The 144,179-nt window shown below is 39.2% G+C and overlaps 1 protein-coding gene and 1 long non-coding RNA gene across 2 annotated transcripts; both read left to right on the top strand.

Moving 5' to 3' along the window:
- The first annotated feature begins 37,210 nt into the window (after nt 1–37,210).
- Nucleotides 37,211–48,782, top strand: LOC123937979. Its single transcript, XR_006817645.1, has 3 exons — nt 37,211–37,304; nt 42,791–42,879; nt 48,629–48,782. It is a non-coding gene; the product is annotated as an uncharacterized LOC123937979 (long non-coding RNA).
- Nucleotides 48,783–74,761: 25,979 nt separating this feature from the next.
- Nucleotides 74,762–127,043, top strand: PALMD (palmdelphin). Its single transcript, XM_045980464.1, has 8 exons — nt 74,762–75,074; nt 92,915–92,995; nt 98,927–99,051; nt 117,558–117,672; nt 117,808–117,841; nt 117,959–118,072; nt 121,131–122,222; nt 126,655–127,043. The coding sequence occupies exons 1-8, from the start codon at nt 75,030–75,032 to the stop codon at nt 126,696–126,698; spliced, it is 1,650 nt and encodes a 549-aa protein (XP_045836420.1). The 5' UTR covers nt 74,762–75,029; the 3' UTR covers nt 126,699–127,043.
- The last annotated feature ends 17,136 nt before the right edge of the window (nt 127,044–144,179 follow it).

Raw genomic sequence — 144,179 nt, 5'->3', positions numbered from 1 at the left:
ACAGATTAGCAAAAATATCCTCTGAGTTTTTTTCTTCTTCTCCATCTTCCCTAATGCTCACATCTACAACAATATCATCTTTTTCTTCTTCAATTCTGCCACGTTTACCTCTAAGGGAGCCATGTAATCAATATCAAACTCTCAGTTCCTTAACCTATATAGGCTTTAGAATAAACTTTGGAGACAGATCTAAGTTTGAGTAAACTTTCACCATTCATGAGCTATGTGAATCCGGATTTTGTCCTTGCCTCTCTGAAAGTAAGAAATTGTGGGTGGGTGGGGTGAGTGTCAGGCAGCACAATGAAATAAACTCTACAGATTTTTTGAACCAAAAATTTATGAATCAGAACTGTAAGTGGGTACCCAGCATTCTTTTATTTTGCCCCTTTTTAATGTATTCCATGGTGATTAACCCAAACCATTATCATTTTCTTTTTTCTCCCTTACCTCATATCTATAACTCTCGTTATCAGCATATGAATTTCAGATAACACCATATAGGTAAGGGTGACATTACAGGAAATACATATTTAGTCTCTGCCCCTGGTTTCTGACACAGAGCTCCTAAAAACCTTGTAATTTCCTAAGAGATATGGATGTTAGGAGCATCATTTTCTCCTAATACTTCAGTTTTTACTTCAGTTCCTGACACAGAGCTCCTAAATCCTTTGGAATTTCCTGGATGATTAAAAAAAAATTGGTGAAGGCAGAGAGAGTCAAGTATCATATGGTTTCACTTATTTGTGGAGCATAACAAATGACATGGAGGACATTGAGAGATGGAGAGGAGAAGGAAGTTGGGGGAAATTGGAAGGGGAGGCGAACCATGAAAGACTATGGACTCTGAGAAACAACCTGGGGTTTTGAAGGGGCGGGGGTGGGAGGTTGGGGGAACCAGGTGGTGGGTAATAGGGAGGGCACGTGTTGCATGGAGCACTGGGTGTTGTGCAAAAAACAATGAATACTGTTACGCTGAAAAAATAAATAAATAAACCATTAAAAAAATTGGTAATGCCATTCTTTTAGAGTAAGTCTATTAATGACAAATAATTCTCTTTTCCTTCATCTGAGAATGTCTTGATTTCCCCTTCACTTCTGTTGTTCAAATGAGGCAACTCTTAGTGGGCTCCTGGATAGTTTTAGGATGGGGGCTGATAATCAGAAGACCAAGCCATGATTAAGAGCTTGGAAATTAGCATTACAGGGGAGCTATAAGGAGAGGTTATGGGAGCTGGAGAGGGTCTCCCAGGGCTGCAAAGCAGCTCTTATGCAAGACTGGGAATTTGAGAATTATCTGTTTAAGCCTGAATCTGATGGCCATATCCTAATCATTCTCCATTTACTAGCACTGCTTAATCAAGAAGTAATCTTCATTAATAAAATATGTGTCAAATTTGTAAAAAAAAAATAAATAAAAAGAGAGAGAGAGAGGTTGAGAGAGAGAGCTTGGAAATTTCTGGGGCCCTAAGTCGCTCAGTCATTTGGGCAGCCAAATCTTGATTTCTGCCTAGGTCATAATCTCAGGTGTGTGGGGTGAGCCCACATTGGATCCTGCATCAGGCTCTTTGCTCAGCGGGGAGTCTTCTTGAGATTCTGTCACTCTCCTTTTCCCTCTGCCCCTCCCCCCCGTTCACTCACATGCTTGCTCGCTCGCTCGCTCTCTCTCTCCCTCCCTCTCTCTCTCAAAAAAAAAAAAAAAAATTAAGTCCTTTAGGAGAAAAAAAAGAATTTGAAACTTTCAGCCCCACCCACATTCTTTAGAGAGGGAAGAAGGTCTAGAGATTGAGTTAGTACTTAATCATGCCTACATAATGCAAAAATTCCTAAATGCAGGATACAGGGAGTTTCCAGGTTGCTGAAAACATCTACATGCCAAAAAGCTGGTACACCTCAACGTCCTGGAGACAGAAGATTCTCTGCTCAGGATCCTTCTGGACATTGCTGTTTATGCCTCTTCATCTAGCTATTAATTTGTATATAATAAACTAAGAAGCATAAGTAAACGTTTCCCTGAGTTTTCAAGCTGTTTCATCAAATCATCAAATCTGAGGGAGGTTTGTGACAAACCTCGACTTTGTAGCCGGGTTGAACCAAACCATGGAGACTCATTACTTGCAACTGGTGTCTGAAACAAGGACAATCTTATGGAACTGAGTCCTTAAGCTTATGACTAGTTAGTGGCAGAACTAAATTAAATTATAAGATACCAAGTTGATGTCTAGAAAGCTGGAAATTGGTTGGTGTTGGTTGGGGTTGGTGGGTACAAGGAACACACCTATTTGGTATGAGAAACATCAAAAAAAATCTCAACAAATTTTTAAAAATTGAAGTTATCCAGAGTGCATTCTACAATCACATCAAATTAGAAATCTGCAAGAGAAACATAACAGGAAAATATACAAACTTGGAAACTAACTAACATAATAATTCATAGATGAAAGAGGAAATCTTCAACTAAAAGAAAATTTTATTGAACTAAATGAAAACAGAAATATGTCAAAATTTGTGGGCTGTAGCTGAAAGAGGGCTGAGTAAGACCTTTATAGTATGAAAGGCATATGTTAGAAAAGAAGAAAAGTTTCATATCAATAATCTAATCTCCCATTTCAAGAATCTAGAAAAAGAAGAAGAGAAGAGCAAACTGAGCCCAAAGTAAGCAAAAGGAAAGAAATAATAAAGAGCAGAAATCACTGAATTTAAAAACAGGAAAACAGAGGGAAAAAATCAATTAAGTAAAGAACTATTTTTCCAAAGATCCATAAAATTGACAAGCTGCTAGCAAGTCTCACTGACAAAGTGCAAAGAGAAAAGACATGAATCACCAATACCAGTAGTGATATGGAGGATCTGACTGCAGAACTTGCAGACACCAAAAGGAAAATGGGGGAAACTGAATAATCCTACATACATAAGTTTGACAAAGTAGGAGAAATGAGCCAATTTCTCAAGCTACCAAAATTAAACTAATATGAAATAGATAATTTGAATATACCTGTAACTATTAAGGAAATTGAATTCACCAATTAAAACCTACCAAATAAGAAATCTTGAGGTAAAAGTGGTTTCACTGGAGAATTCTACCAAACTTCAAAAAACAAACACCAATTCTGCACAATGTCTCCCAAATAACAGAATAGGGGAAAGCTAGCACTTCGGTGAAGTTAATATTATCTAACAAAGACATTAGAAAAATGAAAACTGCAGATCAACATTCTTCTTGAGCATAGATACACAAATCCTTAATAAAATATTACCCAATAGAATTCAATAAAATACAAAAAGAATTATACACTATGACCAAGTGAGGTTTATTCTGGCTGGTTTGATATTTAAAAATCAATCAATATAACCCATCATGTTAACAGGCTACAGAAGAGAAAACATTTTATTATATCAATTAGTGTAGAAAAAGCATTAGAAAATAATCATTATTCATTCATGGTTTTTAAAAACTCTCAGAAAACTAGACATGGAGTGGAACTCCCTCAGTTTGATTATTAAACTTTACAAAAAACTACAGATAATGACAAAAGACTGACTGTACACACATGTACCCCCACCACCAAGATCAAAAACAAGGCAGTGATATCCCTCTCACCACTATTGTTCTGGAAGTTCTAGCTAGGAAATAAGGATAAGGAAAGAAAGGGAGGGAAAAGGCAAAGAGATCGGAGAGAAAAAAATGAATCAGCTTCTATTTTCAGATGACATGATTGTCTATGTAGAAAGTTGTGAGGAATCTACAAAAGAACCCGTAGTACTTCCTAAACCAATAAATGAATTCAGCAAGGTCACAGGACATTAATACAAAAATCAATTATATTTCTATTTACTATCAATGAACAAATAAATGCTGGAATTGAAAATGCAATACCATTTACAATTGCTCAAAAAAAAAAAAAAAAACCCAAACCAGGTATAAATCTACCAAAACAAGGACAGGACTTATATGTTGAGAAGTAAAAAACACTTGTGAAAGAAAGCAAAGAAGATCTACTAAACTAAGAGATATAACATACTCACAGATTGGAACATTAGGCACAAAAGGCTGTTACTTCTCCCCAAATCTATATACAAGATTTAATACAATTCTCATCAAAATTCAGTAAGATGTCTTATATAGACAAGACTGTTCTAAAATTTATATGCAAAGACAAAGGAACTGGAATAGTTAAAACAACTTATAAAAAATAAATAGGGAGGAGGAGGAGAAAGATGGAAGAGGAGTAGGAAACCGAAATTTTATCCGGTACTGGGAATTCAGCTACATAGTTATTAAACCATTCTGAACACCTACAAACTCAACAGGAGATCGAAGAGAATAGCAACAATTCTATGAACAGAAAAGCTACCACTTTCTGGAAGGTAGGACTTGTGGAGAAATGAATCCGAGCTGATATCTGGAAACACAGGCTGTGGGGAGGAGGGAGCCTCCATCAGCCACTTACCAGCAACTGAGAGAGCAGTGGAGCACAAAATTGGAACTTTTAGAAGTCTAGTCCATGGAGGGACATCCCTCCAGTGGCTAAGTGAGGGATGGAGCCCTCACTGGGTCAGTGTGCTCTCAGGACCCTTGGGGTCACAGAAAGACTGGGGGTGCCTGAGTGTGGCAGAGCTCCTAAGTATCAGAGCGGGGAAGCCGACTACAGAGATGGAGCCGAGGAGTGACCTCTCACCTCGGGGTTGCCATAAACAGTGATCCAAGCCACTTCTCTTCAAGCAGGGACCCCACAAGTGGCAGATCTAGGTTGATTCTCTCCTTCCTCCACCAGGAGGAGTGGCGTGGGAGTGTACAACAGAAATCTGATGGGTTTGGAAACTCCAAACAGACCATGCGCCAGAGATAGAAATGCTCAGTCACAGGCTGGGTGTGATGGGAGTGCGGTTGGAGACCAGGGAGACAGGAGGGATTGGCTGCTTTTCTCTGAGGGTGCGTTAAGGAGTGAGGCCCCACATTCTCAGCTCCTCTGGGCCAGAGGCTAGGAGGCCACCAATTTCATTCCTGTCCTTCAAAGCTCCATGGAAAGCGTTCAGGGAACAAAAGCTACCAAGAGCAAAACTGAGCAGATTACTCAGCCTGGCTCCTGACAAGGGTGGTGCAATTGCACCTCAGGCAAAGACACTTGAGAATCACTGCAACAGGCCCTTCCCCCAGAAGATCAGCAAGAATATCCAGCCAAGACCAAGTTTACTGATCAATGAGAACTGCAAAATAGCAATGCTAGGGGAATACAGCACATAGAATTCATGGCTTTGTCCCCATGATTCTTTAGTCTTTCAAAGTTAAATTTTTTAAATTTTCTTTTTCTACTTTTTTAATTTGTCCTCTTTCCCATTTTAACATATTCTAACTACTTTATCTTATGAATTTTTTAAAATCTTTTTTAATTCTCATTTTTATAGTCATATTCTATCCCTTCATTGTATATAACTTAATTTTTCTGTATTCATAGAAGTTTTTATTTCTTTAAAATTTTGAAATACAGTTCCTTCTAACAGACTGAAATATATCCTAAATCTAGTGTATGGCTTTGTTTTAGGCTCCAGTCTGATCACATTTCCTCCTTCTTTTTTTTTTTTTTTCACTTTTTTCCACCAACTTCTTATCAATTCTTTTTAAAAATCTTTTTAATTTTCATCTTTACACTCATATTCCATCCCTTCATCATATTTACCCTTATTTTTGTGTATATGTATATATATATATATATACACATATGTGTGTGTGTGTGTGTGTGTATAAAATCACCAAAGGCAAGGGAAGCAAGGCAAAAATGAACTATTGGGACTTCATCAAGATCAAAAGCTTTTGCACAGCAAAGGAAACAGTCAACAAAACCAAAAGACAACCAACAGAATGGGAGAAGATATTTGCAAATCACAAAGAGCTAGTACCCAAAATCTATAAAGAACTTATTAAACTCAACATCCAAAGAACAAACAATCCAATCAAGAAATGGGCAGAAGACATGAACAGACATTTCTGCAAAGAAGACATCCAGATGGCCAACAGATACATGAAAAATTCTCAATATCGCTTGGCATCAGGGAAATACAAATCAAAACCACAGTGAGATATCACCTCACACCAGTCAGAACAGCTCAAATAAACCAGTCAAGAAAGGACAGATGCTGGCGAGGATGCAGAGAAAGGGGTCCCTCCTACACTGTTGGTGGGAATGCAAGCTGGGTCTGCCACTCTGGAAAACAGCATGGAGGTTCCTCAAAATGTTGAAAATAGAGCTTCCCTATGACCCAGCAATTGCACTATTGGGTATTTACCCCAAAGATACAAATGCAGTGATCCAAAGGGTCACGTGCACCCAAATATTTATAGCAGCAATGTCCACAATAGCCAAACTATGGAAAGAATCTAGATGCCCATCAACAGATGAATGGATAAAGAAGATGTGAGATATATATACACACACACACACACACACACACACACAGGAATACTATGAAGCCATCAAAAAATAATGAAAACTTGCCATTTGCAACAGCATTTATGAAACTAGAGGGTATTATGCTAGCGAAAAAGTCAATCAGAGAATGACAATTATCGTATGATCTCACTAATACGACGAATTTGTAAACATGACAGAGGGTCATAGGGGAAGGGAAGGAAAAATGAAAGAAGATGACACCAGAGAAGGAGACAAACCATAAGAGAGTCTTAATCTCAGGAAACAAACTGAGGGTGGGTAGGAGGGATGGGGTGGCTGGATGATGCACATTGGTGAGAGTATGTGCTATAGTGAGTGCTTTGAATTCTGTAAGACTGGTGAATCACAGACCTATACCCCTGAAACAAATAATATATTATATGTTAATTTTAAAATAAATAAATAAAAATTAAAACCTTAAAAAGAATCGCCAGGTTTACACACTTCACAGCACTTACGATAGCACTTACCCTCCCCAATGTCCATAGCCCCCTCCCCCTCTCCCAATCCCACCTCCCCCCAGCAACCCCCAGTTTGTTTTGTGAGATTAAGAGTCATTTATGGTTTGTCTTCCTCCCAATCCCATCTTGTTTCATTTATTCTTCTCCTATCCCCCTACCCCCCCATGTTGCTTCTCCATGTCCTCATATCAGGGAGATCATATGATAGTTGTCTTTCTCCGATTGACTTATTTCACTAAGCATGATACGCTCTAGTTCCATCCATGTCGTCGCAAATGGCATGATTTCATTTCTTTTGATGGCTGCATAGTATTCCATTGTGTATATATACCACATCTTCTTTATCCATTCATCTGTTGATGGACATCTAGGTTCTTTCCATAGCTTGGCTATTGTAGACATTGCTGCTATAAACATTCGGGTACACGTGCCCCTTCGGATCACTATGTTTGTATCTTTAGGGTAAATACCCAGTAGTGCAATTGCTGGGTCATAGGGTAGTTCTACCCCTGGGGAAAAAAATACATTATATGTTTATTAAAAAAAAAAAATTTGGAAGGGGAGGCGAACCATAAGAGACTATGGACTCCGAAAAACAACCTGAGGGTTTTGAGGGTCAGGGGTGGGTGGTTGGGGGAACAGGTGGTGGGTAATGGGGAGGGCACGTTTTGCATGGAGCACTGGGTGTTGTGCAAAAACAATGAATACTGTTATGCTGAAAAAATAAATAAAATGGAAAAAAAAACAAAACAAAAAACAAAAAAAAAACCTTAAAAAGATAAATAAAGAAAGAAGGAGAGGGGTGGCTGTTTGGCTCAGTCAGTTGAGCATCTGACTCTGTTTCGGCTCAGGCATGAACTTTGGGTCATGGGACAGAGTCCCACGTCCATCTGGCTCCATACTCAGGGGGAGTCTGCTTCTCTTCCCCTCCCTTTGCCCTTCCCCCCACTCAGATGTGCTCTCTCTCTCTTTCCATCTCAAATAAATAAATAAATATTCAAATAAATAAATCATAAAGTGGGATCAATCAGTCTATCTGCATTCAAGACTATATACTGTAACTGAAGTAATTAAGACTGTGGTAATGTTGGAGGGATCAGAACACAGATCAATGAAACATAATAGAGAGCTAATTACTGAAACAATTAGATATCCATAGGTGAAAGAAAATAAAAATAAAGGGAAAAAAAAAGAACAAAAAAAAAAGAAACTTGACCTAAACTTTACCTTATATGAAAATTAACACAAAATAGATCATGGACTTAAATGAGAAACATAAAACTATAAAACTTTTAGATGAGCATGTATGAGAAAATCCTCATAACCAAGGACTAGACATAGTTCTTAGACTTGGTACCAAACAAAAAACTGATAGTTTAGACTTTATCAAAATTAACCCTTTTGCTGTATGAAAGATCTTGTTACTGCAAGGTATGGACTAGAAGAAAATATTTGCAAACCACTTATCCAACAGAGGACTGGTATCTAGTAATTAGAATATATAAAGAATTCTCAAAACACAACAGGAAAAAAATCCAGTCAGTAAGTAAGCAAAAGATGAAGAGACATTTCAACAAAGAAGATCTACAGATGACAAATAAGCACATCCAAAGACGCTGAACACCATTCACCATTAGACAAATGCAAATGAAAACTGTAAGGATGTATCACCGCACACCGATCACAATGACTAAAACAAAAAAATTGTGACAATCCCCAAAGGCAGCAAGGATACAGAGAAGCTGGATCATTCACAACTTTGCCTCTAGGAATGTATAACGATACAACTGCCCTAGAAAACACTTTACCAGTTTCTTCAAAAACTAAACACAGCTACTATGCCATCCGAGAACAGTTGCACTCAGGCATTTAACCCAGAAAAGCAGACTTCTGTGCCCATAGAACCCTGAACATGAATGTTTATAGCAGTTTTATTCAAAATAGCCTAAAACTGGAAATAACACCTGGCACTTTACATACTAGAATTATACTCTTGGAGCATTTTAGTTATTTGCTTCCATGTCCTTCTACCCAACTAAAAACATGACATGTTCGAGGTCAGAAGTCTTATTTACCTGTGGGACATCGTGTGGAGGGTTAAAGGATGAAACTCCAGGGCCAGACAATGTGGATCAAGCCCTGAGTGGTAGCTCTCTGGCCTTGAACAAGTTTTTGATTTCCCCATGTTTTTATTTTCTCATCTGTAGTAATGATAATAATAAGACACAGCACTAGGAATAGTTCCTGGCACATAGTAAGTTCACACCACGTACAGCTGGCTTCTGGCACGTAGCCCAGAGCCTGGCAAAGAGTACTTTAACAAATGTTTGTTGAATGAATAAGTGAGTGAATGAATGCATGAACTATTAAGGTTCCAAAATACTTTCCTCACACTATATAAATTGTTGGCCCTTTCTATCCCCATCACTAAAAATCTAATGAGGTCCCTTATCACATCTCATCATACGAGTATAATAAATTCTGACCTAATAAATGAGATAATGTTTAACATAGTCAGCCCAATGCCTGACCCCAAGTATTCAATGATTATAGACATGATTACATGGCTAAAACCTTGTAAACTCCTTCGCAGTTTTTTAACAGGGTATCACTCCTCTCTTACTCCAATCAAAAAGAGTAAATCTCTTAGCATAACACTGAAGATAATCTGACATTAACCCAGTTTTACATACAAGAAATTGTTCATTAAATAAAAACCAAAATTATATTTACTTTTCCACTAGATTCCTTTCCAAGTCCTGTATTTAAATCCTACCGTATTACCCACGATTTCCTGAAGAAACGATGACCCTATCTGAAATATTCTTCCCCTCTTCCTTATCTGTCATATATTTTCTCTTCAACAAAGCCCCATGCCAACATCTGTCTCTACCCAAGCCCTACCCACACACCTACCCATCTGAGTCATTCTTCAAGCGCTCATTTATTATTTATCTTCTTATGCCCAGGGGCCAGCACAGTGCCTGACACATAATAATATTCACTAATGTTTGTTGCATTGAATTGAGGAAGAGAGAGAGAATCCCTAAAGTCACCAATTTTCTAAACTCTTGAAACCTACGTTGGTTTCTTGGACACGTAATCGTTATAATTGAGTGCTATGTGCAGTGTTTGGTAAATTGTTTGGGTTTCTAAGAAGCAGGACACTACCTGTCAAGATATTATTTTAAAAGTTGCCTCATGAATCTCCTAGGAAACCCTGAGTGTGTCTCTAAGGGGTGTGTCTCTAAGGGGTGTGTCCAAGCTGGGTATTAAAGGAGGGACCATCACTGTCACCCCCCTCTCCCTGGGTCCCCACCCTCAGGGGCACTCCTCACAGCCACCTCATCGTCAGCTGCCCAAAGTTCCCAAACACACATATCTAGTCCACATTCCCACCATGTCCTTTCTACATCTTCTAGCAGCCTTCTTTCTCTTTCCCATCAAATCCAACTCCTAGGGTCCTATTCTCAACTATTTAAAATAACACTGATACGTTGGTGACTAACACAGCTTACAATATTTCTTCTACCCCGTCACATCCTTTGAGCACTTGAGCATTTTGAAGTAATTCCTGTTTTGACTTCATAAATCCCAGCCAGGAATTTTACCTCATCCTTCAAATTACTGCCACTGGATAGACAGTGCCAATGATGAGAATATAAGCTTTACAGAACACTGAGACCAACTTTGTATAAACCTGACTTCATTTTCAAAAATTAAAAATGTCTAATTAAAAAGGCATAAATTTACATTCATTATATAATTGAGTCAAATAAGACGCCCCACAACTTCCTTCGAGGATGAGTTGTGATACCTTCATTTTACAGATGGAAACACAGAGGTACCAAGAGACAAAGTAAGATGCTCCGGGCATACAGTCCTTAGAGCAAAGGACTCACTCTCAAGATACTAAATGCTTTTATTTATTTAATTTTCTTTTTGGTAAAATTTTCTGACAAGATTTTGACAAGTGTTTCTAAATAGATTTTTCTATCAGAATTTTTTCTACATCTTTAATGAGCTAGTTTTTTTTTCAATTCATAAATCAGCCCCTGACCAAAATTGATCCACAGAGAATGAGGGTGCTCTTTCCCCAGCTGTTTTAATTCTTTTTTTTTCTTTTAAGATTTTATTTATTTATTTGACACAGAGAGAGAGATCACAAGTAGGCAGAGAGGCAGGTAGAGAGAGAGGGGGAAACAGGCTTCCTGCTGAGCAGAGAGCCCAATGCGGAACTTGATCCCAGGACCCTGAGATCATGACCTGAGCCGAAGGCAGAGGCTTTAACCCACTGAGCCACCCAGGCGCCCACTGTTTTAATTCTTAATCACGGTCTCACTGAGTCTTTCTTTCCCTGCCACTCAGGGATTAGAAATATAATTGAATTTTAAAATCTAGACCTTCATTTTCTCTTCCCTTATACATATGATATCAACTCTGATCATATACATACATTTTCCATCTGCAACCTGAGCAGATCTCACAAGGTTCTCCCATCTCTTAACATAGAACTTCCAGCCCCCAGACAACGTCCGTGAATGTCTCACCCAGCCAAGGCCCCTGATCCACAGGCAACCAGGGCTTTCAAGGTGATCTATGGAGCAATGAGGGTAATGCCTCTCTCCTACTTGGGTTAATTTCTAGAGGTGGGGATCCCCACAGGTGTTTAAAGACCCCACAGGTCTTTACCATTTATATTCTTGGTGAAAGGAATTTTTCTATTTTTACTTACTCTCTTTCCCTGTCAAAAGACCAACTCTACAATTTCGTGTTCAGAATCATTTTTCCTCTTTAACGTCTAAGACTTTATGACTCAGCCAAGCATGGGGTCTGGCTCTTTTTGCTTTTAGGATGGAGTTTCCACCCAGACATGCTCAGCTTGTATAAACAGTCCTGTGAACTGCCCGGGCATCTCACCAGACATATCCAGCATGCCTCAGTCCTGGAAGGAGTAAAGCTCAGGTTCAAGCTGATTCCCCACCACCTACCAGGACTAAGTAAAGGAAAAGGACAAAAATTCATTGCATTAAAACCTCTTGCAGATTCTTCCATTTCAAAAGAGAACATCTGAAAATGATAATACCCTCACCCGAAGAAACAAATTCCTGACAGCAAAACTTGCAAGAACAGGACAGCAGGTGAGGAAGTATTTTCAGAGATTTTTTATCAAATCAAACTCTAACCAGGATTATATTGGCAGTCTTCTCAAAACATCCAGGGCTTTCTTAAGTCACGGGCAGGATCACTCTTGCTGGGCATCATGGGTCCATCAGGCCACCTCAAGCCCTGGGTCCTAAGTAGCTCAGGTGGTGTCACATCCTGTCTCTAGGACACATAAATATCTGCACGCGGAACTGGCCAGTTGCCACCCACAGGGAGAAACTTCACACAGGTTTATTGTGGTAATGTGGGGATCCAAAAACAACCTGACATTGAAGTTTTGCCACTAATTACTCTAACAATCAACCCACTGTTCTTTCCGTACCTCCTTGAGTTTCCTTCATTTCCATCCAAACTCTTTTTGAAATAAAAGTCATTCCCCACCTGACTTCTTTTGCTTTCTCTCTGTACAGATTTGTGAAAATCTTTCCTCTGGCTTTTTTTTATTCTTAAATCTATCCAGGGATTTTCAAAGTGTGTAGACCGTTGATCACGCAGTTGTTAGATGGAGCATTTGCCCCATGTGGGGAAGGGAAAGTAGGGCACTGACATTTATAGATCATTTCTCTGCACCCGTTACACAGATGTGGACGCCCCACAACTTCCTTCGAGGATGAGTTGTGATACCTTCATTTTACAGATGGAAACACAGAGGTACCGAGAGACAAAGTAAGATGCTCCGGGCATACAGCTCCTAAAGCACAGAGATCAGGTTTGAGCCCTGGTCTGTCAGATTCCAGATCCTATTCTTTTCCATGTGCACAAAGCCTTCCATCAGTCAGAAAGCGAATTCCATAAATAATTCTCTCCACACTAGGCAGGCCTTGAATTTAAGTCTAGCAGTTCACTTCCCAACCTACATTTTAATGGATGTTTCTATAGTCACCATGTCAGAAGAGTATTTCCACCTTGTATTTGTCTCCAAGTAGATCTCTCTATTATTTTGTCTCATTTGTGTATTTTTTGTATCTCGGAAGGGCAATTTAAGAATTATTCTATAGTTTCTTACAAAGTCCTAGCCGCTAAATGTACTTTCTCTCTCCTGGAGACCACTCATTTGGATGAAATTACCGAGGGCTATTTAGCTAAATTACAGCTATTATTGAAGTATGAAATAAAACTGAAAGATTTAAACCTGCAATCTGAAAAGACCTTTCTTCTGGATGGTAGGGTTAGTTGTTACCTGGAAAAGGTTCTGATAATAAGATGGTTTGGGCAAAACTGACTGGGTAAACGGTAAACCTTAAAGTCTGTAACAGTTTGGCAAACTGCAGTGAAATAGAAAATAAATGTTAATATAATTTTGTAAATACCAATCAGACATATTAGGTGAAGATTACATAGAGTAAATATTTGTATAGAACATGCCTAAAATTCCAGGTATTTAACTTCCCTCTGTAAGCTCTTCTGAATTTTGATTTGTGTGGGTAGTGCTGTTCAAGAATTCTACAAAGAAATACTCAATCAGTGATGTCAGCCTTAGTTAAGTATCTGAAAAAAAAATGTATATATAAGATTATAAATTACTGAGTCAACACCACCTAGGGAAAACACAGCAGCTATGTAGAAATGCAACCAATTTTGAAATCCCAGAGTAATTTACAGCATATTATCTAGTTACAGTAGCCTAAAACAGCATCTTGTATTACAAAGGGCTAAGTGGCCAAGGTCTTGATTGGGACAAAATTCATGTCACCTGCTTTGGGAGATCCTCATTTAAACAATTTAAGTTCTGTAAGCAAATAAAATTTTTACTTAATTTTTAAAATGTCTTCTCTCTTTTCCTTAAGTTGGCAGATCTGTGGTACATCAGCATACCCATTCTCAGTAAAAACACTGCCCGCTGGGGCGCCTGGGTGACTCAGTGGGTTAGGGCTCTGCCTTCAGCTCAGGTCATGGTCTCAGGGTCCTGGGATCGAGCCCCATGTCGGGCTCTCTGCTCAGCGGGAAGCCTGATTCCATCTCTCTCTCTCTGCCTGTCTCTCTGCCTGCTTGTGATCTCTCTTTCTCTCTGTCAAATAAATAAATAAAATCTTTAAAAAAAAAAACTCTCCCCAATTTTTCCACAAACTTTCCTTCCTCTAGAAAATGTTCTATCATCTTCACAACACAGAAAACCATCTTCTGCTCCTAGTACAATGCTTGTTAGCAGCATCTTCCACTTACCACTCCTTATATACTATCTTGTATTATTATTTATCTTTCACAACTGATTATTTGTATCTTACACGTATGCAATTTGTACACCAATCATAGACTGTGTGGTCCTAGAAAAAGGAACTGTTATGCAACTTTATAGTCTCCCCAGTGTGTACTGTGCTGTTGTATATGTACCGAGAGCTCAACACAAAGCTGATTTACCTAGCTCTGATTTTTTTAATAATTACTAGGACTATCTTCTTCAATAAATATGAAATATTTTTGCTAAAATATTCTGCTAATCAGAACAGATTATTTTTTTAATTCACATATAGATATCTTCATTGTAACTGATGTGGATATAATGTCTGGTGCTGAAACAGTCACTAATAAAATTTACCAAAAATATAAATATAACATGTAAGAGTTCTAGAAATAAAATACCAGAATAGGACTTGAGAGGTTTTCAAATGATCATTCTGTCTCAGCATTAAATAATCTTTTAACCATTCATTTAAAAACATAGTATAAATGCTGTATCTAAAATGACTTTTTATCATAGCTTTGATGTATTTTATATGTAATTCATTAGTAACTCTAGTATATTGCTGCAATTGAAATGTTTTGATACGTATTTACTCTTTAGCTGCCAGATAACATTGCAGTATATATCTTTTCAAAGTTTTGAATCTTCCAGGAATTGATTCATTTGCTACTTTGGCAGATGTAACAAACATTCAATAATTTTATTATTTCATTTTGTTTTCAGTGATCCAATACCTTTTATATCTTTTCATTTGATGTTTTGGTAGCGAAATTGAACTGAAATTCATCATGTACTTTTTTTTCCCATTTTATTTATTTTTTTCAGCATAACAGTATTCATTGTTTTTGCACAACACCCAGTGCTCCATGCAAAACGTGCCCTCCCTATTACCCACCACCTGGTTCCCCCAACCTCCCACCCCCGCCCCTTCAAAACCCTCAGGTTGTTTTTCAGAGTCCATAGTCTCTTATGGTTCGCCTCCCCTCCCCAATGTCCATAGCCCCCTCCCCCTCTCCCAATCCCACCTCCCCCCAGCAACCCCCAGTTTGTTTTGTGAGATTAAGAGTCATTTATGGTTTGTCATCATGTACTTAATTCTAACCTCGAATAACCCATAAAGTAAATACATGATGACGCTGACAAGAATCTCTGGACCTTCCACAAATTCTGACATTCTTTGGAAGACCGGAGAGAGTATATATAGCATAACAGTGTGAGAGAATCATGACAAATGAACTGATAAAGATTGAAATGATAATTTTCCAGTTTCTTACATTTATCAACCCTTAACAACCTAAGACTACAATGAACTTTGAATAAAAGCTGAATGTCTTCCCCTTTAAACTCAAACTATATCCAGTCTGTGGGACTTGGCCCTTATGTTAACTCAAAACCTCATCTCTGGAAGCCAGTCCTGAAACTAACATGGAAGACTCATAACCTGGTACCTGAACCTCTGTTAAAACTTTAGTATTCATTAACCATGAGTTCAAATACCATGGCTGAGAGAGATTTATGAAACTTCTGTCCCACTGGAACATTTTGAAGTAAACCAGACCTAAAGAGAACATTATTGTTTGTCAGAGAACCTAACAGACAACTCTGTTATTAGAGTTATTAGACAAATCTGAGATTCTGAAGAAGGGAATCTCACTTCACAATTGAATTATCAGTCCCCAGAGGAACTGAGACAAGTGACATCTTCGTCAGAGGAGAAATCTCAAGAGAAAGTCCCCGTGAGAAGAGGAGCATGGCATGGACACAGAAACAGGAAGAAAGTGGAAATGGGGATTAAGAAACTAGGGAAAGAGAGAAGGGAGGAGACAAGTTATCCAGCCTCCCCAATTTCTGAAAGCACCCTCCCTCCTCAACTCTCTCTCACACACATACACACTCTATGAAGAGAAAAGAACATTCGTTGTAATAATCCACACTGAGATGATTTACCAAGCAAGAGAGAGAGGTAAAAGAACAATCCCTGCCATGCCCAGTTGGGAGGGGATGGTTAGCGGAGATGAAGAGATCAAGACAAAGGAGTTGAACACTGACGGGGAGCTTGGAAGGACACCAGAAGGCCTGTCAGCATCTTCTTATCTAGCATCTGCCTCCCTGACAGACTGGAACAGTCCCAGAGCACAGTGTTTTTGCTTGGTGGTGGCTGGCCATGACCGTATGAGGGAAAGCTGTTCCAGAGGTGAAGACATCTGTTTGAGGGGGTACTCTTTCCCTCCCCGCCTCAGAACAGGAAAGACAGATTAATAGGGATTTCTCTTTCTAAAATCTGACTCAGACTTTTTTTTTTAAGGCAAATCTGCCAAAGACATTATTATTGCTACTTTTCGTAACATAAAAGCAAGAATTGAGATATTCCAGATTTAACTTAAATGATTAAATTTTTGTATTTCAGCACCCTCCTACCTGAGAAAAAGTAATAGCTGAACTATAGTGGTAATATCCCCCTCCGAAATGCAGGTTTTAATGCAAATGAGGGAAAACTTCCTTAGGGAACACTATCGAAAATAGAATGGTTGCCTTTAGAGGGATGGAAGTCCCTCTAATCAGATCAGGCAGGATCTGGGTCCTAATAAACGATTAGAGAACATTCATGGATCAAGGTTGTGGGTGTGTGTGTGTGTGTGTTCAGAGAAAGAGTGACATGAGTATGGCAAAATGTTAGCCATTATTGAATCTAGGTGGAAAGTATACGTGTGCTTCTTGTTCTTTCACTTCTCTGTATCTTTGAAATTTTCTTAATAAAATGCTGGGGAAAATCCTATTTAAATTTGTGTGCATAACCTGAGTATTCCCAAATTATTATAAGTGTTTCTTTGTGTTCTTTTTTCACCAAATACATCATAGATATATCTTAATATGAGTAAATTTATGTTTACATTATAGTTTAAAGTTGTTCATTGTTTTGCCTTAGCTTTTTAAAACTCATCATTAGTCTGTGAAATATTAGGTAGTTTCCATTAGTTGTTATGTTAAATAAAGTACTAATGAGCATCTTATACACATACTTTTGCTTCTTTGTGATTCCATCCTCAAATAGTTTCTAAAATTAGAAATACAGGGCCACAAAGTACATGTATTTTACATTTTGAAACAATGGTTGCAAGATTGTTCTTCATATAATTTGTACCATTGCTTAATTCTCTCCTACAGTGTATTGAGACGGCCCCTAGCCTGTTTTGCTAAACATTGGTTATTATCAATTCTTAAATATTTTCCATGATAAAACGGTAAGCATTCTTTTAATTTACATTTATTTCAACATTGATGAGTTTAAACTTTATTTCATATGTTTAATGGCCCTGTATATTGTTTCTTGTTTTTCTCCGGAAGTGTCCACTACTTTCTTAGTGATTTTATACCTCTTTTGTCATACCTCTTATATAAGAAAGCTTAGTACTTTTTATCTGTTGTTCAAATTTGTTTATAGTACTTATTTTAAAGATTTATTCATTTGTTTATTTGAGAGAGAGAGAGAGAGAGAGAGAATGGGGAGGAGGGCAGATGGAGAAGAAAAGGCAGAGCTTCTCAAGCAGACTCTATACTTAGCACAGAGCCCGACCTGGGGCTCAATCTCAGGACCCTGAAATCATGACTGAGCCGAAACTGAGAGTCAAATGCTTAACCGACTATGCCACTCAGGTCCCCTGTTTACCGTGCTGTCACAGGAATATTTTCATGCAACCAACCTGCAAATTTTTTCTTTAGATGTTGGCTCCAGATGTCATTTTTAGAGAGCCTTCCCTATTCCTAGATTATGAAACTCTTGCTTAAAACTTCAACTATCATTATGGTTTGTTTTTTTTACATTTAAATTGCAATTGCTCTGAAATTTAATTTGACATAAGTAACTGATTGTTTTGTTTTGTTCTGGTTTTCTCCAGCCACGGAGAATAAGTCTCTTTCCTTCAGGGTTCCATGTCTTGCCCAAATGTCATTCACCGATACTTCAGGATTATTAATTCTGTGTCCAAATTCTATCTGCTCTCTGCTCCTGCACTGACTCTACTCTCTATTCCTGAATTACTTGCCAATTTGGCTGTTTGAATTCAAGAAGTACTCCTGACACAAATATTCACACCATGATATTCCAGAACATTCATACAAATGTCTCAAGTTCTGAAAAACCAGTTCAAAACCATCCAAGTCGTCTTGAAATGTCAGCTTTCCTGCCATCCCACTGTCAGGAAATGGTCTAAGTGTCTCAGCTCATTTAAGAAGTGACTTAAGTCGAAGGTAACACTTCGAGCCGGCTCAGAGTTTATCAAAGTCTCCTGTTCACAGAAAAGGGCTGAATTTTCTCCCAGGCCACTGCCACTTCCCTTGATCTACACCTGGGACAAGTCGGAGTGCAGAATTTCCTTACACAGACTCTTCAGGTGTCCTCTGATCACAGACCTGACATTAGAAAGCGGGGAAACTTAAAGCCAATGGTGAAGAAAAGGAATCTGTCCCACTGTATTATCAAAAATTGGTCTCCTTTTCTCATTCAGGTGTATCCATTAAGGTTTCCTAATCACTCAGTGGAAGCTCTGTGTCTGGAGCCTCTCTGTATGTTTGACAGAACTGAAGTGAGAGAAGGCATATTTCTGTCTCTACAGAATAAAATCGAAGGTCCTTCTTCTGCCCGCCCCCCCAACAAAATGGTCAGTGAGGTACTATGAGAGATTGACTTTCATGAATCAAACAGAAGAAACTTACTGTGTTGGCTATTTTCAAATCACAATGGCTCATTTTCTCTCTCATCTGATAGCCAATAATCTCTGTTTCGCATCCCTGAATTTGTTTTCCTTTGAACCAACTATGTTAGGCCTCAGATTAAAAAATTACTCTGAGTTTTAAGTCACAATTTTATTTTATGTCTTCCAAGCAGGTCATAACCTATCCCTCCAACAATGCTATCCCCCATCTCTTCCCCAGAAATTCCTTCAGGGAAAACTGGCATCAGTCTTGCATTTGTTAGTCTTTTGTTGTATTTTCTCCCAGGAAATAAGGATGAAGTCATCTGGTTAAACAGGTTTCTTTCTTCCCCATCAAGAAGAAACAGGCCAGCCCTTTCCATAAGATAACCACTGTGAGCTGTGGTCATTTACAGATCTGCCACTGAGCATGTCACCTACGAAACTAAAGCAGAAGCCCCTAGAAATGTTGCCACAATCCACTTACCTGTTCAGTGACAGAAGCAAGTAGAAGGACTGTGAAACTTTAAGTGCTTAACTTCAACAATCCATTTGCATTCCTGGAGTTCACCATTGGCACTCGGGTCCACTGAGGATAGGAAAGTTAGCATAAAGGATACCCATGATATATTTTTTGAAGGGTAAGCTGTAAGCCAGTCCATTACAACTTGTGCACCTGAATTGTTTTACTCTCCTTGGTCTCTGCCTACATGGTATCAATCTAGACCATACTGAAAGATTGGCAGTGATACAGAAGATAGTTAGGAGGGACCATACCTTTCGAAAAGCTATGATTTAGCCATGCGGAATCCACCCTGTCTCTGATAGGGAGCTTGCAAGCTTTGGCATGTCTTCCTGTGCTGGTCTGCCAGGCTCCACGCATTCTATTTTGAAAGCATTTCCTCCAACAGCCGCTGAATTGGCAGGGTGGACCTCCTGTGGATCAGTTTTTCCATTCTCTCAGTCCTGCTTAGGCATGGTGTTCTGTTGTCTGTCAACTTTCTATTCTAGACCAGGCCCTGCCCTTGGCCTGCTAGAAGTCTGGGAGCTGTTGGAAAAGAGAGAGCCCTTTTGATGGTGCATACCGTACGGTCAGACAACCGAGCCTTCCCCACCTCTCCAGCCACACTCTGCTGGCTTTACACCAGCAGTACGCAGGGGTAGAGCAGAGGGTATGTGATCATTTGGTTTGTTTAAACCAGATTCTTTTACCGAATGTTCACTGGTCTCCTTACATATTCTGTGCACATGTGATGTGTGGCCAGAATCCCTTTTGGTTCCTCATTAAGCCCACGGATCATCTCTCTAGACCCAGTCCAGAGCTATCAGTGACATCTCGTGAGCTGTCCTTTGATACATTTGAGCAGAAGAACATTATTCTAATCACTTTCCAAATAAAAAGTAAAATCAGCAGTTGTTTACTGAGCACAGGCTCTTTGCCCAGCACCACGTGGAATACTCGAGATGGCACAAATGTGGTATATAGCATGATCCTTCCTCTTAAGGTACTTAAAATTCTAGTAAGAAGAAAAGACCACAACCAGAGCCATGAGAGAAAAACAAGTAGTAATGAATTAAATACTGTGGTATAGTTCTTAGTAATATGGATGATAGGAATGCCAAGATGGTTGAGATGAAGATGGAAGTGAGATGGAAGATTGGGGACACGCTTCATGAAGGAGGATTCATCTAAAGATGAATTGATAGTACTTTGCTTTGTAGACAGTCAGGAAGTAGGAAAACTGAATACATCATCATGAAAGGCTTTGATGTTTTCAAAGGACAGTGGGATAGGAAGTGTCTTTTGCCAAAGAACACATTTATAATAATAAAAGTAAGAGTTACCATTTGATGAGAATTTACTACATGGCAGGTACATCGTATCATGTCCTATATGACATAACATATAATAGCATTCAATCTACACAATAAACCCTCATACCATTATTAGCCTCATTTGAAGGATAAGGAAACTGAAGTTTAAAGTAGCTAAGTGGTTTGTCCAACATCACAGTAAGCACTAGGGCCAAGAACACAGGTCTGACTCCAGAACCAAGACCCTGACCAGCTTCACCCAGACCTCACGCTGTATTATTATCACCCACAAAGGATAATGCCTGAATGTTGGTCATGAAAGTCCAGTCAGAGCCCATACTGTTCAAGGTTCCTAAAACTTCCATCCTTAAATAATATAAGTTTAGACAACCTCTAATATTAAAGAACTAAATAATATTAGAACTAAATAATGTTAGTTTAGAGAATATTAGTTTTGATAACAAAATCTACCTGAGGAGAACAGCAAGTTCATTTGCTCATGTGATTTTCATAGTAAATGGGCTATAGGGCCCTACTGGTGAAGAACATGGATGCTGGGGCCTGTAGGATTATAGTCTTCTCACTATAGTCCAGAGCAGTCCCACAATTTACAACCTGGCTTTATGTAATTGGCAATCAAGAAAATGATTTGGATAGTTGGATAGGAACAACACCTACTTAAGACCTTACAAATTCCTTAGTCTGCCTTAGAACAGATGCAAATATTTCAGGCCCACCTAAGAAAGGTCCCCCAATAATGGGTCCATGATTAAAGGACCAAGACGGATACAAAGCGAAGGTCAAGCAAAGCTTTATTTCGCACCAAGCATCAAGAATCAAACTGAACTTTCGGGCCCGCACCTCTTAGAGAGAGGTCGCGCTCTCTCTGCTTCACAGACTAGCTTTTAAGGGCAAAGGCCATGTGGTTGGGCCTGGCCATGCACAGGTGTCCAATGAGATTGTAACACACAGAGAAGGCTGCACAGTCATGCTAGGTCACACATAAGTGACCAAGTGAATTACAATTTACCCTTTAGTAGACATTTGAACTAGCCTATCACCTTGGTCAGAATTGGCGCCCAAAAGGCGGGGCCCACACTCCTTGGTAGCTAGGGAGACAGTAAGCACCCCCACTGATTGGATACCTCCACCTGGCCTGACCCATCCTTGTATTTGGGCTTTGTTACCTGGGACTGGTTTCCAGAACTTGTTTTTAAGTAAGTTCCCCTGGGGGGATGGGGGCAGGGACAGTTTAAGTTTTACTGCATAAACAACAAAATGACTGTTTAATCCAAGATGGAATCGCTCTGGCTAAATAGGCCCTTACACTTACTTTTGCTTAGGCCCTATCTGGACATCTCAAACTATTCTACTTGGAGAGGGGCTCCTGGATCACCCAATACTGAGTCTATCTTTGACATAGACTTCAACAAAGCCTACCAGGATCCATGTGAGTCTTCCCTTAATGGCCAAGTCTTAACAATTTATTTATTTATTCCACAACTGTTTATTGAGTACCTACTATGTGATAATCTCTGCTCTGCAAAGTGGTATCAGAAAAGGGTTCTTTCTTCTTTTTTCCCCTTTGTCCTTCCTCATACTTATCCCTAGTGAGGAGCAGGATATGTTGCCTAGCCTAATAACATTAAAGTTATGTTGTGAAAAGCACTCAGTATTACTGACAAAAGATTGTTGGTTTACAGTAGTTGCAACCTATCAATGACAGAGCTATTTCTTAGTTTTCCTAGAAAACAAACAAACAAACAAAAAAAACCAAAAATGGGTCCCACTGGCCTTTTTAAAGTTCACTCCCTCATCTCCTCCCATTTTTAAAAAAATCTTATTCGCGTAATGATTAGACAGTATTCATGGTGGTTCTGTTTCTCTGGCTGAACCCCAATTAATAGAGATCCATATGGAAAATGCATATTTTGAGCATCTGGATCAATGATATTGGCAGATCCATTTCCTGCCTGTTTAGACAATGTGAAAACTGGGGCACAGAAAAGGCTTTTTCAAGCAATTTTGTGCGTCTATATTATTTAAAAGGCCAAGCCAAGTAGTGAAGGATCTGCTGTCTATCCCAGCCTTGAAGATAAGCCATAGGAGGAAAGTATTCAACATAGGCTGCAAATAAGGATGTGTTACTGTGTTCTCATGTATTCTTGCCCTCCCCCAAAGCTAAGTACTTAACGTTAACATCACAGAATGTGGAAATAATGGAGAAATTGGAGAGACTTGTGTGTATGATTCCTCTTTTTCCTTTTAAAAACGAATTCTAATATTTAAATTAGAACCAATTAATTTAAATTAGAATTTAAATTAAAACCAATATTTATTAAGAACCTCTTTGGCCCACCTCTGGCTACACCTTGTCAAAGTTGAGCAAGGGAGATGAAAAAAATATGAATCTTGCTCTCTAAGAACTTACAATCTAGTAAATAAATGTCTCAAATGTATGTTACTTTAATGAAAAAGAGAAGATCAAAAAATTGCTATGAGAAAATACAAATATAGGTAAATAGGAGTTTAGAACAAAAGAGATTGCCTCTGGTACATTTCTGGGATCAAGGGGAACTTTCATGTTTGAACAGAGCCATGGAAATCTAATATATGTTATCCACTCAACAAATGCTTTATTAATTTAGATGTTTTATTTAAGGCCCTTTTACACCACCATATAATCATACCTTACATAAATGCATAAATACATCATAGTGCCACACCTGAAGTTATGACTTGGAAATCAGAACCCTTATTTAGAGAAAGAGGTGTTAGAAAACTAATTAAGTAAAGGCAAGGTGATGTTCATCCTAGTAAACCATCCTTTGGAGAAGGCCATCGAAGTGTTATAACCTCTAAGCTGTAAGACAGTCACAGGTAGAGAGAGGTAGTGTTCTCTCTCTCTCTCTCTCTCTTTAAAGGACTGCATTCTGGGACTTAAGGCCCTATGAAGCTAGGAAAATAAAAACTCATGAGGAGAGGAAGTATTTCTTGGCAACGGACTAATCCACAACAACATTGCACTCATCACCAGTGAGTCTCGAAGGTCACAAAACCACACCTTAGTTCACACAGCCATCTAATACCCAAGTGGAACAAGACACTCCAGACCTTAAGGAAACAACTTGCCTAACAAAACAAGGACAACAGTGAGTGTCTGTTAGAAAGAACGTCCTCTGTCAGACTGAGACAACAGAAACAGAGCATTTTCTGTTCACAGGCCAGAGTCCCTTCGTGAGAGGACATGTTCACTTTGGGTTTGTTGGGGTTTTTTTGTTTTGTTTTGTTTTGTTTTCCTGTCTCTCTGATCTGGCTCCGCTTCTTCAGTCTGAAACTGTTTGATCTCTGCCAGCAGCATCAGCAAGACCTGGCCCTTTCCAGCCATGCCCTGAGCACTCTGCATCATGGCCCCTCCTTACAGTAATGTAGCAAGTATCTACCACCTGCTCAGACTTCATCCCAGACCAGACTGGCTCACATGTTAGTCTTTCTTCTGTAGAAGTAGAAATGTTCCTCTTCATGCAAAATGAAACTCTCAACATGTCAAACCGTAGCCAGTCTTAGATATCTTAAGAGAATGAGTAGAGCGCTCAGAAAGGGGTAAGATCAGTGACAATCAAGTTGTTTTTCTAGGGCTGCCAGAGCTGGCAGAAGTGAAGAGCATTTCATACAACAACCTCAGCCTTGGGTCGTCTCTCCAAAACCATCACTTGACAGAATTGTCCTATCAACAGTGGGGTGAGTGCAGGTGACATTTATTAAGTGAAACTATTTGTGAAAGTAATGGTGTATCTCAGATGCAGTCCTGTCCAAGGAATTAGAACAAAATAAGGTCAAGGACACATCACAAGTGCTCAAGCTCACTACCATTTATGCACTTTTGATGCCCGCTAAAACATTCTTCCAAGTTATTATATCATCTGAAGCAACTAACATCCAAACCAGGATATCATCTTGACCCTTGTCAGTTGAATGCATTAGAAATCCAATGCGGTAGCAATACGTAGTCTAAAAAGATAAATTAAATGAAAAAATCAGTTTAAATTTCCTTACATATGTAAAGAATCCAAATACTGACTCTTTATGACCAGGAATTATAAGAAAAAGAGATATTCACAAACAAGAGCAATAATTCTCTACTGGGGGTACCTTTGCCACACACAAACCTTCCCCAGGTATATTTGGCAAGATCTAAACATCTAAACAGATTTTTGCTCATCAGGACTGGGTGGGAGGGGGTTGCTATTGACATCTAGTGAATAGAGACCCGGAATGCTTCTGGACCTTCTATAATGCACTAGACAACCCCCTTCCCCTTAGAACTCTAGCCTAAAATGCCAAGAGTTCTGAGATGGAGAAATACTGGAGTAGAGCCACCAAAAAACATATTATTTTCAGCAACCATGAATTTTAAAATATATTTTAACAGTTCTAATCTAAGTTCATACTCTGAGACTCTCCTCATTGTCCCAAAGCCCTTGTTCCAACCATTGTATTGATAGATAATATATGAAAGAGAACATCCATACACAAAACCATGCTTACAAATAAGATAAGCATCTTTGTGCAGCAGAAGCAGACAGCAGTATGAGATGGAGAGTCTACCAGACTCTGGATAGAGGTGCAGAGACAGCAACAGCCAGGAGTTTGGTCCCTGTGCACAATAAAGAAGGTGGATTGCAGCAAGTTTTACTCCAGAAAGGCAGGTTGTAAAAATAAGTTGAAGAAAGCTGTTACATATAGCTCTGTGAGGCTATGGCTATAGGGAGCTAAATCCCCAGGAGGTAAAAGGAACGTATACAGGCTCTTTTTTTTTTTTTTTAATGAAGTCATCTTTTTTTTTTTTAAGATTTTATTTATTTATTTGATGGATCACAAGTAGGCAGAGAGGCAGGCAGAGAGGGAGAGGAAGAAGCAGGCTCCCTGCTGAGCAAAGAGCCCAATGCTCGATCCAAGGACCCCAAGATCACGACCTGAGCCGAAGGCAGAGGCTTAACCCACTCAGCCACCCAGGCGCCCCCATATACATACTCTTAACTAGGCTTCAAGCCTAGCCACTCAATGTTTGAGAATCTATGAGATCCTTAATATCACCATGGGACAGGAACCTGAGTCATCAATGTAAGACCTGGTTCTGTGTTTGGGGCTCAGGAACCAAAGACAGTGACTGCAATAGCACTGGACAGCCCAGGAGTGGGAGACAGTAAATCTGTACATTAACTCCAAACACAAGAAGAAATTAACACTGAGAAAATTAGTTTAAAAAAAAAAAGCAGAGCATAAATTTATAAAATCACTGAATTAGTGATTCTCAACTGGGGATGGTTTTGTCAACCAGGGGACATTGGGCAATGGCTGGAGACACTTTTGGCTGTCTCAGCGGTAAGGCTGGGGGTGTTACTGGTGCCTTGTACGTAGAAGCCAGGGGCACTGCTATATCTTATAGTGCATGGGACAGGCCAGAACAAAGAGTGGTCTGATTCAAAGTGCCAATAGAAGCTCTGCTCTAGAAGAAACAAACATGAATGAAAATGTAAAAGTCCTCAGGTCATTGAGATAATAACATTCATTTTTTAAAATGGGAAGTTGTGAAATGAGATCAAAGAAATGAAACAAATGTATTAAAATCTTAGAAATGAAAAATACCAATATTTTAAAATTCAAAAGTCTACATAACATAGAAAATTAAATTAGTAGAGAGTACTGGAAAACTCACCAAAATTCAAAATAGCATGACGAAAAGAACTTTTTTTAATATGCAGAAGTGGATAAGGGCCTGGAGGACAAATTAAGAGGTTCCAACTTCTAACAGTAGTTCCAGGAAGGATGTTAGAGGCAATTGTGCCAACGCAATATTCAAAGATAGAGTGAATAAAATAGTTTAAGACACGAAGAAGGCTATCAGCACTTATTAAAAGAACTCTCTGAGTACGGGGAAGATGAACAAAGATAAGTCTGTATCATGACATATCAGAGTAAGTCAGCAGAATATTAATATGCAAGGAGAAAACTTTTAAGAACTACCAAAGAAAAAGAGAGATTACCTAAAAAGTATTGACTATCAACATCTTTTAAAGTATTTTCATTGTCAATAGATTTCGCTTTGTTAGCAATAGATACCAGAAAATAATGGAATGATAGCTTCTAAAACCTTAGGCAGAATAACTTATTCAACCTAAATTCTATACTCAGCCAAGCTATCTTTCAAGAGTATGAGAAAAATAAAAATACTTTCAGACATAATAAGAATACCTATAGACTCAATGTAGATAAGAATCTGAATGTACATAGAGAAGCAAAGGTGTATGTATATATCCTACATGTAAAATTGTATATAATCATATATGCATATATATGGATGTGTATCTATACATATATAGTTCTAGCTTCTAAACCAGGGTAGGCACAAAAAAAGGGAGAATATGTAAGACTCCATCATTTTAGAATGGATAAAGATAATGTGTGTGTGTATACACACACACACACACACACACACACACACACACACACATATAATTCAACCATAAAAAAGAATGAAATCTTGTCATTTGCAACAGCATGGATGGATCTAGAGGGCATAATGCTAAGTGAAATAAGTCAGTCAGAGAAAGACAAGTACCATTTGATTTTACTCATATGTGGAATTTAAGAAACAAAACAAATGAAGAAGAAAAGAGACAAACCAAAAAACTGACTCTTAACTATAGAGAACAAACAGATGGTTACCAGGGGGAGAGGGGTGGGGGGATGGGTGAAAAGGTGAAGGGAATTAAGAGTACAGTTATCATGATGAGCACTGACCAATACGTAGAATTGTTGAATCACTATATTGTACACCTGAAACTAATATAACACTGTATGTTAAGTATACTGGAATTTTAAAAATAAATTAATCTTAAATTTTTCATTTTGAAAGAAAGAAGAGAGACAAAGAAGAAAAGTGCAAATGGGAAGCCTAATAACTCCAAAATACGAGATAGGAAAAAGTCCAGATATACCAATAAGCATTATAAATGTAAATAGATTAAATGGGAAACATGTTACAATGAAATTAATCAGAAAGTTTGGAAATAAAGAGCTAGAAAAGATGTATCATGAGGCTGTTTATCAAAAGAAAACTCATGTTTCAAATGAGTAAATGTAAATGTTTTGAAAAAAATAATGAGAAAGTTGGGCACTAAATAAGAACATCCCACTGTTACAGCAATAAATATATATGCATCTAATAATCTGGCCTCAAGTTTGTAAGTTAAAACTAACAGAATAACAAAGAACTAGGCAAAGCAATGACAGTGAGAGATTTTTAAAACACCTTCATCAGAAACAGATCAAGTAGGGAAAAAAACTGAGATTTAGAAAATTCAAACAACATAATTTTACAAGCTTAATCTAAGAGACGTAAAGAGAATCCTGCACTTCACAAATAGGTAAAATTTTTAGTCATACGTGGGACATTTGCTGAACAAATATTACCGAATATTTCATTAATCTAAACAGGCATGTGCTAACGCTTGTATATGCTAGTCATTACCCAGACAGAAGAGCTCTTGAGAAGAGGTACCTGGGGGAAGACAGAGTGAAAGAAATATATTTTAGTTATTTAGTAGACAAATAACTGAGCATCTAATATGTTACATATTCCAAAATGGTAAAAAAAGAAAAACTTTCTAAGTGCTCGCCCCCAGCCCACTGCCACGCATACACTCTAATTCTGCCAGATGCTTCTCAAGTTCCTGCCCAGAACAAAAAACAGAGATCACTTTTGAAGGATTCTCTCCTGAGAGAGCATGGCATTCTTTTATGTGGGGTATTATTATTTTGAACTATAGAAAGCTTGTAAGGGACAAAGGGGTAGGAATTTCATTAACAGGCTAACTGGTTTGTGGAGCCTAATCAGCGAATCACCATAAGTGGTTTTAGATTTGGCTTGATTGCAAGAACTGAGATTGGGGCTAGACACACAATTTTAAATCTTCTTCCTGTCTTAAAACCCACAAAACCAAGAACCTGCTCCAAAAAAATGTCCATGGGGCTGATGGATAGGGGACAAGGAGAAAAGAGGCTTTCGTCGTGTCTCGATGCAGCAGCAGGGTAAAGGAGCAACTTGACATGAATCTGACTCCACTGCTTGTTAGTGCACAACCTCTAGCAAGTTCTTTGCCTCCCTGAGCATCGATTTCCTTCTTAGTGAAGGAGAGATAATGGTGCATCATGAAGCTGGTCTTCCGAGATTGTGGTAATGAGTAAATGACATAATGTTCAAACGTGTAGCACAGGCCTAATGTGTAATAAGTACCCAATGCCTGTTATACCCGAATCTGCCATCCTGAAAGAGTGTGCCGAGAGCTCCCAAACCAACTAAAGGCTGCTCCTTTCCTTAAAGTCCCACGCCTGATGCTGTGAGCTGGCCCCACCCTTTCCTGAGTGGGTGACGTCAATTTCATGACCTCTTCACTGTTTCCATGCTGGGAAACTGGCAGCTTCAATTCAGGAATAAAGAGTCTGTACTAGATAGTAATGCCGATCAGGGTAGGGTACTCAGAGAATTTCATGGGTGCATTAGGAGGGTATGGAGACTAAAATCAGAGCTCTACAAACCCTGGGATTTTGGAAAGAAGGATGCTTGTTTTCTTTTTGTTCCATTCCCCTCAGCATTTATTTTATATTACCAGGATATGGATATGCTAGAAAAAACAACTTTATGACTGAAAGAAGATCTAAGGAGAGGTCTCATCATTCTGTTATTTACAAAATGGGGTAAAATCCTAAAAATCCTGCTAGATAAAAAAAAACAGAATGTAAAATATTATTACAGCTTTTAGAATTTTCAAATGACAATGTCTTAATTTCAAAATAGTAGCTTATAATTTGGTCTGAGTTATTTCAATTTATAATCTTCAGTAAAATATTCCTAGAATAAGAACATTCATCTGCATTTGGAAAGGTGAAAATTGACCACAAATAGAAGGTAGAATTTGGTTTTGACTTGTATGATATGAGAGCTACATCTAGTGAGCTGTAGGACGTGCCAGGCTTTCTAATAGTTTTTTCTATTTGTTTGTTGGTTGGTTTTTTCTTATCTTTTGACAGGTTCCAAGCCAGATATCTGCCTTCACTATCATGTTTAGCAAGAAAATATTTCCCAGTTCTTTCTCCCAACCCAGTGTGTAAGCAGCTGCCACTTGGAATCAACGCTCCCCCAAATCCTGGAGCTAGCGAGCAATGAGACATTGGCTCTCACATCAAACTTACATGTGAGTTTTAGCAAGATGCCCTCTGCCCCAGCTTTCTTTTGATGTAACAAAGGAAAAAGACTGCTTCCCTCTTAGGAAGTGAAAAAAGGGTCACCAAAAATGAAAGGAAGTTTTTTCAATGGAAGGAAAGGAAACATATCACCCTTGTAATACCATCTCTTTTGCTAAACCATAAGCACCATGAAGACAGAAACCACAGCTAATGTGGAAATAATAATACCTTCCACAGCACAGTTCTATAACAGACAACAGAAAGCACCCTGGCTAGTAAAAGGACAAAGGGATTTATCAGGAGGTATCCAGAGCTTGTGAAATTATCAGAATTCAGCAGATTCTAGGTTTTTAGGAAACACCTGAACCTTCAGAATCATTCTTCCTCTGCAGAAGGCTGCTGACCAGAGGACCACAATGCCCCTGTGTCTCAGCCAGAAAAGCAGAACTGCTAGGAATAATATAGAATATGGGCTCTATTGTAGGGACTTGATCTTACTCAACTGTAGGGGTAGATCAATGGCTTATATATGACCACTGCTCCTGCACCTGGTCTTGGAGACCGAAGGCTTCAGGTCAGCAAGACGGGTGGTTGGGAAGGAAAGACGAAGGTGAAGTTCAAGAGAACCAGGAAAACCAACCCTCCCTTTCCTCTTTTTGGAATTTTCTACATCTACGGCTCTCTTGCATCCCTCTCCCTCTGCTCCCTGGTCCCTCATTCTCCCTATTATATGCCAGGGCGCCACTTTACAAATCGAAGTTGAGTTTAGCTCCTGCTGTACTCTTTTCCCTATTGCAATAGTATATTACAGATCAAAAGCTGTCTTTACCACTTTAGTATTCAGCTGTGTTTATCTTTGGCAATACTTAAATATTAAAATAAAATGGCTTTCGGGGCACCTGGGTGGCTCAGTGGTTAAAGCCTCTGTCTTCGACTCAGGTCATAATCCCAGAGTCCTGGGATCGAGACCCGCATCGGGCTCTCTGCTCAGCAGGGAGACTGCTTCCCTTCCTTTCTCTCTGGCTGCCTCTCTGCCTACTTGTGATCTCTGTCTGTCAAATAAATAAATAAAATCTTTAAAAAAATAAAAAATACCTGGGTGACTTAGTCAGTGAAAAAAAAATAATAAAAAAATAAAAATAAAATGGCTTTCAAAACTGCCAACTTAAAAAGTGGAATTGTTCCATGTTTTAGGAACTGTACAAGAAAAGCTATGAAAAAGAAAACAAAAGAAAAAGGAGATGAAAAAGAAAAGCCATACTGGTTATTTCAATGCTAAATTGATGGACTAACACCATTAAATTTATAAGAGAAATTTTGATGCTAGTAAATGTGAATCTTTTTGAGTTCCTCTGGAAAGGAGAATATTAAAACTTCCTCAGAAGTAAATACAGAGGACCACTGAAATCCTTCTTCCTTCATTTGTCCATTCAACAGATTTTATTGAGTACCTAGTATGTCGAGAACCAAGTAAGAAAACAGAATAAGCTGGCAGCCCAAAACAAGAAAGAAATCAGAACTCAAGCCTGATGAAAGAAAAGGAAAAACAAAAACAAAAGAGGGTCATGCATAATTTTTTATTTATTATCATTATATCTTACATTTATTGAGGACCTGCTAAGTATTGGCACTGTGCTAAATGCATACATATATTATGGAAGACACTCCCATGCCCATATCATTTTTAGCAAATGAAATTATTTCAGCCTCTGACCTCTTACCTCTTATATTCCCTCACATAGTTTCATATTCTGTTGTTCCTCTCTTAACAAGAAAAAGAACCTGGTATCATTCTGATAACACCTTGGATTAATTCAAATTCCCCTAACCTGGGAAAGCCCACTAGCACCACCATCAGATTGAAAGGACTGGACCCCATCTGGATCATTATTTGCTCAGCCACACCTGAATTGTGTGTCCCTCCCAAGCCCCCACCCCAACACTCCCCCCACCAGCATTCTCAGTCCTACGTGTGTGCACCTTTTACATAGACTGTAGAACATAGTTTAGACGGAGGCCCATCCACCCTCCAGGCTGCCAGAAGGATGTTGTAGAATTCCTGAACCAACTTGAGGCTCTTCATTACTGACAGTCTAGATACTCATTTTACTCCCAGCAAAGATCAAATGAGATGGTCTATGTGAGTAGGCTTTTTAAATGCCATACAATACGATATAAATGCTCCACCTTATATCTCCCCACCAAGCTACCTGAGCCAGACTCCGCATGGTTCAGGACTGCGAAGGTCCCCAATTAGACTCCAAGTCACAGGAAGTTAAGAGACTGGTAAATTTATTATCGTGGCCTACAACTGTAAGAAGTAATTTTTTTTTTCTTTTTTGCATAAGGACCAACTCAATGCAAATGAAACTTACACAGGCTGCAAAAAATTGTTGAAGAAATGAAGAGATTTTCTACAGACCCCACAACCAATAAGTCCAGAGCAGTAGCTAGAATAATCCATTTCATTTAAGGCAATATTTACTGATGCGTGCTGAAGAAAGGAAAATAAATAACCTCAGCCCTGCATCCCCCACAGTTAGCTTCCTCATGGCCATAAAATCTTCATTCTTGGTTGGATTGTGCTCCTAGGAATGACACCGTCGCCACCAGTTTCCTAGAAGGACCAGCTGGCTGGGGTCCTGCTGGAGAGAGTGTGCAACTCCCCTGTGATTCTGATGCCGGCGGGTCACACAGGGTCATGGCCCAGCTCTGTCATCCAGGATCTTCCACTCCCAAGACTGCACCTCTACCTGCCACCCTGAAGACCAGCATTTTTTTTTTAAAAAGATATTATTTATATATTTGAGAGAAAGAGAGAGGGAGCGAGAGAGAGCATACAAGCGAGGGGAGCAGGAGAGGAAGAAGGAGAGGGAGAAGCAGGCTCCCCACGGAGCAGAGAACTGGACACAGAGACTCAATCCCAGAACCCTGAGATCATGCCCTGAGCCGAAGGCAGACGCCCAACTGACTGAGTGACCCAGGCACCCCAAAGACCAGCTATTCTTTAAGATTACTCTGCTGGTTGCCCTGAAGAGTGTCTCCCTAATTCCTTTTCTTTGTATTAGTTGGAGAGCATTGGTTTGAGTTAAAACTAGAGGGCCACTTGCTCGGGCTGCTGGATGCTTCTGCATTAGCTAAAGGTTTAACACATGACATTCAACACAGAGGTCAGCAGTTCTGACCCGGTTAGCCCCTGCGCTCATGGTAGTAGGGTAATATGATGTAGGCCACAGGAGAAAGTCTAATGAGGAAGAATCCCCTTGGCAACCTCTATCATCACAATATTTGAATTTGTCCTCCCAAAATAAGAACCCTTACCAATCTTTAGTGACTTGGGGGAATTTGATCCATCTGAAGAATAAAACTAGGTTAAAAAAAATTTTTTTTCAAAGGAAAAGAGAGTATCAGACAGCCAAGTCACTGGAGACCAACAAAAACACAGAGGTCTGAGACGAGAACATTCACAGAAAGAACCCTTGGGTATGAAGAAAACAGAGACCATGAAGAAAAGTTCAACCCAACCCTGTAGCTTCAAAAAGGAGGGCAAACCAGGGGACATGTGAGGATGAAATGTGTAACAGATTGAGAAACTTCATCAATAAAGTGACTGAATTTGAAGATATCAAGGGGAGGGGAGGCAGAGAAACTAAATCAAAAGAAATTACGCTTTTCTGCACAAAGCACACAGTTTTTTTGGAGAGACCCAAACTTCACAAGGAAAGGGTTCTTATTATTGTTTGTTCTTTCCCATCACAGCAGCCTAGCTGGGAAGCAATAGAGTCAGCTAGAAAAACACAATGCAGCCTTCTGTTCTGGGGGAAGTGGAAACAAAAAAAGAGGTCCAAGGTTGCCTCCTTCTTACCCACTCTGGAGGCACATTTTTATGTCATTGTTGTGCTGTGTGGTTTTCTTCTGGTTGCCATGGCATCAGAGAGACAAATGCCTTGCTTCCATTTTAAAGCTGAATTCTCTTACAAACAAAATTGTTTCCATTTGAGATAGTCTCACCCTCACTCTCCACCAGAACTGCTTTCAAAAGAACGTGTCTTTTTAAAATATAGATGAAATTCATTGCATCCTTCTAATGACAGAAAAAAGAACACATTTTTCTTTTAAAAAATTAGAGAGTACACAAAAATATCTTTTTTTAAGATTTTTTATTTATTTGACAGAGAACACAAGTAGGCAGAGAGAGAGAGAGCGAGGAAGGGAAGGAGGCTCCCTGCTGAGCAGAGAGCCCGATGGGGCTCCATCCCAGCACCCCGGGATCATGACCAGAGCTGAAGACAGAGGCTTTAACCCACTGAGCCACCCAGGGGCCCCACAAAAATATATTCTAAGTGAAATGAAATTGCCCTATAAGCTCTTCACCTACAGATGACCAGTAATTCACATTTTGGCATATTTATTTCAGGTCTTTCCTCTGTGTGTGTGTGTATATATATTATATTATCTGGTACATAATTGTAGCTCTGTTATGTATCCAGTTGTGCAGTTCTTTTTTCTTTATATCCTATACATTCACTCTCTGAAAGCAGGGCTATAAACCCAGCTAGGTCCTTATAGACCTTTAACATTTTCTTTATTTGAATCCTACATATTCTTACCAAAAGACGAATTTAATAAGACAGAAGTTTGGCCTCTATGTCCCCATGAATCTAAAAGTTTATGAAAAGTTAGCAACAGGGAAGCATGAGTTAACTGTATTCAGAAATGCTTACAATGGCCATTTGCTTTCCATTAATTCATGCCATTAAAGAGGGAGTACAGATCACATCATACATTATCCTGGGTTTGTCTGAACAGCAAAAAAATCTGAAAAGGTAAATATAAAATGTCATGATTTTTCTTTCAATAATTACGTTTTCTCTACAAGTACCACAATACTTTACGATTAGTAATTCATTAGCTGATTCATTTTTTTAAAAGATTATTTATTTATTTATTTATTTATTTATTTATTTGAGAGAGAGAAAGAGCACCAGCTGGGGGGAGGGGCAGAGGGATAAGCAGACTCCCTGCTGAGTAGGGAGCATGATGACACAAATAGGCTCATCCCAGGACCCGAGATCATGACCTGAGCTGAAGTCAGTAAGGACCCTGAGATCCTGACCTGATCTGAAGTCAGATGCTTAACCAGCTGAGCCACCCAGGTGCCTCTAGCCCATTCATTCTTGAAAAACAAATTGCGATTACTTGGCTAGCCCCATAAGGCAGGAAACCAGACTCTGATGTATGTAAAAACACCAGACGAAGACAGTTTGTATCCCACTTTTGCACCACAAAAACGTGGTTTCAAATCTAAGCCCAGAAATTCAGTAGCTGTGTGATCTTGAACATGTTATTAAAATTCCCTGAATCCCAACTTCGTTATCTCTAATAATCTGTATCGGAAAACTACCCAGTCACAGGACTGCACTAAGAATTAGATGAGATGAAATATGGGGGACGGGGGGAATGTCTCACATCATGCCTGACACATAGTAAGTACTTGGCAACTATTGATATCCTTTCTGTGGCAACCTGGATTAAACTTTAAACTCTTCCTTGGACCTTTGCCACTTCTGTAAGCAATGGTGTTTACATTGTTCGGCAGGAGATTAGTGATTTTATTTTGTTCTTCAGTTCTTCATTAACAAGAATGCTTGGTAACTCCTGCCTCCATTCTCCTCTTAGTAAAAGTTACATAATGCAAAAATTTTCTAATGAAACTAAGAGTCAGGAAGAACAGAAATGTCCATATTTCTAACAGGTTCCTTTTTCAGAATTCCCAGCTCAGTAGAGGAAACGAGTTAATTTGTGTACAATCAGAATCAAAAGAGAAAAAAAGACTTCCCTATTCACTGTTAAGAAATCTCCTTAACTATTCTACCAGGGCTTCCAGAATCAAGATTTAAAAGAAAAGGGGAAAAAATGACGTTTCCACACGTTTCGCATCAATAGAAGGATGTTGAAACTGTGCTGGTAAACAGGCTAAGGAAGCAAAAGCCTCATTAGAACCTAATTGTTTTGTAATTAACCATACTGGAAGCAGATGCTATCAGGGGGGTTGCTCGAAAGATTTTTGAAGATCACAAGATTAAGTTAAACCAATTATTTACTAAATCTCCTGATTTAGGAAAATCAGGAGTTTTTATATATATATAGCAGACACCAAAAAGCATTCTCATTTTTTAATATTGTCAAGATTGGTCTAAGTCCAAAGAAATAGAAAAAGTGTGATTATTTTTCTTTTGGATACCAAATTTGTTTATTTTGCATGTTTCAATAAAGGTAACTAAAATAAAAACCACTTGTATAGATAAATCAACGTAACATTGGAAACTGGAAAAATTCACACCCTGTATTTGTATCTACCCTAAATACAAACTACTACTACTACTTCTACTGAGAAAGAAAGAGAAAGAGAGAGATGATAGATAGAAAATAGATATAGCAAAACACTAAGTGATTTTGTATATAGATAGATAGATATAGATATAGCAAAACACTAGGTGATTATTATATTTTATATAAATATATATATAGCTGCCCTAGGCTACTCAGATTATCTATGAGCTTCTTTATGCCAATGTCATTTTACTGATGAAAAAGCAATACCCAAGAAAATTTTGAGATTTTTTTTAATGATCTAAAGACTTGAAAACCAAAGTTGAAGTGTTTGGATTTCCTCTCTGGGACAATGACAAGTCATGGAAAGTTTTTGATCATGGTTATATTGTCACTAAGATGTCTTAAGAAGGTCAGTTAGGAAGTACTTTGCAGAACAAACTGAAAGAGAGAGAAATTGGTGGCAGGGAGGGAAAAGACAAGGCTAAATGAAATAATCCACCAAAGAGGGAATTTTTTTTAAAAGAGTGATCTGTACTATGTTTGCTTCCACTAAAAATAGTTGGGTTTGGTTTGCTTTGCTTTCTGGTTTGTTTTGTTTTTGTTCTCCTATCCCATTAGAAATACGTTCTCTATTGTCTCTTCTACTTTAGAGGAAATCTGGCCACTGTCCCTCCCCCTTCCTTCCCATTCTTGGGAATTCCCGCCTTGTGGCATCTCATTCTGGCTTCAGATTCCAGCCTCTGGTTCTGAAACCTCTCTGTCTATAATTATAGGTGCAGACGTCAGGACTGTCCATAACGTGTCCTATTCCCTCCTCCAGTCTCTCCACTTGCAGTACATACAAGTTTGGGCCCCTCGGAGAAGCCGCCTCCTTGTGCAGCTGTAGACTATAAATCGTTTGTGAGATTACCTCTCAACAAAAGAGAGACACAAGATGTCTATCATCCAGCCCTCCCAAGTAAGTCTTGACTTTTAACCACACAAGCTCTTTCAAACTGAGATAATCTCTTTGCCAAGAGAAATTGCAAATCCACAAAAAAAGTATTTCCTTTTAAAATACCGATTCCTGAGGTTGGGGGGAGCCAGGGTAGGCTGACTAGAGGTGCAAGTGTAGTGCATGTGATTTGGGACCTGCATTTCAGGGCCTAGTCTTCTGAGGAAGGTAACAAGTTTTCTCATATCTTTTGAGATATGCTGTCTGCCTTAGGGAATATATGAGGGCTTTTCCCTCCTTTTCCACTGTGAGAATATTTTCCCTCTATGGGATAAATTTTTCTATTTCCCACAAACTGAAGAAATAGGAGTCTTGATGATGAAAAGAAAATATAATCATGTTTATTTTTATATGATCAACAAATAAACCTTTTCACTGATCTAATAAATAGGCAAGAAGATGTCACATATTTGACAAAGCCCACTAACTTTTAAGATTGAAAAATATTTTAAAGAATGTACGCTCTGGGGGTGCCTGGGTGGCTCAGTGGGTTAAAGTCTCTGCCTTCGGCTCAGGTCATGATCTCAGGGTCCTGGGATCGAGCCCCACATCGGGCTGCCTGCTCCGCGGGGAGCCTGCTTCCTCCTCTCTCTCTGCCTGCCTCTCTGCCTAGTTGTGATTTCTCTCTGTCAAATAAACAAAAAAAAGAAAAAAGAAAAGAATGTATGCTCTGATTTTCCATTTTGTATTTGAAAAGAGGAAACAGCTCCCCACCTGGTAAGGGAATAATTCCTTGATGGACAAAGTATAATAAATTAAAGAATATCCCCAAATTTCCCTGATAAAAACCTTTGAAATACTTGGCAGATTATTCAGAGTTTAAGGATTACCCAATATAAAAAATAGCCAGTGTTGTTTTTAGACTAATATGTTTTCTGTGTTCCAGGATCTAGTTAACATGCCATGTCTATTAATTTCAATATAGAGGAAAAATATTTTTTTAAGCCTCTGGCACTTTCTCAAAGTGCTTATCAGATTGTTTTGAACTTCCCTATTGTCTTTTTATTTTTTTTAAGATTTTGTTTATTTATTTGACAGAGAGAGACACAGCGAGAGAGGGAACACAGGCAAGAGGTGTGGGAAAGGGAGAAGCAGGCTTCCCGCAAAGCAGGGAGCCTGATGCAGGGCTCGATCCCAGGACCCTGGGAGATGCTCAATGACTGAGCCACCCAGCCCCCCCATCCTCCCATTGACTTTATCCACTACTAAACCATATGCTCAGGACAGGACAGCATCTGACAAGTGCATTGCTTCATCAGTGACTAGAGATTGTAAGCTTCAGCAGCTATCTCTTGAATAAATTCAACAACTAACTAATCAATTCAGATTTTAACAGCATTTGTTTTTTAAATAAATCTTAAATAAATCTTATGTGTTATAATATCTTTTAGACTACAGACAAGTAGTGAAGATAGTACGGAGAGTTCTGGTATATCTCCCTTACCCAGTTCCAGTCTCCTTTAAATGTTATCATCTTACCATGGGACATTTCACAAGTCTAAGAAGTCAACATTAGTAAGTTATTATGAAGTAAATTCCAGGCTTTTTTTCTGATTTCAATTTCATTCTCCCATGCGGGTTCTTTCTCTGTTCCAGAACCCAATCCAGGGTGCCACACTGCATGTAGTTATCACGTCACCTTAGTGTCTTCCGGTCTGTGACGGTTTCTCAGTCTTTCTTCGTTTTTCATGACCTTTAGAGTTTTAAGGAGTATGGTTATGTATTTTACACAATATCTTCAAAATTGGCTTTGTGAATTCAGACTGATGTCTTCAACTCTCATCCAGTACCCCAGGATTCATTCCAGCCTTCCCCTCTTGTAACCTCCCACTCCAACAGGGAGAAATAGGGCACCCACCAACCACTATCCACTTACTTACTGGTTCAATCTCTGTAAATGTGAAGCAGTTTCATAATTGTTAACGCATACCTCCATGAAAAGCAAACTCACCAGCTAGAATACAGTATGCATATAGTTCTTTTGTCTTCACACTTTTGAGGCGAACTCCATTTTCCAACTTTTATCAGCTTCTTTTCCCATACACTGTTGTTATTATGTCATACATTTGTACTATCATTAGAATCATTGGCAAAGTCTGCATTCGAAGGAATGCAGGAATCTCTAATATCCTGGTGTTAATATAAATAAAATGAATTTTCATGTTGCTGTTACTTCCTCTGTCCATGAAATCATATATAGTTTCTGAAGAGCTGAGCTCATTATGGGACTTACTCTCCATTTAGTAAAATTCATTTCTCCCACTCTTGTCTTTTCTCCCCACCATAAAAGGACAAAATGATGGCCTTCACCATTCTAGAGCTTGTATGTGTCTGTAAATATCATGCAAACTAAAATTCTTAAAAATTTAATGTCATCTTTACTCTTCATACCACAACCTTATTAACAGTAATGACCTATAACCTTTATATCAAGCTCTCTTCAATGTAGACCAACAAAAAGAACCAGGAGAGGTAATCCCTTCTCTGAGTTCAGGATCCAGGACCAACTTCACAGGTATGAAACCCGGGCAGACACCCAGGGCTCTGCACTGACAAAGACCCCACATTTGGTTTAAGGCTCTGCTGTCTCTGCCTTGAAGGTCTTAATATTTTTTGAACAAGGGTCTCCTCATTTCCATTTTTTACTGAACCCTGAAAATTATGTAGCCAGTCCTGTCAAGATCATATCTTAGCCACTAATCAAGGCATGGCAAGGCCGCTCTGTAGAAATGTGCACAGTTTTCCTTCCAACAGGATCTGTTCTTAGGATCATAGCCTCCTGAATCAGCCAACTTGGTTTTGCAAAGACTACAATTCTATAAATTCCTCTCCCCTTGTTTGTCAGGGATGAGGAGACAGTAGGGAAAAACAAGGAGGAGCATGATAGTCAAAAACATCTTTGTAGTTTTTATATTAAAAGTACCTTCCTGGGGCAACTGGGTGGCTCAGTGGGTTAAGCCTCTGCCTTTGGCCAGGTCATGATCTCAGGGTATTGGGATCAAGCTCTGCATTAGGCTCTCTGCTCAGAGGGGAGCCTGCTTCTCCCTCTCTCTCCGCCTGCTGCTCTGCCTACTTGTGATCTTTCTCTGTCAAACAAATAAATAAAATCTTTTTTAAAAAGGCGGGGGGGCTGGGTGACTCAGTCATTAAGTGTCTGCCTTAGGCTCAGGTTATGATCTCAGGGTCCTGGGATCAAGCCCTGCATCGGGCTCTCTGCTTGGCAGGAAGCCTGCTTCTCCCTCCCCTACTCCCCTACTTGTATTCCCTCTCTCGCTCTTTCTCTCTGTCAAATAAATAAATAAAATCTTAAAAAAAAAAAAGGGAGGGGTATCTTCTTAATGGTCCAGGTTAATGAAGAGGCTCCTGATTTAAGGGTCTACATTTAGTAATCTACCCTTTTCCCAGGCCTAGAATCAGAGAAGAAAAGTTGTGATGGCTGAGATTTTCTAGTAGTCCTGAGTGTGAATCCCACTTTCACCACTCACCAGGTTTTTGATCTTGGACAAATTATTTAAACCCTGAGGCTTGGGCATTTTTTTTTAATTTAAATATTAGAGATAATGATACTTCTCTACAAACTTTTGTAAAGTTTGAGAAAAAAACTAGAACATGCTATGTGCTCAGTATTATTGTGGAACCATTCCATTTCTAAAATTTGAAAATACAAACAAAAAATCACACACACATGGATGATTACAATTTTTTAAAAGACTATTTATTGGGGGGAGGGGCAGAAAGATGGGGGATAAACAGACTCCACGCTGAGTGGGGAGCTCCATGCGGGGCTCCATCTCACGAGCCTGAGATCATTACCTGAGCCAAAACCAAGAGATACTCAACCAACTGAGCGACCCAGGTGCCCCTGGAAGATTATGGGTTTTTTTAAGATTTTATTTATTTATCTCCCAGAGAGGGAGAGTACAAGCAAGTGGAGCAGCAGGCTTTCTCACTGAGCAAGAAGCCCAATACAGGATTCGAGCCCAGGACCCTGGGATCATGACCTGAGCTGAAGGCAGAGGCTTAATCAACTCAACTACCCAAGCATCTCTGGATGCTGGTGATTTTAAATTCTCCTTAAATCTCTTCCTCTTCGACCACACTCACTTCAGGCCTCTTTAAAAATTATAAATTCATCACAAATATTTATATCCTAGCTGAAAAACACAAAGGGATTGAAGTAGGCTCCAGAACATAGGTTCCTTATACCTGGTAGACCCTTTTTAAACTAGTTAGAAATGAATAAAGGAGATAGGAGGAGTGCGTCAAAAACAACGTTTATTCATAGTTTTTTAAGAACTGGACTACCTGTTTCATTAAAGCCCTATAAATCCACATCCCTCTCTTGGATCAGATTGTTCTGGGTTTCTCCTTCTCACTAGTTAAGATAGTAGAAGTAAGAAGAGAGTTCTTTCATCTACATTTTGATTATAAATATTTCTCCTTGAGGAAAAAATTATCTATTTTTGAATTCCTCATCCATTCCCAAAAAAACTAAATAATATCGTCTACTTTGCTTTAAAAAAATCTACATTTTCAATGTCTTTAAATTGAAAAAATTAGGTTAAAAATTTTTCAGCTGTTATCATCACCAAGTGATGTAACTAAATTCCAACAGGATGCCTTCACAGAGAATGTTCAATGTCAAATTTGTTCAGAACTATTTATAATTAAGTTTCAATATGATGAAGGTCATAAGTAAACAATCTAAATGCTTTATCAAATTCCACCACCAAAACCTACCCTGCCACTTATGCATTGAAACCTTAACTCAATGGCTTTCTTTGTATGTGCCTTGTTGTTGACATTGACCCATGAGAGGAAATTACATAAAACAAGAGATGGCCATGCCTAGGAGTACAACCAACCCTCTCAAACTTCTTCAAAAAGTTCAACTCACCTAAAACCAATTAGCCAATTAGTCTGTCCTATAAGACTCTGATTAAAGTTCTAAAGCTACAATAGGTCATTTCAATCTATTTTTCAAAATTTTTCATTTCTAATATGGCTCTGTATTATTTCTCAGATTAAAGACATCAATACTGTTACTTGATGAACCCATTTTCCCATTAAAATTGTCATTGAAGTTTAGATTTAGTACCTTTGGAATTATCTTATGCACCCCCTTTATTTTACAGTCCAGAAAACTGAGACCAGATAATTTACGTAACTTGTTCACATCTTGCAGCATGTTACTAGCAGACCTGAAGCTAGAACTTGTCTCCTGACTCCTAGGTCTGCTGTCCTTTGTATTAGCAAGTGAAGCCATTCTGAAGTATATCATACTTACCTCTGTCTTTTGCTAAAAACTGCCTGTTGCTCACTTCTAACAGAATCTACCCAATGTCAGGGAAGCCAGAAGCTCAAGTATGGATATGGATCTCAGGTATAGTTAGAACAAATATTCTTGCCCACATATGAGTTAAAAACTAAGAAAATCATTTCTTTTAAAGTATGAAGGTTTTCCCATGGATTTGCAGCATTTACAAGCCTGACATCAGCTGCCACAAACAAGTAATCTCCAGATGGCTACAGCAAGCTGGTAAGATTTGAACTTCTTCTCTTTATATCTTCACCATCTCAACAAGGGTCCGGATACACATTCATTCCAGTATGCCTTGCTGTTTTCTTTTGTTTTGTTTCATGTTTTGGTTTTGGGTTTTTAGTTTTGGTTTGGCTTTGGGGTTTTTTTGGTTTTTGTTTTTGGTTTTGTTATTGTTTTGCTAAAACCAAAATACAGATGGAATAGGCTTGAGAACTTCCTAGAAACCCATAAGGTAACCCTAGATGTAGCAGGCAAGTTATGTGACATCAGGGCCAAGGGAGCCATCCAAATGTTTAAAACACGGGGTCTCTCCCTAAAACCCCATTATTACCCATAGTACTGTGCTTAGCCTCCCCTGGTTCAATCTCCATCCCCATCCCTAGTTCACCACTAAGACTTTTGCAGTCTAGCATCACACTGGAATTTACCAGAAGGACATTCTTCTCATCTCTGTATACCTGTGGAATTAGAAACCTTAGGGGTGGGACCCAGCAACCTCTGTCTTAATAAGGCCTCTAGCTGAGTCTCAGACACCCTAAGCTTTGAAAACCATTGATCTAACCATCCCTTTTCTTTAATTAACATTGGTAACAGGAAAGGGGTACCTATGTGGCTCTTGGTTAAGTGTCTGCCTTCGGCTCAGATCATGATCTCGCGATCCTGGGATTGAACACTTCATCTGGCTCCCTGCTTATACTCTCTTCCTCTCTCTCAAATGAATAAGTAAGCTCTTTAAAAAAAAAAAAAAAAAGACATTTCAGTAGCAGGGGAGAGAAGCATAAGGCAAAAGTTAGGGTTTAATGAGACTGGAAAAAGACTGTAAGGAATTCAATGAGGGCTGAACAGAAATTGAACAAACAGTTCAAAAATTTTTCAAGACTTCAAAAAGTTTTTTAAAACTGCCATCAAGTAACAAAGATTCCATTGTATTTAGTTAATGCAACATGAAAAAATTTGCATCTTATCTTGCAGTTTAAAAGAAATAATGAGTATATGGGGTGGAGGGGAAGTAGCACAGTCCAGTCTGGTGAATTTGTATTATTGTATTAGTCAACATGGCTAAGTCTCTCAGAGTTCCCTTCTCTACATGGGACTAGGTGACTCTGGAGCACAAGAGATGACAAAAGGCAAAAGAGAAGGAGCAGTCGTCTTCCTTTTGTGCCAGGAAAGTCAGTGTCAGGCTCAAGGCATGGCTGTAGCTCCTGCACATCGTGCTTCCACGCTGTTCCCTTGGGTGGCACAGAGCAGCAGCCTAGTGCACAACTTCTCCACATCTCCCAGTAGATTTCCCACTTCAGCTTCTGCGAACCCTGGGCCAGGCGCACGTTTAGCTCTGTGACAGAGTGCCAGCTTCTCTTGTAGGATATACCCATCACCCGAGTTGAAGGGAGTCAGGAAGGGACTGACTCAGGGTCAGTTTGTCTTCAGGACCATTTCATGTATTTTTCCCTCTCCAACTGCCTATTCTGAGAACTTCAGGCCCATTACCAGACAAAGAAACAAAAGCTTCATAAAAATTGTGCAATTAGTTCTCACAATTGCATGACGTCAAATCCTTAAAATAAGTTTCTTTACTGTGTGTGTGTGTTGATTTTTATATTAAGGGATAATGAGATAGATACAGATGATGTAGATGATAGGCAGACATGGATATCGATGCAGCTATAGAAATAGTATGGATTTGGATATGGATGAGGATGTGGTGTGGATATGAATATGAACACAGGACACAGACATGACACAGACATAGAGCTAGAAAATGGTTCTTTGATCAGAATCTAACTGACATACATTTAGGTGCCTGGAAATGGATAGTACTGTAAAAAAAATTTAAAATGTGAGTGAGTGGCTTGAGAGAGAGCGATAGACAGAACTGGAAGGACCTTGAGAAAAATGTTTGTAAGAATCTAAAGGACTTGGGGGCGCCTGGGTGGCTCGATGGGTTAAGCCTCTGCCTTCAGCTCAGGTCATGATCTCGGGGTCCTGGGATCGAGCCCCGCATCAGGCTCTAGTCTGCTAAGCAGAGAGCCTGCTTCCCTCTCTCTCTCTGCCTACTTGTGATCTCTCTGTGTGTCAAATAAATTAAAAAAAAAAAAAACCCTATAAAGACTTGGAAGAGACTGCTGTGAAAGCCTGATGTGCTTTGGTAAGAGTTTAAAAGATAGTGAGTGGAAAGAAAAGGATAGGATAGGATAGGATAGGATCGGAAGGGAAGGGAAGGAAAGGAAAGGAAAATCAAATAAAAAATAAAAAATATCAAGTGAATGGGTAAATAAACGGTGGTACAGCCAGACAACTGAATATTATTCCATACCAAAAAGAAATCAGTTGTCAAGCCATGAAAAGACATGGAAGAACTTTAAATGCATATCACAAAGTGAAAGAAGCCAGTTTGAAAAGGCTGCCTCCTGGATGATTGCAACTGCATGACATTCTAGAAAAAACAAAACTATGGTGACAGTAAAAGATCAGTGGTTGCCAGAGGTTAGGGGGAAGGGAGGGATGAATAGACAGAACACAGGATTTTCAGGGCAGTGAAATTACACCACATGATACTACAGTGATGGATACACGTCATCATACATTTACAAAGTATACAGAATATACAACACCAAGAGTGAACCCTAATGTAAACTATGAACTTTGGATGATAATGTGTCAGTGTAGGTTCATTGATTGTAAAAAAAATATATACCACTGTGTCTGGGGAAGAGGGACTGTGTCTGTTTGGGTGATGAGGGAGCAGAAGGCTGTTTGAGGACAAATCACAAGCTGACACCCTGCAAATTTCCCCCTACCCCAAACTCCTAGGTAGAATGTGTGTGACATTTCCTCCAGCAAACTCCCAACCATCTTAATCTTAATGCCTTGCTAGAGGGAAAAACAACCTTAACTTGACAATGGCAAGGCCTCCAGGATCTTGTAGATTCTCTTTAGCATTAGGAAGTTTTTTTAAAATCTTCCTTTTCCTTACCTTCCCCAACCCCATAGTATCAGTTGCTCCTCAAAACCCCAGTGCAGGTCTTTCTGCCCAGGAGTCCTGTCCCTGTGGTTTAATAAACCACCTTTTTGCACCAAAGAGGTCTCAAGAATTCTTTCTCGACCATCAGCTCCGGACCCCACCACAACAAACCTCACCTATATTCCAAAACTACATCCTGGGGATGAAGGCACCTGGGAACTCTACTTTCTGCATACCTTTGTTATGAACCTCAAACTTCTAAATATAAAGTCTATTTTTAAAAGAAAAAATGAAAAGGGAAGTGTGAGAGATGTAATTGAAAGCTGGAGGGAAGAGTGTCCTTGTTACGCAGTGGCAGAAATGTGAGCAGTTGTCTGCAGTAATAGGCAAAGGAGAAAATGTATCTAACGAGCTAGAGGATCTAGCTAAGGAGATTTCCAGCAGGTTGTTGGGAATGCCACCTGGCTTCTTTTTGCTCCTTACAGGAAAATGTGAGAGGAGAGATGAGCTGAAGAAAAACCTTTAAATATAAAGAAACCAAGGCTTGCTGAGTTCGAAAATGAAACTCTCCCATTCTCACGCCTCCCAAGATTCTCAAAAAATCACTTCAGGACAAAGGCCAAATCCAGTGGAGAACCATAATATCCTTTCTTACGGCTTTAGAAAGAGCTCGGGCAGTACCTGGAAAAACTACTCAGTCAGACAAAAGGTCCTCTAAGGTCTAAGACTAAGAGGCACAGATTTGCTCCTTTAAACAAAAATCCCTGAAGACTCTACAAGGGGATATCTTTGTGAAAAGTTGACATGACTGGTGCCATTTTAAAATAAAGATGGAGAAGCTGCTATAGAGAAACTACTTTATCCACCTTTGTTTGAACTGGGCTGAAACCTTTGGACCAGGCAAAATGGCACTTGTTTTAAGCCATTGTTTGAGAAGTCAGCAGAATGGACATCCTGATCACAAGACTGACGGCTGTGGACTTTCTGGAGATAGAATCAGTGGTCAGAGTAGCTTAGTCTCTGAACACACAGAGAAAACATTTTTATCTCTTCTTAACTTATGCAATCTCCCCAACCTTGCTTCCTTTTCCTCATAAAAACCCCTTGCTTTCTCCCTGTAAGTAGGAGCACTATTTAGGTATCTCCCTGAATTGCAATTCTTTAATCCTAAATAAACATTCATTTGTCTGTCATTGTGGCTCATTATTTTCTGGATGACATCTCTCAGTAACCTTGAAGGAAGATCAAGGTGAAGGGGAACCTATCTTGAAAAATGTGTTTTGTAGCTTCAGTTTAATAGACTGGATTATAAATCAATTCATTAAAAACTCACAAAACTGGGCGCCTGGGTGGCTCAGTGGGTTAAAGCCTCTGCCTTCGGCTCAGGTCATGATCCCAGGGTTCTGGGATCGAGCCCCGCATCGGGCTCTCTGCTCTGCGGACAGCCTGCTTCCTTCTCTCTCTCTCTGCCTGCCTCTCTGCCTACTTGTGATCTCTGTCTGTCAAATAAATAAATAAAATCTTAAAAAAAAAAAACTCACAAAACTTTAAAAAGAATTATATCTTCTTGGGTTTGAAGGGACAGAGACAACACAAAATGAGAGACCTTTGTATTCCCAAACAGCTTGGGTAAGAAGCAGGTTGGAAAAAAAAAACCACTCAGCTGTAAATATTAGTCACTCCATATGAAAAAGGAAGACTCAGAAGGTAGACTCAGGAGCCCAGAGAGTAGAGGCAAGAGCCTTGGAGAATCGTTCCCAGGCAGTAAAGTTGAGCCCTAATGAAGGAACTGACAGTGTGAGCCTAGCTGGATTGTAGAATTGCCACAGACCACTGACCACTGTGTGATGCCTATTTTCTCTCTTTTCTGAAGAGTTAGATTGCTATTAGCCCATATCTTTCCCTTAATTATTGGATGCTGAGCACTAAGGGGACAGAAAAGTTGTCTCCTTAGTTCACAGGTCTTCAGATCTTGAGGAACATTATTAAGGAGCTTTACCCAGATCTGACCTAAATGATGCAGTTTTGGACTTCGAGCTGATACCATAATAGCATGAGATTCAGGGATCTTGTGGAAGGGGATTAATACATCTTTTAAATGGGGGAAACAGAAACCCTTGGTGACTGGTCTCAAAGATGGCCTCTAAAGACAGCCCCTCCCTCCCAAACAGAATCGTGTCTGCCCCTGTGTGACTAGTACGATATGGCAGAAGTGACTGTGTGACTTCTAAGACTTGGTCATCAAAAGCATTTCAGCTTCTCTCAGTTCATTCACTTTGGGGGAAACCAAGTATCATACAGTAGGAGACCAGAATTCACTGCCTGTCAAAATTATTAATTAATAATCACTGTCACTGATAATTAATAATCACTGTCAAGATTATTTTGAGAAAGAGTGTACACAGGAGAAGCTTTGAAAACAGAATAGAAGTTACCCTTTTGTAAGGCAAATTTATATTTCTAAGAAAATATTCATCTGTAAAGATGTCTCCCTATTTGTACCGGGAAGAAGATCATTCTAATCACAGAAGACTCTTATCAATGGAGAAGACATTTAAATCTGCACAATAAACCTACTCTTACTTACTGTGCTTCTCCTTTTCATCTTCCCATAACTGGCCTCCACCGAACCAGTCTTCTGTTTTAGCTAAAGATGGTACTTTAACCCCAATTCTAGCCACCGCTTCAGATTACTCAACCCTAAATTTTTCCCATGTATATACGAGATAAACATGTTAATCAAGTTCTGTTTGTTAATCTCTTGTTAATCTTCTTTTGTTACAGGGGTTCCAGAACAGAATCTAGAAAGGCAGAAGGAAAAAAGTGACTTTTTCCTTCTCTACACTTCCACGAGAAAACTCAACATGAAGAGGCCCATGGGTAGAGGAACTGAAGTGCCCAGCTGAGAGCTGTGTGATGAAACCACCTTGGGAGTGGATCTTTCAGTCCCTGTAAGCCCTTCGGGTGACAGGAGCCACAGCTGACATCTGATTGCAATAGCAGGAGATACTCCTAAATTCTTGACCCACAAAGCAATGAGAAATAATAAATGATTATTACTTTTTTAACGGCCACAAAATTTTGGAGTGATTTGTTACACAGCCATAGATAACAGATACAGCAAGATGGGAAATGTAGGACTGGCAGGGGATAGGACCCAAACATGACAGATAGCATGTCTTTGATGTGACTAACGACAGGGCCCAGGCTGCATAGGAAAGAGAATGATGTTTCAAAGGAGGCCATAGTTTTAATGCAGAAGCTTCAAATGAAGTCTCTGTGTTCTAAGATATTCTGGCGTCCCTAATAAACGAACTGAAATGGCATAAATTCCTGTGGTTAGAAAAGTGTGGTTAGGGACTGTTGGGTCACCAATGTTGGGTCCCCCAATAATGGGTCCGTGATTAAAGGAGCTAGACTGATACAAAGCGAAGGTCAAGCAAAGCTTTATTTCACGCCAAGCATGGAGAATCAAACCTACCGGACTGGGCCACACCTCTTACAGAGAGCAGGATCCCTCCCTGCCTCACAGACTAACTTTTATAGAGCAAAGGCCATGTGGTTGAGCCTGGCCACACACAGGTGGTCAATGAGATTGCAATACACAGAGAAAGCTGCACAGTCATGCTAGGTCACACACGGTGGCCAATTGTACTACAATTCACCCCATAGTAGCTATTTGAATTAGCCTATCACCTTAGTCAGAATGGGTGCCCAAAAGGCACCCCAAGGATGAGGCCCACACTCCTTGGTAGCTAGGGAGACAGGAGGCACGCTTTACTGAATGGAAGTCTCCGCCTGACCTGACTCATCCCTGCATTCAGCCTGTTATCTCTACCTGACTTGACCCACCCTTGTATTTGGGTTTTTTTATTTGGGACTGGTTTCCCAGACTTGCTTTTAAATAAGTTCCCCTGGGGGGCAGGGTCAATTTAAGTTTTACTGCATAAACAACAAAATGGCTGTTCAACCAAGGTGGGGCCGCTCTGGCTAAATAGGCCCTTATAGGGACAGCTGGGTGACTCAGCCAGTTAGCGTCTGCCTTCAGCTCAGGTCATGATCCCAGGGTCCTGGGATCGAGCCCCACATCAGGTGCTCTGCTCAGCAAGGATCCTGCTTCTCCCTCTCACTGTCCTTCTGCTTGTGCTCTCTCTCTATCTCTCTGTCAAATAAAGTGATAAAATCTTAAAAAAAAAATGTGGTTATGGTAATAATCATTCATTTGAAAAAGACTTTATGAGCAAATATTCTTAGTAATTTACATGTATCTGGTCTTTGCACACTTAATTTCACTTATCTTCTGATGTTTCATATTTATAATAACTGTGTGAGATAGTTCCATTTTATGGATGGAGAAGCTAAGGCTTGAAAAAGTCACCTAAGGTCACAATTAGGAAATGGCAGAGCCAGGATGAAAATTCAGGTCTTCTGGTTCAGTGCATAGTTTTTGTTACTTTGATCAAAGTTGCCATGTGGAGAGTATAAAAGAAATGGTAAGTCTTGTAAGCTCTATCCTGTCAGAATACAAAGCTTTGTAAAGGTGAAGAGATATAAATATACAGAGTAGGTAATTAATGATAATTAGCACTTTATTCTCAGGGAAACAAAGGAACAATGTAGATAGCAAATGTACCAGGAATTCAAAGAAAGAAGAGATACATATGCACTAAAGAGAAGCTTCATGAAGGGCACTGGGGTTTTTTAGTGGAGGAAAGGTAAAATTTGGATAGTGGGAGGGGAAGAGATATTTTTTTCAAAGGCCACAGAATAAATCAGGAGCAAAGCTTCAAATCAGAAGCACAGCATATTCAGGAAATAGAAATGAGACTTCTTAGATCCAACAAAAGATCTCTACAGGATCCCAAAAGAGCAACTAGAAAAAATTAGAAGCTGGTGTGAAGAATTGAAGGTTAAAACCATATGCAGTGGGAATTCACTGGAGATTTCTAGATGAGGTAATGACCCATAGAAATGTCTATTCATAGATGTAAGACCTTCTTCCAGCTTCTAGCATAAATACAGTCAGATCTCCTTTACCTTTCCAACTTATTGCTAGAACTGCATTGGCCCCAACAGGAACTCCAGTATCCATCTCCTAAAAATGGCATCCCATCCCAATCCTGAATTGTCTGAGAATAACAAGGGCTTTCACAATTCAATTCAATGGTCATCCCCCCACCCCCAAATGTTAGGGAAAGGAGAGAATGAAAAGGCACATCGGTCCACTCGCACCATAGCTGGGCTCACTGTCAAAGTTCTTGTAATCAGCTAACCGGCTGTCCACTGCTGAAGTGACATCCATACTGGACCAGATGACAGTCATAGCCACAGTGTGTCCCTACACTTGTATTTCACGGATTTTTCTCCTTCGATTCTCACGTGCTTCGCCATTGTCCCCAGAACACAACCTCATGTCAGGGCAGCTGGATCCAACAGAGCCCCTCTCACATGCTGTTCAGAACCAATCACCCCTCCTCCTCCTTTTGTATTTTTTTTAAAGATTTTAATTTATTTATTTAAGAGAGGGAATGGGGGAGGTCCAAAGGTGAGGGAGAGGTCATCTCAAGCAGACTCCATGCTGAACTCAGAGTCTGACGTGGAGCTCGGTCTCATAACCCTGATGTCATGACCCGAGCAGAAACCAAGAGTCAGACACTTAACCAGCTGAGCCACCCAGGTCTCCCTTCCCTCCTTTAATTCTCGCTTCAGGTACTGAACCCAGATGACTAACCATTTAGCTCTTCCCTTGAGGTGATGCTAATAGGACTTACCCTAAAGTAAAAACTGAAAGTGTCAATATATGCAAGGAAAGTACACTGTGTGGTGTTAGCAAGTTCTCACTGAGTGTTACGCTCACTATCATTTTACATTTGAGCACAGATATAGGCTAAGCCTATGATTGTTACCAAAATAATTTCTAGTTCCTTAGAAATAAAATTGAGTCACTCTCTCTTCCCCAGAGCAAAAGCTGAGCACCGTCAAAAGTACTTTGTCCAGGGTGCCTGGGTGGCTCAGTAGGTTAAGCCTCTGCCTTTGGCTCCAGTCATGATCTCAGGGTCCTGGGATTGAGCCCTACATCAGGCTCTCTGCTCAACAGGGATCCTGCTTTCCCCTCTCTCTCTGCCTGCCTCTCTGCCTACTTGTGATCTCTCTGTTAAATAAATAAAATCTTAAAAAAAAAAAAAAAAAAGAGTACTTTGTCCAGAGGCACGGATTCAGCCTAGGTCGTTATTAAAAATGAGAACGATGAGTCAGGGTTTCCAAGCCTAACAAAGCTATATGTGTTATAAATAGGTCTTTTCTAATAGAGGGAGCAAGTCAGGGAAAAGCAAATTTAGTGAAGAAAAACTAAAAAGAGAAACAGTTGTAAAGAAAAAAAAAAGGTCCTAGCCGTGGAGCACAAGGGACAAGATCCCTTCACGAAGAATAATGTATGACTGGTAAGCTCTATGTAGTTTCTGTGCCGATACTTTCACATCCAAATCCTTCCTGGTCCTGCCTTCCAGACTTCACTCAAGTTCCGTTCCGCACATCAGTGTTCATCAAGGAAACTCCTAAAGACAGTATCACACGGTGTGCCCAGGGCCCCGGCCATGCGGAAGCGTGAAAGGGCCTAGGAGAGGGCAAGTCTCCTCAAAGAAATCTGGGCGGGGGAGCAGTCAAGGTTACAGCGCTATACTCCCCATGCTGCCTTTGAAGCAAGCCCATTTTTTTAAAACTCACCATCTCAGGTAGCAGGCATGACTTCAACAAAGAGTACTTCCTGAGGATTAACTCTTAGGAAGCAGGGAGAATTTTTCAAACTCTCTGCTCCTTCTCCTCCTCAGGAAATGCCAGGCCCTTTGACAGCTACGACTTAAGTGGATCCTGCCAAATCATTTCATTCCTAAGGAATGCCAATTCCCCATTTTTATCCATGTGCTGAAATTATTTTTAATTCAAACTGGCATTCTTTTTTTTTTTTTTAAGATTTTATTTATTTATTTGAGACACACAGAGAGCCAGGGGGAGGGGCAGAAGGAGAGGGAGAAGCAGGCTCCTTGCTGAGCAGGGAGGCAATAAAATGGGCCCCCCATTCCCAGTCGATCCCAGGACCCTGAGATCATGACCTGACCTGACCGGAAGGCAGACACTTAACCCTTAACCAGCTGAGGTGCCTTAAAAATAGTATTCCAAATTATTCCAAATCCCCCCCCCCACCCGCTGCCAAAAATCCATTCCACATCACAAAGACAGCCATATTAGTACTGAGAAAACTTGATCCAAATCATCTCTTCTCTTTTGAAGAATCTGTTTTCCTTCATGGGGCCTCTTTAAGTGGCACATCATGACAGTTTTCTTTCTAATATTTCACCAGGTTTCGAGAATAAAACTGCCTTGGTAAGGAAGAAAGTAATACTCTAATCAAGTGTGACTGTGGGTGTCTGCCAGTCATACGGAAACAAAGAAGAAAGCTCTGGAAAATAACAGGAAACTTAATGAGCTGGCTCTGCAGGTAGTCTGCCTGTTCCCCGAGCCCCCTGCTGGGAGAACACAGTCCTGCCTGTGCCCTGGCTGTTGGCACCTGTTGTCCTGTCCTCTCCCTCTGGGGCTCCTGCCCTGCGCCTCCCTGCAGACTCCTGTGTCTGGTGAGCTCTGGCCTCCCCCTCTGGCTCCTGCAACTGCCCAGCGACAAAGAGGGATGATTGACAAAGAATGGAAGGCCCGGAGTTTCAGAAGGCGCGTTTCAAATTCCAGGGAAATATCTGTGAGCTCTAAAGGAAATCCTGGGGGTAGGGGGCGGGGGGACGGTCAGCAGCTAATCACACTCTCGATGTTGTCGTGAGAGGGTGTCATCGTAGTGACAGGATTGGAATAACTAGACTCCCTGGAACCGGAGGGTCAGATCCAGGCAAAATTAGCTCAGCTTTTCATCAGGGTAATGACTATAATCTTTTGCATTCCCTAGAGCGCTTTATAGTCAGGGATCTCAAGGAGAGTTTGCCAACAATTCATCTCAGCAGAGGCCTGTGGGTTTCAGGATGGACAACAACTCTCATTTACTTCCTTCGAGTCCATGGGGTGATCTCACAAAGGGCCGCCTGCAAGGACCATGGCTGTCAAAACATAAGACGACCAGTAATATTACACCTTTCAAAAAAAGGTCCTATGGAGGACTCAGGGATCCCTGCTGAGTCCAAGAGTGGAGAAGCACTGAGTCCAAGAGTGGCCGTAAAGCAATGCATTCACCAAGAGTGGGACGTGTCCCTAGCCACCAAACTGTCCCTCAGTCCCAGTTGGGCTTGAATCGAAACAGAAACTGGGTCTGAAACAGACCTGTCTTCTGTGAAATGTACCATAAGCAGAATACTATTTTAAGTCCAGTTAATATTTCCGAGAATACAAAAGAGAGAGAGAGAGAGAGAGAGAGAGATCAACAAAACAAAAAAAATAACTCCACAACATGAGGAAGATGACCATGTTCTCGAGAAAGTTTATAATCAGTAGTTTTCATTTTTCCCAGAAAAGAGATAGAATCATAGAATCACCAGACTTTAGAACAGGAGGGGATCTTGAATATCATCTGGACCAATTTCCTTATTTCACAAGAAAACATGCAGACTACTTTTTTTTTCTCCTGCCAGCAATCAACCAATTAAGAATAGGTTTCCTCCAAAAGGGAAGGAGCCAGATTGAGCCCAAGCATAAGGCACTTCCTGAAGAGGGGAGGGCTCTGTGGGATTCCCCTCCAAACTGGACACAAGTTGCAAGATGCTGAAAGGGAAATAAATGCTGGAAGGACAAATAGAAGGAAACCAAAACCAATACCGCTGTACTTCCCCGAATCTCCTAGACTTTCCTTGAACCCAACCCTGAAAGCCTGCAAGCAAACGATGAGGATCCTGACTCTAAAACGAATTCAACAAATTATAATACAGTGTCAGATAAAATTGTCACATGCATTTCTGGGAAGCCTTGATGGTACTCCTATGAAATGTGGCAATAAGCACGTGTCTTTTGCCAAATATAGACCTTCAATCTATGTTCCCTCATAGTAATGTTAAGTAAGACATGAATGAAGAGAGGTAATTAATGACACCAGAATGCAGGGGCCTACAACCTTTTCCATTTGAATATAGAACAGTGACATACATAATTTAAAATATTTTTTTTGACAATTAGAGTGCCATTTCTCAAACTCTCTGACAGTGCTATAGTTTCACACTGCTTCTAAAAATTCCTCTCACAGTTGCTACTATAGAAGTTTACGTTCTGCACTATTCTTAGCTCTCAGCTAGGTCTCCAGCAGTTGGAGAATTCCAGGGAGTCCTCAACGCCAAATTCCAAGGCATGAAGCTCATATCACCCCTTCAAACTTCTCTTTTTAGAGTAAATGCATGATTTTAGGTTTTAGTTACCAAAAGAATGCTGCTTTTAAATATAATATAGATTAAAACAAAGATTTTTCTATAGCAAACTCTTAAGATAACAGCCATTTCAACAAAAGCTAATGGTAGGGTAACAATAGGGGTGAAAAAAGCATACACACACACACACAGATATATGTGTGTATATATATATATCTTTTTAATAAAGGATATTTTAAAAATAGGCATCAGATTTAACATATGTTTCTAGTACCAAACTTTCAATGTAAATTGATATTTCACACGGTAAAGCAATTTGACTGACAAATTTAACGATATTGAATGCATTTCTCAGTTTCTCAGGTCAAGTCGCTGATCAAATATTTATTGAACATCCACTATTAGCCAGCACTGAATGGTTGTGGATAAAACAAAAATCCCAGACTCCATGGAGCTTACATTCTAGTGGGAAAAAACAGACAACAAAAAAGAATTGTTTAAAAAAAGAGAGAAATTATATAGTGTATTAGAAGGTGGCAAACACCATGCAAAAACAGAAAAGGTAAGAAGATCAGGACAGACATGCTATACAATTTTATACATAGGGTGGCCTAGTGTACCTCATCGGGAAAGCGATGTTCAAAAAGCTTTATGGCAAGTGAGGGAACTAGTCTTGTGTGTATCCAGGGAAGAGAATTCCAGGAAGTGGCCTATGCAAAGACCCTGAGGTGGTAAACATCAGCTTGTGTGAGTAGGAGGGAAGGTATAATAGAAGATGAGGTCAGAAATGAACTGGGGCCCAATTCATATAGGAGTTTGTAAGTTAGTATTTTGGCTTTTATACTGAGTTTTATGCAGAGGACTGACATGATCTGACTTATGCCTTACAAGAATCAATCCTTATTGAAACAAATGGTAAGGAGCAAGGATGGAAGCAGGGAGACTAATTAAGGGTGAGAGAGATAATCGTGGGCTTTCACCAGGGTGCTAATAGTGGAGATGACAATTGATCAGATAAAGCATGCAGTTTAGAGGTAGAACAAATAAGATTTTCTGACTAATTGGATGTGGGGCAAGAGAGGAGGAGAAGATAAAGCATTGCTTTAAGAATTGGCTCTGAGCAGTTAAAAGGGTGGTTTTGCCATCAACCAAGATGGAGACAAATGGAGAAATACTGCAGGGGTGAAGATCAGACGCTCCATTTCGGATATATTGTGGAAGACATGGATTAGCTCTTCTAGCGGAGATTTCAACAAGGCGGTGGATAAAGGCAACTGCGTCAAAGAATTTTGCTGTAAAAGAAAACCCAAAAATGGGGTGGTGACTGGCGGGGATGGTAGAGTCAGTAGAAAGCTCTGGTTTTCATTATTGGTTTTTAAGATAGGAAATAGAACATTTGTGTTTTTTAAGATTTTTTATTTATTTATTTGACAGACAGAGATCACAAGTAGGCAGAGAGGCTGGCAGAGAGAGAGGAGGAAGCAGACTCCCTGCGGAGCAGAGAGCCAGACGCGGGGCTCAATCCCAGGACCCTGGGATCATGACCTGAGCCGAAGGCAGAGGCTTTAACCCACTGAGCCATCCAGGTGCCCCGAATATTTGTATATTGATAATAAAGTTCCTAGAAAGTGAAAAATTGATGAAGCAGGAGAGAAAGTGGAGAATTGCTGGGTCAACGATTTTAATAGATAGGAAATCATGGATGCAGATGGAGAATTATCTTTCAGTTGTGATGAAGGGTGATGGAGGAGGTATTTGAAGTTTGAGGAGAGATGTGAAAAAATAAACTAGAAATGTGGGAAAGCCAAGAGAATACATATAATTTTCAGGCAGCATTAAGGATAAAGCATAAAGCTTTGGCAGATCACTTGAAGGTAGTAAACTAATTTACAGTGGGATAAATTTGTACAAATTATACAATCAGGCACGATTGTCTGTTTTCTTCTATTCCTACACAGATTCATTGTGTAGGGGTGTAGGAGATGAGAGAGAGAATTAGTGGCTTGAGCAAGGAATAATACCGATGGCAAGAATAGGCTAGGAAATTGGGGATAAATGCAAGGGAATAACTATACTGACTACAAATGGAATTTAAGCTTGGTCAAGATGGAAAAGAGGACATCGGAAAGGTAACGGTGACAAGGTAATAGGATCAATGAGCTGGAAATCTGGATGGGATCAAATTGTTGGAATCATGATTCTAGAAGGAGGGAGCTACAGGACAGAAAGTGGTTGTCAGAGTAGGAAGAGATTATGAAAACATTGCAGTTATGAGTAATGACAAAATTCAGAGTAACAATCTTTTTATTTACCCATGGAAAATTACTATAGAGAAAGAAAATATAATGTGACCAGAAGAAAATGAAAAGGGGGCTAAACACACAACTGTTGAAAGGATGAACAGCTTTTCAGAAGTGATTGCTACATCGGTTCTTTGGGAATTTGTGTTTGGGGGTGGTATAGAGAAAACAGTGACAAGGTGGCAGCCAGTGTCAGAAAAAGGGTACTGGGAAGACTTCCTTTCTCACAAAGAACTATCTGCAGTTTTTTCACCAGTTTGAAGTTCATTTGAGTTCTAACATTTCTCTCCTAAAATGCACGTAGTCCATCAGCCATCTACACGTCGGTATGAATTCTGATAATTAGACCGTTCGGATATTCTCCTGTCTCTGAACTTAGATTTGAGCAAGTGCAAGTTATGAGTAAAGAAATGAAACAATGGAATAAGAAAATTGGAGTGACATTCATATAAGCATTATTCATAAGAGCCAAGAAGTAGAAATTACCAATTGTCCATCAACTGATGAATAGATAAATACAATATGGTATATTCAAACAGTGGACTATGACTTGGCCATAAAAAGATCTGAAGTTCTGATATATGCTATAACTTGGATGAACCTTAAAAACATTACGATGAAGGGGCACCTGGGTGGCTCAGTTGCTTAAGCGTCTGACTTCAGCTCAGGTTATGATCTCAGGGTCCTAGGATCGAGCCCCTTAGAGCTCCATCAGGCTCTCCACTAAGCAGGGAATCTACTTCTCCCTCTATCTCTTGGCCCCTCTCCCCACTTATGTCTCTCTCTCTCTCTCATAAATGAAATCTTTAAAAATAAACAACATTACATGGAAAAAAAGAAGTCAGAAACAAAAAGCTGTATATTGTATGATTCTATTTATATGAAATGTTCAGAATAGACAAATCTAGAGACCGAAAATAGATTAGCAGTTGCCAGGTGCTGTGGGTACAGGGAGTGGGTATTGGGAGCGAGGACTAAGGGGTGTGGATTTCTTTTTTGGAATAATAAATATGTTCTAAAATTGATTGTCATTATGAATGCACAACTCTAAGTCTACTAAAAGGCCACTTTCGTGGGTGCATTGTATGGTATGCAAATCATGTCTCAATATAACCAATTTAAAAAAAAAGGAGCTTCTCATGAGTTTGGGTGAGCTTTGGACAGCTGCAGGACAGCATTAAAATAGACTCAGGAAAAAAGAATTTGGAAAACATTGAAAGAAGCTTTATCTTCCCTGAAATTTGACCTGAGCCCTGCTGTTAAGCCATCCAACACTGGTGCCTCTTAAATCCATTCCATCCCTGTGTTGGGGCTCATTGCCCAAAGTTGCCCAGGCCTTCCCAGCAGAAATACGCACAGAACAAGCTAACCTAGGAGGGTCTTCAGAGCGCAGTGTTTAAAGTTCAGTTTCTAAATTCAAGCAGAAAAGGATTCAGTCCTCACTCTGCAGCAGGCTCTGTATGTGACTTGGCGCAAAGTCTCCTTACAGCTCTTGGTCTCCATTTCCAGTGGAAATAACAACAGTATCTACCTTATCATGCTGTTGTAAGACTTAAGCCAGGTGAGAAAGCCGGAGCACTTACTAAAGTGGCTGGCACATAATAACTGCTTAATAATCATAAAACTTCAGGAATGTGAAGAGAGGTGGTGAGAGATTCCAACAAGTATTAAGGGGCAGGCTCCAGCACCCCACAGTTATGCCCTTGCAGGCCAGGCAAATTTGAAAGAAGAAACATGTGTTCAAGTATGTGTTCCCTCCTTCCTTCTCTCCTACCTCACACTTCCTCATTGACAAATATTCCCATCTTTGGGTAAAATCTGCTCTTCCATAAAGAAGAAATAGTAATATTACAGGGGTAGCTACATTTCCACCCAAATACTCAGGCCCAATGCAACAGAACTGCTGTATCGTCACCTTTTGTGAAAGAATCAGGCCCAGTGTAATCAAATGGCTTTCATAAGCCTATAAGTAAAATTCTCCAAAAATATATTTTATACATTTGACATTAAGAATTAAATGAGAGCTGGGGAAGCTGGGTGGCTCAGCTAACTAAGCATCTGACTCTTGATTTTGGCTCAGGTCAAGGTCTCAGGGTGATGGGATCAAACTCCACCATCACCCTGGCTCTAGCCTGGAACCTACTTAAGATTCTCTCTCTCCCTCTGTCCCCTCCCCCATCGCCACTCTCTCGCTCTCTCTTAAAAAAAAATAAAAATAAAGAAAAAAAGAATTAAATAAGAATTTACTGCCAGATGATTAAAACATTTTCTGAACTTGTAGATCTCATGTTCTAGTGGGCATACAGATCTCCAAATACATTTGAAATTATAATTTATTAAGTGGTGTAATAAAAGTAGTATGGGTTATGGTGCCACATGAGAGGAAAATTAGCTCTATCAATACAGGAAGGCTCTCTTCAGAGAGGAGATGTCCATGGCTCCTCTCCCTAATGTTTCCTAAAGTATCACAGGAGGGACCATGAAGACAACTCTTGACTGGTACCCTCCAACAAGACAAGGTATCTCTGGTACATCAATACCTCACCATCTATCAAGTAGAAGCTATCACTCTTGAAACATTTGCCCCAGAATCCAATTACCCATGCAGCTGGTCCAAATGCATAAAGAAGGAAAGTCAAGCATGTTGGCTTAATAATGCCGGTATTGGTTGGGGTACATTTCCTGAGGGGGCTGGTGTCTCTACAATAGTTAGGAATTAACCAAATTACTTCTCTTTTCACATATCTAAGTTCTGAAAAGACCAAGATATCTTGTTTGCTAACTTCTTTGGAAAGGCATCAAAAAGATATAATTCCCATGCCGACAATGTTGGGATAGGTTTAAATATACAGAATTCCTAAAAGCAAAGTCACTTTTCATTGGTGAGAAAAAAAAAATCTATTATGTCTATATGCTTGCTGATAGCTGAAGTCTGGCTATTAAAATCAGGAGGCTTTTTTTTTTTTTAACAAGTATTACCCATTACCCAGAGCCAGTTTTCCCTAGTCATGAAATATTTACTGTAATTCTTAAAAAGAAACAAACTCTCAGAGAGGCCTTCCTCGGCCGCTCAATCTAAATTAGCTTACCACCTACCACCACCACCAACCTAACCAGTAACTCTACTGAAAACCCTGCTTTGTCTTCTCTATAGCACCTAACATTAGCTAAAACTGTGCTTATGTGTCTGCTTTTCTCGTGCCTGTTTTCACTACTGAAATCTAAGGCCCAAAAGAGCAAAACTGCGTGCATGCTGCTCAGAACCCTAACACCAGCCCCATGCACAGTGTGCCTGGTTCGCGGTAAATAGACACCAAATACTGGTGGAATCCATGAATTCAACTATGCCACAGCAATCATTTCTTTAAGGTGGATGGCATTCAAAAAGGTTCACCCTGTGAGCAGAGTTTCAGATCTCAAAGAGACTTTAAGCTATCATTTGATTCCAGCAACATGTGTGAAACCAAGACTTTCCTTGTCACTCCAAGTGATTCATCCTTTCCAACTAACCACACAGGCACCACCACAACACCAACTGGCACACAGGTGATAATGTGCAATGTGATTCCCACAATGGGCCTACTGATTTCAATCCATCTCTTTAGGGAAAGGATCATTTGTCACATGAGTTGACCCTTCAGGAAAGCGTGAATGCTTAAGCTAACATTCCGTTTAGACTACAGGAAGTGTCTTCACCACTAAATATACCATTCAGATTGACCTAAACTCTTTGAGGGGTGGTAGATTATTAAACATACTTAAACTCATTTAGTTATATTTTTTTTTTTACAATTCCAAGGTTAAAAGGAAGAGAGAGGTAAAGTGGTCTTCATTCAGGGAGTAAGGAAACAGGTAATAAAAAAGATGGCCAGGATATGGAATTAACTATGCATGCTGCTAGAATGTTGGCTACAAGCCCCAAATGTGTTATCGCTCCTTGGCTTGGCAGAAAGAACCAAGAACAATGCACAAAGAAATGTCCAAAAACAGCATAATATTGTTGTGGGAAACAAAGACTCTCAGCTATTATTTTAATACCTTATCAAAGTGACTTTAGAAAAATCCAGGTTTTTTCAAAAAAAAATTTTTTTTCTGTAGTGTGTTGAATATACATATAGATATTGGAAAAGCCATTATGTGCTGAGAGCTCTTCCCCAGACCACATCAGTCCTAGAGAGCACGGATATAGTAGCAGTTGCAACAATTTTTGACTCTCTTTGACTCTCAACCTGCAAGCCTGTGAGGGTACTCCATTCCTAAAAGTCCAATCTTTGCCCATTCTCACCGACCTGAGGGGGCTTCTGATTTTCTCTGGTGACTTCTTCTATAGAGCTTTCCTCCCCCTGTTCTTTGGAGTTTCTTATTAGGCCCTAATGGCAGTATACTCTTGGTTTTTATGGCTCTTACTCAAGACCTAAGATCAGGTTTCTTCTCCTTCAAGTCCAAGACAGTTGGGTCATACATCCAAAATTTCTCCTCCCCAGTAATAATCAGTCTCCTAAACTAAGGTACAAGTTTTTTAACAGTCTCCTACGGCAAGGTGAGTTTCCTGATTACTCAGGGTGTTTCTAGTACTTTCTGGAGCCCCAGACCAAAAAATTGATTCCTTATTTACCTCCCTATTTCCTCTAGGAGCCCTCATGCAAATGCTCTAATACCACAGCATTCTCAAAGATTAGTAGACCCCAGACTTCCTTCTACCTTGCACTCTACCATTATTCTCTTGTCAAAGTAAAAGTCTGCTGTGGTGTGAATTTGGTGCCTTTGAAGTGAATGAAAGTGAGAAATTTAAAAGCTCTACTTAGCAGCCAAAGCTCTTCTTTGTTTATTGCAGAATTTTACCAGAAGTAGAGGAACACCATACTGAAGAAAGAGAGAGAGATAAGGGGGGAGAGAGAGGGAGGGAGGGAGGCAGGGAGAGAAGGAAGGAAAAAAAGAAAAGAAAGAAAAGATAGAGAGAGGGGGGAGAAAGAAAGAGAAAGAAGGAAGGGAGGAAGAGAGGGAAGGAGGGAGGGAGGGAAGGAGGGGGGAGGGAGGGAAGGAGGAAGAAAGGAAGGAGGAAATAAAGAGGGAAGGAAGGAAAAGGGGGGGGAGGAGAAGGGAAAGGAGAGGAGAGGAGAAAAGAAAAGAAAGAAGAGAGAGAAAGAAACTGAAATCAGTGGTTTAGACTACAGTAAATAAAGGGGAAAAAAAAACTGTGAATCAGCTAACATTCAGGACTTCTCTGTAGGAGTTGAATATTTCTCCTAAATAGAGAGGTCAGCAGGCTGCCATGTAATATCTATTCAATCGGCTAGAACATTTTGCTCTTTAGTATAATGAAGCTTGTAAATAAAGCTAAGCTCTGAGTTGGTTCCCAAGGGGAAAATCATACAGTTTGCTTTGGTGGAATGTCAAGACGTAAGGGGAAAAAGTGATCATCAATAAACAAATGCACAGAACTGAATCATTACATTCTTTTCTGTAGACAAACCCTTCTTTATTTTGAGCCCGATGTTAAGAAGTTACTGCTTCTCCTCTTTACAAATAACTTGGCATTTGGGGGTTATCATTTGTAATGGCCTAGAAGAGCCTCTCTGTACATTTCCCCAGCAGTGTACCCATTACATACCATTTGTTTGCATTCCATTTGTCAGCATGTGTATCTGTACTTGGTAGATTTGGGGGAAGGGAGAGAAGATCCACCAGTCATAGAAAACTCAACAAAAAAATTAAAGTGTTTACACTGCTGTGTTAGAAATGAGTGGACTGCCTTCAATAACTCCAAGAAACCTAATACTTACTCCATTAAGCCTTCATAAAATCCATTTTCTTGCTTCCTCACACAGATCTACCAAATTCAAAGAAAGGAAAATAGATCTGCCCCACACCCTATAAAGATTTGGGTTGTTTTTTTTCACTTATATCAATTTCTAATAGAAATATAAATAAAGGAGGGGGATAAGAATAGAGCTTGATAAAAATCAAATGTCAAATGGACCAACTATAGTAAATTAATAAAGCCTTGAACAAAATTAACCAGAGATAGTCATCTAGCTTGACCTTTCTTTTCCAACTGAATTATGGTTCTTCCCCTATTCAGGACTGATTTTACAGGGATGATTACTATTGTGGTACCACAATGGCTTAGGATTTCATTTTTAAGAATTCCAAGGTCCATGAAGAACACCAGAGACTGCCCTTTGGAATTTCATTTAACAAACAAAACAAAACAAACAAAAACCAGGAACAAACTCAAATACAGAGAACAAACTTGTGGTTGCCAGAGGTGTGGGTGAAATACGTGAAGGGGATTAAGAAGTATGAACTTCCACTTATAAAATAAATAAGTCACAAAGATGGAAAGTACAGCATAGGGAATATAGTCAGTAACATTTTAATAACCTATGGTAGCAGATGGTGACTACTCTTACCCCGGTGAGCGCTGAGTAATGTATAAAACTGTTGAATCACTATGTTGTACATCTGAAATAATGTAACATTATAGGTCAGCCATACTTCAATAATAAAAATTTAAAAATTAAAAATCAAAAAGAAGGAAACACTCGTTTAAATTGTTTTAAAATTTCTCTCCTGAAAGTATTTTTATATTAAGAGATTTTAAATTAGATAACATACAAAAAATATTTTTGTTGCTGAGATTTTTTTCTAAAGAGGTACAATGGGGAACTGATGTGAGTATAAAGCGGCAGCTATCTATCTCTGTCACTATTTGCACAAGACTCAACCTTCAGATTTCGCAGGAAATAAGGATTCAAGAACTTCCAGCTCTAAGGGAATTCCTACAGATCTGTTTGTGGCAACTGTAATTCTTGGAACTTAGTATTCTCTCGAATTCCCACTCCACCCACACCACTGCATGACTGTATAATGCAATCTTTCAGTCCTCGCCCTGGGCACGCATGAAGCAATCCAACTCCTACAGTTAGAATCTCAGCAAAAGGAGAGGCGAGGGGAGACGGGAGGATCCAATGATGAAATAAGAAAGATTTTTTTCATACTATGCTAAAACGGAGTCAAACTTCCCAATGAAAACTGTTTGGGTTTTTTGGTTTGGTTTTGTTTAGGTTCCTTCTTAGAGATCTCTCTCAGCCATGCAGTAATCACCGGCCCTTACGAAAGCAGCCATTTCTCCAAAGAGAGACCCATTAAATATTTTAGAAGTAAACTTTGAACTGGCATCTTTCAAAATACTTATTTCCAAAAATCTTCGGGCTAGAATTACAATTGTCTGGAATCCAATCTGTCACCGAACAAAACCTCAGAGCCTTCCTTCGTAATACTGAAGTGGTCTGTGGGCAGACACCCTGACAGCTGGCTCATTTCTTGCTTTTCCATGTAAATCCATTTCCACGTAACTGGCTGGCTCCCTAATTTTCACAGTGATAGCTCTGCCTAGAAGCCAACCTATTTGGATAAGCTTATAGCATATTTCCATAATGACAAAGAATCAGATCAAGTCTTCTAAGATTTCTAGAGTCAGTAATGGAAAGACTGCTGGACAGAGAATGTTACCATTTAATGAACTGGATTCCTGCCCAAATCAGTTGGGCCATCCTTGCCTCAGTTTCCCACGCTGGAAATGAACACATCTGATAGCTTCTTGGTTCACAGAGAAGAATGAGATCTTGGTCTTTCTCCTAAATAAGTCAATTATGGAATTACTAATGTGCCTACAAGATTTAATAGACTTTCTAAGAACTTGGCTTGCACAATAAGATAATTAAATAATAATAATAATAATAATAATAATAGTTGCTATTTATTACCTAGTTATTATGCTCCATAACCAACTTTACCTAAAGATTCACTTAACCTTAATCAAAAAAATCTTATGGAAACTATTACTATCAGATTACACCCAAAGAAACAGACTCTCTGAGATATTAAGTGATTTTTCCAAGTTCCCTCACCTAGCAAGAGGAAAGGCTAGACTATAAGACCATGTCTCTCTTATTCCTAAAGCAACTACATTTATTCACTTTCTAATGGCAGAGAATTAAGATTTTGATGTACATGAATTAGTTAAGGGTCATTAATAAATATATACTGACAAATTTATTTACAATACATATATATATGAATATGATGTATAATCTTTGAACACCACCTACCTTGTATAATAAAGGTACAAGCCTGTATATAGATGATTTGTCAAGTATGTCTCTCCATCATCCATTAAGGAATCTGCATCTGAGGGGTTTATTCAGTTTGTCTTTGACTGTCTAGAAAATCAGGAGCTGTGATTGCACAATTTGTCTTTTGCTTCCCCACCTTCTACCCTGGGTCAATCTTTGGGTTCACTAACTCCTAACTGTCCAAATATAAAACACACAGCTCAGCTGGCCCCTCTGCTAGAACGACTTGGCTGAATTCTGGCCTCCCCTTTGCCCTGAATGACTTTGGCGACCTAGCACTTTTCACAGAGTGTTTACTTGTCTTCTGTTTACGTCCTGTCTTTTCCACCAAAAAGAGTTCATTGTCTTATTCATCTGTCTCTAGCACATAGCACGATGTTGGTTACATAGTTGGTTGATGTTTAACCAGTGTTTGATATATGGATAGATGAACAAACATTCAGAACCCAGAATACCCGAGCCTCCAATTAGTAGGGACACTGCTCTACAATTCCATTTCCAATTTCCAAATTGCATTCCTGTGATGACCAAACGGTTCTTTGGAACCTCTTAGGGAATACAGGTATTTGAAATCTAAATATTACAACCAGAAATAGCCATGTCTAAATGTGGGAGTCTAGTTGAACGATGAGTCAATGACTTTTTCTGGGGCAGAGAGCCCCTCGATGATCAGTTTCAACTTCTCTCTTTGCATTTTTGACACCAATACAGATATAAGGGTATTTATTTTGTTATGCCAACAAAAACTGACATTGAAACTTATGGAGGAAGTAAAAAGAAAATGCACATTTTCAGTGAACTGAAGGAACTCTACTTAATATTTCTTTGTGCAAATCTAGGGCAAAAATTTCCAAGTACTCAAATACTAAAACTTACAATCGGTTACTCTTTAAACTAAAATCCCAAACTGAAAAAGGAAAAGAAAAAACAATCTTTCAAAACAAAAAGCAAAGAAAGCGCAAACTTTTCAAGTTCAAAAAGCAGCTGAGTACACACAGAAGCACCCTGAACCACTTAGACATCCATTCTCGTATGTGCTAGCATGTATTACGGACACTTTTCAAGGTAGTTTTGACTTCAGGAACATTTCTAAGTCCAAATATTTTAAACGTTCTATTGAATCCACTGGCTAAAAGTGAAAGCATCAAGGGAAGGTATCACAGTGGAACAGCATTTTTTAAAACACCCCAACCTGAAAACAATGCTGAGGGAAGGGCTGCTTCCTTACGCTGCAAACAAAGGACGGAAAGTGAATAAGGCCAGCAGTCCTCACCAAAGGCTCTGACTCAAAACAACATTTAAAGTTCAACCCAAATGATCCTTTTCATCCCCTCTATGGTACACACTGCACAAAGGCATGTGTACCACAAGGTTTAGACATGGGAGTGGTAAATTGGCAGAGAACTCGTTGTGCTGGGGCATCTACATGCCTTGATCTTGCTGGGATGATAATTACAGACTCTCTAGTCCCTTGTTTTTCTCCAATTTACAGCGATGCTAATACTTTGCGTGATACCCATTATTTTCATGTTCATTTGTACACTGAGGCAGAGAAAAAGAAAAGATCCCAAATATTTAGCCAAATAAACTTCTCGGGTTATGTGCCCATGAGAGGGGAAATAAATTCCAAAACATTTCCTTGTGTTTGATGGGAGCCTGGAGGGATTATTTTGCTACCTATGTTTGGTTTGTTAATAGGTTATTTTTTATCTATGGCTATTTTTGATAGGCTATTGGGTAACTTGAGGCCATGTTCAGAAAACAGCTGCTTCCTTCATCCACAAAAGTCTAACGATTGGACAAGTTAAATATTCTTTCCACTAAATCAGTTGTTCGAATTCTAGGAGTCTCAACCTGAAAGAGCTTTGTGCTATTCAAAGAGAAGCCAACATGCTTAACCACACACTCTTCTACCGCGTGTTAGTAGAATTTTGTTTGCACTGATATACGTTTACAAGACTTCACTTACAGAAAAGTCATAGTGCATCTTTAGACAAATTCCCAAGGAAAAATGGTTATAGACTATGTCCAGTCTTAAAAAATCAATTCCACAAATCGTCAAAACTATCAAATTTGCTTGTCACACAGAATGCGTTATTCTAGACATGTAATGATACACATGGCTAAACCTTATGCCCTGAGGTCTATGACAACTAAGGAGAAATAGAGGTAGGATGATATCATGGACTGAGATGAAGCTTTGGGACTAGACACTCTTAGACTCTTGGAATTAAATCCTGGTTTCACTTCTTTCTGGATACAGAACCCCTTGATAGGTTACTTAATCTTCTTGAGTGCTGATTTCTAAACCCATTAAACCCATTATTCTAAAGCCAATAAAGCACCTGACACAAAAGAACAATCAAATAGACCATCATAATCATCATTCGACAATAATTTGTTGAGTGTTCACTAGGTACCAGGACTGTTGTAAGCACTTTGAATACAGACAGAACTTTAACTATCTGTAAGTTACACTCTAGTGAAAGAAGACAAGCAATATACAAACAAACAAAAATAGTGCAATATATAGAATTGCAGAAGATGATAAGAGCTATGGCAACAAATAGAACAAAGTGAGGGGAATTGGTAAAATCAGAGAGAGGTATAATGTGAGGGAGGCCTCACTGAGAGGGTAATATCTTGGCAAAGACCTATAAAAGGGGAGGCAATGAGCCATACAGATACCTCGAGTTCCAGGCAGAGGTAACAACCTAAGACCCTAGAACAGAAAAGAAGTCTACACTGGAGGTTAAATAAATTCAGAGTTCAGCAGGTGGTGGGTAATGGGGAGGGCACGTTTTGCATGGAGCACTGGGTGTTGTGCAAAAAGAATGAATACTGTTACGCTGAAAAAAATAAATAAAATGGAAAAAAAAACTAATAAATAAAACTTAAAAAAAAATTCAGAGTTCAGCATTAGGATGAGACTAAATAAGATCCCTGGGGAGTGAGTAGAGATGAATGTAGGACAAAAGGGCACCAACAACTGAGTCCTGGTACATGCCAATATCAAGTGGAAAAGAGAAGGAAGGAGCAAAGTAGGCTGAGAAAGATATGCTGATGAGGTAAGAGTAAAATCAAGAGACTGAGGTGTCCCAGAGGCCCAGGGAAGATAGAAGGGGAGGAACAAGTCTGTTCAATGATGTCGATGGTTCAAGTACAATGAGCATCTGTGCTACAGACTCTCTTGAAGCCTAATGCATTTTCTCCACTTGTCCTCTGAACTGGAGAGCTCACATTGCCTAACAGACACCAGTATATTGCCAACCCAACTATACAGAGTACTCTACGATGACAGTAACTCATGATCAGGAATCTCTTGTAATGTATGCAGTCACCCTCTTCACACACCTGTGTGTCGCTTGAGGATAGCAACTAAATCCCATCCAGGGGTCTACCAGAGAAGGAAAGGATGCAAAAAAGACCATGTTGCCCAGTCATGTGGAAGAGTAAGTGTCAAAGGTAAGAAGAATTGGGATGGCTTGGGGACACCTAGTTTTGACTCAGGTCGTGATCTCAGGGTCATGAGCTCCCCACTCAGCTGGGAGTCTGCTTGGGATTCTCTCTCTCCCTCTGTGCCTCCTCACCTCTCTCTCAAATAAATAAATAAAATTTAAAAAGAAAAGAGAAAAAAAAGGAAAAGAGAAAAGGAAAAAAAAAAAGAAAAAAGGAGATGGCCTGGTTAGTACTAATTAATATGAGGGTCAGGATTTTTTTTTTCCTTTATGATTCTTTCAGAGACGTAGTAGGAAAAAGGAAATTCCCTGTCTTTAGGTTGGTACCACTTCTGGCCTTCAGAAGTCTGAAAATTCATAAAGAAAGAAAAGAGAAAGAAGGAGAGAGAGAGAGAAAAAAAAGAGTCAGGCGTGAACACTTACTTTGTTCAAAAAGTTCTACATTATATTTTAATTCTAAAAAAAAATTTTTAAAGTTCTAGAAAAGTCTTTTCACATATACATCCAAGAAATATTTACTTATTTAGATTTACTTATTTACTTATTTAGATTTTGATTCTCTGTGGTTTTCAATCCAAAATCTCTAATCTAAGTTTCCCTTTTGTACTTAATTTGGAACCTACAAATTCTCATTCTTCTCTCCAATTTTATGTTCACTGAAATGTTTTTTGGCTTCCTCCCTTATAAATCATTCCTATTGCTGTCACTTTGGGATTTTTAAATATTTAAATTAGCACGTTAAGTATTATTCCACTTACTCTGTCCTATGCCTTGGCTTCTGGATTCAGACCTTCTAAAAGACAAGCAAAAGCCTAGGGACTTTCCTTCTTCAGAACATTGGCAAATTTTTAGTCTCTATCCACAGGCAATCACATTTCATATCTCCTACCTTCCTACCTAATCTTTCCCTCTTCCTATATGTTCTGAAGGGTCAACAGCTTAATTTTCCTAAAATACGAATTGGTCTTTCATCTGCCACTGCCCTAGTCCATTTTTCCTGAATATCAAATTCTAGGTATGGGATATATATTTCCATCAATCTTTCTGTCTAATTTCTCCTCTCTCCAGGTAAGACCATCTCCTTTCTGATCCTCTATCACATTATGTTACTCTCCCTCTCACCCTTAGAAATGGCTTTTAGGGGGCAGCTGGGTGGCTCAGGGTTAAGCCTCTGCCTTCAGCTCAGGTCATGATCCCAGGGTCCTGGAAACAAGGCCCACATTGGACTCTCTGCTCAGCGGGAAGCCTATTTCCCCCTCTCCCTCTGCCTGCCTTTCTGCCTACTTGTGGTCTCTCCCTCTCTGTCAAATAAATAAATAAAACCTTTTTTAAAAATGGCTTTTAGGTTCTGCTTTCCCCTATAGTGGCTTTTCTGCAACATACATTAATCTTTATCTTCTTCAACTAATTTCACACTTACTGTTTGTGCTCCACATTACCGTTACTCTATGCCATACTCTCGTGGTTCCAAATAGTCCAATAGTTAGAACTTTGTTTTATCACAATACAATGACAGCTGGTTTACTATTCTCTGTCCCCTAATTGTTTCTAACATATGTCTTCCCTCTCCAATGAGATAATGAATTCATTTTAAGAAAGGGCACTGTCTCAGAATCTGTTATATCCCTTACCTCCTAACATAAGATCGGGTCATTGATGTTAACTTCTAACTCTTGCCATCTTCATTTACATTGCTTGGCAAACACCAAAGTCTTTGGTAAAATTAGTTTAATGAGATATCTGGGAGCAGATAAGTTCTATTGTATATGTGTTTTACAGAGACTGAATTTGGTCATGAATATTTAGTTAATGTTTAATGAATGCTAGTTCACTAGATTCTGCTCCATTGTGAATTACAGTTCTAGATATTTTGTGATCCTGCTTACTTTCAGAGATGTATTTTGTAAATGTAGATGAGGCTTCTTTCCTGAACTCCAAACTCATATGTCCAATTTCTCCTCAACATCTCCATGTGGTAACTAATTAACTTGTCTAAAACTGAGCACTTGGTATCTGCCCTCTCTGTCAGAAGAAAACTATGTCACCACTTCCCTATCTCAGTTGATGGCAAATTCCATTTGCTCAGTCCAAGAGTCATAGAGTTATCATGAATCTTCTCTTTCTCTCAAACTCTATATCCAATGTCAGGAAATTCTCTTGTTCTACTTTAAAATATATCCATGGTTCAAGCAATTCACAATAAATACCCTTATTGCTATCACCTTGGCTCAACCTGCCATCATTTCCCAACTGAATTACAGCGATAGTGTCCTACCTACTCTCCCTGCTTCCATCCTTGCAAAACAGCTAGGTCATGCCATTTCTCTGTATAAAATACCTCAATGGCTCCTCAGTCCACACTGAATAAAAACAAAGTCCTTACAGTGTCGCATAAGACCTATGCAGATTGAGACCTTTTACATTTCCAGCCACCTCTGTTACCATTCCCTGCAGCGCCTCCTGTTACACCACAGTGGCCTTGTTCCTAAAACAAGCCAGAGAAAGTCTACCTTGGGGCCTTTGCACAGACTTAGCCTGATATGTTCTTCCCACTTGAATACTTGTGGCTAACTGCTACCCCTTCTTCAAGCATTTATCCAAATACTCCCTTTTCATTCTAAATTGCAAATTGCAACCTTCCGCCAGTTAGCAATCTTTATTCTCTTCCCTTGCTCTGTTTTCTTTCCAATGCATTTATCACTGTGGCTGTCATAGAAATGTGCTGCCCACACATCCAACTACAGGAACATAACTGATAAAGGGTCCCAGCTGTTGCACCCTGAAATCTATCCCTGCCTTTACATCAGGACCCTATCTCTCAGGGGCTACCCCCAGCCAGTGGGTGAGTAGGGCAGAAATGCTATAATAAGCTCATTCCTGACAGACATGGGCCCTCTCTGGTAGCTGACTTTGGCTCCAGGATTTTTTTTTTAAGATTTTTTTTTTTTTTTAGGGGCACCTGGGTGGCTTAGTCAGCTAAGCATCTGCCTTCAGCTCAGATCATGATCCCAGAGTCCTGGGATCAAGTCCCAGGACTTGGACCCAGGCTCCTTGCTCAGCTGGAAGCCCACTTGTCCCTCTACTTGACACTCTGCCTGCTTATGCACTCTCTCTCTCTGACAAATAAATAATTAAAATCTTTTTAAAATGTTATTTATTTACTTATTTGAGAGAGAGAGAGAGGAGAGCACACCTGCCATCAGGGGAAGGGACAGAGAGAGAGGGAGAGAGAAACTCAAGCAGACTGGGTGCTGAGCACAGAGCCTGACACGGGTCTCAATCTCACAACCCTGAGACCATGACCTGAGCTGAAATCAAGAATTGGCCATTTAACGGACTGAGCCACCCAGACGCCTGGGCCACAGGACTTTCTGATGGCCTTGCCAGTCTGACGGAGCCCGCACTGCAGCTCAGGCAGTTCCCACGCACTTTCTCTTCCTCTCTCCCTCACCTGAGCCAGACTTGTGACACGGTCTGACCACTCTCCCAGAGTCCCGGCTTCCGCCCTCTTTGCCTACCTCCCCCATATTCTCTCACAGAGTCATTCTCTTAATAAAATCTAGTACTTTCCACCCATCTTGCTGATTGTTTACTCAGAAGGCTCCAACAGAATCATCTTCTTACCTACTCTGTTTTGCTTGCTTATTATGTTTATTTTTCATTACCTACCAGAAGAGAAGTTCCAGAGAGCAGGAATTTTGCTCATCCCTGTATCCCAGACACCGATCACAGTGTGTAACACATCATGGGTTGTCAATAAGTATGTGCAGAATAAATGCATAACAGGTGCCTTTAAAATATTAGCAATTAGGGGTATTATCAACTAAATAAATGAATGAACACATAATGGTATCAACAATTGTCACAACTCTGCTCCCTCCTAAATTCCCTGGTCTTATTTTATCCAATCCTCCCCTACACTAGAAGACCTTTGGGTTTTCCCGCAGCAGCAATGAGATTTGAGTGGTAAATTGCTTTTAGGAAATATCCAGACTAATAATTGGATAACTGTCCATCTGTTCCGGGCTGCAAATATGCAATTCCGGCTGAGATATTTATCACTACTTCTCTCTTGTATTTAATTTCATGTAGGACCTGCACAAACAAAATAAAAAATTCTGAAGGTTTGATTTTTTTTTAAGCACGAGTATCCATCCAATAGTCACCAAACTTGGCCCATGCCTAATCAATTCTCCACTTCTCTAGTTTCCCGAACCATCTCTTTTGAGTATGTGTGAACAAGGACAGACTACTCTCAAGGATGATTTCAGAATCTCGACACTGATGGGTTTCACTCTGCGGTTGAGCAGCTCCACATGACAATATGGAAAAATCTTTTCTCTCTAGGGCCACTAAATTACTGTAGAGATTCCCAAGGAGTTCTCCCTAAGGGGTTTGCTTCCAGATGCTAGTGTTCTGGAAGCTAGATGGAAGAACAGGCTGGGAGTCCAACTCTTTCTCGTAAAGACTGATTCAGCCTTCAGCCTGTGTCTTCCCTTGCCCCATTTCTTGCGTAGGCCTTGATGAATGGTTATCATAAAGTCTGTCAGCCAGTCTTGGGTTTGCCATTATTAGCTAGGCAGCAAATTACAGCTCTGAGCCTCGGTTTCCTCATTTGTAAAGTAAGGATAATAGCATCTATCTCCCAGCACCTTGTATGATATTTGGTATGTGGAGTATTTCTCTATAGAGAGTATTCAACAAATATTAGCTATTATTATTACGGTCAACAGTGTGTAGGAAATTAAACCACATGGTCACTGTCTGGCTTGTCCCTCTAAAGCGTTCAGCTGAATGCTGATCCGAAGGTGCCTGATAACATCCAAACACAGAACAACGAGGTAGATGGTAATTATGGTTTACTGCGTAAAATTTAATCAAAGAAATCAAAGAGGAAAGAAAACAAGATCAATGGTAAAGCTTCCAGCCTCTGCTAAGAGTTTCACTGGGCTTGGCTTTCTTTTTCTAAAGGGCAAGGGAACACCCATATAATGTCAGACCACATGAGTTACAGAATGTCTGGCCACACTTTCAAAGGCTTGCTCCTTTCTCTTGCACCACTGGTGAGGTCCAAATGGGCACCTTCCTGAAAGCCCAGAGTGTCATTTCTGAATAAGGTCCGAGAAAGAATGGCATCCCGTGGCAATCCAAGACAAGAAATAACCAAGGGTGGTACTGGACGTTTAAATCACACCCAATGCTGTTCAGTGGGCCCAGCGTCACCTTAACCCCTTTGATTTCTCCCTGACCGCAAGACTCCAAAATTTGAAAGCAACTGCTCAAGCGGGAGCAGGAGGGAGAGGGAAGGGCGACCTGAGGTAAATTTGCCCCCATACTCAGTTCTGAGATAAACACAGAATTTATTATTATTGCCTGAAGCCAGTAAGAGGAAGAAAGGCAAGCAAGTGGCTTGCCCCCGTCAGTCCAGGCGAGGCTCTGTCTCTGCAAACTCGGGAGGAGGGTGCAGGTAAACTTTGGACACACACACACAGACCCACACACACCCACAGATGGCCGTGTGTCGCTAGAGCACAGGCCGATGACACCCTCCGCCTCCGGGCTCCCTGTGCCACTCCTGGAAAATAATGAGTTGGGTAAGGAACAGTTAATGAGAAAATGTGCCTTGCTAACTGTGCACATTACAACAAAGAGCTGGCAGCTCCTGAAGGAAAAGGGCTGGTGCGGCTGCCGTTCAGACTTGTCAGTCAGCTCTCGCCAGCAGCCTCAGGGTCTGCCTCCCTAGCACACTCTCATTACATGTGTCTGTCTGGCCGGCTCTGGACATCTGCTCAGAGACGCTCCAGCCGCCTCGGGGGTTTCTGCCTTCCTCCACGGGGGCCAAGGGCTTTCTCGCTGTCACCCCTCGCCTCTCCCCCAGAAGGCTCCTGCTTTATGGTAGCTTGGGACTTCCTGCCCCCGTCTGCCTGCCCTTGACTTCCAGCATGGAAGAAGCCGAGCTGGTGAAGGAAAGACTTCAGGCCATCACAGTAAGTCTGCGTCCAGTTATCACTCGGGGAGGTGGTTGCTGAGGGGAAGGGCAGACGCGCTGCTGGTGCCCCGGCCGCCGAGCCCCTGTGAGTGGAAAAACAGAACTGTCATCCTTCGTGGACGCGGCTCTGGCTTTCTCTTAACCCCTGTGACCCTCTGTCATTCTCTCAGAACCTGCGGGCAGGGCAATGGTCTGTATTTTGGGCGGTCTGTGCCCACCGTCTTAAAGAGCAATCTGAAGCTTGGGAGGCAGTTCGGCTCACTGTCATGTACCTTCTCGGTACCTTAAAAAGGCAGTTTCTCCTCCAGTGGGCATTTGCCAGACAGGAGATTAAAAAGCAGATTCTCAACTTGGAGACTTTTTAAAGCAAGGAATACACCCAAAAGTTAAATTCTTTGAAATGGGGGAGGGGGAAGAATAAAACAAACAACTTGAAACTTTTTATCTGTCATGAGGTAGTATGTTCCAGAGAGCCTAACAGAATCAGAATGAATGTCATTGTACTTAACTAAACTAAGCATTAAACAAGAGAAAAGTAGGTAAAAGCACATATCAGATTCATTCTTAGAGATCAGTTTTCAGCAGAGTCACAAACTAAGATCCTGATAAAGGAATGCAATGCGTGCAATGTTGCGGATTTGGAAACTATCTCGCTAATACAGGGAAGGAAAATAGTGTATTTTTTATGTCTGTTCTGGGAAAGAATCAAAGCAAGAAATAAACTACTTTCCTTAAGTGACCCAGCTTTTTTTTTTTTTAATTTTCTGAAATCCTGTATATTTGGCTAAGTAACCTGGAAATCTGTGGCACAGCCAGTTACAATTAGCTACAATTTGTGATATAATTTTCTAAAAACTTGGAAATCCAGATCTCAATTTCTCAGCATTTTCTGCCCCTGAAATTAGCTGTCAGAAAGAATGAGTACTTTTTAAAAACTGGTGTTAAATCAGGATGGGTAGGAGGATATTGTTCCCTGCTCTTCCAGTTGCCAGAGCATAAATAATAATGCTAATCCAAATTTAGCATTTTTATTAAATGGATACAATGTCTTAGTGTCACCCAAAAAGGATTCAAGAAGTTGAAGCATTTTCTCAGCCAATAGTAAGGAACCAGAAGTCCAGACGTCCACCAATAAGGTTGGCCCTCTTCCATACAACAATGCTTTTGAAATGTCTAGCTTCTAATTAGTACATTTCCCTTTCTTCAGAAAACTTTGCTTTGGAACTATCGTTTGTTTTGTTTTGTTCTTATGTGTGTGTGTCTTTAAAGTCAGTCACCGTTTCAGCTGTCAGGCTTTAAGGGACAGGAACTGGGCCCTGCTCTGTTGTTTTTGGCATGGGCTTTTTGCATTACAGCTGTTGTCTAAAGGTTACTTTATTACACTGTGTGAGTTGTGTGGGCACACGCTCAGCCTTTGCTTCTACCTCCCAAATTACTAAACTATATCATGTAGCTGGGGAAATATACAGCCCGTTGTTCCCCATTTTCCTTCTTGAACTATAGCACAGCCTTATTGAAGCCCGCGTTCCCTCCAGAGCACCTTTTAACTCCCACTGAAGCAGCAAGTGGTCTGAGGCTATGACTGCCTACAGTTATTCAGGAAAACCAGGAATTTGCACTGAGGGTTCCAAATGAAAATAGAGGTAGAACAAGAGGCATCACGCCTTCCAAGCAGGCAAGAGAGTAAGTAGGTTCCTGAGTATACTGGTGTGTGCTTTTTCTGATGATTAACACACACCATACACACACACACACACACACACACACACACCTACTTTTTGAATTGTTCCATTAGCCTGAACATATCCCATTAGAAGGAATTAAGCAAATCTCCAAAGTAAGATCACAAAGTAATTCTACCTTGGAAATAAATTGTTTATACGAAGGTTACGGAGGTTGCGGGGGGCGATTGGAAAAAAAAGTTTACGGGAATAAATTCATACTAGCCTCCACCTCACCAGGCAAAACCCAGTCCCATTTGTCACAACCTAGAGGGGAAAATGGAGCAGTGGTGTGTCCATGGAAACAACACATCCACCTCCTGCTAGACACCCCGGGACACGCCAGCTTTCCCCACCCTTGTTTTACCAGGAAGCCACCTCAGCACTGCCCCATCCCCGCTGGGAAAATGAAAACATACAGTATCCAGAAAATTTGCTGGGACTGTTTCACTTTGGGAAGTACTTAAAATTTTCAAAATCTCCCACCTAAACTAAAACTCAGACACAGTCTTCTCATTTTAACGGTTTTCTTCCTATTTCCTTTCACTGAAACAATGTATGCTTAAGGAACAAAATCATAAGATTTTCCAATGTACCCAAACATAGCAATTCACAGACTTTGTTAGGGAAAGGGGGAAAAAAAAAAAAAAAGAAAACCTTTTTACATTCTCAGATCTATTTGATTTTTTACATTAAAATTTGTTCCTCCATTTCCTCACTGTGAAACGAGATGTTCTGTACATTTATTCCACTTGGTTTTGAGTGTCCAAACAGTCATTATTTCTACTGCAAGGGGTTGAAAAACACAAATGTCTATGCCTATAACTTGACAGAACCAAGTGCCCACCCATCCTCTTATACCTCTAAAAAAAGAAAAAAATAGATTAAGCACAGTAAGTAGGTGGAATGTGGCAGGTAGGCTCTCAGATTGAAAACTAATACTGTAATTGTGTCCTTCACTTCTCCTATCAGTAAACTGAATTTTAGATTGTCAGAAGTCTTCTCAAAAACTCAAAGAGAATAAAGAAAAAATTATGGGAAGTACACAGAAACAATTGTTTAAAAACCAGAATATCAGTCTGGGTTTATCAAATATGGATTGTATTTTATACACGTACTCTCACGTTCTTCCTTCGTTACTTTGTCCATGTCCCAACCCTTCCTTCACTGAATTAATCATCAAAGTATCTCTTAGCCAAAGAGTTCAGTTTTCAGCTGTAACTCAAAAACAGGACTGCTTCAAACCGATTAGATGAAAAGTTTCTTGAGGCTTTTTTCAAGTTAGTACATATTTTAACAAATAGCCAGTTTTTATACGAAAGAAGAACTATTGAAGTAGACTTGTCATTTGAATTTCATTTTTAATATTGCTGGGATAGATGACACTAATATTTCCAGCATTCTCAGGAAGAGTGAGATGAAGGACTGACAGTTATCTCGACAGAACTCCTCTCTGGCAGGAAACTTGGCCCACAGTAAAACCAGTGAAAGACCCAGACGAACTCCTTCCAGAAAGAGAGAGATCCCCTCCCCTAGGAGTAGTAACATTCCATATGTTCTTGACATCCTACTCTGCAAGGAACGCATTATCTTATCTCCATTCCCACCATGACCTTAGAAAATACAGTTCCTAAATAACATGGGGACCCTCAGACTGGAAAACTCTAGACCTTAAACTGGCTAGAGATCATAAAAATAGCACTGTTTGGGGACTGACCCTGGAAGAATTCCGAGAACGAGAATCACTTTTTGAGAGAACAGACCCAGCTGGGGAGTGAAGAGATAAGAATAAAGTGAACATTTTAATTCTCATCAAGGTTTATCTGTAATTGTTAGGAACGTGTGCTATCAACCCGTATCCTCATTCCTTTATTCAATTAACGGTGATCGAGCACCTAACATGAGCCAGGCCTTATGTATTTAAAGGACAGGAAGGGAAATCAGGAGTAGGGAGTGGGCTGTGGATCACAGTGACGTTGGCAGGACCGGCCTCACAGAAGGGGTGACATTTAAGCACAGATGTGAAGGAGGTGAGCTCTGTCACAATTTAGACAACAGAAATAATCACAACAACAAGCACCTGCCTAGAACTGACTCCATTTGGAAGGGAGCCATATAAAGTTCTAACACTGGAATTTGAGCAACAGAGCCAGATTTGCCGGCCAAAGCTGCTCGTGACGCAAAATAATAAGGAGCTCTCACATTTCCCCAGATCCACTCCCTATTTCTTTCCACTTCTAAGGAATTTTTTCTAGACTTGTAAACATGGGAACTTGGGTGGTAGAAATTTCCTTGCATAAAACAGAAATCCACCCAATACGAAGACCAACATTAAACCAAGAACACACACACACAGGTTCTAGTTAATTCGTTAGCATGCATAGCCTGTCACCAGACACCACACTTCATCCCATTCCTTTTTTGTCGGTATCTGGGATCTTCTAGCAGTTCATAAGACAGTTGACGGCCTCAAAGCAGGACCTGCTACATGATTTATGGGGCCAGAACACAAGGAAAATGTGGGACACCCTTGTTCAAAAAGTATTCAAAATATCAACGTGGCAAGAGCACAGCATTAATTGAAGTGCTGGGCCCTTCTCAGCATGGTGCCAAGTCACCCCAGAAACCAGCCCTACTTCTACTTCCTGGGCCCGCCATATACATTTCTCCCCCATTCAGTCTGCCTGTCAGATAGGAGAGTAAAAACAAGAGCAATCCACCTGGCTCTTTCCTGAAGGTATACCCTTACCTGTGTTTGGATCATTGCCTCATTTAGAGTTCTAAGGGCTTCTTAAAGTCATAATGGCTAAAAGAATCCAAGAGGCGCCATTGTTCTGAAGTACCTCGTAGTTAAGACAAAGTTACAGGAAGGACTTCTAATTTGTCTTGGGCATCTAAAGACAGTCCCATGACAATGGTACATGGAGACGCAGGAATCTCCTCAGTAAAGAAGTCCTGTGCAAGGATATTCAAACAATCAAGCCTCGGCCCAATTTTCCACAGAGCCATACTGAGATTCTTCCAGAGAGGGAAAGGTTGCTTCAAACAAAATGTGCTGTACCACATTTCTTTGCCAAACATAATAGCCCACCCACAAAGGAGGGCATGTGACTAGGTATAATAATTTCGATAGTTATTGAGGAAACTGCTTTTTGATAACAGGGCGAGGTTTTTCCAGCGTGCTACAGAATGATAATGCTGCTTTGCAAAGACTTCTCGAGACAAGGATCCCCAGGAACCTTCTGCATAGTACCGGATGGTTAAAAAACAAAAGCTGCTTCTTCTTTTTTTTTTTTTTTAAGATTTTATTTATTTGACAGAGATCACAAGTAGGCAGAGAAGCAGGCAAAGAGAGAGGAAGGGAAGCAGGCTCCCTGCTGAGCAGAGAGCCCGATGTGGGGCTCGATCCCAGGACCCTGGGATCATGACCCGAGCCAAAGGCAGAGGCTTTAACCCACTGAGCCACCCAGGCACCCCCAAAAGCTGCTTCTTTACAAAACTCTGACTGAAATAAATCAGAGTCTGAGCTCTGAAGTCTAACTAGAGTATAAAAACAAGGGCCACAGAGCTCTGGCTAAAACTCAAACAGGGCTTCCATTCCTTCATTCCCTGTCTCAAACGGCCTAGCTTCTCTTAAATAAAATACATATCTTTTAACTTCTGTCAGTGACAGTGATGTCATTGGGGGAAGAGACTCCCTTAAAATTCACTGCCTCCACAAGTCCCCTCACCAAGAAGCCTGTGGGATGTCTGCTTTCCTAAGAGAGCATAGGAGCAGTTTGAGTGAGATCCAACTTTTTTTTTTATATATTTTTTTGGGGTTTTTTTTTTTTACGTTTTTAAATTTTTTTCCAATAAAACCCCCAGTGACTGAGAGAACTCAGTCAAGCCCTTAGAGACATGAAACCAGGTAATTCTCTGAAGCTCTGAAAAGAACTCAAAACTGGTTCCTGTCCAAAACACCAAGTTTTCCATGTGTAATTGTGTTTGTGATTGACAAAGGAGTACAAATGAGCTACCACTGTTACTCAAAATCGACCTATGCTCGCAGATCTAGAAAATAAAGGACGTCTCTTAAGTGAAAGAATTACAAAATTAATAATGATAATAGCACCTATTGTCACATAGCACTTAGACCTTAAAATATATATATATATATATATATATATAACTTTCAGATCCATATCTCATTTGTCCAAATATCCTATGAGTATTTGCGAAAGCAGATGTCACCGTTCCCATTTTGTAGGTGGAAAACCTAACACCATGAAAAGCTAAGGGATTAGTTAAATAACACCAGTTGGGTCAATTCTTCTGCTTGTCACACTCTCTGGCCGCAACATCACAATAAATTCTAAGAAACATCAAAACCACAAACCTCACCCCATTTAGAACTTCCTCTGTGGTTCACTCTTAATAGAGCTCGAAGTGGAACAAAGAGAAGAATCTATAGAGGTTCTGCTTCACTTAACCGCATTTTCTAACCCAAACCAGTCCTTTAGCCCTTATGGTCTCCTCTGCTTTCCACAGTACACAGGGGAGTAGAGGTGGGAAAAGAGAAAGTGATGCCATTTCAGAAGCATTTGTAATTGCTTTGACAGGGCTGGGATGGCACCATTTCCCAGAGCATCCCATACCCTGAGATTGTGACCTTCCCATCCCACTTCCATTACACAAGGTCTCTTCCCTCCAGCCGGGATTTGCTAAGGCAGGCTCCCCAGCACTGAGCTCAGCACTAGCTGGAACACACGCGCACACACATACCCCTTTGTGAATGAGCAAATGCATGAAGGCCATCAAGCTGAAAATATTTTTTTCACTAAAGCCAACAACAAAGTTCACCATCACCCCTTGAGTTTTGGGGGGTTTACCTTGTGTTTGTTCTTTATCCTTGTTTGCTTTGTCACCATTCATTAGAACAAACAGGAAAGGACAAAGGAATAAACGAGTAGCCCAGCTGAGTTTCATTTTGAGATGTGTCAGAATTTGTTCTCTGGCTAGGAAAGCAGACTAAATTTCCTGAATAAAATAGGTTTAGAAAATGTGTGCTTTTTCATTCACCTCATAAGATGTAGTGATAACCACATCCAATGCCCGTGGATACTTAAGAATGAGGGTGTTTCAGAACTAGGATGCAGAAATAATCATTGAGCCAGGAGAAAACCTAGAGATTTCCCGCTCTAGCTGAAGAAAACTTAGAGAATGTCCGTATTCCCATCCTCACTATGCTATGCTCCAAAGATGCTCACCCAGCTTCTCCTTGAATGCTTCCAAAAGGTGTGTCCATACCTCACCCAATACCCTTTTCCATTTGAGAACAGCCCTCTGTGTTGAGTTCAGAATCTCATTTCCTTAAAATCCCACTCACCCATTCATCATGGCTCCAGCCACTGAAGCCATACGACTTCATTTTCTTGATTTCGATCATTGCTCATATCACAGGCTCATTCTAGACACTCTGAAATGTCAGTGTCAGTCTTAAAATTGGGTGCTCAAAGTACTGACCCATACAGAGTGCTTAGTGCTATACCATCTTGTTTGGGGAGCTGTATTTCTAACGACAGGTTTGAGAAAAGATAAGATGTGGTATAAAGAGCATCATCTAGGGCTCCTGGGTGGCTCAGTGGATTAAGCCTCTGCCTTCGGCTCAGGTCATGATCTCAGGGTCCTGGGATCAAGTCCCATATCGGGCTCTCTGCTCAGCAGGGAGCCTGCTTCCCCTCTTCTCTCTCTCTCTGCCTGCCTCTCTGCCTACTTGTGATCTCTCTACCTCTCTGTCAAATAAATAAATAAAACCTTTAAAAAAAAAAAAAGCATCATCTTTGGAGTTATAGAAATTTAGGTTCAATACCAGTTTCAACACTGGACCAACCATACCATTTGGGGAAATTAATACACTCTAGTCCTTAGCTTCAGTGTCTGTAAAGTTAAGAATAACCATTAACTTGAAAGTCAGTAGCCAGATACACAATGAATACACAAAAATCAGTAGCTTTCTGAAAAACAATAATTAGTCAGAAAAGGTAATACAAAAATATCTCATTCCTAATAGCTATAAAATTAAAAATTTAACTGTTAAAACCTGAAAAGAATCCTACTTAAGGAATGTGTAAGATTTATACAAAAAAACTTTTATACTCTTATACCCACTACGACAAGGAAATGTGCAGAATTTATATAATGAAACTACTAAACAATATATGTGTTTGGGGAAGGCACACCATTCCTTAAGGTGAAGCTAAAATACCAAAAATCCATCATATTTTTCCAAATTTATTTTATGTTTAATGCAATTCCAATCAAAATTCTCAAAGGAAGCATTCTATTTTTCTTATAAGACTTTATTTATTTGACAGAGAGAGAGATCACAAGTAGACAGAGAGGCAGGCAGAGAGAGAGGGAGAAGCAGACACCCCGCTGAGCAGAGCGCCCAATGCAGGGCTCGATCGCAGGACCCTAAGACCCCGACCTGAGCTGAAGGCAGAAGCTTAACCCACTGAGCCACCCAGGCACCCCAAAGGAGGCATTCTTGTTCACTGCTGGTGGCAGCATGAAATTACTAAACAGGACAGTTTGGAAACTGATAGAAGAAAAGTCAAAAATAATTTTATCCTCTGACCTAGAATTTTATTAACAAGGATCTTATACTAAAGAAAAATAAGAGATGCACTCACAGATGAAGTCCTAAGGTGCTCACGACATAGCAAAGTCATTTCTTATAGTACAAAAGTAGAAGCAAACTCAATGTCTAAAAATAGGAATTTAGCTGAGTAAATAGAGTGCATATATGTGTGTATATATATATATATATATAGTATAATATATATGTGTATATTACATATAATGGAATAATATGAAATCATTAAAAAATAATTTAGAATACTATTTAATGACATGACATATCATTGTGTTCATGATATATTAAAAAAGGTCAGATTACTAAATATGTAAAATACACCTCCAATTTTATGTGAGCTATAACATATCATGCAGATATAAATCATATATAAGAGTATTGATCTCTGATTATCTCTGGATAATGATAGTTACTATTAGGAATAACTTTTAAAATTCTACCAGGATACATGTTTTTTTGCTTGGTTACTTGGCTTTTTTTTTTTTTTTTTGGATGGGGAGTAAAATGGATGGGTAATTGTTTGGGTTTTCAATTTCATTTCTGTAGGACTTTGACAAAATCACTCCAAAGTCCAAGTGGAAAAAAACAAAAAACTATTGCTGCTAATTAAGACATTTTAGACAAAAGCAATAAAGTTCAAAAACTTGACCAATAAATGTTAATTTGTCTCATCAACACATTATCTAAACTATGTAGTATTAATACCAAACCCAACTGTGCAGGTAACCTGGAACCAGACCCTAATATACATACAAAATTAGTAAATGATAAAAATTAACACTTTTTAAAAGTAAATCAATAGGAAAGAATCTTTTGATAGAGCTATAGATCATCCAAAAATTTGGAAAAAAAACATTAGATCCTTGGCAGTTACCATAAATAAAATAATTCAGCTAGATGGAAGAGGCTTTTTAAAAAGATCTTTAGGAAACTGGAAGAAAATATAGATGGATAATTACTGTGTCTCAGATGACAAAGATATTAAAGACATCAAGGTAATAGAGTAACATTTTCAGCACTTTTTTTTTAAAGATTTTATTTACTTATTTGCCAGAGAGAGAGCACACACGAAAGCAGGGGGAGTGCAGGCAGATGGAGAAGCATACTTCCTGCCCACCAGAGAGCCTGGTATGGCACTAGATCCCAGGGCTCTGGGTTCATGACCTTGGCCCAAAGCAGACACTTAACTGACTGAGCTACCCAGGCATCCCAAATTTAATGCTTCTAATAACACCAGAAGTAAAATTTAAATGCAATTAAAAAAATTACTTGCAACTAACATGACAAACAAAAGGTTATTATCCTTAATTCAAAGAGTTCTTACACATTGATAAGTAAATAATTAATAGCTTTTACAGAAAAATGGGTAGACATCACAAACAGGCAATTTAAAAAATAATTGATACAGATAGCCAAGAAAATGATGAATATTTCCCCACACTAATCTCAGAAATCTCATTAAGACATCAAAATGAGATACTATTTGACCTATGCAAATTGCTAAAAGATCTTTTACTTGCAATATCCGTAATTAGTCAGAGTGAGGTGAAATATAGAAATATAAGTCAAAACGACTTTTCATTGAATTCTTTTTAACAATCTGTATTAAGAACTTTTTTTAATTTATTTATTTTTTCAGCGTAACAGTATTCATTGTTTTTGCACAACACCCAGTGCTCCATGCAAAACGTGCCCTCCCTATTACCCACCACCTGTTCCCCCAAACTCCCACCCCTGACCCTTCAAAACCCTCAAGTTGTTTTTCAGAGTCCATAGTCTCTTATGGTTTGCCTCCTCTTCCAATTTTTTTTTTTATAAACATATAATGTATTTTTATCCCCAGGGGTACAGGTCTGTGAATCGCCAGGTTTACACACTTCACAGCACTCACGATAGCACGTACCCTCCCCAATGTCCATAACCCCCTCCCCCTCTCCCAACCCCACCTCCCCCCAGCAACCCCCAGTTTCTTTTGTAAGATTAAGAGTCATTTATGGTTTGTCTCCCTCCCAATCCCATCTTGTTTCATTTATTCTTCTATTAAGAATTTTTAAAACATCCCTATACCTAGGTAACTAACTTCTAGGGACCTATCTTGAGGAAATAATCAGAGAAAAGTGGTTCAAAATTTACATACAAGGAACTTCATCACACAACTACTCATTATAACAAAAGATACAAAGCAGCCTAAGGGGCAGAAAAAAAAAGAGAGACTGATTGAGCAAATAATGGTATTCTAAATAAAATTTAGTATTTTTATAAATAAAATTTAATAACATGAGAAAAACGCTCATGACACAATAAGTACAAAAGATGGAACACAAATTGTGTATGGGCCCCCTCATGTGGTTTGCATGTATGTTTTGTGTAAGGGTGCACATCTGTGGTTTGGGTATCCTGAAGAAAGAATGGAATAAAATGCATCAAAATGTGGACAGCAGTTAGTTCTAAAGCAGTGGGAGTACGAGGGACTCTTCTATTTTTCATTGAAGTTGTCTGAATTTTTTTAATCTTCTACAATTAACATATTGTACAAAGTTCCATAGTTTACATTTGTTAAGAATAAAATTAATCATTGATTTAGGTCCAACATTCCTAATAGACAAGATATTTCGAAATCTTGATTTGGTCCTCTTTTAATTCATTGATTTCTAAAACTAGCCGACCTGGAGCAGTTTCTAACAATAAGTCTTCCAGCACCCCCTGTTTCACCCTCAAAATTCTGAGTCAGAAAGTTACCTCAATACATTTATTAATGTTAATATAATCACTTTCAACTACATTTTTTTTCTGTTTGAATTTACACAAATTTCTGAAAGAATAAAATAAGAAACTTTGTTCAAAGCCCTGTTAAAACCAAGGTAATTGAATTTCCATAATCTAGATATCTTCATTTCTCAATTTCTTCACCTACCTACTGGGGATAAATGTGGTTCCTACTTCAAAAACGTTTGGGGAAGATGAAATAAATGGATTCGTTTAAGAGCTTTAAGTAGCTCCTGACTCGTAAAAAGTTATCTGTAAATGTTAGCTATTGTTGTAACCACCATAATCATCATCTGTCCATCTAGAAAAATTAAGCTAAAGAAAGTTTTAAATGCTTCATTTTTAATAATCGAATGTTATCTCTTAGACATTGCTTGTCTAAATACAACATTGTTTAATAATTCATTCTACAACTTTGCCAAGGATTAACCAGTAAGTTCACCAATCTTTAAATATTCATAATTCCCCCATTGTCCCTCTTCCAAAAATTAGGACATTTGCTACTTTTAGTCTTCAAGACCTCTTCTTCCAAGATTCCAAGGTTACTTGACAGTAATTTTCTGTTATGTTGGGGCACATGGGTGGCTCAGTCAGTTGAGCATCCGACTCTTGATTTCAGATCAGGTCATGTTCACAGGGTCGTGAGATCAAGCCCCACACTGGGATCTGTGCTGGGCATGAAACATGTTTAAAATTCTCACTGTCCCTTCCTCTGACCCCCCGACTCCTGCTTGCTCCCTCTCTAAAAATAACAATAATAAATGAACCCCATCAGAGTCTGAACAGCTCTGTCTTCAGTGCTCTATTTCTTCTTGTGCTTCAGTTTTCCTTTAAGATTATTTGCTATACCCTCTTCAGGGTTAGAATTATTCTCCTTAATCAAAAATGTAGAAGCAATATAGAAATAGAATAATTCTATTTTCGTCATGTTGCTATTATACTATGTATCTCAGCAGTTGTCCAATGATTGCCTTTACCTTTTTGCTCTCAATATGACTTAAGTATACATAATTATTTATACACTCGTGCTTTGTGTGCCCTCAATGTTTTTCACATGCTTCTCATCTTCACATCACCTCAGATTTTTTTTTAACATTTATTTATACTATTATAAGTAGGTACCTCTGGCTAGTCTTCATTATTGGTTTCATGAGCTCATTGGAGAGCTCCCAGTGATACCAAACTATTTTGTTTGGTTTTGCTTATAGTAGCTCTCTTTTCTTCTTACCTGAGATCATTCGTAATTGTGTAGCCATGTTTCCACTTGTAAACTGCCTAGGCTTCATGGTCTACCTTCCCTTTTGAAATGCTTGTCCCTTTTTCAAGAGTTTTTTAGGAAATTTTCAAGACTTTTAGAAATCAAAGTTTCAATGCACTCTAGTGAACCTCTAACTATGCTCAGGATTCTTTTCTGGGAATGTTGTGTTAGCACATCCCTTTCTTTCCAGGTTACTATTACCTGCACATCAAATTATAAGATACTCAGCTTCTAGCAGAATGAATCTGAAATGACTTGACTAATTGAATTAGCCTAATTTTTCAAGTTCTATTATAATTTCTGATTGACTTCGAAATAAAATTCCATATGGATTCCCTTCCTCTTCTACCCCTTCAATGTAGGTGCTTCATGAAGGATCTGTCTTTAGCTTGTCCTCTCTTTTCATAAATATGTCTCTGGTCGTGCTTTGACCATCTTCTGACTTCAGCTATCCCTTCTGAAACTCCCACATCTCTATCTTTGACCCCCTCATCTCTCTCCAACCAATGTTTCAACTGCCCCCCCCCCCCAGATAACTCTATCTGGTTGTCCCAAAGACACCTTGAACTTGGTGTGAATCCATCATCTCCCCTACCAACCCCTGTTCCTTCTCCTGAATATCTTGAATCTGTTGGCAATTCTGCCCTACCTAGGCATAAAAGACTTTTACTCACATTTGACCCCTTCCTTTCCTGCATCCATATGTCGCCAGTTGCCAAGTCCAACCAATTTTAACTCCTTGGCCTCTGACATACATACACTCTCCTACCTCTTGCTCAAGATCTCCTGGTCTAACTGATGATCCCCATTTGCACGGTCCTCCTTCAACATCTACTACCCAATTACACGAGATTAAACTTCTTTTTTTTTTTTTTAAGATTTTACCTATTTATTTGACAGACAGAGATCACAAGTAGGCAAAGAGACAGCAGAGAGAGAGGAGGAAGCAGGCTCCCCGCTGAGCAGAGAGCCCCATGCCGGGCTTGATCCCAGGACCCAGAGATCATGACCTGGGCTGAAGGCAGAGGCTTAACCCACTGAGCCACCCAGGCGCCCCGAGATTAAACTTCTTAAAACATGGTTTTAACTCTATGAATCCTCTCCCTCTGAACACTTTTCATTGCTCTCTATCAGTACATAAGTAAATTCCAAACCTCTTGTCCTACCATTGAATATTTTCTGTTAAGGACTTATCTTCATCCTCTTATCCCTATTTTATTTCTCACTACCCATATGGCAACTTAGATTCCAGAATTGCTGTTCTAGAGAATGTACCAATTTTCTTTGAGCCTTTGCTCACATTGAGCCCTTGACTTGAGTGCCCTTTCTCCCCACTCCCCTGCTCCCCAGCAGCTATCCAACATACTCTTCACAAATGCTACATCAGAGCCTCTCCCAACACATCATCTAGAAACAACTGCTCTCTATCTCCCCTCAACTCTCATAGAGCCTTCTTTTGTGTCTCAGGAAAGACATCTCTTTAAAGATTTTTTTAAATTTATTTATTTGATAGACAGAGATTACAAGTCATCAGAGAGGCAGGCAGGGAGAGAGGAGGAAGCAGGCTCCCCACTGAGCAGAGAGCCCGACTTGGGTCTCGATCCCAGGACCCTGAGACCATGACCTGAGCCAAAGGCAGAGACTTTAACCCACTGAGCCACCTAGGTGTCCCAGGAAAGACATTTCTTACTTTTTTTCTTAAATTATATAGTTACTTGGATGAGTGATTTTCTTTTTGTATAAGAGTGTACGTTTCGGGGCACCTGGGTGGCTCAGTGGGTTAAGCCTTTGCCTTAGGCTCAGGTCATGGTCCCAGGGTCCTGGGATCAGACCCCACATCAGATTCTCCGCTCAGCAGGAAGCCTGCTCCTCCCTCTCTCTCTGCCTGTCTCTTTGCCTACTTCTGCCTACTTGTGATTTCTCTCTCTCTGTCAAATAAATAAATAAATAATCTTAAAAAAAAAAGAGAGTGTAAGTTTCTTGATGAAAGAATCTACTTTTTTTTTTAAGATTTTATTTATTTACTTGACAGAGAGAGACAGCGAGAGAGGGAACACAAGCAGGGGGAATGGGAGAGGGGGAAGTGGGCTTTCCGGCAACCAGGGAGCCTGATGTGGGGTTCGATCCTGGGATCATGACCTGAGCAGAAGGCAGATGCTTAATAACTGAGCCATCCAGGAGCCCCAAAAGTATCTACTTCTGAAAAAATTTTAAATACTGCACAACTTCAAACGTCACCCTGAACAGAGTATTTGTACATAAGTACCCCAGTATCGGGTAAATTAATCATTAAATAACTCGGGGTTATTTAATTACAGATTCAGGGATTCTGGAATATTAGCTCCTTGTTAATCTATATATCTCTGAAATAGTCACACTCTTAAGTATGGTGTTATTTTTATCAAGTACATGATTGCAATAATATTGGATTATGGGTGTTCACAATAGCTTTTAGTTGCGCAAGATAAACTAATTTTCAACATAATCAAGAGGTAGGCTTATACAGAATTGGAATTTGTGGGTGTCAACTGCTAAAATATTCTAAGTCAGACAGCTAAAAATCTATCTAGGCAACTGTTCATTAAATAGAAGTCTTCCTTAGTTGAACATTTAAAAAGTAAGCATCAATATAAGTTATTCATAAGAGTTAACATTAATAAATATATGATGTTCCAGGTTATAACAGATGTCTATAGACATGCTCAAGCTCCTGGGGAAATTCTGGGAAGCAGATGGCATTCCACATCTATTTGTTTCACGATAATTTTGGAAGGAATTAGTGGGCTATGTTAACTTTTGGTATACTAGCAATAGAGCTAGATATGGAACTTAAGGTTGACTTATTTATTTTGTCTTAATAAAATTAAATTACTGCCATCTTATTTTTCAGAAATTCTGATAAGTCCCTATGAAATTTGGCAAAAGGATAATAATCTGCTATTGAATATTTTATGAGGAAAATGCGCTTCTATCTTAAAAGAGAATCATGCCTATAACATTATAAATAATCTTCTTAATTATCTAGACTGACATAAGGGAGTCATCACATTACCTCTGAGAGACAAAACATTGGTATTCCTTAGCAACCCTCTATAAGCCTTGTGTTGCCAAAACACTTCAGACGCCCTGCCTCTACCCACACAGCTTTCCTTCCCTTATTACCAACCGAAGATGAAACCAGCCCAAACTGGTTATTGAAAGGGGTGGGGAAGCCTTGCTAGGTTCAACATTGTCTCTTATACTTAAAGCACTCTTCTCTATGGGCTACCTGTGGCGTGAGGGAGATGATTACACACCAACACTAAATATGGAATGAAAAATGGGCTCCCTTCTAATGAGAGACCCCACTCCTGTTGCCAGCCAGAATTGACCACAATTCTTCATGATAGACAGGACAGTGAGGAAAATTGTAAGAAGCGGGACTAATTTCTCATTCAGGAAAATGGTGTGGTGAGTTGGCTAAGAGTGTGGAGGCTAAACTCAAATTACCTGGGTTCAAACCCTAGGTCAGCCACTTACTAGTTGTGAGATCTCAGACTAATCAGTTACTCAGTTAGTTAAACTTACATTTCCTCTCCTAAGATGAAAATTAATGCAATATCTTTGTTATTATGATGATTCAGTGAAATAGTGCCTGTAAAATACTTACCAAAATGTTTGGCATAATACATTTAAAATATTACTAATATCTGCTCAATTACAGCCTCTAGATAGAATGGAGAATTGACTCACAGGTCAGAGGTTTTGTTCCTAATGACCAGATCTGACCTAAACAAGTAATGCTGAAGACCACGTTTGTTGCCTAGCTAATTTTTTTAAAATTTTATTTATTCTTTTTAATTTCTTTTCAGTGTTCCAGAATTCATTGTTTATGCACCACACCCAGTGCTCCATGCAATACGTGCCCTCCCTATTACCCACCATGCTGGCACACCCCACCCCTCACTCCCCTCCCTTCCAAAACCCTCAGTTTGTTCCTTGTTGCCTAGCTATTTTTTTTTTTCAAAATAACTCCTTATAAAATTTACAAAGTGGGTTACTGATGAAGTCATATATTCTTCTAACACACAAAGAAAAACATGACATCAAGTTGGAGAGTAACATGTTGTTTTTCTTCGACAAATGTACCTGAACTTAAACATCAAAAAAGAGTTTTTATCTTCAAAGGAGTCACATCAGGAAGGCTTGCACTTATTTCAACAATGTTGCCAAGTATTTTTGGAACTCTTACTTCCAAATTACCTTCTGAGCCTGCTTCACATTCTTTGAGTTGTCTTCACTGGCAACAAATTTTTATCCTTTGAGAGTTTTCAATTTTGAAATCTGATTCAAAATCCACTGTTATAAAAGAGATGGAGGATAATGTCACCTCTGGTCAAAAAATAAGGAAATAAGAGCCTTTTTGCATAGCTTGTAAAATGCCTCAGAAAATTCCAGAGAGGGACTCTCTAAAACATTTCAGGCTTATGGAAGCATTATCAGAATTAGTGTGCCACTTTCTGTGATTAACAGATTATGCCCTATTTCCTTAATTTTATTAAAGAAATACAGAGTGTTATGTGTCAAACACGATCCTAGGAAATTCGACGTGTATTTAATGCTCGTATCTTATGAGGTAGATTCCCTTATTATCCCCATTATTTCAGATGAGGTAATTGAGGCACAGAAAACTTAAGAATTTTGTCCAAGAACACAGGCCTAGTAAATGGCAGAGCCAGAAATCAAACCCAGGCTATATAGTATATATGCTATATTTTCTAAAAAGTACAACCACTGGGCATTAACAGCTATGCTTCCTGGGTTTTTTGAGGTAATGCAATTTAAACTTGGTGAAAGAAACCCCATCACCCCACGAATTTTTTTTTAACTGGAGCTAAAAGCTCTCTTACTGTTAACAAGCATTATCTGAACCCTTTTTTCTCTATCTTCACATAGCAAGTTATACAAGGAGGAAACACTCCCACTTTCTAGCTTCCTAGTTTTCAAATGCTCTGTAGGTTAGCTATCCTGTTTTCCCACATAAGCAGACCTTTTACCCAGCAGTTTCTTCAGTCCTGTGCCAGGAACAGTCTTTTTCCTCACAGGGTTTCCTCGGGCTTATTTCAAAATTCCCTCCTTAAAATTCACTTTTTCCATTGCATCATTCAGTAGCTCAGTCTTGCTAGATTAATGGGGAAGATTTTTTTAAAGTAGACGGGAGGAGAGTGGGGAAGGAAAGACATTGAAATATTTTCAAGTTCTCTTTGAAAAAGCACCTTCTATCATTTTCCATCAGCAAAATGTTTTGAATGTCTCACTTTGCCCGCCTTCCCTTTGAAATATGAGTTTCCAAAGAAGCTTTCTACCAATGCCAGGAGCGTACCGCTGGCCAGCCATTCGGTAATGACGACAACCCCAAGGAAACATATTTAAGCAAATTGAAAAAATAGATTACGCTGGAACTCTTTTTATTTCAGGATAAAAGAAAAATACAGGAAGAAATCTCACAGAAGCGTCTGAAAATAGAGGAAGAAAAACTAAAGCACCAGCATTTGAAGGTAATTTATGATTTTAATTTCATTTCAATGATTTTGTATTCAAATATCCTAATGGCACTCAAAATCTCTATAGTAAAGATGCTTTGGGAAGGAAAAAATTCAGCATAGTTTTACTAACACCCTAATAGCCATAGGGGAGATCCGAGAAGCTAGTAATATTTGCATAGGAGATTAATATCTTCTGGTAAACATGTAGAAAACAAGTTTTTATTACTTTTATCCTTTATTACTGAATTTCCTCATTTTCTTGGGTAACCTTGAGAATTTAGCCTTGATAATTTGGCCCCCTGAACACAGTCTTGCTTAAGATCCCTAGGGACCAATCCAGCTAGGAAGTCCCTTTTGAAATAAACGAAAGGCCAGCTTTCCCCCAGGGGGTGCACAACAGACACTGCCTGGCCTTGTCAAGGATGTTAGTATTGAAAAGCTCAGTGCCATGAATCCAATATTGTTTGAGTATGTTTGGGGGGTTTTGTTTCCTTCTGCTTTGTTTTGTCTTGACAAACCATGAGATCATCACCAGAAATAAACCTCCATTTTTAAAACCAGACTTTACATATTCTTTGGGTGTGGTCATTTTGTAAGTAAAGCACACTGAGTTTCAACATTTTATTACGTAGCTTCACCACAGGATGCAACCAAATGACAAACAGTAGGTCTTTGTGAACAGACCAAGCAAGGAGCTACCTCTCTGGCAAGGCTGCTACCAACAGATTTAATGAATCCCTCAGTGAAACAATGTCACACACTCATGGGGTCTACGCACTTAGGTAAAAGTGCCTAATTCAGCTGCTTCTAGCTTTCTGATAGATCAAGTGACCTCCTCTGAAAAGAAACATCATTTAAGATTCCAATTAGCCTCAGTTCTCTAAATTCTGTTTGCTTGTTTGCTCCTATATAAATTGACATTTCCAATGTTTGATGATTAATTTCAAAGTACAGTTCACCTGCTGTCCTTGCAATGGGCCACATGGAATTTACATGCTGCATAGATAGAGCCAAGAAATGCAGTGTGTATAACCAGAATGATCAGTGAGATTAAAACAAACTCTACCAAGTTATTTTGGTGAAAGTCAAATCAAAAGGCAAGTCCACAGTAATTGTTGAGCTGAGCCAATTCTAACACCATAACCAGTGCTCGTTCTCTCTCTCCCTCATCTCTCTCTCTAGTACAAACACACCCATAGTTTGAGGCTCTCCATAAACTAATGACTGGTTCTGAGTAAATGGATAGCTCTCTGGCATTCAGCAATTGCTATCCTTGTCAAGCGGTTCGCCAAACAACAGTAGAGCTCACAGTAGGAGAAAGGGTTAAATACCTCAAGTTCATTCTAGGAGGCAAGTTCGACATAAGAAAACTCTGACTCTGACTCACTGAAAACTCCATTTCCAAGGTAGCACCTCTTTTCAATACTTGCCAAAGTCAGTCTAAAAAGTCATACATGAGGGGCACCTGGGTGGCTCAGTCGTTAAGCGTCTACCTTCGGCAGGTTCCTGGGATTGAGCCCTGCATCAGCGGGAAGCCTGCTTCTCCCTCTCACACTTCCCCTGCTTGTGTTCCCTCTCACTCTCTTCTCTCTCTCTGTCTGTCAAATAAATAAATAAATCTTTATTTTAAAAAAAAAGTCCTACATGATCTTCCATATAGGTTTGCTTTCTGGAATCCAAGAGATTGTTTAATCCAATCCAATCAGAACATTTATCATGTTTTGGATTGCCGAACACTGTTGTGCAGATTGCGTACTGCACAGAAATACCCGAGAAAGGGGTGCTAAAACCCCTGCCTACACTCCCTTGGAACTGGGCACACTGGCATAGGGCTGGTTCTGGCTGAAGGATGGCCTTTCTTTTTCTCTGCACAAAGGTGCTATACATCTTCCCAAGCTATGCCCTGAACCAAAGGGGTGGGGTGAGAAACAGCAATTTTTTCTGATTTTCATATTAATACCACAGAGACTAGCAGTGGCCCTGGAGAGCTGTAGCCCTTCTGCCTGCAACCTAGTGGGGAACCCAGGATTAAATAAATAATTAGGACAAGTTAAGAGATGATTTTTTAAATTCAAATAAGAATATAAGAAGTAACTCTTTAATCTGAAGTGGTCAAAGCAGGTCTATTAAAGGTATGGGATTTCAGCTGAGTCTTAACCGATTGGTAGGATTTGTATGGGTGTATAGAGAGCCTTTGAGTCAAAAAAAAAATTTATTAATTACTTATTACATGTCAGGTACTAAGCAGGACACTAAGAACACACAATAAAGTTTGACCAGGGTCTTTATAATGATAACTGACCCAGAACCTTGAGATGACACAGAAACACCGTGATGAGCCCTACTTATTCGAGGCACAAACTACAAAGGGAACACAGAGGAAAGAGTGGCTGTTTGCATCATGTTTTACAGAAAATGGTAAGCTGGACCAAACAGGAACTAGGCACCATTATAAATGGGGCTCGGAAATGTGCAGAGGTATTTTTTTAAAGATCCATTTATTTATTTATTTATTTGAGAAAGAAAAAAAGAGAGAGGAGTGGGAGAGGCAGAGGGAGAGGGTGAGAGTCTGCAGCAGACTCCCTGCTGAGCATGGAGGCCCCCCACGGGGCTCAATCTCACGACCCTGAGATCATGACCCGAGCCAAAACCAAGAGTCTGATGCTTAACCAACTGTGCCTCCCAAAACCCAGAAATATTTTTAAAATTGATTCTACAATACCCTCACCAAGTCAGGAAAGCTCTATCGGCCTCTATAGTCACCAGGTGTTCTTTGATGTTCCTCTCATCTGTCACCGTTCCACTGACTATCCTCAGCACTTTCCTGATTGCCAACTATTTTGTTACACTTCAATGACACAGTTTAAACAACACAAACACAAACATTTACAAAGCACTGCTCTGTATCATTAATACATACATTGCAAAATAAGAGTAGTAATTCACTCATATACTTTGGCTCTGGAACTGGGCAATCATACCAATGACATACTGGAAAGGGAATTTCCGGGGACATGAGGAGCATTCTAACTTTCAAACATTTCTGAGATTTGTACACTATGGGTCTCCTCACCTAGTAACGTGATCACAGTCTGCCACCCAGAAACACAAACTACACTCAACTTAGAAAACTTTTCTGGGGCGCCTGGGTGGCTCAGTGCCACTGCCCTCGGCTCAGGTCGTGATCTCAGGGTCATGGGATCAAGTCTCACATCAGGCTCCCTGCTCAGCGGGGAGCCTGCTTCCCTCTCTCTCTCTCTGACTGCCTCTCTATCCATTTGTGATCTCTCTCTGTCAAATAAATAAATAAAATCTTTAAAAAAAGAAAAGAAAACTTTTCTGGAAGTTCATTTGATTCATGATATGAAAAACTAATTTATTCTTTTTTTTACTTTTTTTTCAAGATTTTATTTATTTGAGAGAGAGAGAGAACAAGAAGGGGGTGGAGGGGTGGGTCCAAGGGACAGGCAAACTCCCTGCCAAGCAGGGAGGCCAATGCAGGACTCAGTCCAGGGACTCCAGGATCATGACCTGAACTGAGCCACCCAGGCGCCCCAAAACTAATTTATTCTTAAAGTCTAAATGCTAAAAAAATTCAAAGTTTTTTACAGAAAAACTTTCCATAAAAAAACTGCTCAGAGATCTATTACTGGCATATCCTTTTATTTTCATTGAGTTAATATGGCTTTTGAATCTGAATGTCGTTGTGGAACAGATTTTTCATCAACCTCATGGACGAAAGCACAAGTCTAAACAGTGACATAAAAACAAAATAAGTATGTTTAAGTTGTTACAGTATGTAATTGTACCATATCATTTAATTGCACATCAAAATTTTGTATTTCATATTCAGAGGCAAAGAGCTAATTCACAAATTCATTTTTTTCATTTTACCTCTGGCAAAGTTCTCTGCCAGAGGTAAATGACAATTTGTGAGTTATGAACAAAGTTTTATGAGGCTAAAATTAAAATTACTCTTGTTCCTAACCAGACTAAGAACACTTATATTAGACTATATATCAGACTATATATATAACACTTATATAAGACTATATGGCCCCAAGTTCACATAACACATCACCAGAATTATTCTCTGCTCCCTGTAACTCAACAATATAAGACCATCCCATCTAAATGTTTCTTATAGTGATATGGATGTAAATAACAGAAATTGTCCTCGTAGGTGGTTTGTAAGGACTATAATTTACTTTGATAGGTGTCATCTATCTTCTTTATTACGCATTAGCTATCATCACATTCCATCAAATAAAAATAAATTAAAATTAAGGTAAGTTCTTAAAATGATAGTATACTAAGATTTTCTTGCATCTTTGATCTCAAAGATAAATCTTGACCTTGATTAATAGCATTTAACTGTGTCTGTGGGAGAGCCTTTCTACAAACAGCCGAAGAGCTATAATTAAGGGCAAGGAGAGACTCTCTTGCTACAAACTTTTCTTATGGGGTGTGTTGTCTACATGCAATTGCTTGAAACTCTGAAAAGGCCATCATAAATACAATGATCTAGGACAAGGTTCCTACTTGATCTAGTGGTTTTCAAACTGTGTTCTGTGCTTCCACAGGCTGCCAGGCCCCCTCATTGCTTCAACTAGAGCAATCCAGATTGTATCAGTCCTACAAAGTGTAATTCCATGTAATATATATTTACAATCAATGTAATGTTTCTAATTGGTTTGAAAACCATTGCCTTACTTAAAATAGCCATCATTTGGTAATTACCTAGCAGAAACAACCATATTTGAATTTTGTTTAAAATTCAAAGGTATTTATATTCTAGTAGTATTAACCCCAGCACCCTTTTAAAAAAGTTCTCTTTACTTGCTCTCACTTTAATCATGCATTAAAGAAAGAATTCTCTGGAAATACAAAGTTCCCATTCTTCTCTCCTCACCACTTTAGATACAGTGAATCCCCAAAAAGCAGTTTTTGAACAAATAATTTACACAGGTAGATTATATAGGGAGAACAGTTTTCTCCAGGAAGAAAAGAAAAAACTCAAACTCTTGGGAAATAGTGTCTAACAGTTCCTATGTAACACACGGATGAGATGCTAGCTAAGTTCCACATTTCTCATTTGCTTTAAGTCTTCTTGGGCTCAAGGTCCAGCACTGTAATTCTTTGATGCAAAATCAAGGGGACCTTTTTTCCATGTGATAAAACATAAATATTTTTTGTTTTGTTAAAGTTGACAAAAATTCAACTCAGCAATATTTAGACAGATCAGTGAATTTCTGCATCATGTTATTGGAACAAGTCATTTAGGTGAAGCTTAGGTATCTGGAACCAGGTAGCTTCTCAGAAGAAAGAAGGTTATTGGGTAGGCAAAGTCATAAATGCTGACCACACCACTTAAGACCAACATGAATTAGTTTAAGATACAATAGCAATTTCTTGTTTCACCCACCATTTCAAATACCACCCCCCATATTTTTTTGGAGCATTTGCCATACACTGTCATTGAAATGAATAAAAAAATTACTTCAAGGAACATTTTACTTCAAAGACACAAGATGTACAACCATTCACCAAACAAATAATAGGTATCACATGATAAGGTCCCCGTACAACTGCTGGACATAGTGTCTATATGCAGTGCTGCCTGATTCTGAGGAAAGAGAGTTCTCTGAGGGCAAGGATGGTGCTGTGGAAGGTATGGGGGGAGAACAGAGATTTTCACAGAAAAGGAGGGACCTGAACTGGAACTTAAAAGAAAAATGGGATTTAGACACATAAAACTGTCTTTGGAAGGGGGTCACAAAGGGTGCAATGAAGGAAGAAACCAGATTTATTCAGGCAAGGCAGTGAGAAAAAATAATTTCTCTTTACTCTGTCCACTATTAAAATTCATGAGATTTCAAAGCAGCCAGAGATTGTGGAAATTACTGACTGATATAAGAACATCTTTATGTTTCCTGATATCAGAAAAAAGCCTTAAGGGAGAAATGGCTTCTAGATGGAGTCAGCACCGGAAAAGAACAGGAAGAGATGAAGAAACAAAATCAACAAGACCAGCACCAGATCCAGGTTCTAGAACAAAGTATCCTCAGGTACGGCCCTCACTGGGCTACTCCACAACTTTTTTTATTTTGCTTTGCCCATGTTGCATGTATAAGAGCCATTCTTATTTTTAGACACATAATCAGATCTTCCATTTGGATTTTTAATAAAGACCAAGGCAACACCAAAAGGTAATAGAAATTTTACTACACATAGTAACACAATACTTATTTTTTAAATACATATTAATGTATTTATGTATTTATGTATTTAAATACATATTAGTGACTTACCCAAAGTTCTCCAAGCCTATTTCCTCATCTATGAAATGGTAGTAGCAATATCTATCTTTTACAGTTGTTGAGCAAACAAAAAATATATGTATTTTATATATTATAGCTAAGCTACTGGCACCTCCCTGGCACATAACCGGTGATCAAAAAACACTCCTTGTTCACAGCCCTAACCCCCACTCTTGACAGGTGACAACTCAATGGGTATGTTTACACTGTTCCTCCCTCACGCCTCTCCCAAGCTGTCCCCAGTCACAACCATACTTTGGAAGAGAAGACACTGTAGGAATACTTTACTAGCATTTTCTCTCTTCTACTCCCCTAATCATTTGGTCACAGGTGTTGACCTCACTTCTCTATGTCCTTCCTTGCCCATCACACAAAATCAGTCCAGAGTCAGCAACTTGCGACATAACAAGGAAAGTTTTAAAATTGCCTTGGCTTAAAATGAGGTGATGGATGTGGAAAAAAAATTGAAAAGCTGGAATAGAAGATGGGGTTATTAGTACTGCCACAAAATATAGATAGCATGGAAGAAAGAGGTGTGGGAAATGTCACAATCATTTTCTAACCTGTGCGTGGAAAAAAGATGGGATTTCTTGTGGTAGAATAATGACAACAATTTAAAGTTTATGGATCTTTGAAACATAAGTAGCTTTCAAAATCTCATTCACTGTGAATTTGTTCTCTTTAGTGAGAACAATAAGAAAGACCTGGAAGTTGAAAATATCCCTTGGCTTTACAACCACATTCTGTCCATCCTCACCACACTCCATAGACAGATCGCATTAGGTCTCAAACTGACAACATGGAGAAAAGTTTCCTTTTTAAACTGATTCTAATTTTACTTGCCTCATTTCATGCACTTGTATATTTAAGAGCTAAAATCACTGATTATGTGTTCTTATTGAGATGTTTTTTAAAATTAACAATTCTTAAAAAGTTATGTTGTAATCATTGAAATGTTTATATTCATGAACCCTCAGTTGCTTGCTTAAAGAAGAGAAGTGTTTCTGAAAAGCAGATAACAAATGCTTAAAAAATAACTCAATAAATCAACTCTACAGTTTGGAAAACTTGATCCTCGTAAGGCGTCCCTTAGCAAGAGCTTTTTCTTTTTCTTTTTTTTTTAATTTCTTTTCAGCATAACAGTGTTCATTGTTTTTGCACCACACCCAGTGCTCCATGCAACACGTGCCCTCACTAATACCCACCACCTTGTTCCCCCAACCTCCCGCCCCCCCCCCCCGCCCCTTCTAGACCCTCAGGTTGTTTTTCAGAGTCCATAGTCTCTCATGGTTCACCTCCCCTTCCAATTTCCCTCAACTCCCTTCTCCTCTCCATCTCCCCATGTCCTCCATGTTATTTGTTATGCTCCACAAATAAGTGAAACCATATGATACTTGACTCTCTCTGCTTGACTTATTTCACTCAGCATAATCTCTTCCTGTCCTGTCCATGTTGCTACAAAAGTTGGGTATTCATCCTTTCTGATGGAGGCATAATACTCCATGTTGTATATGGACCACATCTTCCTTATCCATTCGTCTGTTGAAGGGCATCTTGGTTCTTTCTACAGTTTGGCGACCGTGGCCATTAGCAAGAGCTTCTAACCAAACTCTGGCTCAACTGATGATTCCTTTTTCATCACCAACATGGAAACCTTATCTCTGAAGGACTTCTGAATTTAATCCCTGCACACCCTGCACTTTGCAAACACCTTCATGCTTCCCTTCAGAGGCCCCTGGTTAAGAGTCTTTGCTCCTACTGAACACCTAAGACTTTCTCTGCACTTGATCATTGAAGTGGTGACATAGACTCAGACTCCATTAAGAAGTTTGGGTGGCATTGCAAGTAATCCCAGAGAATTTACTAGGGTTTTACTGATTGCTTTCAGACCTTGCCTGAATGCTCTGAGAAGCACCTAAGTTTCTACTAGTACTGACCGTGCTTTGCCTAGTTAGAGTTCTTATCTGACCAAAAAAAAAAAAGGAGGAGGAGGAGCAGGAAGTAGAGAAACCATATTTACCAGCCATTTTATCCGTCAGGTACTTTACATATATCATCCCATTTAATCTTCATAACCCTATGACAAAGTGTCATCATCGTCACTTTTTGCCCAGAGGTTGAAGTATTCACACAATTAGGACGTGATGGACCCGAAACTATTCATGTGACTTCCCGATGCTGCCAATAAAGTGACAGCTCACAGCATTCCAGACCACACACTGTGGTCTGAGAAGCTATTATCTCTTCTGTGTCTTTAAAGCATGTTCGGTCCCTTGGTTCTCCTTTCTCCAAACAGCTCCTACCACACTCTGGATCTTCTTCCGTGTTGCTCTGATGTCTGTTTTAAATTAACGGTTCCATATCTATGCTCTACCCAATTTCTGGCATCTCACTATGACTTATTAGACTTTACTTTTTTTTATTTTTTGTTTGAATTTAAATATAATTGAATATATTATTATATTAGTTTCAAGTGTACAGCATTGTGATTCAACAGCCCTGTACAATACATGATGCTCACTATGATAAGTATAGTCAACACTGTTCAACCATACAATGTTATTATGCTACTATTGACTGGATTCCCTATGCCTGGCTTTTCGTTCCTGTGGCTTCACTACAACCCTGTTTTAAATCTTCAGGGTGTCATTAACCATCAGGGTTCCTTTATTAATACCAGACAATGTTAAGCCCCAAATATAAATAATAATAACACAAATGGTTCATTTTTAAACGGCCTCATGCAATTTGCAAAGCACTTGAACTTACATTATGTCATTGAATTCTCACAGCAATCCCAGAAAGAAAGCAGTGACGCCTCCATGGCAGAGAGGTCGAAATAGGCTCAGAGACGATAAGGGGATTAATGAAGGTCACAGAGTCATTAAAGGGTAAACTTGGGCCTCAAAGCGAGTCAGGTTCTGTGTTCTCCCACTATAGAACTAAAGAAGTATTCTCAAAATGTTGAAACCCCTAACACCTCATAGCAAATTGCTTTGTTTAAGGAATGGTCCTAAAAAGCCGTATTTGCAAGGAGTTAGTAAAGAATATGCATCGCTGTGACCCACGATGGCATGTTTGTCTGGTTGACAATGGGCAGGGAACAGAATGTTCTGAAGCAACACGGGGAGACACAAAGTATCTGTGCCTTGTCTGTATCAGGCAGCCTCCGCAGCCGCCCAGCATTAGAGAAATCACGTTGTCAAAGCCACTTTATCTGATAACTGAACATTTTCTTCTCAGATCTTTCTAAAGATGCTAAACAATCAGGTGCGTGTTTTTAAAGTCAATCTTTCTCCAAAACAACTGCCCACAGAGACTCAGGAGCTTTTCTTAGCAGGTAAATAAAGTACATTTTCCTGTAAGCTCCAAGAAGCAACCCAGTCGACGGACAGACCGGGGAGCTGAACCATCCTCCTTCCCCAAGCAGGGAAAGCAGCCCAAAGCCTGAATGTGGTTTATCACTTGACTTGGGTGACTGCTCAAGGGTGACATTTGCCATCTGCCAGGCCTCTCAGCTAGAGGATAAGATTTTAATGGGAACATCAAAATAGAAACGTTGCTATTACCTCAGAGTCTGTAGCAGGGCCAGTCAGCCTCTGGAGTTTCCATTCCCCCTACTTACACGGTCTTGTGAGATGAACTGGAAGAGCGTGGCCTTTGGCCTTCAAATCCCTGTTCTGCCAACCATAAGGCATAGAAGCCTGGAAACGTTCTTTCACCTCTTTGGGCCTCAGTTTCCTCATTAATAATAGTGGGACCACGAGAGCAACTTCACAGGACGCTGTGAGTCAAGCAGCTTCCAGAGTGCCTGACACATGGTAGGTGTTCAAAAAATATTAGATCCTATTCCTTTTTAGGAGTCAAAATAATTAAAAGTAGGACGGAGATGTTTGTCTTTTGACCAAAACCTCTATTTCTTTACGGCAGTACAAAGAATCTTTTTCTTTGAGTAAACTGAGATCCCCACCCAACAAGGATTCCTCCCATTCGGACATAATTGATGGTTTTTCTTTATGGCTTAAAGGCTGAAATGCTAACGACAGCAGTTAATTTTTACAGAGTGTGTGTTACAGACCAGGCACTGCGTTAAGCATTTCATATAGATTAGTTCTTTGAATTCTCACAACCACCTTATGAGGTAGATAACATTCAGTAAGTGAGAAAGATGACTTTTGTAGATCCTAACTCATCTTGACTCATGTAACTAAAAAATTAAGACTCAGTATTTAGAATTTAATTAAGTCTTCATTATAAAAATAAATTATGTCTCAGATCCTGCAGACGCATTTCACATTAGTTCAATCTTGTAAATGCTACCCTTTTACAGCACTTTTCATTTTCCAATCCATGCTATGATTTCACTCTCTTGCATGCATCATTTTATATACACATTTTATATAGACATTCAGATGCCATATTGAACACACTCAAAGATCCCCTGACTCACACCTAACCTTTAAGTAAAGCATGTCTGCTTATTCATCCTCTCATCTTTTCTTTCAGAGAGGCAACATTTCAGAAAATAAGTAGGTTTCCATGGTTTTTGTCTCAGAGACACATTCTTAGATTTGGAACAATATTAGTGAGTATTTCGCCTGGTGCCCTGATTAATGCCTTAGGAAGAAATGTTCCCAAGGAGGAAAATGGTATTGAACATCTCCTTCTGAATCACTTTGCTTAAATAGAGTTTCAGTTTGCCTCCCAAATGAGCCCTGTTCTTACTGTGACCAGTCAACCATTTACTTCCTGATTATAGGCACAGGTGCAAATTCAACACTGACTCCTCGGTCCAGACAACATGCGCACACATTCATTGGCTGGCTTAGAAATCCTCTTCTGTCACATCTGTTGCTTTCCTCCATCCAATAGCCTACACCCAGAATGACCCCCCCACCCCAAGCACCCTCAGAAGTATCCAAAGGAGCCATGTCGTTCACATTCTAGATTCCTCTTTCCTATACAGCTGCCCAACTGCTCTCCATGACTCCCTCTGCCAAAATGCCTTGCATCACGCTGCCCTCCAGACACTTGCTACTTTTTGAACTGTGTCCAAAGACCTCTGACTTTAATTGGAGCACAAAGAGCGCCTGACAGAATTGCCATAAGCATAAAATGCAAAAGGTTAACTGCCAAGGAGAATGAGGCAAACGCACTGCCTTCCCTTTGAGAAGGATTATCTACTTATGATTAATGTTCTCTAGTAAGGATTTTTTTTTTCATAGTCCAAAGTACCCTTCCGACCCTCTGCCTTCCTTTAATGAGCTTTCATTTGTCTCCAAATGGTTAGGAAATGCCTACCCATATGGTGCTAACAGTAGTAAGGTGCATGAGGGAGTGGATTTCTCTGTGACTGTATGCCATGAGAAAATCTGAGGCATGGGCCATAACTACAGCTACCACCACCCTCACATAAGTTAAGGGAAATTCCTCCACAAATGGAGATGCAGTATTAAGAAATGCATTCTGCTCACTATCATATAAAACAATAATCTACCCAGTTAACTCAAAAAAGTGCAGGCAAGATTCGATTTCAAAACAGATCCCAAAGGACTGATGTAGAAATATAAAGGTTAAATGAGTTTGTTGCTGGTTATAGTTTATCAAAGTTCATCTCGTGATTTCTATCCGTATTGCACCCCTACCTGATGCTCGGATCTACCTGTGTAGGCCAGCTGTAGCTTAGTGAAACTGAGGGCTCATCCAACAAAGCGAGGAAGGCTGCATGAAAAATAATCACATTCTAAACGTTTCTGCCTTCTTGCTCTGACCCAGCCAGCCATAGCTAACATCACATTGTGGGAGAGAGGGACACAATCTGCTCTTCTGTGACAATGTGAGAGAGAAGAGAAAGGGAAAGAAGGAAGCGAGAGAGAGAGAGAGGACCTAGCATTTGTTTCTTCTTCTTAAATTTGCTGTTGCTTAGAAACACTTAAGAAATTATTCTGAAGCAATTACATGAGTCAAAATCATTTCCAAGCATGTTTTTCAATCTCCATATTTGAGTAATTGGTTTATCAGGCTTGCAAGAGTTCATCTGTTGTGTTTTTAATTTCCCAGATATTCTGATAATTTTTAATTCAGGAGATTTTTTAATTTCACAAAAAGAGCAAATAAATCAACTTTCCAGCAAAAAAATAAAATAAAATAAAAAGGAAGAAATCTATCCCCAGCCCCCACCAGAGAAAGCCTAGTACAATGCCTAGCACATAGTAGGAATACCTGTGACTACATATTTAATAATGAATGGGAAAGTATGCATGATGGATGGATGGATGAATGGATGGATAGATGGTTGGCTGAATGGATGGCCAGACTTGAAAATACCAACTATGAAAGGGACAAGCTAAAGACTACACAATGACTTAAACACTAAGCAACCAAAAAGGAAAGCCTTGAAAATCTTTAAAAAATAAAGAAGAGTAAGACCCAACTATTTTGAGTCAAGGGCAGAATTACATGACAGTCGTACCTCTGGTTTTTGAGGTCACTGTTGATGGCTCACCATCACCTCACTTTCTCACCCTTCCCCTCTTACATATGCTCTTTTATTTCCTTATCCCCCACCTCCTAGACTTCTCCATTATTCACACCTGCCAGTCTCATTCCTAGGTTAGTAGAAATAAGGGCTAAATTCACATAGAATAAATACTCCCCCACTGCGGTAGGCCAAAATGTAGATTAAAATAATACCACTCCACTGAAGTTCAATAATAACAGCTACCCTTTATGAAGCACATATTATGTCCTAAGTTATTTTCTGAGAGTGACAATTCTCTGGGGGAAGTCTGATTGGCATTATTTCACATATAAGTACACTAAAACACAGAAAGCTGTAAACCTAGTAACAGTCAAGCCATGAGTCACACATAGATCTTTCTGACTCCAGACCCATTCCATCATGACTCACTCTGCTTGTTCTCGATTCAGTTCAATAAACATCTATAGAGATGCCCCCACTTTGAACCCATCTTTATCTTCTAGAGGAGATTGAGAATCATAAGTGCATCAAAGCAACTATTATTTACATCTACCTCTCTTTAGATCTTTTAACTTTTCAAAGTGATTTTACATTAATTGTTTCATTCAAAGCAACATTCAGTAACTCGAAACACAAATTTAAAACCATTAGTATGGATGTCATAAAACTTTGGCCATGTTGACATGAGTCAAGAAGGAAGAAAGGAGTAAATGAACAAAGAAGAAAGTGGGAGGACAGTTGGTTTCAGTGATCCATCCTTCAGGTCATGGTCATAAAGAATGTTCAAAAGCAGAGAGCCTTTTGCATAATGTGCTACCACAGGGCATAGACCTCCCGTGGCCCAAGAGTGTCCCCCACCCCAGCTGCAGCCCCTTGGCTAAATTTATTAGCTCACACCACACCCCTTGGAAAGCATCTTTTGTCTGCCACGAAGCAAGTGTCGTTTAGTCCGTTCAGACCACCCCCGGCAAACTGATCCTTGTTGGTTAGTCTATGTTATATTAAGGTTGGAAATTATATTTATTGGTCTTCAAATAATAGAGTCCTGTTCTTGGTATCAAATATGAACAATTCATACTAAAAGCAAAACAAAAACGATTATTCATGGCTGCTCTATAATACTGTGGGAGGCAAAGGCTAAGGGTTGCAAGGCACAAAGCCAGTCATCATTTCTGAGTAGAGAGAGTCAGTGGCTGTATACATCATTGGATATGTTTTGTCATTTCATAATATGGTTACAAGTAGCTTATTCACTAAAAATATTTTCTCCTACAACTTTTTTTTTTTTAAGAAGAAAGATTCCCCGAATCATGGATAAGCCTATTTGCAGCTAACTTGCCATGACCTGGTGATAACAGTATTTGAAGGTCACTTGGGAAACTCATTACACCTATGTAGAGGTCAATTTGAATTATTATTCAAATTATTTAACTCTTATTAAGTGTTTCGCACGTACAACAAGGCTCTTTACAGGCTCTAATTAAAAGCCACACATCCGGTTTCTGTCCTACCGGAACATTCAAGAAGCCCATAACTAACCAATCTGCCATACCACACCAACCTCCAGAGCGTGAATTTATTTGCATTAATTTGAAAATTATGTTTGTAACCTGCACATGAAAGTGGATGATCCCCTGAAAACCAGTTTGGTTTCTTATTTTTCGTGGCAAATGAAACCCTTAATTTACAAAATATGATTCTGATTAAGAGGATTTGCTTTTCTACTGAATTATTATCTTCTAACATTACCTGCCTACATGGCAGTTTCAAATCAGTATCATCTGCCCATGAGATAATTATTAATATTTACCAAGTTATATTGGGAGATGAGATTCACCCATGCAAAAGCTGCTCGCATGTAACTATAAATTATTCAGCTTTTCTAAACATCTGCTCTCTTCGCAATTATCAGAGCAGGCTGATACTTTTTCAGTGTCACTGCTGGGCTAGCTCTCTGCCTCTTGTTATCTTGAAGTTGCTGTGTTGTAGTGCTCCTCCTGTTCTTAAATGCTTGGGATTAGAGGCAACAGATCAGGCTCAGAGCAAACTGAGTGTCGTACGCCAAATGCCCTTTAATTCTCTGGCATGCTTACCCATAGCATGTGATTGTTTGCACTGGTGGGTTAGCTCTTCCTTATTAGACCCATGCCCTTTGGCAAAGGCTGATTATAAGGCAATTCTTGTCCTATGCTTGTGCAGAGAAGTATTCTTCATCTTTTTTGATATACTTTTATTTCAGTATGGTGAATAAAATGTGCCTGACATGTAGTAAGTACTTTTAAACAGTGTGTTAATTGTCCGATGAAATTTACCAGACCCCTAGGTTTTTAAAATAAAACAAAGAAGCACACCTTCTACTAGACTACATGTTCTCAATTTTATGAGAAAATATAGTTTTATAATACCATGAAGCAAACTATCTATCAAGATAAAATATCTTTAACCCCTGATCCATTAGTAATCACTTATTTGTCCATTACATATGACCAACACACTGCAATCAAGATTACCAGGTTCAAGTCATCGTCTACATACACTCAATAGTACCTGTCACGATTCCAAAGCTATACATTTAACTGAGTTATGGTTAAAAAATAAGTAAAAAGGAAAAAAATAAATAAATAAATAAAATAAAAATAAATAAAAAATAAAAATAAGTAAAAAGGTCTTTCTTTTTTCATTGTAAACCTTAGCCATTCAATAATAACCAGCTATAGTCCATATAAACCATGTCAGATTTGATAGATCATCTAGAAACTTATAAATTCCTTAACCACTATGCACAAAGCTGATTTATTTTTCTATTTTTACTGGCTAACTACCAGAAATGCAAGGTACTAATGAGTAATTTTGCAAATCAAAGAAAAAATATGGAAAAATCTCATCCAAGTGGTGACTCAAAGATTCATCCCCATAAGGCAATGCAATATTTAGTATACTGGTTTTGATGCTGAAAAAGATTCCATAAAAGCAATGGCTTAAACAAGACTAAAAAGTTCATTTCTCTCACACCCATAATAATTTTAGCAAGGGAAGAGGAGAAGCAATGTCCTATGAGATGATAAATGATAGAGAGAACTTGTTTCTTTCTGTCCCCTTGTTTTGCTTCCTAAGCAATGCCCGTGATTGGATGGCCAAAGACAGCTCACCGTCACCATGTTCACATTCCATTGTAGGAAGGAGAGTATAAATGGAGGGCAAACAGTTCTATTTTAAAGATAAGACCTGAAAATTGCAAAGGCCACTTCTGCTAATATCCTATTAGCTAGAATTTAGTCACATGGCACCATTTAAATGCAAAAGAGACCAGGAAAGGCAGGCTAGCTGGGGAGAGACATAAAACTCAAGGTGTTCTATTACTAAAAAGAACAGGAGAAATGGATTGGGGTGAGGGGGGATTAGCAGGTTGTCAAAACAGACTGACCTATTATCTCATTTATAAAATAGATAACATTTGTTAAATAGACACCATCCCCATAAATATTATGAAAATTCTAATAATGCTGGAGTGTTATTTTGGTTTTCTGTCTAGAACTGTATTTTTAAAGACAGATGTGTCCCTAAAGCTATAGTAAATCCACACTTGCTCCAAAATAATTGATATTAAAGTTGAAGATCAAATACCCAAATGGACCTGGTAGGTTTTCTTTTTTTATTGGAGTTGTCCTAGATGGTCCTCCTCTCCCCAGCAGAGTAGGAAGAGAAAGGGCTAACTACTACATTACCAGCTAATTCTTCCATGTTGCACCCTGTGCTAGGGACTTATAAACATGATTCCATCCACCTCCCAAAGACAACCTTTTGTGAATTCACTAAATAAGAAATTGTGAGTCACTAAATAAGATTCACTAAATAAGAAAACCGAAACTTGGTTGGGCTGAGTAAGTAAGCCAAGTGTGTTAGATTTGGTTAACTTTGGGTTCACTTTCTTGTTTCCATGTGTAGAAGTGAAAACAAAAAGGTAGACCTTCCCACAAAATAATCACAAATGTAGGTAAGCCACCAGCCATCTCCTGTTATCCCAAGATTCTGTGGGAAAGAAAGGAAAGAGAATTTGCAGCCCAAGGGAAGAGTCAAAGATTACAACTGCTCGCCACTGCAGGATGCTTTCAACATCTGCTGGAAGCAAACACATTCTGAGAGCCTGTGAGTCCCAAAAGAAACTGGATCCTTCTTTGTCTGGCTTGGGTTGGGGCTGGTGAGGTGTTCCTAGCACATCCATCAACTGGTTTCAGAGGTATAACAGCGGTAGCACAACCTGGATGAAGTCCTGCTGATTCACACCATCCCAGAGAAGTGATCATGGGGTACTCTTTGGGTGCAGTACTTGCTTTTAATAAGACAGCATGGGCCCCCAAAAAGCAAACAGGCCATCAGTCCTTTCAAAGTATCTGGCTAAAGCCAGTCATAAACTTAATTTCAAATATAACATCAGTGATTACCTGCAGCTTTGTCATCAAATTACATCAACCAGCTTTTATTTAAGACCTATGACTTTGAACAACAGTTTTGTGCCCGAAAAAAGAAAGGCTCTCTATAAAATGTCTACAGCTGAGTGAAACCTCAGACTCTGAAAGAGACTATTCTAAGAACTTCTACCAAAATCCAAACTCAAGCAGCCAAAAAAAGAGAAGAAAAAAAAGGATAGAGAAGGAAGGAAGAAAGGAAAGAAGGAAGGAAGGAAGAAGGAAGGAGACAAAGTCTTGACTTTAATCCTGTTCTGACTGTCCACTAAGCAGAAAAATTCCTAGTATAACACAGCGACCCTAATGAAGGGCAGGACAGAAATATTATCTTTATATGTAATGAGTCAACACTTTTACATGTGGGTGGACCCCAGCTCGGATGTCAATCTTCTCTCTCTTTATTATGAAAGGAAATAAGAAATCTTTTCACACTGCTTTGCAAAGTGAATGTTGCATCTAAGTTCACAAGAATCCACTTTTTAAAGTTTTGTTCCCATAGTGGTTAATTAGAAAGTTAAAAGCTCAGACTGTCAGAGGAGATTTGATTTCCAATTCTGCGCTGCCACAAGCCACCTGTAAGCCTCTGGGCCAGTTGCCTGTCTAGGTGCCCTGCTTGCTCATCTGTCAAGTGGAACTAATAATGGTGCTCCCGGGGGTTGTTGGGAGGACTAATTAGGACAATGCCTGATACAGTGTAGGTACTCAGTACATTTTAGAGGTTGTTATAATTACTAGCAAATAAAATGATGGAAGGTAGGATGTAACTCTTCCGAGTTCTGGCCTTTTGGGCCCCAGTGGCAAACTTCATTAGGTTCTTAGTCCTTGTTAACTCCCCCCCAAACTGAAAGAGATAAATGGACACTTAGCAGCAGAAAAATTGCCTTCTGAAATAACCCCTTCTTGATGCATCCAGCATTTATGCGTTGTCCTTTTTCTAAGACAAAAAATTACATGTTGAAATTGGATTGGGGACATTATTTTGTGATGATTAAGGGAGGTTATTACTAGAACAGTGCACGAAATGAAAGCTACCTGCTTTCACCTAGGGAGCTCTTGAAAATAACCCTATTTTTTCCCAGCAAATGGACAAGGAGAAGAAAGATTCCAATAATGGATAGCATTACAAATCCTTTTCCATGTACTCTGCTTATCTAAATTGGCACATGATGCCTGCCCACCATCTCTCAGAAATCATGAGAGGTGCTAACTCATCCATCAGGCCCCGCCTAACAGCCCAGGAGGTACAAAGAAGGATATTTCTCTTTCTCCACCTGCCTGTTTCTCGTCAAACTGAATCAGCATTTCTGGGAGCTCAATTCCCATTCAGAAAGGTAATACCTTTTAAAGACGGGCATGGTGGCACTTATGGAAATTCTAACCCACCTGCTGAGAGATAAGCAGGTGAAGGTTAGAAAATTATCCCCTAGTGACCTCCCCAAAAGCTTTCCATGTACAAAAGAGTTTTACATATATATAAATTTATATTTTTATATATCAAACTAAAACCTCATATATACACACATATGTTTGTTTTTGTATGTGTGTAATATGAGTTTACAAACACATATATATACACACATGCACAGATATATATACACACACAGATTTCCCCAGTGCTTCATTTATACTTGCTAAATTTTTGTCTCTACCCAAAACTTTTGGAAAAGGATATAAGTCCCTTATTTAAGCCCCAAATTCTTTTTGAGCTTTAAGTCAAGGTTGAATATCCTCTTCACTATGAATGGTCACTGAGCCAGAAGAAAATCAATAAATGCATAAATAGATATAGATACAGAGAAATTTGAAAAGAAAATGAACCCAAACGGTAATTTTAAATGAAAATAAGTCTGATTAAATTCTATTCAACAAATACTAGTTTGGATCCCATATTATAGCTATATGGAAAAGAGAAATAATGGCAAGAAAGTAAAAATATCAGAGAAATGGATATTTTAAAAATCCCTTATGAAACATGTATCAAGCACCTACCAGCACCTGTCAAGGCTCTCTCAACCTCAGCACCATTGACACTTTGGACCAGAGAAGTCTTTGTCATGAAGGACAGTTCTGTGCCTCCTAGGATGTTTAGCAGGGTCGCTGGTATCCGCCGACCAGGTGCCAGTAGCAAGTCTTCAAGTTATGAAAACCAGCATGTCTCCGGCATTGGCAGATGTCCTTGGTGGGGAGATTGCTGTTAGTCGAGACCCACCGTGCTATATACACAAAAATAGTGTCTACGTACCAGCTGCAATTTTTGTGGGGGGGGGTTGTTTCGTTTTGGGAGGTTTTATTAGGATTTTACTTATTTGTCAGAGAGCGAAAGAGAGCACAATCGGGGGGAGCATCAGGCAGAGGGAGAAGTAGGCTCCTGATCCCAGGAACCCTGGGATCATGACCTGAGCCAAAGGCAGACGCTTAACCAACTGAACCACCCAGGCCCCCTGCAATTTTTGTTTTATGTTCTTTAAGAACAGGCAATCCTCAGAAACTTGGTGCATTTTCTAGTGTGAAGCTCCTTAGATCTCCTCTTCTTTCCCTGCCAGACTACTATAGTGCCTTCCCTGGGAGAGGGAGGCCAGCAGCAGCCAGGTACCTGCTCTGTTACTCTTTTCTGGGTTTCTCATCACTTCCACTGGCATGGTGAGCTGTCAGAAAGCTTTTCTGGAGGAACAAATCTCTAATATTTATATTTGGATGTTATTTATTTTGTCCACAAATAATGCACAGAAGTAACAAATCGACATATAAAAATGGGATATAGAGTTTTGCGTTGAAGGGAGAATTTTAGGAAATGCTCTCTCTCAGTAAGCATTTCCTGTAGAGGTTTGTGATTCTAAGTAATTAGCACCGAGAAGCTTCCTTATTATACTATTTAACTGACAGTTGGCTGTGATTAAATGATAAAGAACAGAAAGAGGGTGTTTTTTTGTTTCTGTTCGGTTTTCATAAACAGACGTGTCATCTGACTGCAACTTCATATTAGTGCGTCTTTCACCCTGTGACTTGAAAACCTTCAAAAACATTCATTAGCAGATACTTTGATGAGGTTAGCAGGCTTTCAACGTCATACTCCAACCTTATTAGTCTAAAGACATCCATGAAAATCACATCTCTTGACATTACCCATGGGCCTCTCTACAGTGGAAAACAACTACAAATACCAGTGTCTTTCTAAGTCCCTGAGATGTAATTGGCCAAACAGATCCAGAATCTGTCTCTGTGCTCCACCTATGGAAAGGGGCAGAAACAGGAAGAAACTAGCATTTGCTGAATACTTGCTATTTCTTTTATTTTTTATTATACCCTGTGAACTAGTAATATTGCCCAGATCTCTAAATGCTTAATCGCTCCAAGATTCAGTTCTTGGTAACCCTGACTTTCTAGGAAATCTTATCCATTCCTATAGTCATAAACACCAACTCCCAGATTTATTTCCTTTAAGATTTTATTTATTTGAGAGAGCAAGCATGAGTAGGGGGCCAGAGGTGGAGGAAGAGGGAGAAGCGCACTCCCCACTGAGCAGAAAGCGCCATGTGGGGCTCAATCCCAGGATCCTAGGATCATGATCTGAGCAGAAGGCAGACACTTCACAGATTGAGCCACCCAGGTGCCCCACTAACTCCCAAATTTATAATCAAACCCAGACTTCTCTGAGCTCCTGACTTTTATATTTAGCTGTTTTCTCATGTCACCATTGACATAATTAATTAATTAATTGAAATTAATTATTAAAACTGGGTCCAGGACAAAATTTAGTCCTGGCCTAATTAATTGTTAATTAATTTTAGTTGACAAAATAGATGCTGAACAAATATTTTTGAATGAATGAATGAATGAATATAATGAGGCTTAGCAAGGTCTGCTGACTTGTCTAGGGTCACAGAGTAAGCTGGAAGATGAACCAGTATTTAAACCCTGGTCCACTGGTTCCACAGGTGAATCTTGCAGTCCAAGAGCTACTTGCAGCAATGATTTGAACAGCCTCATTTTCTACTCAAAGGCTCCTCATTAGACTGTCTCAAACATGCTATTGGGTAAAGGACCCTGTGAGACAAGATGTAGGAGGAGAAAGAAACACAGCATATGGCAGAAAACCTTTAATAATTACATCATAATAACACTTAACATCTGACATCAATCATATACCTCACCTCTTCTTAGCTTCACCAAATTTCTGTATAAAGTAAGGCAGATACCATATTCTCATTGTATATGTTACAAAACCAAGTTTCAGGGAGGTTAAAGGATATGGTTCTCAAAAGTGGTGAAGAGCAAAGGGTGCCTGAGTGGCTCAGTGGGTTAAAGCCTCTGCCTTCGGCTCAGGTCATGATCCCAGGATCCTGGGATCGAGCCCCACATCGGGCTCTCTGCTTGGCAGGGAGCCTGCTTCCTCCTCTCTCTCTACCTGCCTCTCTGCCTATTTGTAATATCTGTCTGTCAAATAAGTAAATAAATAAAATATTTTTTTTAAAAAAGTGGTGAAGAGCAGAAACAGAAAAATCCAGATCTATCACTTTCAGTATAGACCTTTCCATTCTCCCAACCAACATGCATGCCCACAACTCTACTGATGGACAGACGTGCTACCATGGATGGAGATAGATTTTTTTTATAAAAATTTATTTAAATTCAATCAGTTAATATATAGTGTATCATTAGTTTCTAATATAGAGTTCAGATATCATCATCCATTGCGTATAACACCGAGTGTTCATTATATCATGTGCCCTCCTTAATGCCTATCATGCAATTACCCCATCCCTGCAACCCTCAGTTTGTTTCCTATAGTTAAGAGTCTCTTATGGTTTTTCTCCCTCTATGACTTCATGTTATTTTATTTTCCTCCCCTTCCCCTATGATCCTCTGCTTTGTTTCTTAAATTCCACGTAGGAGTGAAACCATATGATAATTATCTTTCTCTGATTGACTTATTTCACTTAGCATAATACCCTCCAGTTCCATCCACATTAATGTAAATGGTAAGATTTCATCTTTTTTGGTGACTGAGTAATATTCCCTTATATAATATACCACATCTTCTTTATCCATCCGTCAGTGGAAATCTGGGCTCTTTCCACAGTTTGGCTATTGTAGACATTGCTCCTATAAACACTGGGGTGCAGGTGCCCCTTCAGATCACTATGTTTGTATCTCTAGTGTAAATACCTAATAGTGCAATTGCTGGGTCATAGGGTGGCTCTATTTTTAATTTCTTTAGGAAACTCCATCCTGTTTTCTAGAGTGGCTGCACCAGCTTGCATTCCCACAAATAGTACAGGAGGGTTCCCCTTTCTCTGCATCCTCACCAACATTTGTTGCTTCCTGACTTGTTAATTTTAGCCATTCTGACAAGATTGAAGTGGTATCTCACTGTGGTTTTGATTTGTATTTCCCTGGTGCTAAGTGATGTTGAGATTTTTTTCTTGTGTCTGCTGGTCATTTTGTATCTTCTTTGGTGAAATGTCTGTTCATGTCTTCTGCCCATTTCTTGACTAGATTATTTGGGTTTTGGGTGCTGAGTTTGATAAGTTCTTTATAGATCTTAGATACTCGCCCTTTATCTGATAAGACATCTGCAAATATCTTCTCCCATTCAGTAAGTTGTCTTTTGTTTTTGTCAACTATTTCCTTTGCTCTGCAAAAGCTTTTTATCTTGATGGAGTTCCAATAGTTCATTTTGCTTCTGTTTCTCTTCCTTTGGAGATATGTCTAGCAAGAAGTTGCTACAGCCGAGGTCATAGATGTTGCTGCCTGTGTTCTCCTCTAGGATTTTGATGGATTCCTGTCTCATATTAGGTCTTTCATCCATTTTAAGTTTATCTTTGTGTATGATGTAAGAAAATGGCCCAGTTTCATTCTTTTACATGTGGCTGTCCAATTTTTCCAATATCATTGAAGAGAATTTTTTCCATTAGATATTCTTTCCTGCTTTGTTGAAGATCAGTTGACCATGAAGTTGAGAGTCCATTTCTGAGTTCTCTGTTCTGTTCCATTGATCTATAGGATAACAATCACACCTCAGTAACTTCTAAGAAAACAAAAGTACTACATTTTACGGGGAGTTCTATGATATATGAGAAATCTTCCTTAGTTACAAATAGCCAACCACCAATGGCCAGAGGCTGCAGGAAAGTCAGAATTTTGAAACTCAAGCAATGAGTAGGAGAATCGTCAAGCAGACCATATCTTCATCTGTTATTGATGTGACAACAGCACAAGATTTTTGAACTCCCAGATCCATAATCATCTTAAAGAAGGAAGTCAAGAAAACTGACAATTATCATATCAGATGCGAATACCCATGGCTCTCACCTCCTGGACTAGTTGCTCTACCTAATCAGCCATCCCCAGAGGCAGCTGACATTGGAGTTTAGGGCATTTGGCTGAGAAATTATGCATATGTCGTGGTAGCCAAGGGTCAGCTTTACCAACTTCATGAGTGCCAGTGCCTGTATGTTTTTATACAGGACAGAATTCTTGATAACACACCCCGGTGTTAACTTGAATCAGATATGCAGCTGCACTCTGGTTGAGATTCCAGCTCAGAATGTTTGCGACAGTCCAATTTCAAACGTCTGTTTCTTTGTCCTTATAAGTTCCCTTACATTTCATCAGACCATGTGTGCCTTTTTTTTTTCTCCAGAAAATGTAGGCTCTATAAACAGCAGCAACTGGGGCCACTACCCTAGGTTTTGTCCATTTCTCATCTCTCTACCCTACTCATTATAATATGGCACAATTCTTAGGAAACTGTAAAATTAGAAGGAGATGTCATTTTCAGTGATAGGATATGCAGGGTTTTGAAGTGATAATTTTGATTATTAAATTAATTCTAAACATTATAGTCTTATAAAGTGTTGATTGGTTAGAAAATTCTCCAAATAATTTATATGGAGACTTAGGTAAGAAAAATTGGTGAGCTACATAGTAACTACCAATGAACCATTCCTTTTGGTTCAACTTTAAACTTAAGTCTCCTTATAAAAGAAATTTCTCTAATTATTTGGACATAACATTAGTAATTGCAATAAAGAAAATGAGGCAAGGTTTAAATACTTTACCTAAGAATTCCCTTTGTCAGAAAAAATTTTTGTTTTAACTTGAATTAAAAATTGTTACATAAAAGTCAGGTGTTATGTCCCTTATATGTACTAAATGTGGTGGTTGGTGTGATGCTGTGTTCTTAAAAAGTACCCAGATATTTACATGCAGTATTCCAAGGAAAGTGTATATATGGAGAAAATATATTTGGGAACTCTGCACTTGTACTGCCTTAATCAATGAAAAGCATATCCTTCTGTTGTCAGACTTGAGAAAGAAATCCAAGATCTTGAAAAGGCTGAGCTCCAAATCTCAACCAATGAAGAGGCAATTTTAAAGAAACTAAAATCAGTTGAGAGGACAACAGAAGACATAATAAAGGTGAGCATTAACATTTAAACTATGAGCTCCTCCGAGAATGAGTCCACAAATAGTATATAATTCTTTAAACTATATCCACATTTAGAATTTATGTTTTAAACTGTATTAATCACGGAGGATTCTTTTTTCTCATAGTCTGTGAAGTTGGAAAAGGAAGAAACATCAGAAGGTATGTTTTCAAGCATTCTATCCTATGGCTAACTATGACATTTTTAAATAAACTCACAGAAATGTTTCTCGCTATTATATATCCTAAATGTATTTTGAATTAATATTAATTTTACAGAGTCAATTGAAGACATCTATGCTAATATCCCTGACCTTCCAAAATCCTACGTGCCTTCCAGATTAAGGAAGGAAAGAAACGAAGGAATAGAAGATGATGAACAAAACAGAAAAGGTATATGAAAAATCTGTATCCAAACACAGGTTCTCAAATTCAGATTTTACAATGTCAGATATTAGCAACTTGCTAAGACATCTGATGCTTCAGGTGAAGCAATGGTCCATTTTACAAAGTTCCAAGAGGTATCTGAGTCACTTGCATTAGTAGGGATAAAAAGGGGTTACAGTATTTATGAAAACTAGGTAGAGACAAAGAAGGTCAAGATTTGAAAGAGATAAATTCTTAAAAGCAAAGTTCCCCTGCTCAAAAATCTCTCTCCCCAAGTACTCCATCTAGTAGACACTCTCTTGGATTACTAAGATCCTTTATGAAAATAAAAATATCACCTTTAGATATTTTTAGATATCAGCTTTAGATATCAACTTTAGATATGATTTACCCCCATGTGGGAGTGATTTTCATAAAACATACTTCAAAGCCTCCAGACAAAATGAAGGCTTGTCTGGGGGCAGGGAGGGAACCTTTGAAGTTTAGATTAGAAAAAGAAACCAAACTCCACATGCAGGGAACAGTCATTCATTTAAATATTCAACAAATATTTAGTGACCATGTACGACACAGCAAGCTCAGTTCTTACACTAGGAGTCCAGGAGTGAATAAAACAGCAATAATCCGTGCCCTCGTGGAGGTGGGTTGCAGTTTTAGTTGGGTAGTTAAGGAGGACCAAGAACCACCAGGCTACTGAGGAGGAGGTATGGAATCTAAGATGGGTCCAGAAAGGGAAGTGGGAGGTCACAACGGAAGTAAGCCCTGCCACATTGTCATTTGGCCCAGATTCCTATTAGCTCTTAGAACCCAAGTCATAAGGAATTTGCTTGGGCCATGCAGGAGAGCTCTACTACCCAGCGCTCTCCAGTTCAGTTGTTTTCAGTTCAGCAGATATCGCTCTATATCCCCCCCTACTTGAAAACTGGAGAGAAAGAAACAGAAATAGAAGGCAGAAGGAGAAGCATGGGATTCTTACCTCCCTCCTCCCTCTTCAATAGCTGTTCTACATTTAAACAAGCTCCCGGCTGTGGAAACTTTAGAACACTCCTCTATAATTTCAATGGGCTACTGGCCCACACAGCAGGATGTAACGTAATAAAATAAATTTGCTAGGCCTTTTACCTGTTGCAATGCCTAGTGCTACATATTCCTCCTAACAAAGAGGTCTGATTCCTCCTATTGAATAATGTAAGAGTATAATCTGTCTTGTCGGATTTATTATTTACAAATAGAATATTTTTTGGTATATAATTTTTTTTATTATTTGTTTCTTTTCAGCGTAACAGTGTTCATTGTTTTTGCACCACACCCAGTGCTCCATGCAGTACGTGCCCTCCCTATTACCCACCACCTGGTTCCTCAACCTCCCACCCCCCTGCCCCTTCAAAACCCTCTGGTTGTTTTTCAGAGTCCATAGTCTCTCATGGTTCATCTCCCCTTCCAATTTCCCTCAACTCCCTCTCCTCTCCATCTCCCCATGTCCTTCATGTTCTTTGTTATGCTCCACAAATAAGTGAGACCATATGATACTAGACTCTCTCTGCTTGACTTATTTCGCTCAGCATAATCTCTTCCAGTCCTGTCCATGTTGCTACAAAAGTTGGTATTCATCCTTTCTGATGGAGGCATAATACTCCATTGTGTATATGTACCACATCTTCCTTATCCATTCATCCGTTGAAGGGCATCTTGCTTCTTTCCACAGTTTGGCGACTGTGGCCATTGCTGCAATAAACATTGGGGTACAGATGGCTCTTCTTTTCACTACATCTGTATCTTTGGGGTAAATACCCAGCAGTGCAATTGCAGGGTCACAGGGAAGCTCTATTTTTAATTTCTTGAGGAATCTCCACACTGTTCTCCAAAGTGGCTGTACTAACTTGCATTCCCACCAACAGTGTAAGAGGGTTCCCCTTTCTCCACATCCTCTCCAACACACGTTGTTTCCTGTCTTGCTAATTTTGGCCATTCTAACTGGTGTCAGGTGGTATCTCAATGTAGTTTTAATTTGAATCTCCCTGATGGCTAGTGATGATGAACATTTTTTCATGTATCTGATAGCCATTTGTATGTCTTCATTGGAGAAGTGTCTGTTCATATCTTCTGCCCATTTTTTGATATGATTATCTGTTTTGTGTGTGTTGAGTTTGAGGAGTTCTTTATAGATCCTGGATATCAACCTTTTGTCTGTACTGTCATTTGTGAATATCTTCTTCCATTCTGTGGGTTGCCTCTTTGTTTTGTTGACTTTCCTTTGCTGTGCAGAAGCTTTTGATCTTGATGAAGTCCCAAAAGTTCATTTTCACTTTGTTTCCTTTGCCTTTGGAGACATATCTTGAAAGAAGTTGCTGTGGCTGATATCGAAGAGGTTACTGCCTATGTTCTCCTCTAGGATTCTGATGGATTCCTGTCTCACGTTGAGGTCTTTTATCCATTTCGAGTTTATCTTTGTGTACAGTGTAAGAGAATGGTCGAATTTCATTCTTCTACATATCGCTGTCCAGTTTTCCCAGCATCATTTATTGAAGAGACTGTCTTTTTTCCATTGTATATTTTTTCCTGTTTTGTCAAAGATTATTTGACCATAGAGTTGAGGGTCCATATCTGGGCTCTCCACTCTGTTCCACTGGTCAATATGTCTGTTTTTATGCCAGTACCACGCTGTCTTGGTGATCACAGCTTTGTAGTAAAGCTTGAAATCCGGTAACATGATGCCGCCAGTTTTTTTTGTTTTGTTTTTCAACATTTCCTTAGCAATTCGGGATCTCTTCTGGGTATATAATATTTTGATCCTTACTGTTTGGAATCATCAGCTTCTCTTCTCCAACCAGCTTTTCAATCCCATTTCTCAGTCATTCCACGCATCGTTACATAAAGACCTATGTCATTACCGTGTTGGCCATTACACAACTAACGGAATCAAAAGTTTTAAAAACAGACAACAACATCTCACATAAAAGAATATCAAAGAGTATACTTAGCATAAAAACACACTGTGAAAGCAGGCTATACTTTTGAAGAGAAAATTTTAACTAAATCAGAAATCAAATTTCTCTCTCAACAGCTTTGTATGCCATGGAAATTAAAGTTGAAAAAGACTTGAAAACTGGAGAAAGCACAGTCCTGTCTTCAATACCTCTCCCCTCAGATGACTTTAAAGGTACAGGAATAAAAGTTTATGACGATGGGCAAAAGTCAGTATATGCAGTAAGCTCTAATCACAGCATAGCGTACAATGGCACGGATGGCCTGGCCCCAGTTGAGGTGGAGGAACTTTTGAGACAAGCCTCTGAGAGAAACTCTAAATCCCCAACAGAGTATCATGAGCCTGTCTATGCCAATCCATTCTGCAGGCCTACGACTCCACAGAGGGAGAGGGTAACTCCTGGACCAAACTTTCAAGAAAGGATAAAGATGAAAGCTAATGGACTGGGTAATGATATGAATGAATCCATACACAATCTGGACAATGGGCTTTCAGAGGGGAGGGGCAACAGCTTCAATCATGTCAGCCCCATTCGGCCCATACCTCAACCCCGATCAATGATTCAACAAGCTGAGGAGATGCCCCTTACCCTACAAAGGAGGCTGATGACTCCTTGGGAAGAATCCAACGTGATCCACGACAAATATGTGGCTTCTCCAGAGGCAAGACTGAGTCCCAGTGAAGCGCTAGCTGGGAAGTCAAAACACCAGGATTCTTCTCCTGCTTGCCAGGAGGAAGAGGAAGATATTAGATATAATATCGTTCATTCCCTGCCTTCTGATATGGCTGATTCAGAACCTGTGACAATGATTTTCATGGGGTATCAGCAGGCAGAAGACAATGAAGAAGAAAAGAAGCTTCTGACAGGGTATGACGGGATCATCCATGCCGAGCTGGTTGTGATTGATGATGAGGAGGAGGGTGAAGGGGACGCTGAGAAACCATCTTACCATCCCGTAGCTCCCTACAGTCAGGTTTACCAGCCTGCCACACCAACACCGCTTCCTAGAAAGAGAGCAGAAGTTAATCCCTATGAAAACACAAACCACAAATCTCCCCACAAAAATTCCATATCCCGGAAAGAGCAAGAAGAAAGCTTAGGCAATCCAGTTCATTCTTCACTTGGCGTTCAGATCGCTGGAGATGGGACTGAGGACCCGTCCTTAACAGGTAATGAGAATGACAAGGCTTGCCACTGCTGTTTAATCATGTGACAATCTTCCTTTTGCCTTAACAAACCCTCTTGCTTTCAGCTTTTCTGACCACCTCATAGACTAACACAAGCGAAGGGTTTTTGGTTTTTTTTAATTCATGATGACCTGAATTATTGTCACCATAACTAAAGTGATTAAGTCACTTGGAAAGATAGAAATGAAAAAACAACTGTTGTCTTATTTGGATAGTGCATTGGTTGACCTTAGAAACTTGAAATTTGTCTTCTGTCACAGTGTGGTACTGTTTGTGAATGTATTTAGATTACTAATATGTTGGATCATCTACATCATGACTTTTCCCACCAGAAACTGATGCCAGCTAATTGTTTGTACCTTTTTGTTATTTAAACTTCTTACCTAAGTTAACAAGTTACCTGAATTTTGCAAGAAAAATAAGCAAGAAACAAATTTTTTTCAGTGTGATATTTTATTACTTTGCTATATCTTATTTCTCTATACTTTCATAGTATAAACTATGAAAGTAGTTTAAAGTTACTTTAAAAGTAGTTTAAACTGACTTTATTAAAGTTTAACTTTATTTCCTTAATTTTTCTACATTTTAAAACAGAATGTCAATTTATTTTAATTATCTGTAACATTTATCTTTCCATAGTCTTCCTGAACTTAGCAATTTTTTTCCATTTTCTACATACTCATATTTCTCATTCTCTATAGTTTTATAACTATCTAGCTTGTTTAGCATTAAATGGAAAACAACACTTTTTTCTACAAAAGTGATAGCTCATTGGTTTAAATTCCTTATTACCACTTGAATATTGTATTCTACTCCTCATTACAAAAAAAAATAAAGAAGATTCTGACAAAATCAATTATAATAGCTGTACTTAACCTTAGCTGAAGACCAACATAAATTATCCAGACATACAGATTCTGGGTGTATGGATGGGATGGTAAATTTTAAGTGTTTCTAATGGAAGGATTCTTGTTAAAAAGCAATAAATATCAAGACCCAGCTAATTCAGCAAGCAGAACTGGATAATTCCGTAGAAGTGTGGAAGTACTTGCACAGTTCAGGAAGGGTTCTTCTGCAATCCATAAGCTCAATTTGGGGCTGCCAATATAATTAAACCGACTTCTGCCATTCTTTTGGATAGTTAAATTAGGCATACACAGAAATAATTATCTGAGGAATTTCTAACCTCTTGGCAAGTATACAGTTATCTTCCTCAATCAGTTGAGTGAAGTGTCCCCACAATGAAAACCTGCTAAAACTAAACGTTCTTCTCCGTTTTGAGAATGAATTTTGTTTGCTGATCAAATTTTGCATCTTAAATTCATTTTTAAAACAACAACACAGTAGACTTAGAAAAGAGAATCACACTGATTATGGTCAAGAGCAGTAACATTACCTACCATAAAACCTTCCATTTTTGAACTTGGATGTTAGTCACCTCCCACCGAATGCCCTTATTCCTTCTCCCCTACTCATGTCAACACATTTACCCCATAGAAAAAGACAGGAAGTGACTAACATTTCCAGACAACACTAATCATGCCACTGAACTAAAATAATGAAAACAGGAAGACCTTTTCCAGACCAAGTAACAATACAAAGTTCCATACTATCAATCAAAGCATATTACAAACAGAATGCTCCAAATTCCTTGCCTTCCATCATGATATTGTTTTACAATCCTGTTTTCAAATTCAGTGCATGGATTACAGAGCTGATGTTTTTCTAAGGGTTTTTTTAAATAAGAATATCATATTGACATATGTCCTCAGCCTCAGGAGGCATCCATATACATAGAACAGATAGCCATCTGTGCAGTTCAATTCCACAAGCACCAGGTAGGTTAAGCGTCTCCCCCAACACCCCAAAAATGCTTTTTGATACTTGAAAATTCATCATTTCAATAAATTCCTTCATCCAAGTTTTAGGTCCCCTGCTAAAATATTCTTGGTAGGCATAATAAGTCTCTTAGTGTAAATGTTGTCATGAAAGTCTTATATAACAGCAATTTTGAATTTGGAAAAGAGCACAAAAAAGGAAGAAAGAGGTTGAAAAGTGGAGCCTGGAAGTCCATGTCTTAGTCAAAACCTTTGAACAGGTTTAGACATGACAAGAAAATTCAGCAAACTTATGTCCATCTGCTAATGTAAATATAACAGGGTCGTTTTCTAAAGTATAGCTCAATGCCGAACACAGCCACCAATGAGTGGTCCCAGTAAGCTTTACTGGGACTCTACTACTATCCCCACCAACTAGGCAGCTGGCTTTCTTTGGTAGTTAGTCCTCACCAACCTACTCTTGTATTCCTTCTAGCTCTATTCACCCTTCCTAGATACATCTGCAGCATTTCAGGATGATAGAGGTAGGGAACCTCAGCTCCGAGGGATTCCTCTGCTACTAGTGTTAAAACCTGTGGCAATCATTAAGAGCCAAGGAATGCTAAGAGTAAGGATGCAAGCTCTCCTCCACCAAGTTCAACCAGCCAAAACTATGTGTCTGAATTGCTATGGGGGAAGGAGGTGAAGATCAGAAAAGAGCAGAAAGCAGAAATATAAAGAAGAGCTGATGGCCCAGGTTTTTTTACCTGCCACCCCTTCCTATTGCCAACATGCTCATGCCCCAAACTTCTACTTGAAACTTACACCACCTGCCATAGGCCTAAAGAAAAAGATAGCGGACTCTAACACCCTAGAATTCATTTTCTTCCCTTAAGAAATTGGACAGTGAGCTACTGCACACACCCTCACTCCTGAGGGTGTGCACATCTAGGATGTCCTTCAAGAACTTCAACAAATTGTCTATAGCACAAAGGCTGTGCCTGATTAACTGAATCTCAAATTGAGGAATAACTGTAAGGAGTAACTGCCTTAAAAGAGATCTTTAAGGGGCGCCTGGGTGGCTTAGTGGATTAAAGCCTCTGCCTTCAGCTCAGGTCATGATCCCAGGGTCCTGGGATCAAGCCCCGCATCGGCCTCTGTGCTCAGCAGGGAGCCTGCTTCCTCCTCTCTCTCTCTGCCTGCTTGTGATTTCTGTCTGTCAGATAAATAAAATCTTAAAAAAAAAGAGAGAGAGAGAGACCTTTAAAAAGTCTCTTAAAATGGACTTTCCCCCACTCTCATTTTTGGCATGACCAAGGTAGAGGTCCATAAAATCCAAGAGTAGAAAACATAAAGCCTTGCCTTTTGCCTTCAGTTCACCTCCTGCTGTGGAAGTACAGTCCTCTCCTTAGGCTTCACCATCCAACATCTCCCAGCAACAGAGACCATCCTCCTGGCTACAGAGTAAAGGACATTCTCTCAGCTGGTTCTAAATTCAAGGAAATATTCTTGACCCTGACGTTAGAAATGACCATTCCCCTAAGATTCCAGAGGAAAGAATGCTCCTTGACTTCATTTAAATGAAAATATTTCATATAAGTAGAATAACAACAACAGCAACAATCGTAGTCTTGTTACAGTATTGGATCCCCCATCCCTTCTCATATTTATGAAAAAGAGCACCTCAGAGATGAGATCATTTCATTTGTTAATAGACAACTAATTAAATGGCTAGAAAATGAGAGAAAGAGCCTTCCCTTCTTTTTTAATTTTTTTCATTAAATGAAATCTTGCAATCAGTTAAACAGCTGGCTCTTGAGCCATATTTACACATGAATACAATGATCAGTGCCTTGAAAGCATCTTTCAACTTTTGGAACATGACCCAGGCAGCTATACTATGATATCCTAAGTATGAAGGGCGTGATACCAGAACATTGGAGGAGTATTACAAATTCTAAAGCTATGTTTTAAAAAATGGTTTCTACATCATATTTATCATTAGCAGTGGCGTATGCTCAAAAGATATATTGTCATTTGAAAGTATACTTATACCCTGATGAAGACATAATTTTATAATTACTCCAGCTCTTATTAACTGGGTTCACATTTTTTCACTCACAAAGAAAAATGTTTTTGTCATTCTACATCCAAGGATGGAGCCCCCGGGATAACCAAGTTTGATGACTTAAATGATAACCATGAATTAAAGTTTATGTCAATGGCTTTTTTATTTTTAGTAGTGCATAGCTCAGAATTAGTAACATAACATGCTCATTGATGTATAGGAATGCGTCTAAGGCTAATAGTGCAATTGCACACTAATCCTATACTTACTCAACTTATGCTGTGTTTGCCCTACTAATTTTTCTAATCTTTATAGAAATAGGTTCCTTCTAGTTCTGAACCTGCTTCAGCCTAGTTAACCATAGCTTATTATTTCTACCATCTTTTTGTGCTACTAAAACAATGCTCACATTGTTGGATAAAATCATCTGAGGTATGTTTCAAACTTTCCTGCATTCTATGAAATGGTCATTTAGAGTGAAAACTAAAGCTCTCCTTTTATAACTCTCTATTGTTTTTTAAATTTTCAGCTTTAAGGATGAGAATGGCGAAACTGGGGAAAAAAGTTATCTGAGAGGTGTATCATCATCTACCTAAACATCCTTTGAAGAAGAAACTAAGAAACATTTGCCAACTTCTCTTCTCGGTATTTTGTTTCTTTTTTCCTGAGACTCCAAAAATTGTAATTATAGCCATATTAAGCCATGTGAATAAGCAGTAGTCATCATTTGTGAAAAAGATCCCCAAAAAGCTAGGGAGAACAAATGCTTAAATTTTCCAGTTACTTGACACAATTCAGTGCAGGGGAGAAACCAGCATATTTTTATTGTATTGATACCAAAGCATTTCTAATAAGAGTGTGTTAAATTTAAGAATAAAGTTATTTAAAATAGCCTGACTATAGTCTCTTAACTGACATGGTAGTTTTGCTAATACAAAGATTGAAAGATCATAGGAAGCCATTGCAACCTCATCACAGAAATATTCATCTTCCACCCTAACAAGTAAACATGGTTTCCCAAATCTACAAGGCATTAAGACAACTGCATCCTCCTGCTAAGGACCAGTTTATTTTTGATAGAGACTTCAAACTCTTTGCATCCATCCCAAAGGCACATGCAATAATTAACCTCACACTTTGGGCCTAGGTTTGTAGTATCTTGATAGTGTTCATGGCTTTTGTCCATGATAACTGACACATTGATTCTTCTTGAAATATTATCTTTTCTTTCATTCAGTTCAGTGTGAACTCCATGGTGCAATGACTGATTATGACCTAAGGCTATTAGATGGAGAACTTCCCATATTCTCAAAGAATACAAATCTAGTCAATGTTTGACCAATCCTTATAAACATGTTAGAAGCCTAATATTAAAACTTAGTAGGAATGTGTACAGCGTCTCATTCCTAAGTGTTCTTGCCAAGATGTTAAATCCTGATTTGAAGAATATTCCCATGCCACTTCTCTCCTACACTACCTTATTGTACTGTCCTCTACCTAACACTCTCAAAATCCATCTTCACACACCTTCCCCTGGATCATGCCAGTGCATATTACTCAGAAACCGCAAGTCCTTCAGTGAATAGTCTGTTTCCTCTCAGGGCAGAAACTGAATTTCTCTGGTGAAACTATGATGAGACCTTATCTTGGTTACTGGTGTGGAGGCAATGAGAGGTCAAAGAAGCAGATCCTGATGAGGACAAGCTTCACCCTGCCAAGCATCAACCTCAGATGAATTGCTTGCAAGGGGCAGCTGTTCTCTAGCATGAGAGAGCTCCTCTCTCTGCTGGCCTGAAATCCGGGAAATCTGGAGGTTCAAATTTCAGAGACACTTTGACACAAACTCCCCTACCCCAGGTCCAGTGGTCCCACTCCTTCCCTTTCATGGCTCTGATTTTAGCATAAGTGACTTGTCAAAATTGCACATTCTTTCGTAGCTCTGCGTCCTTGTGATTAAAGCATTGGTTTTTAGTTTTGATTGTGTGTACACAAATGTTTATTAGAACACTGCCTGGCACCTAGTAAGTGATCAATAAATGAATGAATAAATGAATGGTTCGGGAAGGAAAAGATGTGGTCTGCCCTGGAGTGGAAGGAGGCAGCTGGCTTCAAACAACTTGAGGCAGATTCTGGCTAGCAGATGTCTGGCCCCTTGACAAAAAAACATGGTCCAGGGCTGGTGCATAGAATTGGCCCAGCATGGCCAGAAAAGAAAGGAGGCTGGAGCTGGCTTTTTACTTACGGGAAGCTAAAGCCGCGGTGGAATTGGCTGCCAGGTGAGCAGACAGGGACTGGGTGCAAAGCGGGAGCTGGCCAGTCAGGGCGGCCCAAGTGAAAGTTGGTTTTTTAAAAGTTTTTTGTTTTTGTTTTTAAGATTTTATTTATTTTTTTGTCAGAGAGAGAGAGAGAAAGAGCACAAGCAGGGGGAGCAGCAGGCAGAGCAGGCAGAGAGAGAAGCAGGCTCCCCACCCAGCAAGGAGCCCCATGCGGGGCTCCATCCCAGGACCCTGGGATCTTGACCTGAGCCAAAGGCAGTGGCTTAACCCACCAAGCAACCCAGGCTTCCCGAAGTGAAACTGTATTATCCCACACGCCAATTCACTGATTCCTGTGCTTAGTGAAGAAAGGAAAACCAGAAAACGGAAGTGAGGTGCCTTCTTGCGGCTCTTGCCTCACAGCATACCTCCAGCACCCTCTATCGGCAAAGCCTAGCGTTGCATCAATAGTCAAAGGAGATGTGTACAGGGTCAAGATCATGAACAGGGCAAAGGATGCATTTGGAGATGAAGCATTAAATGATCAAGATAAAGATGAAGCATTAAACTACCGTAGTCCACCCATTTTTCTAACCCAGCTTCCATATTTATCCTTACACATACATTTTACCATTCGGGAAACTGAAAAACAACTCTCCTTCCATCTAATAAGATGCTGCTATCATTATACAAAGACGTCACCCTCTCCCCAAAAGGAGGAGACACACACACTCTCATGATTGTTGTATCCACAGCCAACTACATTAGACATTACTTTTAAGAACAATTTTAGATTTTTTTTAGATTAACAGAAAGATTGAGAAGATAATACAGAGTTTCCATACACTGCACACCTAGTTTCCCCTATGACTAATTTTTTTTTTATCAGTATGGTACACTTGTTATAATCAAATGAACTAGTAATGATGCATTACTAAGTCCCATAGTTTATTCAAATTTCTTTAGTTTTTACCTAATATCCTTTTTTGTTGTTGTTCCAGGATCCCACACAGAAAATATTGCTTTTATTTGTCATGTCTACTTATGCTCCTCTTAGATTTTTCTTGTTTTTGATAACCTTAAAAATTTGAAAATTACTGGTCAGATATTTTGCAGGATGTCCCTCTGTTGCAAATTGTCAGAGGCAAAGTGACATTTTCATTGCATTGTATGAAGGGTACATAATTTCAACAACTTATTACTGGTGATGTTGACCTTGGTCTCCTGGCTAATGTGTTTGTCAGGTTGCTCCATTGTAAAATTATTATTTTATCCCCTTCCAACTGTAGGCTTTGGAAGGAAATCACCATACACAGCCCACACTTAAGGGAGTAGGGAGTTAGGCTCCTTCTCCTTGAAGGCAGAGGAGCCTAACTCCCTACTCCCTTAAGTGTGGAGGAATTTCAAATTCCTCTGCATGAGAGATTTGCCTATTTTCCCTATTTATTTTTTCAATCATTAAATCAATATGGACTCATGAATGTTTACTTTACATTTGAGTTATAATCTAAATCAACACAATTTGCTGCTCAAATTTTTTTCAGTTTGGGTCATTTAAGGTGGCTCCTGTATGACTTTTTTGTATGCCCATAAATGTTTTAAATATGAAATGTCTTTCCAATTCCTCAGATCTTTAGTTTCTTTCAACAATGTTTTGTAGATTTCAATTTAACAGTCTTGCATTTACTGAGATTTATTCCTATTGTATTCTTTTTGATGCACTGTAAATAGAATTGTCTCCTTAATTTCACTTTCAGATTGTTCATCACTTGTGTTTGGAAATGCAACTGCTCTTTATACATTAATTTGGCATCCTGCAACTGCAAACTTCCTGAATTCGTTTGTTCTAGTAGTTACTGGATTCCTTAGAATTTTCTATATATGAGATTATTCATCCATAAAAAGTGATAGTTTTACTTCTTCCTTTACAATCTGGATACCTTTTACATCTTTTTCTTGCCTGATTGCCCTTGCTTAAGCCTCCAATACCATGAAGATGCAAAATGGCTAATGTGTTTGTCTTGTCTTATTCCTGATCTTAGAAGGAAAATGTTTAGTCATTCACCATTGAGTATGATGTTAGCTATAGTGTTTCTCAGATAACTTTAACATTGAGAAATTCCCTTTTGTTTCATATTTTTTGGGTGTTTTATATCATGAATGAGTGCTTCTCTTTAATTCTGTCTACTTCTTCTTCATGCATTTTGAAGTCTGCTGGTAGGAACATACTTATTTATGGCTGCAATGTATTCTTGATAAATGAATGTTTTAGTCATTAAGAAAGGTCTCCTTTTATCTCTGATAATACTCTTGGCTGGAAATGAAGTTATCTACCATAAATACAGACATTGCAGCCTTCTTGTGCTTATTATTTCATGGTATACCTTTTTTCATTCATTTGCTTTCAAACTATCTGACTCTTTATATTTAAGTCACATCATAAGTTTTCCCTTTTTTTAAATCAGTCTGACATTCTCTGCCCTTTAATTAGAGTATTTAGTCCACTAATATTTAATGTAATATTAATACAGTTGAGTTTTGGCCTACCGTTTAATTATTTGTTCTCTATCCCTTCAGTTTTTCCTCCTTTATTTTTCCTTTCTTGCCTTTCAAAGTTATTTAAATAATTTTAGAATTCCATGTTAATTCTTCTTTTGGCTTTTTTATATAAGTTTTATTTTTTTCTCTAGGAATTACAATATACATTCTTAATTTTTACATTAGAACTTAGAAGTTACTGAGAACTAACACTGTAACTTTACGTAAAATGCAAACATTTTGCAACTATTTAGGTCCATTATCCCTTCCCATCCTTAATACTAAATTATAAGCCCCATGAAACAATGTAGGTTTTTTTATTTATTTGTTTTAAACAGACATATTTATTATAAAGAATTAAAATGGGAAAAATCCAAAAAAGATTTTATATTTACAATTGTTTATCATTTTGAGGGCTCCTCATTCCATCCATGCTCCCATTTAGTACCACTTCTATTTAGACTGCAAAACTTCCTTTTGCATTTCTCTTATAGTTCATATGTGCTAGCAACAAATTCTCTTAGATGTCTTTCACCCAAAAATGTCACCATTTTGCTCTCATTCTTTTTTTAAAAAATATTTTATTTATTTATTTGAGATAGACAGGTAAAGAGAGAGAGAGCACAAGCACAAGCAAGGTAGGGAGAGGAGGGTTGGGCAGAGGGATAGGGAAAAGCAGGCTCTCCACTGAGCAGGGAACCCAGTGTGGGGCTCAATCCCAGGACTCTGGGATCATGACCTCAGCTAAAGGCACATACTTAACCACTGAATGAGCCACCCAGACCCCCGACACTGCCCTCATTCTTGAAGGATTTTTTTTCTTTTCTAGGTATAATTCTTGATGACTCTTTTCAGCACTTTAAAGATGTTATTCCACTTTCTCTAGCCTCTACATATTCCTACAAGAAGTCAGATATTAAATCATTATTTCTCTGTATATAATTCCTCCTTTTTCTCATTTTTTTAACTTTCAAAAGCTTGACTATGATTTTGAAAACATGACTGCCTTTATGTGTGTGTGTGTGTGTGTGTGTGTGTGTGTGTGTGTGTGTGTTATTGGCTTAAGTTGTTTTCCTACTTCATGAGTCAGTAAAGTTAAGCTTTTTAGCAAATTTTGGAATTTTCTGGTCATTTTCTCCTCAGATTTTCCTCTCCTTCTTAGATAACAACTAAAGATGATATTTTTAACAAGTCCCTGAGACTTGTTTTCCAATTTTTTTCCTTCTTCTCTTAAAAGATTAGACAATATCCATTGATCTGTCTTCAAGTTCATGGGTTCTTTTTTCCTGTCTCCATTCTGATATTAATTCCCTCCAGGGAATTTTTCAAATGGTTTTATTTTTTCAGCTCTCCAATTTCTATATGATTCTTTTGTATTGTTTCTATTTCTATGCCTCTTTTTTATTTATAGCAAGCATATGTTCTTTCACATCATTGAGAATAGTTATAATAGATGCTTTAAAATCTTTATCTCTTTAATCTAATCATCTAAGAAATCTCAAAAGTTAGTTTTGATTGATTATTCTTTCTTTAAAGCATGGGTTGAAAAACTATAGCCCATAGGGCAAATCCATCCCACATTCTCTTTTGTGTATGTTTTTGTATGGCCCACGAGTTAAAAATGGTTTCTCAAATTTTTGAAGGATTTGTGGGGAAAAAAAAAAAAATATGTGTATTCCACAGAGACCATATGTAGTCCACAGAGCCTAAAATATTAGCTATCAAGCCCTTTAGCAAAAAAGTTAGCCAACCTTTACTTTGAAGAATGGGTCAGAATTTCCTGGTTCTTCTTATATTAGGTAATTTTGGATTATCATCTGTACAGCATAAAATATTACATTATGAAAATACCAGATTCTCAGGGCACCTGGGAGGCTCAGTTGGCTAAGCATATGACTCATGGTTTCAGCTCAGGTTGTGATCTCATGGATCATGGGATCAAGCCCCATGTGGGCTCTATGCTGAGAGGGGAGTCTGCTTCTCTCCTTCTCCCTCTGACTCTCCCCCCTCACACACGTTTTCTCTCTCTCTCTCAAATATATCTTTTTTAAAAAAACATTGGATTCTCTTATCTTCCTCCAATGAATGCTGTTTCTTTGGAAATTAAGCAGTTAACTTTTCCAATTAACTGGATTAGAAGGCAAACTCCATTTCTTGTGTTACAGCTCCAATTTCAGGTCAACTTTTTTTCTTTGCTCTAAACTGCTTTGTTTGCTTCACACATGTGAACATATCCAAGGGTCAACCAGAGCTTTGGGCAGATAGGAATTGGGATCCCCTCTCTCATGTTTTCATGAGGGCAAGATCACCTCACTCCACCCCGACAATGGTAGTTGGCCCAGCCATCAGTCTTCTGGTTTCCTATGCCAGAAGTACTGTAGGTCCCCCACCACCCAGCACCACACACCATTGATTACAACTCCCCAGAACTTAAAAATTTTGAAAACAGGGCACCCTAAGCCATTTGCCTTCTCTGGCTGTTGACTCCTCACCAGCATCCTCCTACTTCTGTTCACTCCTAGGACCTTCAAGTAGCTACTCTTTTGAAGTTTATACTAGTTTTCTGGAGGAGAGTCAGTTTGGCAGGATCTCACTCAGCCATTGTGGGCATTATTAGCCATTATTGGCAGTACATATTTAAAGTGTATGGGTTCAGGAAATTCTTGTACCAAGAATCTGAATACAAATCAGAAAGTGTGTTTAGGTCCTTACAGGACACCCAGAGTACAATAATAATTTCTTTTACACACGAATAAGACATCATATGAAGAAGATATACTTCTAAAGGTATGTCCTAGGAACTTTTCTCCCCTGAACTAGAGGAATATAACCAGGCATAACATAAAATTACATCAACTTCTCTGATAATGAAATAATGAAGCTGATACCAAGTTTAGGGCCAGCAAAACCCCTAGATCTTTCCACCCAAAGGTAGAATCCAAAAGCAGTAACAGGATGAGTATTTGTTTCACTGAGGTGATAGTCAAACAACATAAAATAACCATTTTACAGTGGACAATTTAGTGGCATTTCTCACATTTACAATGTTGTACAACTATCACCTCTATCTCCAAAATATTTTCGTCACTCCAAAATAAAATCTTATTCCCGATATGCAATTACTCATTCCCTCCTCCCCCACCCTCAAGACTATGGCAACCACCATTCTGCTGTCTCTATGAATTTACTTATTTTGGATATTTCATACAAGTGGGATCATGATATGTGACCTTTTACATCTGACTTCTTTCACTTAGTATGATATTTTGAAGGTTTATCCACATTATAGCATGTAGTAGTACCTTATTCCTTTCTATGGCTGATGATATTCTTTTTTTTTTTAACATTCTCTTTTTTTATAACATTCTCTCTACCATTTGTCTATTGTGACTAGTGCTGCGATGAACACCAAATTTCTTATTTTGTTTTGTTTTTTTATTGTGTTAAAAATATGCATATAACACAATATTTACCATTTTAACCATTTTTAAGTGTACAATTCATTGCATCAAATACATTCAGTATTATGCAAGCAGAGCCGACCAATCTCCAGAACTATTTCAACATCTCAAACAGATACTCTGTTAAACATTCCCTCCTGTTCCTCAGCCCCTGGTAATCACCATTCTACTTTCTTCTCCATGAATCTGACAAGTCTTGGTACTTCAAATAAGTAAAATCACACCCTGGTTGTCCATTTATGCCTGGCATTTCACTGACCATGTTTTTAAGGTGAAGATCAAAAGTTTTTATAAAACAAAAATACACATTTTATATGTAAAAATGACTAAAGTTTAACACTATAATCAAACAGCACCAACATCATCCATAACATGTACAAAGCCCCTTTTGCTGGAATTACTTCATTCATTCCTCACAACTGCCCTGTGAGGTGGGCTTTGCAGATGAAGGAACCAGGTTCAGGAAAGACATAACTCTTTTGCCCAAGGACAGGCAGCTTATAATATAAACATGCATACACAGATCTTCCAACTCCATTCCCAAACTCCTGGTCCTTTTTACTCTTATTTTTTTTAAGATTTTATTTATTTGAGAGAGACAGCACATGAGCTGGTGTGGGGAGAGGGGCCAAGGGAGAGGGAGAAGCAGACTCCCCACTGAGCAGGGAGCCCATCACAGGATGGGTCCCAGGATCCCGAGATCATGACCTGAGCTGAAGGCAGACTCTTAAACAACTAAGCCACCCAGGCACCCCACTCCCAATCCTTTTTAATTGAAAGGATCAGCTGCCTTCTAGCCCAATACCACAACACTTATAAGGATGGTCAGGAGGGACCTATGTGGAAGGGAGAGCCAGGGAGGCCCCAGGGACAAGGAAAATCTTGAGACAGAACTTGATAAACCAGTTTTTGCTAGAAAGAGAGAAACACAATGGGCATTCCAGGCATCATTATGACCATCCAGGACCTGGGTGCAGACAAGCCTGGGTACTAGGCAAGGAGGAAAGAAGCAGGATATGGACAGGATTGATTAGGATACACACTATATCCTAATCAAATTTGAGAAGAGTGAAGAATCCTATCTTTCATTCCCATCTATAATGGATTATCTTAAACAAGGACATTTGTTCCTTTTTTTTTCCTGCTTTACCAGAACAGAGAGATAAATAAAATTTCAGCCAAAAGCTACATGTACCCCTAGAGCTTCCTAGTACCCCTAGAGCTTCCTAGTGGCATTGACTGCCAGTCAGCACTGCCTTTTTTCACTGCATCCTGGACTGAGGCAGGATGTGGAAGGGATGAATATCACTTCCCACACATTACAGCCAAAATCCTGATTGAAACCAAGTAAGCACTAAAGTGAATTTGATTCATTTATTTGATAACTTGTGTCATAGGGTACCTATACCCTTAAGATTCATTTCCACAAGCATAACAAATAACATGGAGGACATGGGGAGATGGAGAGGAGAGGGAGTTGAGGGAAACTGGAAGGGGAGATGAACCATGAGAGACTATGGACTCTGAAAAACAACCAGAGGGTTATGAAGGGGTGGCGGGGGTGGGGGGGGAGGTTGAGGAACCAGGTGGTGGGTAATAGGGAGGGCACGTACTGCATGGAGCACTGGGTGTGATGCCAAAACAATGAACACTGTTATGCTGTAAATAAACAAATAAAAATAAATTAATTAATTAATTAAAAAAAAAGATTCATTTCCACAGAGGAGAAAATAATAAAAGCAAAAATTAACCTCAGCTGTGAATGCTAACCCAACCATTTATTTTTATTTTATAGAGGAAATCATCTTTAGGAAGAGAACTTGTGATTCTGATCACTGAGGGCAACACTGCTGAAAATCTAAAGACATTTCATTTTATATTCACTCTCATTAAGGGAAGTTTTTAAAAAAAATTATTTCTTACAAAAACAAGAATACTGATGAGAGTGAAGAATAGCACTTTTCAATCTGTGGATATCAACCATTTATAAGCAGAAAAATCATTAATTTGGTATTAATAAAATGGTGTCTCTATCAAGAATAAATAAGAAAGACTTTTTAAACAACTCTGTATATCAACTGATGATATAGCAAAATAGTGCCAACAGTGAATCAGGGAAAAGAAAAAGTTAAAATATCTTGGCCTCAGCGCTAGAAATCCAGTATCTTCATGTATTTGAAAACCAAACATACCAAGGTTCATTTTCCCCTTAAAGGAAGCTTTCTTTGAGGGAGGAGCAAGATGGCAAGATGGCAGAAGAGTAGGAAATCTAAATATTGTTGGGAGTTCAGCTAGATAGAATCAAATCATTCTGAACAGCTACAAACCTAACAGGAGATCAAAGAGAAGAAGAGCAGCAATTCTAGGAACAAAAAAAAGCAACCACTTTCTAGAAGGGAGGATGTGTGGAGAAGTGAATCCGAGGAGATGTATGGGAAAATAGACCGCGGGTGGAAGGGCCAGCTTCCAGCAAGCAGTAGAGCAACAGAGCACAAAATCAGAACTTTCAGAAATTTGCTCTACTGAGGGACATCACTCCAGGGGCTAAGCGGGTGGGTGGAGCCCTCATGGGGACAGTGTGGTCTCAGGTCCTTGGGGTCACAGAAAGACCAGGGGTGTCTGAGGGTGGGAGAGCTCCCAGGTATCGGAGCCAGGAAGCCAGCTGCAAAGACGGAGCTGAGGAGCGGGCTCTCAGCTTGGGATTACTTTAGACTGTGATCCATAGCACAGTCGGACCACTGCTCTTCAAGCAGGGACCCCACAAGTGGGGAGACTTATCTTCCTCCTCTAGAGGCAGGAATCTGCTGGGTTTGGAGACTCCAAACGGGGCTGTGCACCAGAGACAGAAATGCTTGGTCACAGGCTGGGTGAGCTTGGAGAGCAGCCAGAGACCAGGGAGACGGGAGGGACTGACTGCTTTTCTCTGAGGGCGCACTGAGAAGTGCTGCGCCAAGCTCTCAGCATCTCCAGGTGGAGATTAGGAGGCAGTCATTGTCATTTCCGACCTCCAAAGCTGTATGGAAAGCATTCAGGGAACAAAAAGCCACAGAGAGCTAACACAAGCAGATTACTTAGCCTAGACCCTGGGAAGGGCGGTGCAGTTCCACCTCAGGCAAAAAAAAGCATGCAATTTCACCCCCGGCAAAGACATTTGAGAATCATGGCAATAGGCCCCGCCCCCCAAAAGATTAGCAAGAACATCTATCCAAGACCAATCATGGAGAAATACGATCACCGATTGTATGAGAAATAATTAATTTCTGAGTGGTCTGTTTCTCAGAAATTAATTAATTAATACGGAACTTCAGAACTATAGGAAAGCAACACATAGAATTCATGGCTTTTTTCCCATGATTCCTTAGTCCTTCAAAGTTAAATTTTTTTAATTTTATTTTTCTTATTCTATTTCTAAAATTTTTCCTCTTTCTTATTTTATTTTTTTCCTCTTTCTTATTTTAATGTTTTTCACCTATTTTATCTTATCAATACCTTTTTCAAAGTCTTTTTTTTTAAGATTTTATTTATTTATTTGACAGATAGCAATCACAAGTAGGCAGAGAGGCAGGCATAGAGAGAGGGGGAAGCAGGCTCCCTGCTGAGCAGAGAGTCCGATGTGGGGCTCGATCCCAGAACCCTGGGATCATGACCTGAGCCGAAGGCAGAGGTGTTAACCCACTCAGCCACCCAGGTGCCCCTAAAAGTCTTTTTAAATTTTCATTGTTATAGTCATATTATTGTATTTAATCTTAATTGTATTTAACCTTATTTTGTGTATACATATAGGTTTTTCTTTCTTTAAAATTTTTGGATACAGTTTCTTCTAAGAGATCAAAATATACCCTAAATCTAGTACATGGCTTTGTTCTAGTCTCCAGCCTGATTACATTCTTTCCTCTTTTTCTTTTTCAACCAACTTCTTATCAATTCCATTTTTAGAATCTTTTTAAATTTTCATCTTTACAATCATATTCCATCCCTTCATCCCTTATTTCTGGATACATATAAGATACTCTTTCTTTAAAATTTTGGGAAGAAGTTTTTTCTAACAGACCAAAATACAACCAAAATCAAGTGTGTGCTGCTGTTCCATTCACCAGTCTAAGAGAACTCCCCCTCAAAATCAATAAAAATATGTAAACACCCTGTCATCTAATAGTAAAACTTACAAGTCTCAGTGACAAAGAGAAAATCCTGAAAGCAGCTCTGGACACACGGTTTTGTATTATAGGTCTGTAACATACGGCGGTAGAAAAATTGGCAGCAGACCTATCCACAGAGACCTGGCAGGGCAGAAAGGACTGGCATGATAAATTCAGAGCACTAAACAAGAAAAATATGCAGCCAAGAATACTATATCCAGCTAGGCAGTCACTGAAAATACAAGGAGAGATAAAATGCTTCCAGGACAAACAAAAACTAAAAGAATTTGCAAACACCAAACCAGCCCTATAGGAAATATTTAAAGGGGTCCTCTAAGCAAAGAGAGAGCCTAAAAGTAGCAGACCAGAAAGGAACAGAGACAATATATAGTAACAGTCACCTTACAGGCAATACAATGGCACTAAATACATATCTTTCAATAGCTACTCTGAATGTAAATGGGCTAGCTGCCCCAATCAAAAGACACAGGGTTTCAGAATGGATTAAAAAACAAGACCCATCAATATGCTGTCTGCAAGAAACTCATTTTAGACCCAAAGACACCTCCAGATTTAAAGTGAGGGAGTGTAAAACAATTTACCATGCTAATGGACATCAAAAGAAAGCCAGGGTGGCAATCCCTGTATCAGATAAATTAGATTTTTAACCCAAAGACTCTACTAGCAGATGAAGAAGGACACTAAATCATACATAAATGATCTGTCCAACAAGAAGATCTAACAATTTTAAATATCTATGCCCCTAACAGGGGAGAAGCCATTTATATAAACCAATTAATAGCAAAAATCAGGGGTGCCTGGTGGTTCAGTGGGTTAAGTCCTCTGCCTTCAGCTCAGGTCATGATCCCAGGGCCCTGGGATTGAGCCCCATATTGGGCTCTCTGCTCAGCAGGGAGCCTGCTTCCTCCTCTCTTTCTCTCTCTGCCTGCCTCTCTGCCTACTTGTGATCTCTGTCAAATAAATAAATAAAATCTTTAAAAAACAAAACAAAAAATAACAAAAATCAAAGAAATACGTCAACAATAATATAATAATAGTAGGAGACTTTAACACCTCCCTCACTGAAATGGACAGATCATCTAAACAAAAGATCAACAAGGAAATAAAGGCCTTAAATGACACACTGGACCAGATGGACATCACAGATATATTCAGAACATACCATCCCAAAGCAACAGAATACACCTTCTTCTCTAGTGCACATGGAACATTCTTCAGAATAGATCACACCCAGGAAAACAAATCAGGTCTCAACCAGTACCAAAAGATTGGGATCATTCCCTGCATATTTTCAGACCACAGTGCTCTGAAACTAGAACTCAATCAAAAGAGGAAAAATGGAAAGAACTCAAATACATGGAGGTTAAAGAGCATCCGACTAAAGAATGAATGGGTCAACCAGGAAATTAAAGAAGAATTGAAAAAATTCATGGAAACAAATGAAAATGAAAACACAACTGTTCAAAGTCTTTGGGATGCAGCAAAGGCAGTCCTGAGAGGAACATGTATAGCAATACAAGCCTTTCTCAAGAAACAAGAAAGGTCTCAAGTACGCAACCTAACCCTACACCTAAAGGACCTAGAGAAAGAGCAAAGGAAGCCTAAACCCAGCAAGAGAAGATAAATAATAAAGATCAGACCAGAAATCAATGAAATAGAAACCAAAAGAACAATGGAACAAATCAACGAAACTAGGAGCTGGTTCTTTGAAAGAATGAGTAAGATTGATAAACCCCTGTCCAGATTTATCAAAAAGAAAAGAGAAAGGACCGAAACAAATAAAAATCATGAATGAAAGAGGAGAGATCACAACCAACACCAAAGAAATACAATTATAAGAACATATTATGAGCAACTATATGCCAGCAAATATGACAATCTGGAAGAAATGGATCCATTCCTAGAGACATATAAACTACCAAAACTGAACCAGGAAGAAATAGAAAACATGAAAAGACCCATAATCAGTAAGGAGATTGAAGCAGTCATCAAAAATCTCCCAACAAACAAGAGCCCAGACGGCTTCCCAGGGGAATTCTTCTAAACATATAAAGAAGAATTAACACCTATTCTCCTGAAACTGTTCCAAAAAATAGAAATGGAAGGAAAACTTCCAAACTCATTTTCTGAGGCCAGCATTACCTTGATCCCAAAACCAGACAAAGATCCCACCAAAAAGGAGAATTACAGACCAATATCCTTGATGAACAAGGATACAGAAATTCTTATCAAAATACTAGCCAATAGGATCCAACAGTACATCCCACAACCAAGTGTGATTTATTCCAGGGCTGTAAAGTTGGTTCAACATCCACAAATCAATCAATGTGATACAATACATTAATAAAAGAAAGAACAAGAACCATATGATATTCTCAATAAATGCTGAAAAAGCATTTGACACAGTATAGCATCCTTTCTTGATCAAAGATCCAACTCAAACTTGATCAAAACTCTTCAAAGTGTAGGGATAGAAGATATATACCTCAATATCATCAAACCCATCTATGAAAAACCCACAGTGAATATCATTCTCAATGGGGGAAAAACTGAGAGCTTTTTCCCCTAAGGTCAGGAACACAGCTGGGATGTCCACTATCACCACTGCTATTCAACATAGTACTAGAAGTCCTAGCTTTAGCAATCAGGCAACAAAAAGAAAAAAGTCATCTGAATTGGCAAAGAAGAAGTCAAACTCTTAGTCTTTGCAGATGATATGATACTTCATGAGGAAAACCCAAAAGACTCCACTCTAAAACTGCTAGAACTCATACAGGAATTCAGTAAAGTGTCAGGATATAAAATCAATGCACAGGAATCAGTTGTGGGTCTATACACCAAGGGCAAGACAGAAGAAAGGGAAATTAAAGAGTCAATCCCATTTATAGTTGCACCAAAACCATACGATACCTAGGATTAAACCTAACCAAAGAGGCAAAGAATCTGTACTCAGAAAACTATAAAGTACTCATGAAAGAAATTGAGTCAGACACAAAGAAATGGAAAAACGTTCCATGCTCATGGGTTGGAAGAACAAATATTGTAAAAATGTCTATGCTACCAAAAGCAATCTACACAATCCTTATCAAAATGTCATCAATATTTTTCAAAGAAATGGAACAAATAAACCTAAAATCTATATGGAACCAGAAAAGGTCCTGAATAACCAGAGGAATGTTGAAAAAGAAAAGCAAAGTAGGCAGCATCACAATTCCAGATTTCAAGCTCTATTACAAAGCTGTCATCATCAAGACTGTATGGTACTGGCACAAAAACAGACACATAGATCAATGGAACAGAACAGAGAGCCTAAAAATGGACCCTCAACTCTATGGTCAACTAATCCTCGACAAAGCAAGAAAGAATGTCCAATGAAAAAAAGACAGTCTCTTTAGCAAATGGTGCTGGGAAAATTGGACAGCCACATGCAGAAGAATGAAACTGGACTATTTCCTTACACAACACACAAAAATAAACTCAAAATGCATGAAAGACCTCAATGTGAGACAGGAATCCAACAAAATCTTTGAGAATATAGGCCGCAACCTCTTTGACTCAGCTACAGCAACTTCTTCCTAGAAACATCGCCGAAGGCAAAGGAAGCAAGAGCAAAAATGAACTATTGGGACTTCATCAAGATCAAAAGCTTTTGCACAGCAAAGGAAACAGTCAACAAACCAAAAGACAACCGACAGAATGGGAGAAGATACTTGCAAATGTCATATCAGACAAAGGGCTAGGATCCAAAATCTATAAAGAATTTATCAAACTCAACACCCAAAGAACAAATAATCCTACCAAGAAATGGGAGAAGACATGAACAGACATTTCTGCAAAGAAGACATCCCGATGGCCAACAGACACATGAAAAAGTGCTCAATACCACTTGGCATCAGGGAAATACAAATCAAAACCACAGTGAAATACTACCTCACACCAGTCAGAATGGCTCAAATAAACCAGTCAAGAAAAGACAGACGTTGGCGAGGATACGGAGAAAGGGGAAACCCTCCTACACTGTTAATGGGAATGCAAGCTGGTGAAGCCACTCTGGAAAACAGTACGGAGACTCCTCAAAAGGTTGAAAATAGAGCTACCCTACAACCCAGCAATCACACTACTGGGTATTTACCCTAAAGATACAAATTTAGTGATCTGAAAAGGCATGTGTACCTGAATGTTTATAGCAGCAATATCCACACTAGCCAGACTATGAAAAGAACCTAGATGTCCATCAACAGATGAATGGATAAAGAAGATGCGGTGTACTATGCAGCCATCAAAAAACGAAATCTTGGGGCACCTGGGTGGCTCAGTGGATTAAGCCACTGCCTTCGGCTCAGGTCATGATCTCAGGGTCCTGGGATCGAGCCCCGCATCGGGCTCTCTGCTCCGCGGGGAGCCTGCTTCCTCCTCTCTCTGGCAACTATGCCCGCCTCTCTGCCTACTTGTGATCTATCTCTCTGTCAAATAAATAAATAAAAATCTTTAAAAAAAAAAACGAAATCTTGCCACTTGCAACCATATGGATGAACTAGAAGGTATTATGCTAAGCGAAATAAGTCAATCAGAGAAAGACAATTATATCTCTCGGATATGAGGAATTTGAGAGGCAGGGTGAGTGGGGGAGAGGTCATGGGCAGAAGGGAGGGAAAAAATGAAAAAAGACGAGACCAGGGAGGGAGACAAACCATAAGAGACTCTTAATCTCAGGAAACAAACTGAGGGTTTGGCGGGGAGGGGGCGGAGAAGGATGGGGTGGCTAGGTTATGGACATTGGGGATGATATGTGCTATGGTGAGTGCTGTGAACTGTGCAAGACTGATGATTCACAGACCTGTACCCCTGAAGCAAATACTCCATTATATGTTTTTTTTTTAAAGGCAATAAATAAATAAATAAATGAAAAAGAAAAAGAAAGAAGAAACAAAGGAAGTCTTCTTTGCATATACAGACTATAATTTATTTAAAAGAAATTTATTTGCTGGCTAATAATTTAAAAAGTAATTTATTAACCTTTAAGCCCCTTACAATTAAAACCTAGAGGAAACTATTTTAGTACACATTTAATTTTCTATATTAAAAAATGTTTTTAATGAAACTACTTAAAAGGAAAGTTTAAACTGTAAATGGCCTGGCACTCACAGAACACGAACACAGAAGATTCACATCTCAACCCTAAGCTATGTACAAAAACACTTATATAAGGAACAAAACTGAAACTTCACATCGTTTTATCCCATTAAAGATGTAGAATACACAGACAGGGATATTATTTATGCCAAATGTAAATTAGGTCCTTGGACTAAGCAGAAACTGTAAGACAATGAGATAGAACACCTAAAACATAAAATATGCCTTCCCAAATATTTTTTTAGTTATGTCCAGTTTCGCTTGCTTCCTCTGCTTAAGATATAGTCATCTGTCACAGCATCAGATGAATGTAAATGGAACTACCAAGCAATTGTTACAAATAATCATGGGTAGAAAACAAAGAGAAACATAACCAGAAAAATAGTAACAGTCCCTAATTTCAGTTTCTATCTCACAACCCCAACCCCTTCACACTTCCCAAAAAGACAGAAACTTTTCAAGTAAAGATTGGTGAATTTAAGGGAAATGCCACACCATGGTATTACT

Source organism: Meles meles, chromosome 1, assembly GCF_922984935.1.
Source record: "Meles meles chromosome 1, mMelMel3.1 paternal haplotype, whole genome shotgun sequence".
Classification (NCBI taxonomy): domain Eukaryota; kingdom Metazoa; phylum Chordata; class Mammalia; order Carnivora; family Mustelidae; genus Meles; species Meles meles.
The sequence above is the reverse complement of the archived record's forward strand: the minus strand, read 5'-3'. Positions and strand labels throughout refer to the sequence as shown.

Bases quoted from the DNA above. Each gene is read 5' to 3' on its own strand.
- PALMD (XM_045980464.1), top strand. From the start codon at position 75,030: ATGGAAGAAGCCGAGCTGGTGAAGGAAAGACTTCAGGCCATCACA. The intron at 99,052-117,557 runs GTACGGCCCTCA...TTCTGTTGTCAG, and splicing joins CTAGAACAAAGTATCCTCAG to ACTTGAGAAAGAAATCCAAG. The intron at 122,223-126,654 runs GTAATGAGAATG...TTAAATTTTCAG, and splicing joins TGAGGACCCGTCCTTAACAG to CTTTAAGGATGAGAATGGCG.